The sequence below is a fragment of the Rhinolophus ferrumequinum genome, chromosome 9 (assembly GCF_004115265.2).
Source record: "Rhinolophus ferrumequinum isolate MPI-CBG mRhiFer1 chromosome 9, mRhiFer1_v1.p, whole genome shotgun sequence".
In the NCBI taxonomy this organism is placed as follows: Eukaryota; Metazoa; Chordata; class Mammalia; order Chiroptera; family Rhinolophidae; genus Rhinolophus; species Rhinolophus ferrumequinum.
This window is the reverse complement of record NC_046292.1, coordinates 67722014-67866192: the sequence shown is the minus strand read 5'-3', so window position 1 is coordinate 67866192 and position 144179 is coordinate 67722014. Positions and strand designations below refer to the sequence as shown.

The following is a 144179-nucleotide window of genomic DNA, read 5'->3' as shown; positions in this document are numbered from 1 at the left end:
GAAACCAACCTCGAAATATTTTGGTTCTGGGGCCTCTTGGGAGAGGTTCCACTGCAGGCTCATGTCACCCACAGCCTGTGACTGGCTGGGGAGAACCTGGTAGGGGCTACAAAGCAATCTGTGGTTGGTCTCTCACTGTGCTAAACCTGAGGCATGCAGGAGAAGTCATGCTGAGAACCAAGAATGGCTGCCACCAGTACAGAGCCTGGGGTAGCTCAGCAAAAAGCCAGGACACCCCAAGGCCCAGTGCCACTGCCGGCTGCCTGTAAACCTCAGCCTCTGATAACGCCTTGTGCAACTTGGATGAGGTGAGCTCTCAGGGACTCACTAATATGAAAGGAGTTGTGTTCACCAGGTTAATGTACATTCTGATTTTGTTCCAGTGCTGAGCCTGGAGCTATTTAGCAAAAGTCTCAGAGTACATCGAGGCCAGCCACCACCTGCCTGAGATCTGCGGACTCCCCCATAGTTGTCCAAGAAAAAGCGCAATGCTAGCAGGACTGCCTGCCTACAGAGAAAGTACCTTAGATATTGGGAGAATTGGGTGGGCTAGGATCCCAGGGAGTTACCAGGATGGAGCAAGCAGAGCTCACCAGACCAATTCAAAGTCAGATTTGGCCATGGACGTGGAGGGAAAGGCTCAACTCAGGAAAGATGGCTCCCATCTGCCAGCTGCATGGGAGGAGAACCCAACACAGTGTAAATGTTGACTGTTCTCTAGTCCTTTTCCCAAAGCCATACACCTCAGTCTCTCCCCGTATGTCTCTAATGCCCCTCAAGTCACTGTCCCTCTACCAGAGCCCAGGACGAGTGCCTGTGAGCAAGTGAGTTTGTGCACAGGCCCTTTAAGAGGACGTCTGGGTTTCGAACAGCTTTTTATCCCACCTAGATGTTTGGAATCCCCACTATTTTCATAGTCAGATGTTGTGGAGGCTCCTCTTCCTGGCACCAGTGCTCCTGGCTAGGGAGCCTGGTGTGGGGCTTGGGTCCTTCACTCCTGCTGGGGAAACTTCCATGGCTGAGATATCCCTCCCAATTCTCAACCACCACATGCAGGTGTGGAGCCAACCCACTTCGCGTCTCAGCCCATCCTACCAGTTTTGACGAGGCTTCTTTATATCCTTAGTTATAAAACTTCTGTTCAGCTAGAATTCAGATGGTTGTCCAGGTTGACTGTTCTGTAATTTAGTTGTAATTTCAACGTGTTCGCGGGAGGAGACAAGCACAGTGTTTGCCTACTCCACTATCTTGGATCTCTACTGCTGAGGCGTTTCTTTGGTTGTGATAGTCTAGGGTTTGACACCTAGCGTCAGCTTTCACACTCCTTGGAAGTGAATTTTACTCTCTGTCTTGCCTTGGAACCCATATTAAAAGCCACCAGGTTTAAAAATAGTTCAACTGTCAATTTAATCTAGTATAGTCATGTGGAGTCGTAAATAACAAAAGCAGATCAGAGGAGCATCTCAGTTCTTCCTTTCACTTTGACAATAGTGATGTTTAGACTTCACCTTTATTTTTGTTAAATAAGTGAGGTCAGTATGATCTAATAGGAGCCCAAGAGCTTCTTCCCCAACACTCTGCCTCCTTTCCCACTGTACCCAATTGCCTATCAAATCTGTTTGAAACTACTTCAGAAATGTCTTTCAGCCTCCTTCTCCTAGTTCATCCTTCTTGCCACTGCATTTGTTCAGATCCTTACCATCTCTTAGGTGAACTAACTGGACCCATTCCCTAGTCTTTTCTTCAATCTAATTTAATTGAAATGAATTATCTCTTTATGATTGTCTTCCCCAGTAGATTATGAGTCCTTAAGGTCAGAGACCAAACAGAATTAATTTCCGTAGAACTTAGCATAGAGTCTGCCATCTAAAGGCATTTAATCAGTGTTTGTGGAGGGAATACTTAGCACCTACAAGTCCTTTTAAAAAGGCTTTGTAATAATAATTAAATGTCATGTGACCAAGCTGTTCCAGGAATCCCCTCCTGTCCTTCAACGTGCATGGATTTTTCCAGCACTCAAGAGGGGATCAAGGCATGACTAGGGAGTTATCCACTGGCCTTTATGCTTCTTTTTATCCTACTTATGGGAAAGAGTCTGCCCGGTGTCCCTGTTAACCCATGTCCACCAGTGTTCACCAAGTGATCAGGAAGTTTGTTGTCTTTCCCAAACAGATCCACATCCATCTGCTTGAGTCCAAACTCCCCCTGAGCACTGAGGAAGCAGTAACCAAAAAAGTTAGGTAAGCATTACAAAATCATGCCTACCGTGTTTCCCCAAAAATAAGACCTAGCTGGACAATCAGCTCTAATGCGTCTTTTGGAGCAAAAATTAATATAAGACCCAGTCTTATTTTACTATAATATAAGATCAGGTCTTTATAATTAATATAATATAATATAATATGTATAATAAATATAATACTGCATCTTATATTAATTTTTGCTCCAAAAGACACATTAGAGCTGATTGTCTGGCTAGGTCTTATTTTTGGGGAAACACGGTAGTAGGAGGACCAGTAGTTATAATACTCTCTTAGTAACCTGCTCCCTAAGACCTCGTGGGGAAATGTGGAGGTGAGCAGGCAGGACAAAAACTCACAATTTAGGTCTTCAGAAGCTATCTCAAATGGATTCTGTCTTGCTCTCTAATTCTATCCCCACAGGCTTGTGCTATCCACCTCCCATGTTCTCCCCCTAAGTTTTCTAGGTAATGTTTCCATCACTTTACCAGAGAAAACTGCCCTATTCTGTCCCATTCTCCACAAGAGGAAGTAGTCCCAAGTTGTTGCTGTCTCTTCTTGTTAAATTCATAAAAGAGCTATAGTTGCCAGAGGTTTGGGGGGAAGAGAGAGAGAGGTGAATAAGTGGAGTATATTAGATTTTTAGGGCAGTGAAACTATTCTGTATGATACTGTAATAATGGATATATGTCATCGTACATTTTTCAAAACCCATAGAAATATATAAAACAAGGGTGAATCCTAATGTAAACTTTGGACTTTAGTTCATAATAATGTATCAATATTGGCTCATCAATTTAACAAACGTACCACAAGAATTCAAGATACTAATAATCGGGGAAATTGGTATAGATGGGGGCAGGAATGAGGGTAAATATGGAAATTGTACTTACCACTCAATTTTTCTGTAAACCTAAAACTGCTCCCCCCAAAAGTTTATTTAAAAAGCAAAAGGAAAAACATTTTAAAACATATTAGTAACTATTAGTACAATTACTAATTTTCAAATTATTTATGCAGTTTCCCCCTTACAAGTTATACACATACTCTGTCTCTCCAAGGAGTTTTCTATGCTACTTTAAATACAAGAAAGGCCTTTGAAGTATGGTAACACATGGATGCTTTATACTCCCTGGTTTCTTAAAGTTAGGTTTAACTGTATAATTTGTGGAATGTAAACTAGAGAGATATATGTCAATTTCCAGATAAGACTTTAAAAGCCATTCTGCAATTTGCCATATTTCCAGCTACAGTGCCTTGGACTACATATGTTGAAATAAAGCCATCAGTTTGGTTCCCCCAGTGACTATGAAGTGCAGAGTTGCTCTGACAACCTGTTACTTGCATGAGAAATCAATTTGTGTTAATCTACTAAAATGTCGGGATTTGTGTGTGTGTGTGTGTGTGTGTGTGTGTGCACGCTCCATGTAGGCTATCCTGATTTATATTCCTATCAAGTCCTACCTAGTTTTCATAATCCCATTCAAATGACATGTTATCCACAATCTCTTTTTGATTCTTGCAGCTGAAAGTAATGCTCCTAGTCTCTCAATTCCCACAATAGCTTTTCTGCACCTTCTAATGGCATTCAACACTTTCAATCGTATAGTAACACTTTAAATTTTATATTATAATTATATGCATACATGCCTTATCTATCCAACTAGAACATAATTTTTTTTAAGGTCCAGATCAAGTCTGCTTATCTCAGTACATCACAAGCACCTAGTAGAGTATGTAGCATGCCTTTTGAATAGTATACAGATTTTTATTCAATAAAATGAAGTTCCTATTGTAGACATATTGGTAGGTCCATCAGGAGAAAGAATATACCTATATAAAAATAAAAGAGTTACTGTTTCTTCCTAAATTTTATGTACAAAAAGTACGAAAGAGGCATTTTCTTTCAGATTAGTTTTGCACTCTTAAACAACCCAAGCGTTATTCATTCTGTAGGAGATAGTTTCTTTTTAATTTAAAGCTATATCTCTATTCCAAAGAAATCTATAATCAACAGGTACTCTTAAATGTTAATAGAAATGCTGAGTGAACTGGACAGGAACAGAAACTATTCTAAGAAAAGATATTATTTTAAGCCTGCTGAATAGATATTTTCTTATGTCTCTTACTTTTGGTCTTTTCTGCATTTTTGGATCATGATTGGTAGAAATTTACACTTAGACATCATTTGCTGTTTCAACAAATTACGTTAGGCATCTAAGGCAAAACTAGAACCTGAACCACTTCCATTGCCACTCAGCAAAATAAAAGTTTAAAAAATGATTTCAATGATAACTAATAGGAAACAGGCTAGCAGGGAAGAACTACCAAGAGCAATTTTAAATCTGTCTTAGAAAAAATTACGTGTAACATGCAGGCTCCTTGTCTTCAAGGAAGTATGAAAGAAATATTCTCTACGATAAGAGTTTGCGATCTACCTGGTAAAAAGAATCTAGACATAAAAAGATGAGTAACAATATAAAGAAAACACCTAATGTCATATGAACAGTCTAGCAAAAAATGTAAAATAAATTTAGTCATTCTAAGAATTGTGGAATTAGAATTTAAGATGGACATTTAATTAAACAACAACAACAAACAACCTAATGATATAGATAAAAGAAAAGAGAGAGGGAGGGAGAGAGGGAGAAAGAGAGAGAGAGAGAGAGAAAGAGAGAGAGAGAGAGAGAGAGAGAGAGAGAGAGAACTATATGGAGTATTAGTGGGGCCAGGTGGTAGATAGCTTTGAAAGTCAGGGATCAAACCCTGATGTCTGCCCTTTAGTATAGACAATGGAGAGCTTCTTCTTTGAGTTTTTAACCTGGAAGGACATGTGAAAAGTCATTTTTCAAAAAGACTGATTTGGAAAAGTTTTGTAGGATGGCTTAATAAGAACGGAAACATATTCTGAAGAGAAAGGAGATTTTTGGACTAAAGAACAAAAGTAAGTGACATTTTTTTTTTTCTTCTGAGACAGGAAGTAAGAGATTGAGATAGGGGAAGTAACAAAGGTTTAAATAGGAAATGTAACAAAAATTATTTCTAAGGTTGAGAGGTGATAAAATGAAGATATGGCCCCTTTTTCCTCCATTAAGTAAGAGCCAGTCATCTTGAAAAAAATGAGGGGGCTGGAAATAAAGCTCAGACTTGAGATATACGGCAAAGATTTGAAACTGCTATAAGAAGTCTGATGAAGAGCTTACAAAACACAGCGATGAGGCCTGGTTTAACTTAGGAGGCATGAATTTGTAGTGAACCTAAGTTTATAAATTCTTCCAGTGATTTCTGGCCAGAAAAATAGTTGAGATGAATCAATGCAGTGAATCCAGAGAAAGTTGGAGAATTACAATGGAGGGCTCTAATGTTTTATAAAAGTGTACATTAAAATGCCTAGTCATAGTTTAAAAGGCAGGGAGGGGATAAAATCAGAAGAAGGATGATGGCTTTGAAGAACTGATAGAAAATATTTGAAGAAGTGGAAACACTAAGAAAAACAATTATGATGTGAGTCACCGTTATAGGGTATTTGATATAGTCACATTAAAGGTCTCGTGGGGTAAGTGAAATTTTATCTCTCAGTCTCTTATAAATGGTCTAAAATTTCATTTTTTTAAACATATGCACTAATAAGATACTTTAGAAAAAATTTTCTTCCAAGTGTCACACACACAAAAATTGGTCTGACAGTACATCAAAGAAGCCTGAAGAATGAGGAAAAGCGAGACTGGAGAGTAAGGGTTTCTCTAAAAGAGGTACTTTAAAGGGAGTCTCTATATAAGAGGAACTTTCTGGAAAGCACTTAGAGAGTTTGTCCCTTAGAACTTACAGGGGCACAGATGGAAAATAAGCATGTGAAAATATGCCCAACACCATAGGCCATAAGGGGACTGCAAATTAAAACAATAATGAGATACCATTACATGTCTATTAGAACTGCTAAAATCCAAAACACTGGCAACATGAAATACTGGCAAGGATGTGAAACAACAAAAATTCTCATTCATTGCTGGTGGAAATGCAAAATGATCCAGTCATTTGGAAGACAGTTTGGCAGTCTAAACATATTCTTACCATATGATCCAGTAATCATGCTCCTTGGTTTTTCCCAAATGAGCTGAAAACTCATTTATGTCCACAGAAAAACCTGCACATGCATGTTTATAGCAGCTTTATTCATAATTACCAAAACTTGGAAGCAACTAAGATTGTTATACAAACAACAAGCTAACTGTGCACATATTTGTTCTCTCACCTTCAATAGGTGAATGGATAAACAATGTGGTACATCCATACACACTGTATGATTCCAACTATATGACATTTTGTAAAATGCAAAACTATGAAAACAGTGAAAATTAATGCCTTGAGCTTCAGCTGGATGTTAATGGCAGATGTCCTCTGCCCAGCCTTTAGCTAACTCTGAAGTGACAACGTGGGTTGATCCTTTAGTGGAACACATGGTGTACCTTCAATGCAATGAAGGCTGCTGGTGGGGGCAAGCTTCCTCTTGAATTACCTGAGGACAAATGTCTCCCCATGGCCAGTATTCTTCTGTTTCCCAAAACAATGTAAGGCAGTAACACAGAAGCAAAGTATGTTTCAGCCTATTAACATAACATATTCTTGCCTGACCATATTATTAACACTCTGGCATTATTGGGGTAAAGTAGTTTTTGTCTCCTTCCTGGATCTATTTCATTGCAAAGGTACCTCCTAAGTTGAGAGTGTTCGTTTACTTCCTATGACAGAATTTGTTGATCCCCAAATTTCTCCCCAGATGGAGTGGGGGTGGGAAGGAACTCTGCTTATCCTGTCACAGCAATAAATAGAAACTTAGAACTTCGCATGTAGAATTAGCAAAATAATTGCAAGGGGAATGTTTATGGATACAAGGTCTTGATCTATAAACTGTCCTTAAGAAACTGAGGTCTTCCATTTCAAAGGAAATAATGAGATTTCTCATCATGTGTCTTTTTGCCTGGGAGCTAGACTCTCAATTCTTCCCTCTACACTTCCAGCTCACTAACTGCAAGATGAAAGGAAACCCATCTAATATTTCTAGAAGATTCTTAGAATTCGATGTAATTCAATTAACATCTACTGAGTATCTGCTATGTGTAGTACTGGGTAGTGAAAATGCAATTTTCTATCACTCAGAGAGAAATTCCCATGGTTTCTACAACCTTGCTTTAAGAAATCATGCTAGAACAAAGGTTGACACAAAGAGTATTATTTATTTGCCATGTCAACCTAACAGCAAAGGAAGAAAACATTTCCCAAAATGATTTATCCTAAACACCCTGAGCCATACCAGGGATTCTCGTGGGATAGGTCATTGAGGTTCAGAGTTTACGGAAAAGTGTTCCACATTCCTTCTGTTCCTTCCTTCAATAGTTACTTCACTTCACTTTGACAGTGACAAAGAAAGTTCTTCAAGGAAAAAAACTACTTCAAAAGGAAAAAAAAGATTGAACGATAATTCAATCTTAACTATTCTTTCAACTGGAAATATGAGCATATTACGGATACAAGAAAAATGTGCTGAGGCTCAGCTGGATAAAAAAGAAAAACGTAACTTTTTCTTAAACTCTTTCAAATGACAGAAATCATTCATGGGAATCCAAAAGGGAGCAATCTTTGAGAGCAAAACACTACTATTTTTCTAATGGGTCTTCAGAAATACCCTAACTTTCCATCTATCCCTGTTCTAAGAAATCACCTACTGCTATTGGAAAATTCCAAGCTTAGGCAAAATACTCCATTTAACTTGCATTATAATGCAAAATATCTTTTGCCAGAAAACCGCCACCATTTATCAGGGTAGTTTTTTTGTTTGTTTGTTTTTTTGTTTTTGTTTTTTTTTAATGATATAGTCCCAAATGATTCTAAATTCCAAGATGCATTTGCCCTTCAACCTTCATTCTAATGTCAGATTCTACATAAAATTTGCATCAGCGCACATACAAACAGGTGTTTTGGAAGCAAATCATTCTTGAGGATTTTCCATTTTCCATTTACCAAAAATACAATTTTTTTTTTGAGTTTACATCTTATTGTTCAAAACGTAAATCTAGTTAACATTCTTGATTTCTTTCCTACCTCCTCCATATCCCATTTATCCATTTGTCCCCTTGGCTCTGCCAGTAAATCCTAATCTGCTCCTCTCTGACTCCATCGCTACTGTCCTGGCTCAAGCCACCAATGTCTCACACGAGGAGGACTAACTACTCTGGGCTCTTACCATCTCTTCTCCTTTCACTCTTGCTCCCCAAAAATTCATTCTTCCCATAGATGCCAGGCTGATCTGCAAGAGCTAAAATTTTCTCATGTTACTCCTTGCCCCCTTGAAATCTTCCAATGTCTTCCATCTCACTGAAATAAAATGAAAACTTCAGGCCAGTAAGGTCCCATATGATTTGGTACACCTCCTTCCTCACTCCCTACTTCCAGCCTCTATAAAATGGTGCTTCTCTAAACCAAATATCAAGCTTTTTCTCACCTCAGCACCCATGTAATTGCTGTTTCCTCTTCCTGGAACTCTCTTCTCTAGATTGTTTTCATTATTCTTTCTACCCAACAAGTGCTCCCTATACTAGCAGCATAGGTGTCACCTGGGACCCTATAAAATATGCAGCCTCAGGAACAACCCCTCACCTACTAAATTATAATCTGCATTTCAATAGGTCCCCAGATGAGTCACATGCAAATTATAGGTCTCAACTCAACTGTCACTTCCTCAGGCTTAGCTGACCCTCAATATAATTTAGCTTCCCAAATCACTCTCTATTACACCTTGTATTTGATTTTTTCTCATGGCAATCAACTTTAGACGAAAATACTTTAATTGTTAACTAATATCTTTATTGTTGTTTTTCCCCCCCGCTAGAGTGTAAGCTCTATGGAAGCAGGGGCCATATTTATATTGCCCACTTTTTACCACCTAGACTATCTCATCAATAGATAGTTGATAGATGAATGAATATTCAAATACAGATGTAATTCAAATACATCTTAATGATCAAAGCATTGGCAGGATAGAACAAGTTCTCAATCTTTGTTTATCTCGCTTTTTGTGACCTAACTACCAGCCAGAAAAATTATGAGTCAAATCAGTTTGGGCATAAATTACTTGCAGTATCCTAGTTGAAAATAAAGAAGGACGGGGGCGGGGGGAGAGGAAGAGAGGAAGGGAGGAAGGGAGGAAGGAAGGAAGGAGGAAGGAAAGAAGGAAGGAAGGAAGGAAGGAAAGAAAAGGCTGGCCTTTGAAGATGAGATGGTAATACATGAAATGACATTGCAAAAGACTGCATAATACATGACTGCAGAGGCAAGTAAGAGAAGATCACATCGAGCTCCCCAACTTGGTGTGAATTATGCTAGTTTCTCACCTTCTAGAGCTTAAAAATACTGAAGATTGAAGCTTTATATTTCTTATTGTACTGCCTGGAACTCATCACCAATTAGTAACCATTAAGAAGGAAAAAATATGGTAACATCTGTGTAATGAAAAACCTCATTCCTGGGTTTCTCACTTACTCTCACACTACTACCACACCACAATACTTCTGACACCAGATGTGTAGGAATTTTTTTCACATCAAGCAACTTTCTTGTGAAATATCGCAATGTCTGCAATTCACTCTCAAATGGTTGAGCAAAAATAACCAAAACCAAAACTTAAACACCAAGTATATTTTACATCGTTACACATGCATATATAATTATTACATATGTGATTAAACTGTTGGTAGCTTGAACTCAGCCATGGTGGAGGTATTTGCATACCACAGAAGATAGCAAACACTACAAAACTAGGACTCTTCCTCACTACCTGGGCCCAAGAACCAGTTGTTAAAATTTTATCAGCATATCACTGTATGCGCATGTATACACCCACCCACCCCCCCACACACACACACAAACACACACATATTTATGATATATATATATATATAGCCAAAAACTGTATATACACATTTTAAGAAAGGAAAAAACTATTAAAATTACCCTGATGGTAACCACTTTGAGCATCTCTTGTAACTGCAGGAGTCAAATGTGACTTGTATTCATCTTTTGTTTACCGGTATATATTGGGTATTACAATTTTAATACAATTTTCCTTTCTTAAAATGCGTATACATTTTTTGGATATATACATATATGTGAGGTTGGACAATTAAGTTTGCGAACTCATCCTAGAAAAAGTGCTACATACCTCATTGCTGAATATCAGTATGGTCACCTTCGAAGTACTCCCCTTGGGAAGCTAGGCACCGATACCAACGTCTAGTTCACTCTTCAAAGCAATTTTGGAACTCTTTTTATGGAATGGCCATCAGAGCTGTCGTCGTATTACCCTTGATGTCCTGAATGACATCAAAATGTCTTCCTTTCAATATTTCCTTTATCTTTGGGTAAAGAAAGAAGTCATTGGGGGCCAGATCAGGTGAGTAGGGAAAGTGTTCCAATACCGTTATTTTACGGACTAAAAACTCCCTCACAGACAGTGCTGTGTGAGCTGGTGCATTGTTGTGATGCAAGAGCCATGGATTGTTGGCGAAAAATTCAGGTCGTTTTCGTCTTTTTCACGCAGCCTTTTCAGCACTTCCAAATAGTAAACTTGGTTAACTGTTTTTTCAGTTGGTACAAATTCATAATGAATAATCCTTCTGATATCAAAAAAGTTTAGCAACATTTTTGCAATAAGATCACAAATTTAATTTCATACTGTGTGTGTGTGTGTGTGTGTGTGTGTGTGACTGTGGAGAGAGAGAGAGAGAGAGAGAGAGAGAGAGAGAGAGAGAGAGCGCGCAAGTGAGGCAAAGGTTAAAAATTGGGCAACTTAGGTGAAGAATATACAGGTGTTCTTATAGTATCTGTACAACTTTTCTAAAGATTTGAAATTTTTCCAAATAAAAAGTTGGAAAAAAATTAAAAATATAATCTGTGAAAATATGTAGAAGATATTACAGATTGAAAAACATTGGTCTTAAGTTGATTTAGTTAAGTTGAATGAGGGTTTATTGTAAGATTCTTTCTACTTTGGTACATTCTTGAAATTTTCCATACTAAAAAGTTAACAAACACACACAAAACAAATTAATCTATAAAAGCAGTTAATCAAAAAAGAAATATTGCTGAAATATGACAACTGTTAAAGACAAAAATGTTCATTAAAATTTATTGATTATGCTCAAGCCAAGCTCTGCCTGGCGTATCTTGGAGGGAGACAGGATGCAGTCAAAGAACACGTATTTGCAAGAAAATCTGAATGTTCAATACGCAAACCAGGGACAGGTTGCCGCCATTTTTATGAGACCTGAACCATAAGACCTAAGGTTCTGTTGAGAGTCAAATTGGATAATTAAACATTGGCAGTTTGTGCTTGGCACACAGTAGGCAATCAATACCTATATATTGAATGAATTAAGAAAAGATTAATTCTCTTTCCTGATCCCTTTCAGTATACATAACTTCATTAACAAACATTAACACCCTCCTGTGTGGTGAGAACAAGGGAGAGTACAGTCGGAAGGGTGTGTGTCACAGCTCCTGAAGCAAGCTGTCCTTCCCCTTGGTGTCTATAGAGAGAAGGAAGGCCCACTTTAAGACCGTGAGACCTGTACAGTCACACCACATTTGGATTAGTGCTCTGTGGTCGCCATCCTGAGGTTTTTAATAATTTTGTCTTTGAACTTGGATTTAACGAGTCATGCTGCTGTGATGTGTGTGAGCTGATGAGATTAAGTATAATACGAGTCTCTATCTTTCTTGCCACTCCACTTATATGCAGAATTCTTGATGGCCCATGAGCACAGAATTCCCATGGACCCCCAGTGTTGCCTGGGAGTGCAGTAAGACTCAAGGCAAACACAAGGTAAGTGAGTGCCATCTATAATGGAGGTGGGGGGGCGGGGAACGTGACTCACAGCCCTGAGAGACCTTGATATCTGTTTGAACCAGAACTTGATTTGAATGCAGAATGGAATGGTGCTCTACATGCAAATATTAGCTATTTAACAAATGACTGAAGAACCCTGTCATATCTTTTCCTACTTATGTTACTTCCCTGTATCAGCCAATCACTTATGCTGAAAATAATGATAGCAAGAAAGGGAAAGATGGGTAATCCAAAGTTCCTCTTCCTTTCGAGTCTTTCCTTACTCATCAGTAAACCAAATGTAGAGTTTTGGTAGAATGTATGCCTATCAATAGGTGAAATAAAAACAGTTGAGTTAGTTTTGTGCAGCATTTCCACTATTCTGGTAAGAACAAAATCTGTATTGATGTTTGAGCTACAAAATACAAATTGCGCAATTTCACTAATCTTGCAGATAAATTTTATGCTCTTATGTTTGCATTTAGAATGGACATTGCACAATATGACGATAGATGGTAAAATTTATAGTAATCTAAAATTTTAATTTTCCTTTACTTAGAATGACATTAAATAGCAAATTAAAAACATCAGGACAATTTGAGAGAGAGAGAATGAAACAGAAAGGATACAAATTTCTAATTTAAAAGTAACTTCTATACTTGCTATATTCTGCAAGCTGTCTCTCAAGAAGCTTCTCTTAAAGGAACAAGGCTTCTGCTCCACCCCTAAAAGCCTCAAAAACGTATTTTAATATACAGAGTTGAGTATTTTCTCCATCTGGTATCATTTCCCTTTAATATTTAGATTTGCTCATTAACCAAATCTTCTCTGATTGGAGCAGCCGCTTAAAGCTTGAGAGGAGATTCTTTTCTGCTCCCTACAGGCTCAAACCACGGTTTAATCCAGACCAGAACAACCCAGCAACCACTGGTTAGACATGAGGCTTTAAAGTTTAACTTTACACAAACAGAGCAGTGCAATCCAGGGCAAAGTCCATAAACAGATCCTGACAACCTTACCTTTCAGTGTCTTGCTAGCTCTGGATCGTCGTGACCTTTAGGTTTTGGCCTCCATGGGCAGATTTCAGAGATAATGCTTGTCCTCTTGTCCCCCTGGCCGGTAGCCAGCTGTGTAACCAAAACTCTTTACAGAGCTTCCCAAGCACAAAGCCCTGGGAGAAGAAATATAAGAGGCAGAAGGTGCATTTCACCTGGACATTTGCACGATGGTTAGTAGAAAACCTGGGACATAAAATCAGAGCTCTCTTCTTATCAGCTGTGTGACCTGGTGCAAGTCACTCGCCCTCTCTCGACATCAGTTTCCTCATCTGTAAAGTGGGAGTAATGAGACTTATCCTGCCTGCCTCATGAGGTTGTTGTGAAAAGTCACATGGGATAATTTTATGGGAAAGTGCCTTTTAACCCAAAGTTATAAACTTATTAAAGATGAAGGGTTCTGGACAACATTTTTTAATTAATGTTTTCAGTCACTTCATAAATATTTATTAAGCACCTACCATAGGCAGGTTCTATTCTAGGCAATAGAGATATATCAGGGAACAAAGACAGACAACTATCTCTATTTGTGTAGAATTTGTAGTTTGCTAGACAAGATACTAACCGTGAAAAAAGTAGAAGTGGAGTTGCAATTTTCAATAGGATGATGTGGCAGATTGTGACACTCGTGGCCTCTGATAAATCAGACTGTCCTGTGTCCACACACCACAATGGGTGCTGCTGTTCCTGAATGCTCATCAGTAGCCCAGGACTGGAAAGGCCTTGAAGCGTCCACTCTTGCCTTTTTGAAACATCCATGCTGTTGTGTGAGGAAGCCAGACTAGACAGCAAAAGAATTCGATATCCCATGGAGAGAGAACCTGCCAACAGCAGCACTGAGGCCAAGCCTTATGGGTGAGGGAATCTTACGCCCTCTGGTCCCACTCAAACTGCCAGATGGTTGCAGCTCATGGACCCCCGGTGAACCTAGCTGACCCACAGAATTGTGAGATATAACAACTCAGGGTTTTTAAGAGGAGGCCAGAGAAAGCCACTCAGAAATGGTGATATGTCAACAAGAATAGAAGAAGGAAGCTGCTATGGACTGAATGTTTATGTTCTCTCCAAATGCCTATGTCGAAGCCTTAACCCCAGTGTGGCTGTGTGTGAAGATGGAGCCTCTAAAGAAGGAACTGAGGTTACAGGAGGTCATGAGGTTGGCCCGAGGGAAGGTCACGTGAGGACATAGCAAGAAGGCGGTTGTCGGCAAGCCAGGAAGAGAACTCTCACCAGAAACCAAAGCAGCTAGAACCTTGACTTGCACTTCTGTCCTCCACAACTGTGAGAAAATAAATTTCTGCTGTTTCAGTCACCCACTCTATGGTATTTTGTTATGGCAGCCCAAGCTGCCTAAGACAGAAGCCATGCAGATATCTGGGGCGAGCATTCCAGTAGAAGGAACAGCTGTGCAAAGGCCCCGGAGTTCAGGCTAGCTGGAAGGCTGCGATGCTGGGCTCCAGTAAGTGAGGGCAGAGCTGGAGGACATGGGGTCAGAGGGGCCCTTTAAAGACTTTGCGTTTTACTCTAAATTCAAAGGAAAGTCTCGGCAGGGTTTTGCAGGGTGGAGTGACATGGTTTCAAAGGACATGCATTTCTGTAATACTTGACTTTTTTGTAACGATGAGCACGTGTTACTTCTGCAATCAGAACAAAAAAAAGACATCAGAACACTTAGAAGACTACACAAGAATAAACAAACAAGTACAAGCTGCATCCATTAATGCCAACATGTGGGTACAGAGGAAAGAAGGGAGAGGGAGAGAGGAAAAAAAGGGTGGGGGGGGAGGTTGCATCTGATTAGAGGTGCAGGTCTCCCCATGCCACTCCCCTTGGATTCTGAGGCCTTGTGTTCTTTGACTGTTCTCCCACTGGTAATTGCACCTCTGCGGAGTGGTGCCTGGCCAGAGATGGGGGCAGGGAGCAGAGGGTGCAGCAAGAACAGAAAACAAAGCATGGATTGAATTCTTCCTTGATAGGAATCAAGTACATCTGATTTACCCCAGCACTTAGCACATTACCCCGTTTATGTAAGGTAGGCACTAGATTGTTGCTTGAAGAAATGAATGAACTGCCCTGACGATTCTCCCTAAATTATTCTGCACCCCTCTCCCCATTCTTACCCTCCTTCTTTGTTGGTGTAACTGAATTCTATAGGGGATCTTTAAAACAAAGAGTGAGGGTAGTGGAAGGTTGATCTTTCACAGAAGAAAACAGTAAAAGTCTGCTGTATTTAAGCTCTGCATATCTCATGGTCTGTTTCTAATTTGAAGAAATGTAATAAATCGAGCTGAACCTTCAAGTAAAGCTGAGATCTCACAAGTTCTCAGATAGCCCTTTCCATCTGATCGGCTCCGTATATATCTGAGCGTGGTTTGGGACTGGCAGAGTTAGAAGTGCAATGGAAAGTTTGTATGAGTTGTGTTATCTTGTAAAAAGATCTCTTCCCATTTTCTTTCTGCTTTGCAAAGGGATCAGTGAATAGACAAAGATGTTCAATGCAAGCCTGGGCGGAGAGTACTTTTAAAATACGCATTCTGTTTTAAGTATAAGTGTGCTTTGCTATAACCAACAGTGCACTTCCTAAACGTTGTGTATCACCCACTTTTTTTTCAGAGTCCGAGTAGCTAACCCTGATGAACAGAAGGAAAGATTCTTTTTGTTTTGCAAATGAGTGTCCCTTTAGTCATTTGTTTCATAACCTTGGCATTTTATGAATCAGGTATTTTAAAAATAGGGCACACATATTTGAAACAAATTCTTTAAAGGAAGCAATGACCAACTATTTGTGATCATAGAGATGGTTTTTCATCTTCTTGAATAGATTAGAAAAGGTTGAATACTTTCAGCCCCAATGACCAGTCTCAGTACAAGTTTCAAGTTAACCAAAAGGAAATACAAAATACTGATCAGGCAAGTGAAGGGTAGCAGAATATGAGATCCCAAAATATGCCCCTTGGGTATAAGGATTATTTTGAACTGAAGTCAACTGAGAAGAAGCAGATATACAAAATGTTCTCTGCCCATCCCTATTTGCTTAAAAGAAGGATGCAAATTGGCAAAGGTGTCCTGGCTATCCTCTGTACCAGGAAGGACAGAAATTAATCACTGGAGACAACTCTAGACCCTTACCAGCTCAGAGCTAGTACCAGAAGAATCTACAAAACGAACTTTGCTAAAACTAGCCCTTACCTCCCATTAGTTTCCCCATATATTTGCCTTCCCATAACATGCCACCCCTAAGAAGCCCAAAGTCCTTTTCCTTTGCTTTGTCACTTCTCTAAACACTTATTGTTCTTTTCCTAAAATGCTGTATAAGCACAAGTTCTAACCACCCCTTAGAGTTACTCATCTCACGTGTATGCCCTTGTTAATGAAGTTCTGTTTGATTTTCTCTTGTTAATGTCTTTTGTCAAATTTACAGGGTCTGGTCAATGAACCTAAGATGGATAGAAGGAAAATAGTTTTGTTGGTTTGTTTTTTTTTTCCTCTCCTATACCAGCAACCAATTCCTTATCCCCTGTGCTGCTAAAATAGTTAACATTTTTATTGCAGACCCAATGAATTAGCCCAAGACAGAGTGCCTTGTAGCTGTTCTTTGGAAATCTGTCTGTAGGCCTTTGGCCAGATGGATCATTGGGTCTGACCCAAGTTTACAGGCTACTTAGAAACATTCATAACTAACCAAAGAGGGTTCTTAATAATACAAAGTCTGGTTACTCTGATTTGCTAAGCAAAATAAACCAATTGCTAAATGTATGAAATGCTGCTTGTGAGACATTAAGTCCCCAGTGACTTGTCTTTGCTGGCCTTTGTAAGGAGAGAAAGGTACACGTAGTCCCTACTCAGGCAGTGTTCATTCCCTTAGCTCTAGTATAATATTACATTTGACCAGTTTTATTTTCTCTATGTATTTTTTTTGCTCCGGACACAGATCCCAAACATCTTAGAAACATTATTTATGAAAACCACGGAAATATATTAAACACTCAGTGTGGCAGACATCGTCCTAAGTGCTTCATACGAGTTGTGTTAACTCATTGAATCCAGACAACTGTGCTATGAGGTCTACACTACCATTAACCCATTTCACAGATGAGGAAGCAAAAACACACTCACGTGAAGTAATTTGCCTGTGAGGCAGTTCCAGCAGCTTCAACCATAGCCACCAGCTTCCAGCTTCTCAGTTCTGGTGACAAAGAGCACATGGTTGAACTGTTGGCAGGAAGGTCTGTTTCTACACATGGAATTAAGTCTGAGGCCACGGAAATTAATTTAATTTCATACAATTAGGAAAGATTTAGCAACTAAGAACTCGGTCTGAGTAGTTTACTTACTACCTGTTGTGATCTTCCCCAAAGCGACTGGAACAGGTTCTGATTCATTGCAAGTGAGCACACATGTTATTTACTGTATCTTTAGCTCCGGCCTGTGGAATAACTGAGGCCATACTTAGAATGTGTCATGGGACTAATTTTATTCTGTAAATAATAGAATAACTGTTTACAATATTTTAAAACATCCCTTCCTTTTCCCAGGCCTCTTCTGAGCTCATTATTGCTCCATCTGCAGACTTTCCTGGTCACTACTGACTTTTAGTCCTGGTAAATGAGAATATTCTTCTGCTTATATTGATTGTATAAGAGTTGTGTTATCTTGTAAAAGCTCCACTCATTTTTACAAGGGGTCAAAAATACAGAACATACATAAACGTTTTTCAAATGATAATTCATGTTTTGGTTAAAATTCACTCCATCAAATTGAGCTTGCTTCAGGTCAAGTATTAGAACAAATTACAATGTAGAAGGAAGGAAAATGAACTCATTGGGGAGGTTTTGAAATGCAAATCGAGGTGGAGGTGGGATACAAAAGTATCAGCAGGGGTGGGAATGTTCGTTCCCTCAACTTCCTTCATTCTTTCTTTCTTCTAATAGGTTTCTTCCATGTGAAGCTGGGTTCTTTGTCCTCAGGGACCACAAATATCTGATTCTTGTCCTAGCTCAGATGGTGGAGCACAGTGACCGTCAACAGAAGAAGAAAGATCCAGTAAAAATAAAGGTCAGGATGGTGCAGGCGCCAGTGCCGCCTGAGTTGGTAACAGCTTGAGAATCTGTCTGAAATGGCATGCTGGAAAGAAAAGCCACATCTGCCCGGAGGGCCCAGCAAATGTTACAGTGTTTTCCAGCACCCACCTTTCTGGACCTGTTGAATGTCACTCTCTACCACATTGACTCTGTCAAATAGCTGAGACCGAGCTTTCTCATTTCTGAGTAAATGACCACGAGTAAAGGCGGTCATGCCTTGCACACTTATCGAGGGAAAATAATTACATTACCTTGGGTGGATTGCCCTTTCATGACTGTCAGACAGCCTAACAGAGGAAACAAGTCGTAATAACGCTAAGGACAGATGCTGAGACACATCAAAGACTTCTAATGCCAAAGAATGAAGGAAAATCCTAGCTTGGGGCAGATTTATGTAACCGTATGTCAACACAGATTCCAAAACCCCGTTTTGAATTGCTGACAGAGCACCAGCCATCTGCCCTGGAGTCTGGTGGAAGAACATAGCCCTTGGCTGTAGGCACACCTGAGTTTCAGGTTGTATCTGCTACTAACTTTCAATGTGGAACCAGAGAAAAGTCATTCTCTCCGAGTTAGTTTGTCCAACTTTTAAACAGGGATCATGCCTTTTTCTTAGTGGTCTTGTGAGGATTAAATGATAACACTGACTGATTCAGCAGTGCCCCCATTTCCTGTTGGATAGGTAACCCAGGGCAGATTGCCTCACCTCAGTTTCTTCATCTGTATTATGGGGATAACTCACATTTCCCAGGCTGGCTGTGACAAGTCAGTCAGAGGAAGTCAAGTACTCGTCTAGCATAGTCTGAGCCGCTATTGCTCCTTATATTACGCAGTCCACTTCCTAATGCTTTATGCCACCTTCAGAAATGGAAACCTGAAAGACAGAATCTCCTAAGGAATAGCAGTTACTTAGAATCGGTAAGTGGAAAGTGTAGTATTGAGTATGTGTCAGCTACTTCTCAGACAGAGATTAAAATACTGTCTTCAACTAAATTTCCTGCCTACCGTGATAAATTAATAGCAAACTGTATTTCTGCATTGTTTATCTCCAGGGAGCTCTGGCCACTCTGCTGACCTAATCTCACAACATCCTGGGGAAGAGACGATGAGCGACTTAATCGCCATCATCTTCAAGAAGATGAAGGGTTATCATCAAGATGGTGACCAGCTACTTCCACCACAACCAAAGCCAGAGAGCCAGCAGATCTAAGTTGCAGGAAAGATTTGGGTTAAACTCTTGGAGATACATCTTGAAGAGGTTTCCATCCAGGCAGTACTTCATTTTAAAGTACTGAGTTACGTGTCTACTATTTATACTTTTCCAGTGTCAAATTGAAAAAACGTACTTCTTTGCTGTAGCTACAGTTTGGCTTAACACCTGGGTGATTCCTTTGGGTGGGTCTTCCCCAGAAATTACTCCATCCAACTACTTCATGCCAGGCTAGTGGCAGTTTCCCAAGGACATTCTGAAAAGGCTTGAAATGAGCAGGTTATCCCATGGTTGAGTGAGCTTCAAGCAGCCAACCCAGACTGAACCTGAAGGTTAACTGATGGAATGGGGTTGTTTAGCTACCCAGGCTTGGGAAGGGTGTCCACGGACTCGGCTGAGCACGGGTGCACATGTCATTAGAGCAGTTATTGGACCTTCAAAACTGCAGGCTCCTGGGAGAATGATATATATTACAACCACCTCTTCAAGCAGTGGACAGTGACAGTTTGACTATCACCTCTCCTTCCTGTGGTTGCTATGGTGATATAAATGGTATAGTTGCCAGCAGGAGCAGTTGGGGGAGGAGAAAAGGGGCATGGAAGTTGGTATGAGCCACGGGCACCAGCAAAACCACCCCAATTCTTCCCCCATTAGAGCCCAACAAAAGGCTGATGGTGGAGGCAGAACCCATTGGTCACCATCAATGTCCTCTTTCCAGCTCCTTCTGAGCAGCTGATTGGTTCTTGATAGGTGTGTTATTTAGGACAACGATTCTCAAGTTTTAACAGACCTATAAATTACCTGGATATCACCTTGTGAAAAAACAGATTTTGATGCAGCAGGTCTGGGGAGGGATCTGAGATTCTGCATTTCTAAGACGCTCCCAAAGGCTGTCTCTCACAGCAGTCTGAGTAGCGAGATCTTTAGCACTTGCTGCACGTTTCAGAGCCCTTTCAACAAGAGCAGCTTAAACAAGCCAGTTGATTCCCTTTGTGGAACCCTGTTCCTTGAAACTATCAGGAGTTTCTTCTGTCCTGCTGCTGGGCCACACCTGGTCTGCAGTCTACACTGGACTCATCCGTCTGCAGTTTAACCAGCGGGCACGGGGAAGAGGACGGCATGCTCATTCCTTTAAGGGCCTGATACAGAATTCCACTTCCATTCCCACTCTCTTGGCTAGAATTTAGTCACGTGGCCACATCTAGCCCCAAGTAATGTTCTATTTTATACACATTTTATTCAGTGTTCCCAAGTTTCCCCTGAAAATTGCATGACCAAGGAACAAGAGAATGTATATGAGGCGAGGCTAATAGTCTCTGTCACAGTTGAGGGTAAAAATATTAATAGCAGAATGTCACGACGTACTATCTGCTGGGCTCAGTACCTTAAGTAAATCACTTCATCCAATCTTCATAAAACACCCCTTTGGTAGGCACTATTATTCTTCCCATTTACAAATAAACTGAGGCTTAGAGAGGCGGAGTAGCTTGCTCTGCTCATACAGCTGAGGCAGAGGCAGAATTCAAACCCAGGCACTCTGGCTGCAAGCCTGGAATCTTAGGAGTAACAAAAGGCGACAGAGAGACCGCAGGCAGCACTGGGGCAGTTCCTACCATTCGGGGTCGCACAACAGTGTCGGGGGGAGGGTGGTAGGTGTGAGCCAATGAGAAGACACCTATAGGACTGATTGCACAGAAAATCTTGCACATTTTCACAAAAAAGCCACCCCTTACCTGGGACCATCTGTACATTACATTTCCAGAGGAAGAGGGATGAAAACAGGACAGCTACTCTTCGTGGGAGTTGTAAGACATGTGAGCTAAGGGGCTTCTCTCCCTGATGCTGGCCACGTCTGCCACCTCAGGCTGGGCCAGACTGGAGGCAACGTCTGTGGCCGGCTGTTCTTCTGCCCCCTCCCCCGCAGCAGACACCACTCTGAACACCTGAGGCACTTGTCCTAGGAGAGTCACAGCTGGCTAGGACCAGACGGGGCCACTTTGTGTCGTAGTCACAAGTTAGAGGGCATTGGAAACTGTTTTCCAGCGTTGTGCTCCCCCTTCTTCTCATGAAAGGGGCTTTTTGTCAGTACAGCCTTTGTTTGGGGATTCAGTTGATAAAGGGACCATTTTATTGGAATGAATTACTGACGCAAGTGCTGCCAGAAATCTTAGGGAAAGGACAGCACTCGGGCTTTTGTTCAGCAAGGTGAATGGAAAAATCTATCGGGCGGAGGTCTCAAGGGCACTCTGGCGTCTGTTGCCATCAGCAACTTGGAGTTTAGTGGCTGGGTGAAGTGGAGTCCAGGGGAGGCAGTCGGAGAAAGTACTACCCATAACATTAGGAAAACTTAAGACTTTTTCCTGTGTGCATGAAAAGCATCAAATGGTTTCAGACCTGGAGGCCAGGACTTATATAGAATGAACTCTTTTTTATCTAACATTAAATGGCTCAATCTCCACTACTAAGATTGGGGTCCCTCTTCACAATGTCAGCTCCTCTTTCTGACCCCCTGAAATAAATCCTCTCTGCTGAGCCAACTGAATGCTGGTGCATAAAAGTCAAACAAGAAAAAAGTAAATCAGATTCTCTCAGCCTTTGCGGGACTCACAGAGACATGGAACATTTAAAGATACTTTAAAATACTTTTCTTCAGATGGTTAAGGGACTTCGGAAAAGATACAAAAATACTAGGTAAGCCAAAACTTGTACCTTCTAACTTGTTTTTTCCCTATGTCTGGTGGGTGCAGGGCCAACATCAATATGTGAAAATACATGGGTTGGTAGTTTATTTGGGCCCATAATCTCATCTGCTGTTTTGTTGAGACTCCAAGACCCAGCGCATTGCGTCTGTTAGATGAATCAGCATTTCTTAGGAAACTGCCTTTAAAATATTGTTACTTGCAAACAGTGGCAAGGAATGTGGCATTTAAATCAATCGACCATGAACTTTTCAGAGTTCAAGGAAATCATTAGGAGCTGATAAAGTCAACAGAGGTCTGGGTAAGAGAAAAGGTACCCCTTGATATTGTTTGAAGGCATGTAACACCAATCAGTTCTAAGTGACTGAACCCCAAGTATTGATTAGGGGACACAGGTGCCTCGGGGCAGCTGACAAGGGTCAAGCTTTGGGAGTGCTGCACGGACTCCGGTTCCTACAGTTCAGCTCTCTGAAAAGCAAGGTAAGCAGTGGGTGGCCTGCCACAAGCGCCCTTTGAAAAAAAACATACATTTGTTGTAAGAAAGGAAGACAAGCAAGGGTAGTAAGATCTGATCTCTTTATCTCACAAACAGGGCAGTGTAGCAACCTTCTAAAAATGCTGTACCAATTCCTGAAGGGGGCATTACTGAATAGGGTGAACAGTGCCCTATACAGCTGGTGGCAGGGCAGTGTCCAGAGGGAGTGTTTACAGGTGGTTTATAAAGCAAAACTTTCCTGAAGCTCCTCTTTTTTTCCCATCCCAGCCATTATTCACTCACACAGATTCTGTACATCTCCTGTATTACAATTGTAATGAATCATTTGTATTATTTACATAATTAATATTTGTCACCCTCCGTTTGCTAAGAAGCTCCATGTAGCCTGGGGCTGTGACATATTCCAACACTGAATCCCTAGTGCCTTGAACTGGCTAGGCACAAAGTAGGTGTGGAATCTATACTGGTGAATGTATTCATGAGTGCTGAGAGAGAAATGGAAGAGAGATACGTGGGAGAGAACTTGCTTATTCACCAAATTTGCCATTGTCTTCTGATATTTTCAACTTGGGCTTTCATAAGCTGGTCTAGTCCCTCAAGTCTTTTAGGAGAGGGAGTGGCTAGGATGCTGGAGGAGGAGGTCGGTCCCTAACTGAGCCACAGTAGCCACAGTCGTTTTGATTGGGGATAACACTTCACGGAGTATTTACAAACTGTACAGCATGCAAAGGTTCACCACCACCTGCAACACAACAGTACCCCCCAGAGTCCAGTTCTTGGGAGAAAAAGCAAAGATGTGAGTCCATTTTTTCCATTCTCTACAAAACCCTTCAAGCCATCATAAGGTGTGATAAGAGAATATCCAGTATGTCATTAAGTGAATCTAGTATTGTATAGAGAGGATTCTGCTTTATCGTCCAGAGTGCCAGACGTTACTTTTCTCTTGAAAAAAGAACTCCCATAGAGAAACCTATGAAATACTTGCTAACCGATACCTAAATAGGTGGCAGGGAATTTTTGGATTTTCTGAGATGGATTTAGATACTTTGTTGGTAAGTTAGATAAAAAAGGACAACTATCATCTAAAAAGTACATTCTGCCAGCATTTCCCTGGACACAACCCCTCCTAGCTGCAGACAAACACAGCAAATATAGCCCGTCACTCAAATAAACAGGGAAAGTTAAGAGTTTTCCAACTCAATGAACTACAAGTCCTATTTTTTTTCCCCTCAACAGTGAAAACAGGGCAAGAAATTAAATAATACTTGCTTTGATTTTGTGTTATCTTCTAAAAGGTGTTACTAGAAGGCTGTTAATCATTAAATCACTAAAGATTTTATTTTGGTTGTAATCAGATTAAATTTATTTTTTAAAAAACATTGTCTAGTTATTGGTAACCCTATTATTATTGATAGAAAAATACACATATAATCAGAATTCCAGACTATGAAAAAAAAGCTATTATTTAGGGGAGTGCTATTTTCTATTATATTTTATTACTTATCCTTTAAAAACAAACAAAACCCCCAACCAGCTACACACATTTACTACATTCCAGACTTTTAAGAGTGTAAAATCTATCAAATGGGATTCTCAGAAGCAGTAGTACCAGTCAAATATTATAAGACGAGCTTATTTGAGGTGCTTTAGATTAAAACAGGAAGGAAATCAATATTTCAGCAAATCTGAATTTATAAGTTTGGACCTGATGTGTCTTTAGTGGTCTGAGTTAAAGCAATATTGCCCCAATTAAGTAAAGTAAATCAAGACACCTCAAAAAAGGTGATATAGTAAGAAAATGTCAATTTAATCATTTACTTTAGCAGGCAAGCAATTTGTAAACATTCAGTAGCGGCAGCATCCAAGTTACAAACAATTTAAAAAGAAACCAAGATTAGTGATTATAATTTTTCCTTCCCTTTCCCCAAAAGAAAAAAAGAGAAAAGATTTGGAAATGAATGACTTAAAACACTACAAACATTGAACATTCGGTTATGCCTTCTATGAGCCTTCTATGCATCCTCTCTGTGTTTTATTTTTAAAGATGTATCTACTCCTAAAATGCATTATCTTGCAATAACTTGTAGATGAGCATTTGTTATCTAGGAAGTTGTTTGTTCCTGCACACCGGTGTGCGCGTATTTATTTCAGTTTAAATCCCATTTGCAAAGGGAACATTTATGTCTTGATTCAATGCTTCTTTGACTTCGAGTGGCAGGGTGTCAAAAAGGTGATCTTCTACAACAAGCCCGCTTTTCTTGAGCAGGCGACACTGGCCCAGCTGGGCTGGCAGGCGGTCCAAGCAGTTCCCCTTCAGCTCCAGCTGGGTGAGCTGGGAGAGCTGACCAATTCTGTCTGGGAGGGAGGCGATGCAGTTTTGTCCCAGATTCAAAGTCCTCAACTTAACGCATTTAAACAGTTGTTTTGGCAGGATGTCCACTTTGTTCCCCGTGATATGCAAATGCTGCAGGTTCTGGAGCAATCCTATTTCTATTGGAATCATTGAAATGTTGTTGTAGCTTACGTCTAAGCATCTGAGTTTCTGTAAACTGAACACTGCCACTGGTAAGGATTCGAGCTTGTTGTTGGAGAAATAAAGTGACTCCAAGTTTTTGACATGGGTAATGGAGGGAGGAATGGTAACAATTTTATTATGCCATAATTTTAAACAAGTCAGTCGTTTCAGATGCTGGAAACTGATGATTTCCTCAATTGTGCGTATGTTGTTTGATTTTAAATCCAGTTCCTGTAAATTAGAGAGGCTGAAAATAGCATGTGGAATTCTCTCTAGCTCACAGTTCTGGAGTTCGAGCTCGGCGACATTCATCATTTTCTTAAGGCTGTTCAGTACCAAGAGTTTAGTGCCGTCATTATGAATGACTAACTTGGTAAGATGTGGAGCCACATCTGTAATGTTGGAGGGAACTTTGGTCAAATTGCTCTTCACGTGGAGAATCTTAAGGTGCCGCAACTCTCGGAGAGATTCAAGTCCTATCATCTTATTGTTTTCAGAGTTCAAATTGCCTATCAAGTATAACTCTCGAAGGTTTTTGAGCAAATACACCCAGGCAGGGATTTCAGCCACATCGGTGAACTTCACGTGAAGGCATCTCAAGTGGTCTCGGAGAAAGCTAAAAGCAGTCTGTTCAACTTTTGCAGGGCAGTGGCAGAGGTGAAGCTCTTGGAGATTCGTCATTTGAGAAATCTTAGCAGGAATTTTAGCTTCTGGAATCAGTTCAAGTTTTAGCACATCCAGGTCTGTGAGGTCAAAGACGGCATCGGGCACACCCGACAGCATGAAGAGATGTAGCTCCTGCTTGTCCTGGGCGTTGCGGGACACGTGCTGCCTCAGTTTTTCAAATGTCCACTCGTGGTTCAAACTAATTTCCCTAAGTTTATTTTCACTGACTTCCGACAAGAACACACCAAAACGCTTGGAATAGAGCTGGTCATATTGGTCTACCATGTGGAGAAGGAACGCAAAATCGTTTTTGACATCGGGAATGTCACTGAAACTGCTCTCTTCTCTGACTTTTTCAAAAGAATACTCCTTCAAAGGTATCCTGAATAACCAGAATAGAGTGTAGAGGCAGATAAAACCGTACACACAAATGATGGATATGTAACTGATGAGAAGCTTTTTCAGCATGTAAGCCATGTTGTGGGTGCACTCGAATACCTCATACCCAGTCAGGTGCTCAACTTTCGGCTTGCAGACGTGTTCAAAGCTGATGGCGTTGACAAAGTTCGCCGTGTAGCAGAGGATGAAAATGAACTTGGCGGTTTTGATAACTGTCTGGACCACGTAGAGTTTATAGATCAAGTCACTGTCTTCCACGTGGGCACGGAACTTCCTCACTTTCTCAAACAGGGCTTTGGCTTGTTCCCCGTCTTTTTTATCCAGGATGGTCATGCTGGGGACTTCGACGACTGGCTTCTCAGCGGAAAATTTGAAGCCGGTTTTGTTGATCATCGGGGTGCTGGCACTGGGGCTCCCTTCATCACTGCTGGTAGACACATGCTTCGGTAGAGTCTGGGCACCTGTGATTCTCTGCTTGTTTTCCTCCGAGTCTTCACACGCTGTCTCAGACAACGCTTTAGTAGTCCAAGGGGATTCAAAGCACTTTCCTAATATTGAAACAAAATGTTCTACTTTTGAGCACGTTTTGGGATATTTGAACCAAAAGTTGCTACTGACCATGAGAATGATAGTATGTATAAGAGCAAGGTACGGAAAGTACTTGGAATACCACGGAAGGGCCAGATGGTAACACATCTGATTAATAAATACATATTGCTGAAAATCCAAGTTTGTTTTTCGGCCTGTGGGATCTTTCTTCTCTTTCTTTGCCTCCTGATTTGGAACTGTGGAATCTGTATGAGGATATGTGGCTCTGAGAGGTATGTCAGGTGTCACAGCAGATGCGCCAAAGGAAATGTCACTTGTCGCCCGCTCATGTTGGTCTTGGTCAGTGGCTGCTTCCATTTTCGGGATATTGGTGGTAACGTCAGCATTTCCTGGTGGTGGTGTGTGTGCCTTTGAATTTACAGGAGATGGCAATACTGGCAAGCAGACCACCTGATCTTTGGTAAGTTGCATGGTTCCTGCAAAGATGGCTACCATCAACATAACGACAGCCAGGTAATCCATAAACACGTCCCACCATGGTTTCAGGATTCGGTAAGTTGGCTGAATGTCATTAAGTGAAGCAACTTCTGCAAGGGTAAACATTCCTAGAAAACAAGCAAACAAAAGACGTTACTACAGAGATGCGAGTGAAAATATTAAATGAGAAAAACCCTTTATTTGCTCCAAACTAAGTTTTCTCATCCTGGTCTTATCTCTTCATTCAAGACAGGTGCAGTAGAAAATAAACTAAAAGGAACATACATGAGGAAAATGGTGGTTTGCTATAGTAGCTCTTCTCTCCTAGCCCAAGAGAAGAGAAAAACAAAAACTGGGTGGAGAATAGATTGCCTCCTAGGTAAGAAATAATGACAGTCTGCACAAGGTCTATAGTGATTCACGCAGAAAGGGGGCAGTAGAAATTTGAGAGTTATTTAGGAGACAGAATTTAAAGACTTGTAACTTACTGGATCTTGAAGAAAGACATAAGAACAGGATGTTATCTGTTGTGGACTGGACTGATTTAAGGTTAAGCCTGAAGTTTTGAGGTAGGGGGTTGGGATGACTGCTATTTTGTACAAGCCAAAATTGAAGGGTCTGTGTATACTATTAAACTCTGGATAGCCTGTTTCCAGCCTCAGGCCTACCACTTACAAATGGTGTGATTCTCCAAGCCTAGTATTTTTCATCTGTAAGCAAGAGGATGATAACTTCTAAGGGTTGTTAGAAAGCTTAAACTAAGCTGACTGTAAAGCTCTTAGCATACCATTTGGCCACACGTATCTGTTAGCTCCTCTATGTTAGCTCTTACCACCCTGGTGGAAATGTCCCACAACGGTTGAAATTAAGGGTCTAGAGTATAAAAGGAGTCTTAGTCTACCTACTTGGGATTTATCAATATATGGAGCTGAAACTCTGGCCCTCGATGTAGCACCAATGGAAAACATGTGGAACGACAAAAGGGCCAAAGACACACGTAGGCATGGAATGATCAGTGAGGATGACACTAAGTCAGGACAAGTAAGACCTCCGATCTCTACCAAAGCCAGTGACCGCAGCAGCAATGAAGAGAATCCTGGTGCCAGGACACTCAAAAATGTGGTCATCATTCACTAACAGCTGGCAGCTTTACAATCCTGAAGCCAGCTTACAAATAATACAGTACAAGGACAATCATTCTGGAAGGAAACAAGGAAAACACAACGTTTACAGTGGCAAGTAATGGCAATGGGCTTCTGTAACCACGGAGGGGAAACAAATGTCCATCTTCTGGAATTTGGAAGTTTCAACTTCTTGAAAAGCAACATTACTTCTGCTTTCTCAGGAAGTTCTCCGGTTCCTATATTCGTATAAAAAATGATTTCTAAAAAAAAAAAAATGATTTCTAAAAGTAGTAAAAAACAAAAAGATAAAAGGCAAGGAAAATACCCAACGTTCTGGGAATGCATTTATTTTTAAAATGAAGGATGGAAGGTAGTTTTTATCTATCTATGCAAACGTTGCCCAGAGTGCTGTGTTGCAAAGGATTCTGAGGCCGACTCTCTGGCTTCAATAGGAAACAGTATTATGACTGATTACCAGTGTCTCGCCTCTCCTCTCCAAATCCTCTGTGCTCTAGGCTAATAACTTCTTCCAGTTTCTCCCACCAGCCATTCTCCCCTGTGCTCAATTTCTCCTACACATTGTTTCTTCGACCTGGAATACTTCCTCCCCACTGGCCTTCTGGAGGCTATCAGGTTTCTCTCATGTTCCCAGGAAGCCCTCCCTAACCCCTAGAGGCGCTGCTCTGACGTGCCCCCATAGGACTCTGCACCTCCACCCATCACAGCCTTATCACACTGTGGTAGAACCAACTGTACACTTGTTTGTTCTCCCACTAGATTATAAATTCAATGAGGACAGGAACCACGTCCGTCTTCCACATTGCTATGTTAACAATCACCAACACACAGTTGGTCATCATCATCGTCAAATTTCCTCAAGAACATTTTATTAACTGTCTCCACGTGGTACTGGGCAGAAGAGCATTTTCTTAAACTGCATTGCCATCATAAAGCAACACGGGACCACGCAAGAATAAAACCTCCAAGTTAGGCCTCAGCATAAAAATAAATAGCCAAAGGACCACACAGCAGAGAAACTGTGGGATCCTTGTGACCAGTGATACCCTGCAGCTGTCAACGCTTCAGCGGTCGTTTTTAAGAACTTCATACTCAGGACAGGCTTTGCTTCCAGGAAAGAGGGGAAGGCTGAGGATTCTCCCAGAGGAAGAAGAGTGGTAAAAGGTGGGTGCAGAGAATACAGCATTAGAGTACTGTGATTTCACACTGACCCCAAAGGTCGCCAGCTCGTCCCCCACAGTCCTGCAAGGACAACAGTTGAACAACCGAGACCAGCTGCCAAGACTGCAGCCTCAGATGGGTCCTTCTTCTCCAGCACGAGGTCGACTCTGCCACTCCCCACGAAGGGTTTGTGTCCCTGCCATTTCCTCCAGCCCAATCCTATTTTTCTTTCTGTTGAACTCTTACGTATTCTTCAAGCTCCAGGTCAAGCACCATCTCCTTCCCCAAACTCCTATCACAATGCCTGTTAATAATCTGTTTCTAATGTTGGTCCCTTCCACTGGATCTTGAGTTTCTGGTGGACAGAGACTACGCGTATTTGCCTTATGTCCACCACGTCCGACTCTCTCTCCTGGAGAACAGAACAGAGACGGCATTTAGTGATGGTGGTTTTTATAATGATGATGATGATGATGAAACTAAAAGCAGCTATCAATTGTCATCTTCCTTCCACCTACCAAACACTGTAAAAGGAGCTTTACGTCTGATGTAGCTCCCAGCTTTTGTACAGAGTGCATTATTGAAAACCCCTTAAGAACATTTTAAATGTTCTTGAGGAATTTTGTATGAAAATGTATGAAAGTTTAGAATTTCAGGGTTGGGGGGGGGGTGAGTGAATGGTTCTATTTCCAAAATGCTATACAATGTTATAAAATCTACCAAGATTCCTAAAATTAAAATGACAGAAAATACTGAGTGCTGGTGAGGCTGTGAAGCAATCAGAACTCTTCAATACTGTTGGTGGGAGTGTGAACTGCTATAATCATACTGGGAAACATTTGGGTTAATATCTCCTAAAACTAAATATATGCGTACTCTACGACCCAGCAGTTCTACCGCTCAGTGCATACCCGGGAGAAATGCACATACTCATCAAAAGACACGTGCAATAGCCCTAAACTGGAAGCTATCCAGATGCCCATCAACAGTAGAAGAGAAAAATGAAATGTATATTCACAAAGTGCAATATCAGGCAGCAATCAGAATGAATGACCTGGTTACATGGGCGTGTACAGTTTATAAAATGTGATCGGTACAAGTAGGTTATGTGCCTTTTGGGGGTATGTATGCTTTAACTTACATAAAAAGTTTCAAAAAGAAATGGTAAAAGAAGCTGCCGCAGAAACAGCTGCCCTAGGAATGTGCTATGACACCAGACTGAGGCTTTGCCTCACCCCCGTCCCAAGGCACACCCAGGGCTGGCTGGGGTCATAGGCCAGGGAAGCCCTTGACCTTCTGCTGGCAGCCTCCCCTTGCTGTCTCTCTCTCCAGCCTGAGAGAAGGGGCCTGCTCTCCCTGGAGTACAAGGGACTGCATCTGTCATGGAAAACAGGGTGCAAAGGCATGCATATACAATGTGCAAAAGCTCTGGCTGGTGCTCAAGTGGGACCCAAGTGGAACACTGCCTGAACGTACAGAGGGAACACAAGTGGAATTCCATTCTCACATTCACAACATTACTCACAAGCTGCCAAAGTGTTATTATTTTCCCTTGACAGGTAAAGAAATAGGCTTACAGGAGTTGAGTTGTGGAAGTCAAATAATAAGTGATAGAGTCGGGACTTAAAAAGCTCAACGAAGGCCAAGCTATGTTCTTTGTACTAGATTGCATTGCCTCTCTTCTTTGGTCCTCATGTTTGCAGTGCTTTAAGCTTGCAAAAATTATTTTCTATAAAACATCTCAGCTGATTCTCACAATAACCAAGTGAATTAGACATTACTATTGCCCAACAGCAAGAGGAAACCTGAGGCACGAGAAGCTTAAATGACCTCCCTGAGACAATTAAGTGTGAGAGCTAACAGAATCTTTCATCTCCAAATCTTTTTCTCTATCACGCTGTCATCCAATGGCTGCCATCCAATGGCTGCGTCGTAAGGGTTGGCTGTTGAAGGAGGGACCTTCTCACAGTAGTCCTTGGCTTTGAGGAGACAAAGGACTACAATTATGTAATCATCACCTTCCCCAAGGCAACCTTTCATGACATTCCCTCAAAATTCAAGGAAACCATGAGCCGGGCACCATGGTGGGGAATACAGAAATGATGTTAACCTACTAGTCGCTGCCCTCAAGGGGGCCCCGGTCTAATAGGGGATGGCAAGCAATACGTGTGTTATTATAACTCAGTAGGAAAGTTGCTCCAATCTGGTTAATACAAAGTATAGGAGAGGCACAGGACAGGGGAAACACATGTCTGCTTTAGGTAACTGGGAGGGTTTCACAGAGAGATAGTTTTTAAGCTGAGATTTGGGCGGGGGGCGGGCGGCGGGAACCATCATGGGGTGGTGGGGAAGGTAAGGAATACAATTTTGGCAGGAAAAAAAACAGCAAGTGTAAATATATAGAGACATGAAAGAAATTATGTGTTACAGAAACTACACATGATTCTAAGGTCACCCCATTTTATTAGTCTAGTATGCCCATGTACAGATATGACACTTTATAGTTACATCAAGAGATGAAAACCAAGGCATGGATGATTTAAGTGCAGCCTTAAGGAAGTGGCTGGGCTGTAAGGCAGGAAACCAGTACTTTCCTGCAATGTCAGCCACTGACTGACTAGCTCTTATCTTGAACACTGGACTTGAATTAATGTATCTGTTATCCTATTTGACCCAGCGAAAAATGGGCAAGACTTCCTACCTTTCAGGGAGTGTTTCAACCATTAGCAGAATTAAAGATGCAGTAGCACTTTGAAAAGTTGCTTTTCATATAATGTGTTGTGTGTACATAGTATATAAAATACATATTCATATAATATAGTACATATTAAGTACATTATGATCCTCCAGTGAAAGTCAAGTCCATGAAAGAGGAGATCATTATCTAGCTCTCTGAGTCCTGTATCTTGAAGTTGGATGTCTTTAATGAATTAGGACTCAGAATGACTATAAATAGTTATCAGGGGATTCTTGTGTGTTTTTTTTTTTAAACTTGAGGAAGGCACACAGTATTAGTTAAAGACATTTTTTGGGTTCTCCTTTATAATATGTCTATTGCAAAGAACTTAAAGAATTATATAACAAGGAAGTGGATTCCAACTTCCAAGGTTTCTCTGTCTATGGCACATAAGAAAACCAGTTTCATATTCCTGTAAACAAACATTTCTCATGGAAGTTGAGGAAGCTTTTTGTACTAGAACTGAAAGGGAGAAGTTACTGGATTTTGGCTGGACAAAGATGAATCAGAAAATACAGAGACTGCATCTCAATTCTTTTAGGATATGTATTAATAATTTCGTTTTCTTATTTGAAAGTATGGCCAGTAATAATAGAATAAACCAGTAACTAATAGTCAAGTTCAAAATTAGAAGCTATGATGGTTAGACAACCCCATGAATATACTGAAAAACACTGAATTATACACTTTTATAGTATATGAATTATATCTCAATAAAGCCATTAAAATTTAGAAGCTAGACTTCAATCTTTATTTTACTACCCAAACTGCCATTTCAACAGAAACAGGATTAATTGTAGCTATTCACGCTAGACTACTTTTTAAGCTCAAATATGGTTTAAAATTATTGTTATGTGATTATGATTACACGAAGCAGTTCTGGAGAAAACTCTTTAGCATTTTACTTATCCTCTCCGAGCATTCATGCCTCATCTATAAAATCTTGACAATAATATCTCCCTCACAGGGTCATGTAGTGCAAACACCCATTTCAGGGTCTGACACAAAGTAAGCCTCCACAGATGTTTCCTGAATCTGAATGCTGAAAAAGAATCTCTGAGGAGAAAAGCAAGCCCATCTTAATCAGTCTTTAGCTGACGATGATTAGGCCGATGTCTTGAATTTTGAACTAGCCATGTAACAACTATGTATCTTATATAGAAGTAATACTGAAATAAATGATTGACAATGAAACTTTGTATTCAATTTCATTAATTCTTTCAAACACATTTCAATTAAAATTACTTGTATTATTAGGAGGTGGCAGATTATACTAGAAAGAGCAGAACTTTGATGCCAAAGAAACCTGGATTCAAATCTTGCTCTTTTCCATGTTTATTAGCAGTGTGAATGTGGATATATTAATTTACAGCAAAATGCTACCATCAAAACAGAATTATACGATCACCTAATTTAAATTTTAAAAATTAGTCCCACCTGCATTAGGAGGTTGTCTTCAATACCCTTGTAAAAAAGGAAGTCAAATGACTTTGAAATGTTAATTAATGAAGAGTTTAGCATATGAAGAAGCAAATACCTTGATTAATCAATCTACTACATACATTTTTCACACAGGTATGCATACCCCACTTAATCCAATACCAATTTTCATTTTCTTTCTATTGTGATCTGTGAAAAAATAATCAACCTTTTTGGCCAAACTGGGCAAACAGGAGAATACCCAAGAGACTGGTGGGGATCAAATTCTCAAATCCTTCAGTGAAATAAGTCCAAGGAAAACAAATTAAAGTTCATGAAGAGGCAATAACTACACCATCTCTATAAATAATGCTTCCTCAACATTCAATATACACATAAGTGTATAAACACATGTGCGTGTAGGTACATATGCACCATACTCAATTCAGATACCAAAAATTCATATGGTTCAAGAAAATAACTACTTCAGATGCAAAATGAGAAAGAATGAGTCAGTTTTCCCCAAAAGTTCTGTATCACTGGTATTATATAAGTATTAATAGTTATGGATATTACAATTATGCAAGATACTCTATAGCTGATATTATTCTATATACAAATCATATAATTCACTAGTATTAATCCCTTTTAAAAGAATATGGTAAGAAATTATACTTTAAAAAACAGTTTTCTTCTAACACTACTTTGGTTTGGATATCTCAAAAATAGCTGAAAAAAAAGTTTAGGGAAAAACACCCAATTTTACAAAACACTTGTTATACAAAGTCAGATTTTACATTGGGCAAAATCCACCCATTTTGCTAATCTCCAAAAGCTTTTGTCTATTTTGCTTTTTTTTGTTATTGGTATATATTGAATACTACAATTTTTTATTTTAAATTAAAGTTTACTGGGGTCATAATTGTTAGTAAAGTTACATAGATAAAATTTCAAGTGCACAATTCTGTAACACATTATCTATATCTCACATTGTGTGTTCACCACCCAGAGTCAGTTCTCTTTCCATCACCATATATTAGACCCCATTTACCCTCTTCTAGAGCCCCTCTTCCCCCTTACCCTCTGGAAACCCTAAACTATTGTCTGTGTCTATGAGTTTTTGTTTCTTCATTTGTCTTGTTCCTTTGGTCTTTTCAGTTTCATATATCACATATCCGTGAAATCATATGGTTCTCTGCTTTTTCTGTCTGACTTATTTCGCTTAGCATTATAATCTCAAGATCCATCCATGTTGTCACAAATGGTCCAATTTCATCTTTTCTTACTGCCGAATAGTATTCCATTGTGTATATATACCACAACCTCTTTATCCATTCATCTATCAAGGACATTTTGGTTGTTTCCATGTCTTGGCCACCATAAATAAAGCTGCAATGAACATTGGAGCAAACATGTCTTTATGGATAAATGTTTTCAGATTTTTTGGGTAGATACCAGGAGAAGGATTGCTGGGTCATATGGTAATTCTATTCTTAATTTTTTGAGGAACCTCCACACTGCCTTCCATAACGGCTGCACCAATCTGAATTCCCACCAACAGTGTATGAGGGTTCCCTTTTCTCCACAGCCTCTCCAACACTTGTTACTATTTGTCTTGTTGATGATAGCCATTCTAACTGGGGTGAGGTGGTATCTCATTGTGGTTTTTATTTGCATTTCTCTGATGATTAGTGATGTTGAGCATTTTTTCCGTATGTCTATTTGCCATTGGTTTATGTCCTCTTTGGAGAAATGTCTCTTCAGGTCCTCTGCCCATTTTTCAATTGGGTTGTTTTTTTGTCGTTGAGTTGTATGAATTCCTTGTATATTTTGGATATTAGCCCCTTATCAGAGGCGCTGTTTGCAAAAATCTTCTCCCATTCAGTTGTTGCCTCTTTATTTTGTCGATGGTTTCTTTTGCTGTGCAGACGCTCTTAAGTTTGATATAGTCCCATTCATTTATTTTACCTTTTACTTCCCTTGCCTTTGGAGTCAAGTTCTTAAAATGCTCTTTGAACCCAAGGTCCATCAGCTTAGTACCTATGTTTTCTTCTATGCAGTTTATTGTTTCAGGTCTTATGCTTAAGTCTTTGATCCATTTTGAATTAATTTTGGTACATGGTGACAGGTAGCAGTCCAGTTTCATTCTTTTGCATGTGGCTTTTCAATTCTCCCAGCACCATTTATTGAAGAAGCTGTCTTTTCTCCATTGTATGTTTTTTGCTTCTTTGACAAAACTTATCTGTCCATATTTATATGGGTTTATTTCTGGGTTCTCAATTCTATTCCATTGGTCTGTGTATCTGTTTTTCTGCCAATACCATGCTGTTTTGATTATTGTAGCCCTGTAGTACAAGCTAAAGTCAGGGAGTGTGATACCTCCGGCATTGTTCTTTTTCTTAGGATTGCTTTGGCTATTCGGGGTCTTTTGTGGTTCCATACAAATCTGATGATTTTTTGTTCTATTTCTTTAAAAAATGCCATTGGGATTTTGATGGGGATTACATTAAATCCGTATATTGCTTTGGGTCAAAAGCTTTTTATAAATCCATTTAACATCTGAAAGCAGAAAACTATAAAAAATTCAGAACTTGTGAAATATAATGAGTTTTACAGAAAGCATATTTTAGTACCTGTACTTTGTATCTATTTGGGTTTTATCCGTTGGAATACTGACATTCACAGAAAAAAATTCACTTCAAAGCTAAGGAAAAACTCTAAAATACATTTTAGTAGATCTAAGGCAAAATATCTTAAGAATTAACAAAAATGGGTTAAAACACGGTTGTGGATTTTCTTGCTTTTTCTTCTACATATCAATTCTAAAAGTGAAGGCTCTCATTTGAGAGCTACTAGGAAATGAGACCTCACTCATGGTCTCATTTCCTATACTGAACAATACAGAAGAGCCTCTAAATCGATGGCTTCCACGTTTTATTCCACACAACATCAGAGTTCTTTCTACAAGTCATCACTAGCATTCCCTTTCCCATGAACTCAGGCCAACAGAATTTCACAAATGCTTCAGTACCTACAGGCCTCACTTAGTGTACCCTCTACTAGAAAGTTCATTTCAACAAAGATTTATGGAGTATCCTTTATGTGCTGGATACAGGTTCTAGGATAAAAGGGGGAAGAATAAAAAAAAAAATCATAGCAGCCTAGAGGAGACATAAACAGAGCAAATAATGGCAATGATTTGACTAGCCCCTAAAATGAGAGCCGGGAGCAAACAGACCTTAAAGAGGCTCCAGAGGAAGCCACCCCCAGCTCAGAGTGAAGCTTTTGGTCAGCCCTTTCAAGTCCTAACTTCATCCAGTTTATGAGGCAGCCAGTGGGAATCCTAAGGGGAGCTTTGCATTTCTAAATTCCCTTTTTCTTATCGTCTATAGGATGGACACCTGGCACCAAAACTGACCATTTTCCTTTGAAGTCTACTCACTTTAATATTGTTTACTTAGGTGTGACTGGTACACCTCTGAAACCGGGCTAAGGAAAGTGAGCTAGGGTGGAGGTCCCCCACACCCTACGCAACTTTCCATGGTGCCGGAAAGTTTGTCACATTCGCTTCCAATTGTTTTTGGGACAGAAGGCCTGTCTGATCACAAACTCATGGACGTCTGCTCTGCATGTGGACCCCTGGGAGCCTCTCAGCCCTCATTCCTGGTTTGTAAAGATTGCTAGAGGCGGGTGGTAGAAGAGGATAAAGGGGGTCAAATATATGGTGATGGAAGGAGAACTGACTCTGGGTGGTGAACACAGAATGCAATATATAGATGATGCATCATAGAATTGTATACTTGAAAAACTATGTACTTTTGCTGGCCACTGTCACCCCAATAAATTTTAATAATAATTATTTAAAAAGATCACTAGAAAGTACCCTGGTGCTCATCGTACTAACCCTCAAAAACTTCTCAACGTTAGCAAAAGGTCCTCAGATGTTGATACACTATACCTTGGGCAGGGAGCATATTTCGTTTACAAACGCTACTTGACAGTTTATTAGGAGATCCCAGCCATCGGGACTAAACACGAATGCAGGTTACACAAGGGCTGCTCACGACCCTTGCGGAAGTGAGTTCCGTCAGTCTGTCTGTCTCCCTCTTCTTCCTCCACCCGGGTTGGAATTCCTAACCTGAAGGGAGGAGAGTTCCTTTTCTATGCATGCCCCCAGGGCCTGGCCCAGCACGGGCACTTAATAAAAGTCTGTAATAGAATAAATCCTGCAGACCTGTAACAGCATTCTAGGAGAGGGCTCAGAAAGCACTGAATCTGGGAGCCCAATATGGTTACTACCAATAACAGGGACACATAAGGTCATTATTAATTATGCCCAAGTCACAGTGATCAGCTCTGACAGGCATTCTTCTATGTCCAGATGGAGGACACTATACAACTCTTTTTAATAGGTAATTTTGAAGGCCACTCATTCTGATAGACCATCTGCATACAACTTGGCTCTTAGGGCCGCGGCAAAGGAGCCATTTCAGCACACAGCCAGGTGACAGAATAGGCCAGGGAGGAGGAGCTCCAGAGAGGCAGACGCTCAGAGACAACGCAGCTGCCAGAGCCTCAGGCCTTCCTTCTTGTCCTCACGTGTTAGCTGCCCTTCTGCACAGGAAATGGGTGCTGAAGTTCTGACCGTATCTAACCGTGTGTGCACAGTTTACTGGAGTCAATAAACACTTAAATCAGAACACCGTATCAAAGTGTTGAGCAAGTGCCCAGAACCTGGTAAGGGCTCCATAAAAGTGCGCTGCTGTTATTATTCATTGTGTTGGATACGCCAGTTTTATGTAAGAACCTGATAAAAACTCTTCTTTACCACTAGGTACTCAGAGAAGTTTGTTTTTCGTGATGTACTGATATAAAAGAGCCCTGGAGTCCAGATGTTCTCTACTTATATTTGTCTTCTGAGAAATGTAGTTCAATTTTATACAGGCATTATAAGCATCAACCCTTAGTCTGAGTCTTCCTTTAGTTATTCACTTACTCATCCCTCCATCCATAAAATATATACTCTATGCTCAAGTGTTAACATGATGCAAATTCCTGGACAAAACCTGGTGACCTAAACCTGGTGACAAACTAGGTGACAAAACCTGCAAATTCAGATATATTTCCTTTCTCAAAAAGTACACAGTGTAGGAAAGAGAAATATTCACGAATTGAATTTATATAAAATGGTCGACTGAGAAGAGCTACCAAGAAGTTCGGCAGAGGCAGGGGTGCTGTGTGGTGAGAGAAGGTTCAGCTTCAGGACTCCTCCCTTTCACAGGCCCCTTTCAAGGCCCTGCACCTACTTCTATATCTCTAACGTTGTGTTCTTTTTCTTAAAGAGAGCTCTCCAATTTCAGATTCTAGGAAATCGAGATTTTCCCCTGCTTGCATGGTACACTGTATTAGGAAGGCAGGTAATAGGGGATTTTCCTCCTGTGGCCAAGATCAGAGAACTGAAGTGAGGTGAGTTGGGGTAGAGTGCAGAGGTAGGCTGGAACAGAATGTCCAAAGGCCGTGTGTGTGTGTGTGTGTGTGTGTGTGTGTGTGTGTGTGTGTGAGAGAGAGAGAGAGAGAGAGAGAGAGAGAGAGAGAGAGAGAGAGAGAGAAACACACGAGGAACTGAAAGGTTAGTAGCCTGCAGCTTAGGGAGGGAGAGGAGTGTGCAGTGTGAGATGACGCATGGTCCTGTCAGCCGGGTGGAAAGGTTTTGATGTCATCAAACTAAAGGCAGCGGGAAACCATTGATGTGTTTTGAGCTGGAGAGGGGAGGTGGCTGAAAATCAGATTTCTGCTTCTTCAAGGATCACTGTGGGCCTAGTGCACAGGTCAGTGAAGGAAGTTATGGGACTAGGGAGCCAGCCATTCCATTACTCTGGGCAAAAGATGGAGGTAAAGACTAGGCTGTGCGTGCTGAAGAAGGGAGTAAAATGGATGCATTTGTGAGCTAATAGCCAAAGAAACAACAACTGGACTTAATGGATTGTATGGGGAGGATAAAGACAAGTGTCAAGGACAACTCCCAGATTTCTCTTAATTCTTCACTGTGTTGTTCCTTACCCTTTCTTTTACATCCATTTAAACGGTTTTATTGTAATTAAATCTTTTTTTCATATACCCTTCAAATCCTTTTTTTCTCACAAGCCTTCTGCAGTCTTTCTTTCTTTTCTTTAATCCTTTTAAAAATTAGGCAGACTGTATATAATAAATGAAAAGAAAAGTAAGCCCTTACATGCTTGGGAAAGAAATCTATAAGCTTAGTTTGAAAAAAATTACTTCAGTGTAATCAACACAGAGATGACTGATGACTGTCTTTTTACAATACTTCCGGGTCAAAGTACACTTTTAAAACCAAAAATAATTCTGTCTTCATTTATGTTTAGAGAGCACATATATTTAACACGTTGCAATTACAGCATTATATGCAATGTAAATAAAAGGGAGACAGCATACAATACTGTAAGAATCCTACAGTCAAAGTCTATGACATTCATGCTAATAAAATCTGGTTTCTGGAATAAACTAAAACAGAAACTACTACTAATTTCAAAACAAAAAATAAACAAAAAAATAATCTTCATTATATCTTTTAGGGGAGGAAGGGAAACACAGCATATTTTCATTCTTTACTGTGTTTTCTTCAGGTCAATATTAAAGTGAATTCGCATTTTCTAAGTAAATAATAGACGAGATAAGGGATAATAGCATGAGAACAATACCAAGTACTTTAAAACTGTACAAAGATAATCAAGAAATGGCATGATTGAGCCGGCCCGGTGGCTCAGGTGCTTAGAGCTCCATGCTCCTAGCTCCGAAGGCTGCCGGTTTGATTCCCATATGTGCCAGGGGGCTCTCAACCGTAAGGTTGCCAGTTCAATTTCTGGAGCACCGCAAAGGGATGGTGGGCTCCGCCCCCTGCAACTAAGATTGAACACGGCACCTTGAGCTGAGCTGCCGCTGAGCTCCCGGATGGCTCAGTTGGTTGGAGCGCGTCCTCTCAACCACAAGGTTGCCGGTTTCAACTCCCGCAAGGGATGGTGGGCTGCGCCCCCTGCAACTAGCAAGGGCAACTGGACCTGGAGCTGAGCTGCGCCCTCCACAACTAAGACTGAAAGGACAACAACTTGACTTGGGAAAAAAAAAAGTCCTGGAAGTACACACTGTTCCCCAATAAAGTCCTGCTCCCCTTCCCCAATAAAATCTTTAGAAAAAAAAAAGAAATGGCATGATTTATGCATAAATCACTTAGAGTGTTTTTACTGAGCGCATAATGGATAAGAATGTGGCTTAAGGAGTTAGGCTGCCTGCGTTTTCACCCCTTCTCCACCTCTTACCAATTCATCTGTAAAATGGGAACACAAATTATGCTTCACATTACTGCGTAAACATGGGCCTTCATTTTCCTTATCAAGGAAATGGGTATAAAACACCTATGACAAGATGTACACATCACCCAGTATAATGTTGCACACACAGTAGATATGTTCATTGACTGTACCTACTCCAAACACTTTCCAAAATGGCTCCAGACTTCCAGAAAATATTGGGAAAAGTAGGAGCCCTTGAGGAAAACCCAGGATTTGGAATGTGACAATAAATATTAAAAAGCATCATGAAGGCTTTGATGGGGGAGAAAAAAATCAATGAAGGAAAAAGGAGAACCGAAAATCAAGAAAACCAACTTACTAGGAGGGGACTTTAAGAGAACAAAGGTATAAATCAGTCAAATATGACGGAGATTAAGGACAATCAAAACACTTAAAAATCATTAATGACCTTTGACAATATAATCTCCTATAGTAGTATTCCTTGTTGAAACTAGAATCATCTTAGAGTTAACTAAATATTCCCCCTAAAGGGTAGTTTAGCCTTTTTAAGTAATAAGTATTTTATTTCAGTAATTACTTATTTAAGTAATAAGTATATAAGTATATATATTTAAATTACTTATTTAAGTAATAAGTATTTTTAAGTATTTTAGAATTATTGATAAATTGGTCAACTTAGCTGAGTATCACTTTTGTCCTATTTCAAAGAATTTGATAAAACAAAAGAATGTTTTATTCATATTCAATTAACCTAGTCTTGTTTCTAAGTGCTTAGTATCTATGTGTGTAGCTCTTGTGAAAACTACAAATGATCTTTAGAAAAGCAGGTCTGATGGACATTTGTTTAACTAGACGTCCTTCACAAGCTAAGGTGCGCATGGAATTAATGGTCTTTTCCCTTTCCCCAAATTACAATGAACTAGTCGAGTTTTCATAGACAGCCACAGTTATATTTTTATAGCATTTCCCTCCGTTATAAAGAATTAATGGAGCTGTAATACTGAATCACAATTGAGCAGCCTACAGTTTGTAACACCCCTGAACCTTTTTGTATTGGGAAGGTACAAAATATAAATAAGCATAATTTCTAATTAGGTATGATGCTGCTTATTTTACATATGTTGCTTCTTTGAAAATTACATGAAGATCTTTGACTTTGGGAAATTTTGAATATTTATTTCTGATTAGCCATGACATTTTATTCAACTCTGAAAAAATGGCCCAAGGTAACATTTAAAAAAAAAAGTATTACATACTTGAGTGCGAATGATGCCAATGTACCGTACTTTGCCATGTATAATGTACGCCGATGATTTTGGCCAAAACTTTCAGGGGAAAAAAATCTTTCGTTTGAATTTTTTAATTCAAATTTTTATTTCTTTACATTTAGGTACTTTTTATTGTATTATAAAGCAATTTTAGCATTTATTTTTTAACATATTATGGTACAAGAAATTTTATGTAACAAATAGTTAAAAAACACAAGAGCAGGCATGGCCAGGTGGCTCAGTTGGTTAGAGAACGAACAGGGTTGCCAGTTCGAGTCCCACATGGGCCAGTAAGCTGCGCCCTCCACAACTAGATTGAAGACAACGAGCTGCCGCTGAGCTTCCGGAAGGGCAGCAAGATGGCTCAACTGGTTAGAGCGCAAGCGCTCAACAACAAGGTTGCCAGTTCAATTCCCACTTGGGATTGTGGGCTGTGCCCCCCGCAACTAAGATTGAGGGAGGCAACTGGACTTGGAGCTGAGCTGTACCCTCCACAACTAGATTGAAGGACGACATGGAGCTGATGGGCCCTGGAGAAATACACTGTTCCCCAATATTCCCTGATAAAATTAAAACAGTAACAACAACAAAAAAAAACCCACAAGAGCAGATACAATATACAAGAAATTTTATGTACCGGTAACAAATTTACGATATTTATGCATCATAGAAGGCCAAGAACTCTGCGTAGTAAGTTCAACAAAACCGATCATCGTATTCCAGGGCATTATTTTGCATACAGATATCATTAATGATTTCTAGGTAACACTTTTAACTCATAAGTATAAATAAAAGAATTAAAAACATGTATATATATATAGATAGATAGATAAGATAGATAGATAGATAGATAGATAGATAGATAGATAGATAGATACATACGTAATTAGTACTATCCATGTGCAATGCGCATCCTAATTTTTCCCTCACAAATTTGGGCAAAAATAAAGTGCACATTATACATGGCAAAATACGGTATTTATTTAAGTGTCCGCTATTTTAACTGTAGAGATCATTAACAGTGCTTCCCAACCCATTTAATGGCATGGCCCACATGAAAGAGGACATTTGTACACGCCCTTGAGTAAACTGAAGAGAGTAAACTCAACAACCAGGCCCACAGCTTTAGGCCACACCCAAATCAAGTGAAACTGTAGCCATCTGGTACCCACTCCTGGCACACCCATTGGGAATTCCAGAGTAAAGTATCAAATGTTGGATGTAAACTAAGGTCTAAATCTTATAAGTGATAGAATTTATCCATCTGAGGTGGTAATTTTTGGAGGGATTAAATGTTACCTTCTTCTCTTCCTCATGAGAGCCCAAAACAGTAAAAACAGATCATTGTAACCAAGACAAAACTTGCTCATTTGTGTAATTTTACATGCAACACATCAGAACGTTAAGTATAATCATGGCTACTTTCTTGATGGACCACTATCATTGGGTAGAGGCTCCTAATGCTAAGAAATAATTACGGTTAAGGGTGGTTGTTCAATGAGTCATTGATTCATTCGCAAACACTATACATTGTGTTAGGTATTAGGCACTTATAATTGAAGAGAACTTACCTTGTCTATCATAGAATTCACCAAACCTTTGCTGACATGAAGCCATCAAGCTCATGCCATTTACATTTTCAACAAATATTTCGCATAGGTAATGTGATACATGCTGAGAATATATACATACCATGTTTCCCTGAAAATAAGACATAGCAGGACCATCAGCTCTAATGCGTCTTTTGGAGCAAAAATTAATATAAGACCTGGTCTTATTCTAAAATAAGACTGGGTATAATATAATATAATATAAAATACCAGGTCTTATATAAGACTGTGTATAATATAATACTGGGTCTTACATTAATTTTTGCTCCTAAAGATGCATTAGAGTTGATGGTCCTGCTAGGTCTTATTTTCAGGGAAACACCGTAGGAGAGCAAGATAAATACAGTCCTTGCCCTCCCAGAGCTTAAAAATCTGTCCCTGCTTACCTAAGTCTTGTGGAAAAGACGAAGCATGAACCACTAACAACATTCTGCCTAGAATTATTTAGGGAACACAGTGTAATACATCTTAATCTAAAATGACAGCAAAGTGTATAAATGTCAAGAAAACTATAATAGCTGAGGCCAGCAATATGCAATAAAAGTAAACATATAATTCACCTTGTGAACTGGAAAACTTTTGAGAGTGACACATGTCAAACCAGGTAGGACCCCAGGATAAGGTATAACTGGGACTCTCCAAGGGAAACCAGGAGTTGGTGTCACCTTAGTATAGGCCACCTGACCTAGAACTTTCTGATGCCATTATGTAAGGCTGATATCGAAACACAAGTCTACATTTTTTAAGGCAAATAATCTGTAGACACATTCTATCTTAGCAATTTCACAGCTACAGTCAATTCAGAGTTGATGTCTCAGTATTTATCCTGTCCGGGGACTGAGGTTTTATCAGTGTAGTATGTTGCATATTACAATTATTTTCTAGTAAGAAATCGAGAATTTAAAAAAGAGGAAATAGACATAAACCATCTAAATAACATTTCCCACACTTTGCCACCTCAGAATATATGTAGGAAATGGTAATATTTGTACTGCACTAAGTGGGAAACTGCTGAAGCAGCTCATGGCTGGAGTGCCCTGTGCGGTGGGCTGAGAGAATTTGTATTTCATCCAACATGTACCTGTTCTGTTACTAGTGTACATGGTACACCATCCAAGAAACTGACCCAAATTATGCAACACATTGATAAATAATGTATATTTACATATCTGAGAGTGAAGAATACAAGATGGCAGGAAATGAGTTTGGTAACTCCCCTTAGAAAGATAATAGGTCAACATTACTTTTCAGAAGGTATATTGAAGATGGTGACAAAATGATACCAAAAGTTGCACTGAATGTGAAAATATAAATGATGAGAGAAAAAAAGAGTAGAGGAAAACCCTGTGCTATGAGCATTAGTCTGTAGATAGGCTCATGTATCCTGTGCCACCAATTTTTACCACAAATGCATTAGTTAAGGATACGATCTAAAAAGTGCCCTTTTCATTTGTACATCCTTAACCCTGGATGGCATACTTTCTGAAGGGAAAGGAAAAAAAGTAAGAGTTGTTGAATCCTATTACCTACATATGGCAACTAAAATCTTCCAAAGTAGGTCCAGATGGGTTTAAAAAAAAATATAAAAATCCCTCATTTTCTCGGAGTATGACTTTTTAAACAATATAGTCCTTCGTTCCTGTGCTAGAGACTACCTAGTATCCTCCAGAAACCATTCTACCTTTCTACTTTTTGGTAACAGACACCTGCTACCATCACCACCCAATTTAGATGGGAGCACGGTTGCCCGACTAGAGATAACATATCCCCGACTCATTTGCAACAGGTTTGGCACTAAGCTGAGCCAACAGGATGTGAGAAGAAGTGACTCTTCACTTCCTGGTAACCTCTGTAAAGACACGGCTACTTGACTTGGCCTTCCTTTTCGCTTTTCCCTGCTGGCTAGAAAATGGGAAGCAGGCACAACCTTAGAATTTCTGGGTGAGGCCTGCCAGCACGTGGCTACTCACACCAAGACTGTTTTACGAAGGAAATAACTATCTTATTTAAGTCATTCTATTTGGAAGTCTCTGTTACAGCAGTGTAGCCGGTACCATAATTAATACAATTCTGAACTTGTAAAAAATGCTTCTTAAAGAAAAGTATAGAAATAGAAAGATTTGGACGCTCATTTTATAGCTGATCTTTACCTCTAATACAAGAATTTTCATAGCTACTGAGGACTTCCAGTGGAAGATATAAACAAAATACTTTATATTAACAAATAATCAATTAATCAAAATAATTTCTAAGTAACACACTAGTTTATTACAAATAAATGAATGTACTTAGATATTAATATAAGATAAAATTATATAACTATAAAAACTTAAAGGGTAACACCTGTGAGAGACAATGCAGCTGACCATTAAGGAGATGATTTTAGTCAGGCTGTTACAATAGGGAGAAAATGCATTAAGGAAGGTTGTCTCAAAGACAAAGAAGGGGCCTGGAGTTTCATAGGGGCAGGTAAACAAGAGAGTCCTCTGACAAGTCTTGTGGGCGTTAGGAGGAAGGACAGAGATGGGTCTTATCTCAGAATATTTGAGAGCGAGGTACTCCTTTCTGGTTTCCCAGAACACAAAAGGGAGGGAATTTTCTAGGAGTAGCGTTCAGGGCAAGTGCAACATTATCAGATCCATAATAAAGGGGCAATAAGGAACCCCTGAAAGGTTTGAACAAGGAGGGGAAAGGCAATGAGTTCAATGTTCCAATTTAGAAAGAATTCTCTCCAGAATATGGAAGAGGGGCTGGAGAGAAAAAAGACTGGAGGAAGGAAAATCAATGAGAAAGTTACATTAGTCAAAATGACTTCCAGGTAAATTCAGTTTTTCAGCTTGAATAGCTAGGATTATTAGTGTAATAAATTTAAGATGTCTAGTAGCCCACTGAATCTCAAGAATAGGGTCTAAGATGGAATTCCATATTTATGACCAATCAGGATATGGAAGATGACATTACCCAAGGAGAGTATCTGCAGAGGACAAGGTCAAAGAATCGTGGGGCTCACTAACATTCAGGGAACAAGCAGAAGAAAGGGATTCAGCAAAGGAGAGAGAGAAGAAAGAGAGAGAACTGTGTCCTGGAAACCAAAGGAGGCAAACACTGAAAGAAGAGAGAACAAGAAGTATCACAAGGAAGTTAAGAAGTACAAAGTGGCTACCGTTGAGTCACTTGAGACTTCAGCCTGAGCACTGTGTGGAGAAATGTGTCTCACTGTGAGCGAGGATTAAGTGGGAAAAGGGAAGGTCCGTTTCTCAGAACTTGGCTGGGGAGAAAAACAAAGCAACAGCAAGAAGAGGAGGCAGGTTTGATAGCAGGGTGTATTTTGTAAGATGGAAAAGGGGCAGCAGGATAGAAGTTGAAACCAGCAGTGTGAGAAAGTGGAGGTTTTTCATATGGCTGTTTCTTATTTTGAGCATAAAGCTACATCATATATGGCAAACACATGTCTACTAGGAGCTCTAACTCAAGTATGTCGTCCTCTGTGATAACTAAATAAAGGTACCAAGATGAAAGAATTCATAATTTTACGGAAATTCTTATACAGAGGTTGGGTATACACTGTTTGCTTTTCCCTTCAGTAAGTTGGTAAATATTAACCTTCTAACCACCGTATTACTTATCCAGTCGTAAAACTTTAAAAGATCCTTTTTGGGAAAGCCTAAATTGAAAAAAAAAACGTGCCTTGCAAAAATAACTGCACAACCCATATAAATCTGAAAAGAAAACACAGCCCATGGACATATGAATGAGTGACTCTGTATATGTTCAAGTAATGCAAACAGCGTCAGGCTTTCTCACCCATTCAAACTCCCTGTGAAGGTCAAGCATTAAAAGAACTCAAGTCAGACTACAGTGAGAGGAAGACGGTGGGAAAGAAATATTTATTATTCCTAGGGAGAGTGTTAGTGACCTAGAGCAGCTTAACTGACTTCTCATTTCCCAGGCCGCGTGGAGGCGGAGGTGCAAAGATGAGGTAGGGTGGAGACCGGGCGTGTATGGCTAAGTATCCCTAAGGGCGTGTATCCCTAAGCGGCAATTTCAGGCTGCATCTCATCATTCAACACTGAGAGTACTGCAAACATAAAGGAGGAGACGGGAAGAAAACCATCCCTTATTGAGTAACCAAGTACTCGCACACCTGAGCTCATTAAATTGTCACATCCTCCCTGCGCAGTGGTATTTGCGTTTTAGTTTTGTTGAGAGCAAACAGAAGGTTAGAACATTCGAGTTTGACCAAGAACATGCAATTGAAATACAGTAGAGAGCAGGACTCAAACCCAGATCTGACTACCCAAGCTGATACCTTCCCCCTTCAGCTTGTTTTAAATTAGATGAATTCAAATTAAATCATACCCTTCCCCCCAATTTATGAATTATTAGTAGGAACCCTTAAGTGAAGGAGATAAAACCCTGGTGTTCAAAGGTTGCCTCAGGAGCAAAGTCTAAATAAAAAGTGAAATCACAACTTACAACCCAACTGCCACTTAGTGACAGTGTTACCTAATGCCTTTATCATCATCTCAGTTTTTAAAAGCACTCGCATAGATTCCAACTATCCTGATCCTTACAAACTGTAGAGAGACAAAGAAATAGCGTGTTCGTTGTTTTTTTGTTTGTTTGTTTAAAGCCACGATACTGTTGCAACAAGGAAACGGCAGAGCTGAGATTAGACTGGGAGAGTTCTGGAACATCAAGTGCACGAGAACAGGTCCCATGAGTGTCACCGTGTCACAAGTCTACTTATCTTCAGGAGTAAATGAAGTCAGACCAAATATTCAGTATAAGCTCTTCTTTAAACCTAGGTTATGAAGATTTCCTTTTATTATTATGAATTCATTGATTATAAACTGTAACTGTAATTCTTAAAGAGTAAATAACTTGGGCCAGCCAGTTCCTAAGTGCAAAATATGTGCCGACTATAAACAGAGTATTGCCAAGGCTATGATTTTAGAACTGTGAAAGGAGGGGCTAAGGAACTTATCAGAGCGAAGATTCCTCCTCAGTGAGGGGATGGCCTATTTTTACTATGTTCTTATAATTCTAGTTAGCTGAATAAATTTCCTTTAGAGCTTCTCTAAAGATGCACCACTGGTGCTCCCATACACATTCTCTGTCGCTTAAATTAGCCATGAAAAGAAAGTGGCATTAGAGAAAATATTTCTACCTATTACTTTTAATTACACAATCAAACCCACCAAGCTGCATCCTAGTAATCTACACCTAATGACTACTTTCCATAAACTATAGTATGTGAGGAGGTAGTGTGCTGCTTAAATGACTCAGGATTTTATTCACTAATAACACAAGCAGAAGGAAAATCAGACCAGAATTGCAAAAACATTACTCAGAGATGGTAATACCACTGATATAAATTACAGGCCTCCTCTAAACCTGACTGTCATCAGTCTCATACAGAGCTTCCTGCCCAGTAAAATCTGCCTTAATTGGTTTTTTTTCTGTTGTTGAAAAACACAGAGTGAGCCAGCCCAGGCAGCATCATGGGAGTTTCAGACACACACACACACACACACACACACACACACACACACACACACACACCCATTTATAAGCTCAAGTGCGTACATCTAGTTTGTAAGAAAATACTAACAAGGAATAGGTTAAGGGTATTTTCCACTAGTTTAAAAATAAAGCAGTCTACCCTTTGAAAAAAAAGTAAATCTCAGAATTATAGAAACAGGAAGCGACAGCTGGATTTATCATCCTTCATTTCCTCTGAGAGTCGTAGTAAGAACTCCCCATCGAGACAAAAGCAGTGGAGGGGTTAGCCTCCTCCTGCCTGGACCCACACGACCCCCAGTGCTGCTGCAGGTTGGCCACTTCAAAATTAAACTGCTCACCTTATCTCATAAAGCTCTCTGTGCCCAGAACTTGCAATGTGATAAAATACAAAATCTGACTAGAATTTCAACACAATAATAATTGCCCTCATCTGAGAAGAGAGAGCCTAGCTCTCATCTCTCCTGTGGGTCTTTCTCTTGGGCTCACTCCCGGAGGCTTCAGGATGAGGATGACACACCTTGAGGGACTCTAGTTCTGGTGGCTGTGTTGGAAAGTGTGAGAAGTCAGGCTTCCTTCAGCTTCTTGTGATTGTAGCTGAAGTGCTTCATCTCTCAGCCTCAGTTCTCTCATCTGTGAAACGGCAATGAGACCGTCTATTTCACAGAGGTGTAATAAACAGTGAGATACTGAGTATGAAAATACTTTGTAACTCTCACATAAATAATAGCAGAGGAGAGTAACAGCAATATGCATCCTTGTAGAAGGGGTTTTACCAGTTCCAAAGCTTCTATGATATTACCATTTCTTTTGATTCTCCAAACAATACAGTAGGACAGGTAGTGATGGTGGCATCATCACCACCATCTTCATCACCAACACTAGTACTATTATTGCTTTACAAATGAGCTAGTCTAGAGGAACATACTATGAAAATTGTGTCCTAAGTCCTTAGCAACACCCAAATCATTTTGAAAACATCTCTGGCAGCACGTGAGTGACGCTAAGTACTAAACTGAGAGTTAGGCAAGCCGTGTTCACATTTCACGTCTGCCAATCTGGGCAAGTCCCTTAACCTCTCCAGGCAATATGATTCATTCATTTGTCACCAGGCTGGTGGGAGACGAAAATAAATTAAACCTGGTTCCAGCTCTTGAAGAATTCACTTGGAGGCAAGGGTGGGGGATGGAAAGAAGTGACATATAAACAGATTAATTACAAAATAGTATTTACTTGGAATATAGAGTATGAACAAAGTGCCGTGGGATCACAAAGCAGGAAATGACTAACTTTGTCTGGGGGACTCATGGAAGAATTCCTCTCATTTGTAAACTGGGAAAAGAAGGAAATCAGACTACAGATTTATCCATGTCCCTTTTTGGGCTAAAACTCTGAGAACACTAGGCTTAGAAAAATTATCAGCACAACTCCTTTTACACATCTGCTCGTAGCCAATATATCACTTAAAACAATTGAAATATCTTAAGCGCTAGAAAACGGTATTTTAGAAAACTCTGAAAAATAAGGTTTTTCAGAATATTACTCAAAAAGGAATCATATTTATAAGTCTGTGGAAGTTTGTGGAAGCTGGGTCTATAGTTAGCCCTATGTGTAGTAATTATGAGACTAGACCCTAGGGTCAGACTGGGTTCAACTCTTGACTGTACCATTAATTAGCTGTGTAACGAGGCAAGTTATCTGATCTCTCTACAAAACGGTGGTGGTGGTGGTAATGGCAGTAATACCTCCACCTACCTCATAGAGTTGTTGTGAGGATTAAATGAGTTAATACATGCAAGCACTTAAAACAGTTCTTAGCACAACATAAAGACTACCTGAGTTAGCTACTGCTGTGATCTGTGAAAGTGTAATAACTGACATTTTTTAAATTGCTTTTCTAAAAAGATTCTCTGAAGCCTGAAAGTTTCTGATTTGGTCTCATTCCAAAATTCCCAAGTTTTAGAAACTTTTGGAAAGTGATAAAATGTAGGTTACCTGCTGCAGAAAGACACTTCAGCAGAATTTTGGAAAATGTAACACACTATGATTTTAAAAACTTATTGCCAGTGGCAGACGTGAAACCAACACAGGTTTAAGGTGACAGAATCAGAAATGTGTGTATTTTAGAAAATTGTAGGCCTTTAAAGTGGGGAGTTTTAAACGATATTTTGGAAATTACAGAAAAGTAGAAAATGAAGGGGGAAGGATGCCCATGTTCCCACAAAATTTCTATTGTTTCAGTTTTATATTTAAAACATAGTGTACAGTACTTTAAAATTATAAGCATTCAAGGAAACATTAAAGATGCAAATTTAGCCACCCAGTAGAAAATATAAGCATTTAAATGACAAAGTTATTTTCATTTTTCTTATTGAATTCACACAGAATTTTAGCAAATTATTTGGACCGTTAACAGTATTTTATCATTACTAATATAGTAACTGTCAGGTGAAATGTACTGTATCCAGATAAAAGTAAACTTCTATAAATCAAACTGGATGTTTTAATTGGCAGTATTAGCAATACTCACCAAACCAAATGATTCTGTATTTAATATTTAATATGTTAAACAGCATTCATCCATTGGCGCTCAACCAACATCAATACTTACTGACTCCTGGGGACTGTGGTTTTCATCTTAGTCAATAATGCTTAGGTTCAGGTCTCTAAATTAATCATTAAAACCTGCTGCTGTAAAAAATGTTCACCAGAACCCCAAAAGAATAAAGAGAAAAGCAGGATAGTTATCACACTCTTATTATGTTTTGGAAAGAATGAGGTGATTTTCTCAATACCAAAGAGGTTTTCTGTGGGACTGTTCTTAATGCTTTATAGCATATTCATAGGAAATGCAGCAAAATAATTCAAGCTATGATTTACTGAGATTCAAGTACATGCCAGGCTAACTGGGACAGAGGTTTACAAGGACTATTTCATTTATTTGGTACAACTCCTTGAGGCAAATTATTTCCCTAATTTTACAAGTGGAAAAAAAAATCTTGGAAATGTTATCCTCATAAAGACAGAGCTAAAAACTGATCTATTAGGAAGCAAAACTAAACACACACACACACACACACACGCACGCTTTTGCAGGCTATTCAGGTAATCATTTGAGAGAAATATAAGGAAGGAAGGATGGCATTCAAAATGTTCTTGATGAAGGTATTAGATTATTTGACTTAATTCTACAAATCAGGAAATACAAATAATATGATAAAATTAACTTCTAGGTAAGTGCTTTGTGGACATGGCTAAAAATTTAGGAATAAGCTTTATAGGAAGAAAATTTTAGGTACCTTTGTAAGGTCAAAAGATCAATGTCTCATCTAACCATCCTTATAATCAGAATTAATTAAAAACAGAAAAAAGTATAGTGATATTTTAATAATTTTCTAGAAAATGTTTAAGATAGGGTTCAACATTCAAATAATTCAGTGCCATTTATTAAATTTCTATTATGTACTGGGAACTGTGCTTAGAAAACAGATGAAGAAGATTTTTTAATCCCTTCTTTTACCTACCTAATTATATTATGTGACCTTCTGATATATTTAGTGTAATGATTTATATCTCCCAGATTACCTGGGGGCCACAAACTATTCCAATTAACAAGTTTCCAGACTGTCCTGCCTTTTACTCTTTTTGTAATAAAAGAATTAAAATAATGTAGCTAGTCCATGTGCCAGGGGTGCTGGTACTTCAGGCTCATACAAAAGAGAATTTAACAGTTAATCTTTCCAAGACAGGTTTATGATAAACATGACTCTAAAAACACCAGGTTGTTCCAGGAGAAACGATATTCAGAATCAATATCCTTTTCCCAAAACAACTACTTCTTTGGGTATCCAAAGTTCTATTTCTAGAAGAAACCGTAAAGTTCTTTTAGAAGTCTGGTTCTGACACTGACTAGCTAGCTATTGGATCCTAACAATGTCAATTCAAATCTCTTGGTTTCGGGTTCCTTATCTATAAAATGAGAAGGCTGTATTAGATTGTGAATTCCTTCCTAATGTAAAATTCTAAGATTCAGTTCACAATTAAAATCTAAACTCAAGTATGTCCTTCAAAGAAAGCCATTTACCTCCCATCCCCACCCCAAGGCAGAGATAGCTGCTCCAGAGTAGCTGAGACCCCATACTACTTTCTTCACAGTTCATTAGGGTAATCATTAGGATATAACTGTTTACCCAACACACTGTCAGCTATTCCAGAGGAGAACCTGTGTCTTATTGAACATTTCATATTTATCCTCTAGCCGTTAGATTCTAATTGCCTGGTATACAAAAGATATGCAATAAATGTTTATAGGATAAATTCTTTGAACTACTCTATCAAAAATTTATTTGGTACCTTTTTTGTCTGGGCCCTAAGACCACATTCTGGAGTTATATCAAAGTTCCTGCCCATAAATTATTTGCAATTTAGAAACAGGGCAATCGTGTGTGATGATGACTAATAATACACATTTAGTATACTTTAAGCCGTAAGCTTAAGTGAGTTCCATAGGAAAACAAAACATGCCCTTGGAGTTTAAGATCTCTCAGATCCTTTGGTGCTTTAACATTGTGCGACTTGCCTTGCAGAGCCTTACCATTTTTTTCCTCCTCCACTCCTCCAATTTATGGGCATAAATCTGTGTCGTGCTTGTTTTTAATGACTCAACTATTCAAGAGTAAAAGTGACCTCAAAAGGCTAGAGACTGACTCAGAACTGGAAAAGACCAAAACACTTGAAGATAAGCAAAAGAAAAAATGTTAGGAAAGGCTAACAAAAAATTTTAATGGGGTGATGTAAGTTAAGAGTGAGGTTACATCAGGCCAGGGCAGGGAAAAGAAAAGATATATGTTTTTTGGCCTGTAAGTGTTTAGCTTTCGTGTTCCAAAACAAAATTTCATGTCAGACTTGTCTGATTCTTGGTATTTATTTTTCTTGTTCATACACATCCCTGGCAGTTAGGAACAAAAGGGAGTGAAGGCTGTTGGCACTTGTGCATAAAGACACAGTGGAAGACAGGAAGCCCAACACCTGAAGGATGGCCGAGAAGCCCTTTGGGACCCTGTGTTCTGAATGTGACAGATCACAATAACCTCTCCACATATATAAATGCTGAGAGGTTTGTACAGAGGAACTTGAGTTACTCACTCTTCTGTGTTTCTTCTAAAGTACCACCTGAATCAAGATGAGCTGGGGTACATATTACAAATCCGGATTCCTGGGCTTCACCCAGACCTACCCCTTTCTCCATGAGCCCCCATAGGTCTGCAAAAGAGCCTGACAGGCTGGAACGCAATGAGCAGCAAAGCAAGCTAAAATGCAGCCTGGGAGCCCTTGCCAGAAAGGCTGAGCTGAGATGACTCAGCAGGTCAGAACTGTGACCCTTTACTTCTGGAGTCATTACTCTGGTTCTTATCCAGTGGCTACTACAGATGCACATGCACGGATTGGTCTTACTCCAGAGCCCAGCTGGGAACAACACAGAGTGGCTATTGCAACTTGACTCCTCACACGGGCAGGTTTTTCTGAAGAAAACCAGCCCCAGGTCCTGGTAGACAACCAGCTCCCAAAAGTTGGGCTGAGAACACCAACAAAAAGGTTATGGTCTACTCAAAATCTGTCAAATTCTCTTCTTTCGAAAGGGCCCACAAGTCAGGGTAAGTACAAAAAAGAAGCTGGCTGGGAGGTGGGATTGTGCAGTTCTGTCAGTGCTACAGTTCAGTTTCCACAGCTATGAAGTTAATCATAGTAATAACAGGAACAATGTAATAAATTCCCATCGGTGATGACAGTGACTTTACTTTCTTCTGTCCTTCAGCAGTTGTAATTCACTTGCTTCTGTCTGAGCTGAGTGTTGCCCTGCAGTATTCTGTATCCTGCTTAAATTTAGGGCAAACATTCACTTTTGGGCTAAGTTAAACACACCACCAGCTATGTGGAAGGCAGCAGTACCGTTTGGCATTTTTCTATGAAGAGCTATTGTTCCTCTCATCGTTTTTTTTAGTCCCACAAAGATTAATTTTTTAAAACCTAAATGTGGTGCTTGAAAGAGCTTCAGATGTAGGAAGGCAGCCAGAAGTGAAAATGGATGGCAGGCGGTTTAAACACCAGGAAAAAACGCTGCAGCCACATATAATGTGCTTCTACTCCACATTTAAAATTTCACCTCAAGCCGTGTAGAAGGGCAAAGAAGGCCACTGATAGCTGTACACCTTATCTTCCTGGCTCATTCAACGTCCCTGGTGAGCAGGGCCAGGTCTGATCCACCATTGAAGATCCCATAGCAGGTGCTAAGAGAGAACTTTTATTCACTCTCATGTTACAACCTGGAGAGAATTCCCTACAGTAATAGGACCCGGCTTCTCTCCCCACCTCCTCCTTCCCCCTGCTTCCCTTTGGGATCTGCGTGCCTGCAGAGATGGTGAATTCCGGACTCCTCTTCTGCTGGGTAGCAGGTTTTCCCTGCTGGTTGCCAGCTTCTGCTGTCCTGCTATGCCAGGGAAAGAGTGGGTAAATCTATCTGATTCAAAGATGAAATTTCAGAAGGGCCATTTGGCGGCAGACCCAGAGCCACATTCGCCACAAAAGCATTTTCAGTAATGCAGATGATACTTTGCTGTCCATCAGCCCAACTCCTTTATCTCTCTCAAGTGCTTTTTAATTCGGGCCTGGAGGAGGAGTTATTTATGGGCCCCCTCAGACCTCAAGAGTAGGCAGACTTCCTTGCCTTGTATATCTTACAGTTTTTAGTGACTATTTCCTGAAGATATACATATACAAACATGTATGACATGTAACATCTCTGTTCCTTCCTTTCCTAATTAAAATAATCTGTTCGTTCTTGTTTGTAAGTGGGTATATGACTATATCCCATCCCACCAAGTTCCTGGGAAGGTAGTCCAAAACATGATATCAAATTTCTGTGTGAATTCTTAGAGGGAAACAATCCATCTAAAATATATTCAAAAGAGAAACAGCCCTGCCAAAAATCTGATTGGTGGCTTAGCACATGGAAATAAGTTTCTGACCTGTGAGGATCACTGAGCACCTGCAAAATTTCTTCCTCCTATTTTATAAGCCAAATGACAAAGGTGAAAATGTAACCCTTAGGATGATTTCTTTGTGTGTGTTAAAACAAACCTGAAGGGTACCGTTTTTTTTTACATTCTTCCCCATTTTTACAGCCAAATATTTTGCACTGTCAATCCTTCATAAAAGCATCATTAAAAACCTTCAATGAAGTGTTTCCATGTAAAAATTCAAGTAGCTAGGTAGCTAGTTGCCTGCCACTGAAAAAGCCAGCCATAGGTAGAATCATAACAGCAAGGATACCAGACAGCTAATAAAGTGACCTTTAACATGTGTCATCCTACTCATTCATCCTCACAACTACGCTGTGGAATAAGTGTTACTATCAACCTGCAATCAGGGGGTAAAGCTGTGTTCAAGAGTTTCAACTCCTTGCCCAAGATTTCTGAGCTACTTAACAGTGGTGGCAATGGAACTTAAACCCAGGTCTTCTGATAGTAAAACATAAGTGCTTTCCCCGAAGTCATGATTCTGGAACGGGGGTGCTCAGGTGTCCAAAACTCCCCTTGCAGCTTTACAGGGACTGGGCACTGCGGGAGTGGTCAACAGAGCTCCCGGTAGGACAAGTTAGCTCACTGAGTCAGATGCCTCTGCCCTACATTTTGTATTCCTGCAGAGTCTGTTTAAAGAAGAAAAGTGAGTGAACTCATTTCATCTTGTTTCCTTCCTCCCTTCCTTTCCCTGGGCCTGACCCACAAAGACACAGCCCAGGAATCTGACCAACAGGCAGCTGATACCTTTAAAAACAGTTTCACATCTGTTAAACTACAGGATGCTCCATTAACTCCAAAGAGAAGCTGAAGGTCTAACTTTCTCAAATTCCCCAGTGTTCAGATGGTCATTTGCAGCTGCGATGAAAACCGCAGCTGAGCCTGGGGACTCTTAAAGGAACCAAGCTAGGGGTAAATGCCTTTGGCTTTGGCAGTAATATGGGGGAAGGGTAAAAGAGACCCTTCCAGAGTGTTCAGAAAGGTATCTCTACTGTCAAGTTTTCATCCAGCCCCCTCACTTTAATTCTGTAGGCCCCAACTTCTCTGGTTTGTCCTTGGAGTAACAGCAACAGGCTTAAATCCCGAGGACGGGGAAGTTGGGTGGTCTCAAGCTCCACTGGGAATTACATGATGATAGTTATTCTCAGGGCAAAAACAATGAGTAATCAGAGCTTCCCAGGCCACTTGAATCAATCAAATGACAAGCGGATGTTAGATACCAGACTTATAAAGAGAATCTTAAAAGTAGACTTATGTTTTGGAAGAAATCAATTCAGAGCTAACTATAAAATTTCTGGGCTCAACTCAAAGCGTCAAATTAGCCTTAGGAACTCCATTCAAGGGAAGCAACAGATTGAAACGTTCACAAAATTAGAGACTCCTTTTTATGAATCATGGTTATCACCATAGCTATGAACATCAGCAAACCCTCCAAAACAAACCCCCCAAAAACAGGGTTTCTTTTTTTTAACTTTCTGAAGGAAACCCTCCTTAAAATAAACCAATCACCACCACCAGAATCCTGAAAAGACACATTGCAATGCATGTGAACTGTGCTTCCTTCTAGAGTGAGAGGAGATCGGACCCCTACCACCACCCTTTCTGGCTACTTCTGTCATTTCTCTCCGTGGTGAGAACAGTGTCACCCGAGTGGAAATTATACCTGGCACTGTGATACTGTGTACCTCACTGAAAAGGCACCCATATCAGACAACTTCTATTTTGATCAAACACAGGGCAAAAAAAGTGATCAGGAGAATTAAAAAGATGGCATTACAGAGAAATATATTTAAGAGGAAGACTTCCTGGAATTTCTTCTTGTTAACCATTCAAGCAATTTTCTTCTTGTTGCAAAGAAGCTCAGAATCAGTTGTTCTCAAACACGAAGTGATACTACTTCCCCTATGCCGTCCCCAGTCCTGCCCAGCACCCCTCCTCTTCCTCAGAACTCGTAGTACAGCATAATGGTGAAGAGCTGGGCTCACAAATCACACTGCTAGGGTGAAAATCGGGGCTCCACCCTCTATCAGCTCCTATGACCTCCAGGCAGATTATTTAACATCTCTGTCCCTTCCTTTGCTCACCAGAAAGATGGAAAAAACGGCACTTATCTCAGAGGCTGTGGTAAGGATTTAGCCCAGTGCCTGTCACATGATAATACTTTTATTTTACTTTGTTGATGACGACGACGACGACGACGACGACGACGACGACGACGACGACATGGGCTTAACCAGATTGTGGTGAAAACAAGGAAGTGGGGACTACTCAGGGCCCATGCAGAAGCCCTATGTTCCCCTAGGCAACCACACAAACAGAGTCCGCCAGAAAAAACGCCCTCTTATTCTGTGGGCCCAGGGGACTCTCCTTGGTATTTCTTCTCAGTAGCTACAGCAGCTTATCAGAAGGGGCAGGCTCAGAGGACCAGCGCCAAGGAAGGAGAGATATGGAGGAACAGAGACAGAGTGCCTGCGCCTGGGAGAAACCAGTTTCGGGCGGCTCTGAGAATGGGTAGCAGCCAACAGTCCACAATCATGAGATTTAGAATGTACAAAGAAAGTAACAGACCATTCAGACACGCACATTTTATTAATACAGTAAAACTCTCCACCACCTTTCCGTCAAGGTCCTTGGGCAGGGAGCACCTTCCAGAAACTGCTGCCTCTGAGACCCTACAGCACTCTTTCGAATACTGATGGCCGTTTTTTGGCATTTAATCATGCTGGAGAATAACTATTCGGTTGGTGCAAAAGTAACTGCGGTTTTTGCAATTATTTTTAACCTTTTAAACTGCAATTACATTTGCACCAACCTAGTATGTCTCTGATTCGACTGTTACCTCTGGAGGGGGGGAGGGGGTCTTAACATTCTTGTGTCTCTCTCTTCCTGATCTCCCTCTGTTCCAGGGCCTAACCTCTACCACGGAAATGTTCGACTGGAAAGTACACAGTAAAATGGAAGGCTCTGAGTGGGCCGGTGCTATAGAGATACAAGTTATTGTGCTAAAATAAGCACACACGTGGCTCGTGCAGAGAACAGGGCACAGAGCAAACAGCATGCTTGAGTCTACCTCTTTGAGGCTTCAGTGAAAAGGCCAAGTCCGAAAAGTTTAGAGGCAGGAGATTAAAAGCCTTCAGCGGTTGTAAGTACTGAAGAGATTACACTGTTCTGCCAAACAGAAATTAAATTAAAATAACAAACCATAAAATAAGAATAAGGAAGCCCAGCAAAACTCTGCTTTTTCCCCACGATGATTGCTTTGATATTTTTTCAAAGCAGTGAATATCAAATTCTTTTAAAAACATTTTCTAGTGGTGCCTTTGCTTTGCAGGTACCCTAAACACATGTGTAGTCTGCCTATCTGGTAATCTAGCCCTCCCCTGGCACCAAAGGGTTCCCTCCAGATACAGAGAGGCTGCATGAAAGACGGGAGTCTGACAAGGGCAGGAAGGTGGAAAGGGAAGAATGAAGGGGACAGTGGGAACCACAGGGGAGGGGCAGCGACATGGAGAGCTGGAGATGGGGCAATGACGCAGTTAGAGTCAGGTTAGCGACTGTGATTCCTGCCAGCTTCAATCTAGAGAGAACCTCAGAGATGATCTAAACCCAATCTTCTGCATTTACAGGAGAGAAAGTATAACCCAGCTCTTTCAAGATGTCTGAGGCACAGCTGGAACTGAAAAACCCAGACCTCCTGGCTACCTCCTTATTGCTCTTTCCACTCAGCACAGCTCTTCTTTACACTCCAGGACATGGGGGATAAAGGCTCGGACAAACAGCTCAGAACTCAAGCAGCCATGAAAAGCCCTGCAATCTCCCCTGGCCTCAGCGTCACATGTTGACAGAGTCAACAGAAGAGGCAAGAGATTAGGCCCCTGGTTATCACATTGTTTGTGACAAAGCCATTAGGCCTTCTGATAGGATTCGCTGGACTAGAATGGTCACTGTCTGTTTCTCTGCCAGGAGGAAGTCTGGCAGGATCAGGCTCAGGCTTGACAATTTCGTGGCCTGAAAGCATATAGCACAAGAATTATGCACCCCTTACCTTCCCTGTCTACCTCCTGCCTCCACTGGCCATTGCAAAAGAAATGAAATCACCACTGGATACCCGGCTTTGTGATTTCTTGAGAGTGCGACTGTGAAGAATACAGGGTGAGGATAAGACACATGAACCAACTGAGGCAGCTGCTTTAAGAAGAGCCGTGAAGGGCTGCTGCTGTGGTTTTGCTGGCTGTAAAATCGAGACTGACACGCTCCTCCTGCTCAGTGCTCTGCGTGGATCCTGGACCATCTCTTGGTTTAATTATAATTCACACCTCCTGGGCTAAAAAGGCTTTCTTTATACAAATCAGCCTCCTTCCTCTGATACAGACTTTCTGTAAGTACTACTATGCTCCAGCGCCCACCGCCTCAAGTGTTAAATATATACGGCACCTGACTGGGCCAGAGGGTTCTTTTTAACCATGGGTTTTGATGATGTACATAAAGCACTCAATCTCATTCCTGTTCCGTACTCCAAACACCTACACAAAATCAGGCAAATAAAGAGGGAAACAGATGATGACTGTTGTAACCTGTATCTCTTGCCTTCTTTCCTCCTTTGAATCCTCTTCAATGCATCCTACCAAAAAAAAAAAGTCATTTCTCCCCAGGGAAGGCAAGTGAGAATTGAATAAAACACCGATTAGCATCACAACATCCCTCTTCCAGGTTCTCACCTACAAGCCTTGCCCACTCTGTTCCCTCTGCCTGGAATGTCCAGCTTTCTCTGATTCACCTTGTTAACTGTCCTTTTGTCCTCCATGAACACCTATAGGAAGCCTTCAACGAAATCTCTGTGCCAATAACCCAGTCTTTCTCATCCTTCCTTGATGTTCCCAGAGTACCCTGTGCATTTCTGCCCCTCCACACCCTTTTGCGATGTCTGGTTTTGAGTCTATCTCCTTCACTTAGCTGTAAGATTCTCCAGGGCGGGGGTCATAACTTATTCATATTTGTTACAGCACCTGGCATACAGCAGGGGAGCAACACACACGTAAGGCATTATCACACACATTCTTTAACTGGATTCTTACAGTGACACATAGACGGGAATTGTTGGTCTTATTTTACAAACAAAGAAACTGAGTTCAGAGAGGTTTTTATAGGCTCCCCAAGGCCACCAGTTCTGACCTTCTGGCTCCCAGGCTAGATTTTCACTGAATCACATTATGATCAGTTAACTATACATATTCTGTAAAGAAGATAAGAGAGAACGTACTGGTCCTCTGATGCAGGATTATGTAGCGATCTGACAACGGAAGATACACACAACTTTCAAATGAGGTTAAAATCATTACTCTGAAACCAGGAACAGTGATCAGATATGGAGATGGAGTTTACACTCTTTCCTCAAGGACCTTTCCATCTGAAAGCTCTGCAGAAATGTCAGTGGACATGAATTAGATACAAACAAAAGTTCATCTGGTTAAAAAGGTCATGAAACAAACTATCTCTGGTTAAACTGCCAACACTGCCTCAGACATCTTGAAAGGGCTGGACATAGGACAGCCACAGTGGCTGCCAAACCAGAAGTTCCTTGGATGTGGCAGATTCACCCTGAGAGCTCAGAGAAGCAACAACAGGCAGGGAGTGGGGCCAGCGGCAGGCTGGGGTTGGTCTGGAGCACCTGAGAAAAGTACTTTTCAGCACAGCTGCACCCTAGCATAACATGGGGCAGCCTCTACCAGGTACTAGGTGCTGGGCCCCACCCCCAGAAGCTCTGACTTAGCTGGCTCCATGGTGGCCCTCACTTTTAAGTCTGTCTGCAGTGTTTTAAAGCTCCTCTGCAGCCCTAACATGCAGCCGAAGGTAAGATGACAAGCACAACTGAACTAACATCTTCTGGGCCCTTCCTTTCCCATGTTTCCATCACAGTTTAAAACACTTAGTAGCGGCTCAGCACTCTGGAGGGGTTGTAACCGCCTTTGGGTTACTTAATATCAACTTTTCTAGAGATGGAGGCAGAATATTACTATGTCCTTGACTGGGAGATTTTCCAGCCTCTTCTACTTAAATATTCCCAATGACAGCAAACTTGCTACCTGAAAAGGCACTTCAGATTTGTACACTTAGAACATGTTATAGTATATAAATTATATCTCAATAAAGCTGTTTTGTGTGTTTTAAACTTTCACTTTGGGACAGCGCTTATTGTAAGAAAGTGCTTTTGGATTACCCTGTGAAAGTAGCCTCACTATACATTATACCTACTGGTTCTACTTTTGCTACTGGGGCAACTCAGATTTAAGTCTAATTCCTCTTCCACTTGACTTTGGATTCAGGCATACCCAGGTTTGAATCCATTTACTCGGGTGTCCAAACTGCGGCCGGCGGGCCAACTGTGTCCCGCAATCCATTTTTTATTGGCCCGCAGCAAATTGAAAAAATGTATTTAGTTTACTTAAATAAACCAGGTGAGGCAATCCGTACTTCACCTCGAGTGAGTGGCCCGGCTGTTTGTGTATTTTACCGCATATGGCCCTTGGTAAAAAAATGTTGAAAAAGGTTGGACACCCCTGCAATTTACTAGTTAACTGACTGACAGCAAATGATCTCTCTCTAAGCTTCAATTTCCGGATCCATAGGAAGTGAAGGTTTTTCCTTGGTAGGATTTATGGGGACTGGAAAGCACCTAATATCTGGAACACCATAAAATGCTCAATGAATAGTGCTTTCCTTCCTTCCCCCATAAAGGGGGAGTGCAAGTCTCCCTCCCACCCCCGCGCCCCCCGAACAAGCTCTCTCATTTTAGGCTAAACATCCATGACGTTTTTTGCAATCCACAGATATTTACTGATTCCTCAACAGGTTGTGATTTTTCCATTCTTCACCAACCCAGTTCCCCGCCTCTGAACTCCTTAGATACGGCAAATGTTTGTGGCGGCCTTACTTCCACAGCATCAGGGGATTCTGGCACAGTCAATGTGGTATTGCTATCAACTGCTTACTGGCTCATGTTAAATGTTTTCCAAGTTTTAGGAGCCCAAGATTTCACCTCCTAGTATCAGTTGCCTGTGTGCACTAAACCATATAAAAGGTCCAGCCACACTGCTGAAAGTGAAGCATCTTTACTCAGCTCCTCAGGAGCAAATACAGAAATCAGGAGGGAATTCCTTCTGTTATCTGCTCCCTAAGGCCCCCAGCTCTGACCTTCTGGCTCCCAGGCTAGATTTTCACTGAATCACATTCTGATCATGTGGAGAGGTGGCCTCCAATGAGGACACCACGCCAATGCTATTCCTTCACTGTAAGCCTCCAGGACCCCACCATGTTGCACGTTGCCCCATCTCTGCCCTCTGTCACTTCTGCCCAGCCTTTTTATTTTAAATCTGTGATTCTGGCTCGGCAACATAAAACTGCAGACCTCCAAGAGATTTGGCAAAGGCAAACAGGTTCAAATTATGGTGCTCCGTCTCCAAGCAAGCTCTGTGAGTCATTTAACTCTCGCAATATCAGCGTCCTTGGCTCTGTGAAGATGGGAACACAGCACCTGTCTACAGGGGTTACTATGAAAATTAAGTGATACGTACAATAAAAAGTATAGTACAATAATGCCCAATCCCTCGTACATAAACAGCATCCAAAAAATAGAAGAGTAATTACTAACTATCACCACTGTGGTATGGCAATTTGCCACTCTTACACTGGGCTCTGTCCTGAATGCAAATCTATTAGGCAAGGGTCCTGACCTCTCTGCTTCGTTCTGCCATGTCCTCCGTCCAGGGGAAGTAAAACCTGTTCCCGATAGAGGAGATTCCCCCACCCCCCTGCCCTTCCTCACAGCCTCTCTCTCTAAGCCCCAGGATGTGGACTTCTCAGCTCCTGCCAGCACACGCTGGCATATAAAGTGACCAGGGAGTCAAAAGACCTGCATTCTAAGTCCTGCATGGCCACCAGCTATGTGACCTCGGGCCAGCCACACAGACCTTTGGGATTTCTGTTTTCCCTTCTATAAGATGACAGCATTAGACAACATGATCTCTAAGGTCTCTTCCTGACCCAAAGTGTTATGCCTCCGGCCCCTACACTTCCTGGTCTCTTCCTAGCTATCCTTTACCACTCCCAACGTCCCCATCTGCCTTCCCGCTCACCAAAGGAGAGTCCTCAAGTATGGACCCTCTCCCCACACTCTGACTTCTGTCCAAGTCCTGGAAACATACTATTAGTGGCCAAATATTTATAAGACGCCACTTAACACATAGATTTCTGGAGGCTTAGTCTGCAAAACTAAAACTCATGTATATTATGTCTATTAGAGAATGTATTTGTAAACTCCACTGAGATTATACGAAGACTATAATGTCCACTAATGATTCCAAGAATTGCCTATTACGAGAAAATCCCATACATACACTATGTAAAATGTTTAATAAACATTTTCTAGCACAGTTTTCTTCTCCTCGGGTTTCCCATGGAAATGTGACCCCACAGAGCTGGGGATGATAACCTGGAATGTCAGACTTAGGGACATTCTATCCTCTGCCTTACACATTGCACGTAGACGTCAAATACTTTAAGAAAACATAATAAAGAGATCACTAAAATCATAAAAATATATATTTGGGGTGATTTTTTTTTAAAGAACTCTTTTAGGACATCTAAAAATAATTTAGCTCACATAAGTTCAAAGTCTCCACTTTTCAGAAGCTCAGTTGCTGTATAAAATGAAATGTATTATATACGATGAGAAACCAGTAGATACATTTTTAATACATGTAGAAATTACTTAAGTCAAGCCTGTTCATATAGACACTAAACATAAGCCCCCAAAATGAACATAACAGATTTACAAAATATGTATCTTTATATACATTTTTCAAAACAGCATATGCTACTTAGAAGATACATGCACTACACAGAAAAAAAAAATCCACCATACACATATTTATAGACAGTTTTCTGAGTTTGCTCAGGGCTAACTCAAGTTGACTGAAACTTAAGCAGATATTTGGGATAAAACTATCTAGCTATGAATTTTTAAAAGCTGTTTGCCTGTCTATGATAGCTTGAGGAAGACATACCAAGTCGGCCAAGTTTGTAAATACACAGAGATTTAATACTCTCATCTAATAAGGAAAACAAATTTACATGCCATCTAATAGATTCTATAATATATTCTATGATTTATAGTAGCCTTATCATTTTAGGGGAGTAATGTAAAAGTGCTACATATGCTCCCAGTATATTCAGTTATGTTTTTAGGACTATGTAATAATTTTGCTTTTCAAAAATTTTCACTCCATTATTATACGTGTTTTTATTAATTACCCAGCAAACCTGTCGGTCCTCAGACTAGCAGAGTATGAGTCAGTGAGCACTATTCACTGCAGGCACTGAGTCTGTTTGCTCACGGAGTGATGGGTTAGGGGACACATTTGGGTCCTGGGGTAACAAAGAAAGCACATGAACATGTTGCAAGGAATCCATCTTTTTACTTTTTCAATTGCTTGTTCTTTCTGAACTTGACAGAACTTTCCTCACCATGTAAGTCAAGAGCTGCCTTACATAATATATGGGACAGCTTGTATCCTGAGGAAAGGAAACAGACAACTATTTTTAAGTGGATACTTATATTGACTTTATGAAAATATACTTATGTCACATTCAAAGAATGATAAGTAAAAATTGTTTTTCTATATGTAGTTCAGCTTACCTAATATTGTGCTGATAACGTACACAGACTATCTCCTTGGCGTCCTCTGTTCTCAATTCACTTCCAGCCAATTCGTGCCACCATACTTGATTATACTACCTACTTCAGAACCCAAAAGAATAGGACTCTTTTCACTTTACTACTAAAAAGGATTTAACTTACCTCTCTATAAATTTCTACCTAAAAGAATGTTCAAGATAAGGGATCATCTGAATTTCCTATGTTTTGAAATTTAACACTCAGAGATAAACAAGAATCAGATCCTTCTACTGTACATTCCAGTCCTCTTCTAAGCATTTCCTTTCATACTCTTGTGCTATTAATGCCAAGAATGCTATGCACTTGGCCGGCTCTGAGACAAAGAGTAAAACAGGAGACAAGACACGGAGCTATGAAGCACATGCTTTCACAGCATGTACGGCTCCGAGAGTTATGAGGGAAGGGTTTAGCACATTTTAATCTTAAGTCCATTTGGAAAGGATCAAAAACTCAAAAAAAACACACAAACTCACAAAATCCCACCCAATTATTTGCAAATACCAAAACACAACAATTCAAATAATTACTTTAGATACACATTTAACGTAACTTAATTTTCCAATATGCTCTAGTGAAAAGACTAAGAAAACAACTTATGTCATCTGATTTATACCAAGCCTGCAATAATCAGAGTATCTTCAGTCTATAAAAAACAAAAAACAAGTGCATGTTTCAGTTTCAGTATTTTACACTAGATACTAGGGTATCTAAAAGAATAACCCATCAGTACAGATGGGTTTCCTACTTATGACATATCATTGTATCTACTCTAGGGAAGAAATGTACACTTGCAAAGATAGGAGCATTCTTACCAACCCTTGAGCATCCGTAATTTCCAATATTTTGTTTCTGTTTTCAAATAATACTTTGTTCCTGAGGAAATGTGCTAATTCTCTTGCAATTTTGTTCTACCTTTTTTTCTAGCTATTTGAGCAAACAAGACCAAAGTTTCAGCATAAGATTAGATGCTTTTTAGAATAAAGAGCAGTAAGTTTATCTGTCAAGTAACTGGAAGTTACTAGCTCACTGACCACCCTTCTGTTCTTTGAGGATGCCAAGGTCACACCTATCTCAGGACATTTACACCTGTTCTTCCCCCCGAGCTTCACTTGGCTCCTTTCTTCTCATCATTTAGGCCCTAGCTCAACTATCACCTCTTCACTGTGGCCTTTTCTGGTAGTTCCCACTCTACGATTTTGTCTTCAGAGCTTTTATAACTATTTGAAATGATCTTCTTCATGTTTTGGTTTGCTTGTTTATCCCTAAGCCAGGGCCTTGTCTATTTTAGTCACACTATATAGTCTTACACCTAGAACAAGTGCCTGTCATACAGTAGATGTTCAATAATTACATGCTTAGTAAGTGAATGAGCAAAAGAAAAAATTAACCAGGTGTTAATGACAGGTCACAAAAAACATCATTTCAAATGAACTTTCTCACAGAACCTTACCTTTCCGTGGCGTAGTGAGAAATATCAGAGACAGTCTACGGTACCTTGATTTCAGAAGATGAACATAGTAAATGTGAATTTGATAGAAATAGCAATCCAGTGACAGTTGTGCAGACTCCTTACAGGTGGAATCACTGCACCTAAAGAGAGCTAAGAAATGCCAGCAGAGTTTCTCTGTGCTGGGTTCTACACTGTTATCAATCATTTGGAAGGAGAAAAATGTTTAGATTGCACAAAGCTGAAAAGATAGCAAATGGGTTGGAGAATAGAATTAGGTATAAGAAAGACCTCCACTGGCTGAAAAAACAGGCTAAAACCAACAAGATGATATTTACTAGGGAGGAGCCCAAAGCCTTAGAATTTCAAGAGTAGAGAGATGGACTTCAGAACACCTGACTTAACAGCAAGCAGCAGCACCTGCGAAAAAGGCCCAGTTTTTATCGCTGACGATGAACTTTATCTGGGCAAAAACATAGCTGGGCTACACACGAGCTACTACAAGAACGTAAAACAGAACAATGTAGCATGATGAGGGAGGACGAACCAGGGTTATAAAGGCCCTAAAACTAAATAGTTTCATTCCAGCTTCTGAGCACTTATGATGTGACAAGCATTACACACAGAACTGGAAATGCAGGGATAAGAGACCACAGGTCTAGTGTTTGAGAGAGAAAACCAAGAGTTACCACAGAGGATGGGACGGATAATGACAGAAAGGCAAACTTTAAGTTACAGGAACAAAGAGGGTTATTCAATTCATGCAGATAGGCTGGAAAAGGTTCCCTCGGAAAGATGACTCTTGGGGATGGATGACCGAATCCAGAAGGGTGTTGTCCTAATAATGCTGGGTAGTATTATTGTTATTAGAATCCACATTATTGTTGTTGTATGGTTATTATTAAAAATGAATGCACCATGACTTGACAGCTCTTCCTTAGGGCAGAATTCCAATTAATAGATGTAGAAAGATGGAAACACAAAAATCACCATAAGGCCAATACTATGTATGATATAATAATTGTCATATTGTCATATAATTGTTGCAGCCAAGAACCATTGATGGATGCTAAAATTAGTGGGTACAAGTATGATGAGAAATAGGGTATTTCTCCACAAGATGCTTATTACAAAGGGAAAAGTAGTAACTTTACAGTGGAGAAACCCAGCAGACACAACCCTGTCTAATAAGAGATCAAAGTTAATAAAGTTAATACCACCAGTGATAAGGCTTATTAACACCATGTGCTGCCTGGTACAATGAATTGGGAAGAGCATGTTATTTCTGTGGTATTCCTACCCAAAACATAACTCCAATCTTAAAAAGGAGAAAATACCAGAGAACCCAAATGAAAGACAGTATACAAAACAACTGGCCAATATGCTTCAAAAGTGTCAAGGTCATGAAAGACAGAAAAACCGAGGAACTATCATAGAATGGAGGAAACAAAGTGCCTTGTGGGATCCAGGTTGGATCCTGAGCCAGAAAAAGAACATTAGAAAAAAAAAAAAAAAAAAGAGCAAAATTCGAGTAAGGTCTGCAGACTAGTTAATAGTATTGTATGAATATTAATTTCCTCGTTTCTATAATTGTTCCATGTTATGTAAGACATTAATATTAGGGGAAGCTGGATGAAGGGTGTTTGAGAACTCTCTATTAGTTTTGTGACTTTTCTTTAACATCGAAAAATATTTCAAAATAAAATATTATAAAATGGATGCATCTAGCTAAGAGCTAGAGGTTCTGCCATGAGATAAAAGGAATGAGGAGAGACTGCCTCATACCTGAATTTTTGGATATTGAGACTCCTAGGTCAAACTGTATAAGGAAGACTGAATGGAGAACAGTGTATACAGAACCTGGGGCTAGACATACCAGAAAGTTGGTTATAACCTGGAAAATGTAGTGAGAACTACTCTGAGTTGAAGTGTATGAGGGGGATAGCTGAACCTGTTCTGGATGACTCGGCTCCAACATCAAGAGCATCAATCAAAACACTGCTTTTTGTAACATGGAGGCCCCCAGCTGTGGTGGGCAGAGGCTCTTTCTTGCAATGCTTTTGGAATCCTGGTGCCTTTTAATATAGTTAATAGTTTTAGAGCTATAGAAAAGTTGTGAAGTTACTACCAAGAGTCACGATAAATCCCATCCTCAGTTTCCTCTATTATTAATATCTTACATTAGTATTACATTTGTCACAATGAATAAACTAACATCAATTCATTATTATTCACTGACGTCCGTGCTTTATGCAGATTTCCTGGTTTTGTCAAATGTCCTTTTTCTATGCCACAATATCGCATACACTGAGCTGTCCTGACTGGAATTTGGGGCTTTTGGGAGGAAGACCCCAGAAGTAAAGTGTCATTCTCATCACATCACATAGAGGAGGAAGACTAGCATGACTTATCACCGTTGATGTTGACCTTGATCACCAGGCTGAGGTACTATTTGTCAGGTTTTCCCCTTTTCATACTGAACTCTTTGGAAGGAAGTTACCACGCCAACACCACACTGGCGGAGTGACAAGTTACAATCTACTTCTTTGAGGGCGGACTATATACGTAAATCATTTGCAACTTTTCTGCACAGATTTGACTGTTCTCCTTTATTTATTTATTTATTTAATTTATATCAGTTTAGAGTCATAAGTATTTATTTTATAATTTGGGTTACAATTCGTTACTATTTTATGTTGTTGCCCAAATTGTTTCAGTTTTGCCCACTGGGAGCTATTTCCATTACCTCCTGTGTAGCTTTGAGAAACCTCCATCGCTGCGGGGTTCTGTGAGCACTGCCTTACTTTCCAGTACTACATGATGCTCCAGGTTCATCTTGTGTATCCCTGCTCCAGCCCTAGAATCTTGGTTCTTGATATTAGAGACAGGTATCAGAACCCAAGGCCTGGGAGCGAGGTACGCTTGTTGCTACTGGGGTGGTGTTGATTCCAGACCCTCTCAGCTGACAGAGCAAAGAACTGTATGTGACCATACCAACCTGTGTCTATACACACATCTATAATATTTATGTATGTGCCCATCTGTGTCTATATTAAGCTAAACATGAATCTGTACTGGTATCTTCAACTGTGATCCATTACGATGTGGATCATTCCTTCCCTTGCTTACCTGCAACCTCCCATTCCTAAGTGAGAAACCTGGCTCCTACCGTCCACTATCCACTTACTTAATTATTCAATGCAGCATCCTACATATACATACGTATAGTGCTTTCAGAATCATTAACCTGCACCCTCACCTTCATGAGAAATAACTTTTTCAAATAGACTTCATAAAGTGCTTATGTCCAGTTCCTTTGTCTTTATAGTCTTGCAGTCTCCACTCATTTCCAAAGTTACTTATTTAGGTCAGGACCCTTTTCAGCCACTCTCTTCAAGGAGTTAATTTCATACATTTGTAAAAGAGTTAGATTCCTTTGTCATAGTCTGAATTTCACCCTGGGGTCCTCCAATCCCCTAAATGTCATGTATCTCCTGGGGCATTTTTTGTTTTTTCATAGCTTTTTGTCTCTCCCTGAGGCATTAGACCATCATCTCAGGCAATGGTTAGTTCAGCCATCTCTAAGAATTCTCTGTCCCTCTTCAACTTGTGGCTCCTAATCTGTTATTAGCCAAAAAACTAACTAGATGAGTTTTGTTAGCATCATAAATAAAATAAGAATAATCAGGTAATGAACGAGGGCCTACAATGTTTATCTATGCCACCTAGGGGAAAGCCTGCAATGCCATTGCACAGGGCTCTCTGCCCTGCCCCATGTTTCAAATCAGTGATATTGTTACAGAAAGTTTTGACTGTACAAAGCTTCAGAGTATAGCCAATGGGATAGAAAGAGATTTAGCCATAAAAATATCTCAAAAGGGTGAAAGACAGGCCAAAATAAAATAGGTTAGATTTAGTAGGGGTCAAGTTAAATAACTTAATTCAAAAAAGTTGAGAGCACAGATCAGTGGCTTAACATGCACTACGTCTGTGAGAAAGACTTTAGTGTTTTCATAGATCCGGAGCTTATTATGAGGCAAAGATGAGACGTGGCCACCAAATTGAAAACGAAAAAGGGGCCACATACTAAACCTGACAAGCTTCGGGAAGGCCTGCATAATGGGCCTTGCAAACTCAGAGATGGAAAGTAACCACATAGGATGGTCTGAATATAAAAATCTAACTAAAGGCTAGTCATGGTGGCGAGTCACATCCCAGGCCTGTAGCTTCCTTGACAAAGGTCGGTCAATCTTTACCTTAAGTGAGCCTGTCTATTGTCTTTTTGCATCTAAGATAACATACCTTTGAAATGTCAGAGTAATCTTCTTTTCCAGATCTCTCAGGGCATTACTGCACATCAGAGCACAAGACCACAGAACCCCTTATTGTTATCTTGTTCCCCGATATGATCTCTATGTGCTGTAAATGTTAATTATTAACTATCATGTACTCACCAATGTGAAAGAAGTATGCATCTCTACGTTTTATTTTTTATCCAATCCCAGGGATTCCCCATCCCGTGGCCTTTGCTTTCTCCTGCTGGCTTAACGTACCACCAATGGATTTTGTGTAACCTTCCTTCCGTCTCCTTTGAGTCGAATGTATAAAATAAGCTGCAAAACTGCCATTTTCTGGAGCATTTTCTCAATCTGTTGAGATTTTGCTTCCCGGCAACTATCATCAGTTTGGCTCAAATAAACTCATAAAAAATTCTCTACAGATTTGGACATTTCTTCTGTCAGCAAAACAAACATTACCAGAAGGACAATGAACCAGGATGGGAGGAGATGATCCCAGTAATCTCTGCACGTATCAGATCATGTCTGCCATCATGCTCCAGTTTAGTTCTGGACGTCAAAGTCCAAATGTGACACAACTAGTAGATGAGCCAGAATTGTGAAGGGGCTAGAAAAATTAACTCAACAAGCATTTACTGAGTACTACAATTTGCAAGGTATCATAAAATGTGCTAGTATCCAGGGGTGATAATGATGAAAATAATGAAACAATGAAAACAACCAGCTTATCACATCCAAAGCATTGCTCAAAGCACATTCTACAGTTTAATTGTTTTAACCAGCTGACTTACACTTTGCTTCTTGGTGACTTATTTAGATATCTGAGGTTTCCAGACAATGGAAACAAATCAGATAATTTAACGTTTGTGTTCTCCTCCATTTTCTGCTTTGAATAAATTTGTGGTTTTCATTTTCCATTGAAGTTATCATATTGCACATGCATATGTGTATTTGACCCGATTAACCTGATAAGCATTTTCGCCATTTACTACGTTAATATGCTGTACAATTGTGAATTTACGGGCTGTGAGTATACCACATGTTTTGAGATAAAAGCAAGGAAAATGGTTCCTCCTCTGGCCCATTTTAAATCACTTATTACTAAATGCTTTAAGGTTTCTTTAAAAATGTCCTTGTCCTTATAAATGAAAGCTAATAGAAAAAGAGAAGCAGCCTCTTAATTGCTACTATGATCTAAGGACCCCTTAGATCACTTACTTACTTACTTAAGGATCATTTAGATCACTTACTTACCTGATTGGATAAGGGAGAAATTTTACTCAGTGTGCCAGATTACAAGAGCTACCAAATCCTTCTTCCGGTACTTAAGCCTTTAAAAAGAAACTGGGACAAACAACAAAATCCTAAATGTGACTGCTCTCTCATAGGCACTTACAAATTACTATCCTGTCTGGGCCTCTTGAGAACACGTCCCTTCTTAAGGTCATCTCTCCCACTCTTCAGAGATCAAATAAATGGGCAAAAAAGAGAAATCTTAGGATATTTAAGTTCCTACTACCTGCCATAGATGAGGTACTAGACTCTAGAAAATGGGAGACAGAATTTAAAAAAATTAACAAAATTCATCATGGATGAGGTGTGACTTGGACCAGATTCTCAAGGCATAGAAGGAAAAGTGCAAGTCAATGAGGTAATGCATCTCAACAAACCAGGATAATTTTAAATTGTGAAGACGAAGCAACACAGCATTTGTCTATAGGTCCAAGAAACATCTGGCTATGCGTAAAGAAAACTGACGGAAAGGAACGTGGGGAGAGAACCGAAACGCCTTCTGCCTGTTCTGCCTCCACAGCTTCCTATGGTCTGAAGTCGTGTTTTCAGGAGCTGAGGTTCCTGGCAGACAAACAGCAGACCTCCACACACACGAGGCCTCCACGAGTTCCTAAGCGTGGTGTGCTTCTTCCATCTAAATAAAGGGTTAAGGAGAGACAGAAAATACCACCAACAGCAAAAGAAGGATTCTCTGAGGGGTCTACAACAATGTTTCTTAGTGCACATGTAGGAATTGCCCTTATCATTGCCCTCTTGCCTTTTCCACGTCCCCTAACTCAAAAAACATCTTCCTTCACACAGTGTAATACTCTGGTACTACCCTTACTAGGATGTAGCGATGCCATTATGAAGGTAATGTATCCCAACAGAGTTGGAAACTCAATTCTCAAGATAAAAATAAAATGGAAAGCAGAGGAATATATGTGTCAAGATATAAAGTTCCCCATCATTTTTTAGAAGAAAGGTAAGTTTCTGGGCCCTGATGCTTCTTTCATGACTAATGAGTCATGCATACAGCCATGCATATATTTAAATATAAAAGACACCGTATGCAGCGTTTTAGGCAGAAAAAACAGCATGAGCAAAGGCACAGAGGCAGACTGAGTTCACTGTATGTCTCAGGTTAAGAAGCGGGGTGTGAGTACAGCAAAGAATTCCTACTGAGTAGTCATATAAAATAAAACCAAAAGGTTAAGGTTTAGCTACCAGAGGACACTGAACTCCAGAGAGAGTTTGATTTTCTTTAGCAGGCAACAGAGAGGCAGTGCAAATTCACAGTAACATGAAACATGAAAGAGAGCTTTAGAAAGCACAGTCGCACCATGATAGAAGAGATACATGGTAGGGACATCACGGGGTGTGGATTCGGGAGAATGAGAGACACCAGAAATTGGGAGGTTGTTGCCATAATTTTGCTGGAGATGAGGTCAAGCATATATCAATGGGACTGCAGCAGAAAGAGCAAATATAATGTCTCAAAAGGAGAAATGTAGGTGGGAACTGTGAAAGTCTGCATATGGGGGACAAAAGAGAGGAACGCCAGCCGATGCCAAGATCTGACTCTATACGCACGTAGTAAAAGATGCTTGTTGTTAATTCTCAGTCATTGCACTTCTCTGGTTCAGGCTGCGTCTGAGACATTTTATAAACCTAATTTCTTTCTACTGTCACACCACCTCTGAGAGGAATTATCATCCTAGTTTATAATGAGGAGGCTGGGACTTAAAGAGACATTAAGTAGCTACTGAAGGTCACACAGCTGAAAGAGCTGGGACTCGAACCCACGTTTGTCTAACTCCACGGCTCTTATCCACACTACTGCTTCTGCAGTGTCAAGGCTTGGAAAAAACAGAAGCAGCCTACTCTTCTCCACAAATCCTCATTTAAATTAACACTGCTCCCTATACACCTGACACCTTGTCCTTGCTTCCATTAATTTACAGTATAATATCACATATATGATTTCTGGTATTTAGATGGGAATACACATGACACTTGGGGGGCTCTAAAGGGCTGAATATGTGTTAAGTATTATTTTTATTATTCTGTGGGCATTTTCCTTCAGTGACTAATGCCAGGAAATAGAAACGCTCCATTACACAGCGTCTACCTCATCTATAGCCCACCCTAAAGATGAACTTATTAAGGCTTATTGTGAGATCATTTTCCTTTATACCAAGATATACAGGACACATGAAGAATCTGCATCCACACATTTGGGATTCTTGCAGAAAGCCACGTCTGCAATTTTAGGTACAGGATGTAGCATGACAGATACTGTTCCAACAACATGCCCTACTTTCTTCAGCAATGACAAAGGAAAGAAAGGTTAGCATGAAACACACTCTAAACTAGCTGTTTGTTTCTTGTTGTTTCCTATAAACGTTACCTACAAAGTAGTAGTAATAATGAGTAGGCAACATGGATTAAAGTAGCCATACTCTGCCAGGCTCGGATGCCCTCCCTGAGCCGGAGCTGGCAGGGGTGCTAGTCTGGGCTTCCAGAAAGCACACAGCTTTTCTAAAGTCCCTTATGTCTTTGCTGACAGGTTCACAGACTGCTAGTGCTGAACAGGATCTGAAGGGTTATTTTACGAAGGAGGTCATTAAGGTGCCAAGGGATGACTGCTCAGCATTCTGCATTTTATACCCAGTCACCAATATTCCACTTATACCATCGCTGTAACAAGTCAGATGTTGTGAAGGATACAAGGGGTGTGTAGCATTAGCCTCTTCTGGTTTTCCTTCCTTGTCCCCCAGCCCAGCTGACACCCCATGGTTAGCCATTTTAACAGTGGCCTCAAAGCCTAGGCCACCTCCGCCAGGCGTAGCTCCAGCAGGGGCTTTACTGAGGGTGTCCTGCACCTGTACGGACTAGACCCCCTCCCCCCGCCAAAAGGCGTGCTATTCTCAGAGTAGCCTTGCACCTCAGAAAACCCTCCTTCTCCCACAGGTCCCTTTCCCTTAGCCTCCAGTCATGTGTGGGTCTCCCCTCTTCTAAAAAGAAACCTCTCAGATCTCAGTAAAACTGGAAAATCAATCAATCGGTCAATTAATCAATCAGTCCATCCCTATTCTGATACTGCAACCCCTCCAAACTACCCATCATACTCCCATCAGAGGTAGTTTCGGAAGTGTCCTCTAGAACAACCTTTTAAAACCTCCGTTGCCTACGAATTAGGACCTAAACTCACCTGACAGGCTGTCAAAGCCCCTCCATCATCTGCCTCCATCCTTGCTCATCTCTCCACATGTCCCCATATGCCCCCCGGCTCATCACGACACAGAACTCCATGTTGTTTCCTGAGCTTAAAGTGGGGCTCCGGTTATCGCTGGTGTTTGGACTGCCTCGGGCCACTTCCTCTCACGTGGAACTGCCGCCTATTTTCCCAGGCCTGGCTCCAACGTCACTCTAAAAGTACTGCTCTCTATTATAGCAACAAGTTAATTTCTGTCTTGCAACACACAATATTTGTTCATTAATTCAACCAACACTTATTAAGCACCTGGGCACTAGGTACTCTGCTGGGAATACAACGACACCTGGAGTCTGAAATACAAAGGATCAAATTGTGAAAAATTTAAACAGCGGTATGCGTTTCTGTAGGTACTGTGGCTTCTCTCCTCTTGAGAAGACTGTACCGTCCCTGAAGATGGAATGAGCCCTTTTGTTCAGCGTCTTCCTCATCCCTCAATACTTCTGTGGACTCACAGAACTCTCAAGCGCTCTCAATCACAGAGTAAATGTTAATGTATTGTAACCTATCTGTTTTTCCTTGAGAAGACTGACACTGATTTGTTTACACTCCCCACAGCCCAGTCCAGAGCATGGCACATAGTCGTCACGCAGTAAATCTGAGGCATGAATGAATGGAAGAAAGGCAGTAAGAAGCAAACCATCATGACAGCGGCGACGTCTGCCTTGTTCACCTTTGTGTTCCTGGGGCACAGTGCAGGGCTTGGCATATAATGGGAACGTAACAAACATTTAGCAAATAACCAGAGCCACTGTCCTTGAAGAACTTGTTTCTCAGCCACTGTCAGGTTTCTAGTCTCGTGTCCCAGAGCACAAAGGAAGCTCTGTGGGCAGAATTATGACAAGAAACGGAAGTCCTGGTTCCCACTCTGATGAGAGGCAGACCTTAGCTTCCTTCACTCCTCCTGGCAGCTGCCCTGCTGGGCACAGGCTTAGCACCCGGACCTTCTAAGACATCACTTCATCACCTGGGCAAGGACGTGGACAAACCTCTTCCAGAATGAGGCTCATGAACAGCTCACAGAAAGGCTTCACGTTACCACGGCCAACCCCATCTCTTAGTTCATGGCCAGGGGTCCTCTCAGGATGGCCTTGCTGTTCTGAGCCGAGGCTCATTGGGACAATGGCCACTTCACTCCGTTATCAATTTGGAGGCAAAAAACAGAAGCTAAACATAAAGGTCAGTGAAACTGTTCAAGGTTAAGGGGATGGAAACCACAAAAAATTCATGCCTGAGGGCAAGGCCCCCCAGTTCTGAGAAACAGCACGTAATCAGTCGTCGGCACTTTATAACCTCACGTGCCACTTCTCAGAACTGCTCTAGTATCTGTGACCTGGAGGACACAACTCAGTACTTCGAGTGCCTCCACCTTGTGTGGCTTCAAATTCTTTCCTGAATAAGATGAGGTGCGGATGCAGTTTCACGTGTATAAACGTTATTTCCCCAACAGAATGGAATGTTCTCAAAAGGGGTGGTCTAAGGTCTAAATGTAACTTGCCACTGTGCTTCAATAAATAAATAAATAAAGTAGTCAGCATTTATAAATTGGGAGATTGTACATGAGAATCTTTATTTTTTTTTATTTTTTTACACTGGAAGATCTAGCAGCTGAGGACCTACATACCCCACGGTAATGACTACAGCCGTGTGGCCCGCTTTCAGGATCCTGTGCCTGCCAAGCTACCACAGTTACCACCGACTTATTTTTTGATACTCTTACCTGCCTGGCCTCATGACTACCTGAATGAGCTTGGAAACCATACTGATCTAGTCAACCCATGTTAAAGCCTGAGCATCATCCCTGAGTTCACTCTTTTCCCTCATTCCCCACATCTAATCAATAGAAAGTTCTACGTATCTTTTTAAACATTTCTGAAACTCTTAACTTTCCAACTCAGTCCTTTGGTATTCCCTCTAATAATCTGTTAATTCCACTGGGACAAAATTCCACAGATCCTACACCTTTCCACCATCACTCAGCCCCCTCGTGTCCTTCCCGCACATGCCTGCTATTACAAACACTTCATTTCTTTCTTCCACCTCAGCACTCTTGCCTCCTTCTTCATCCTACTCAGCTGGCAAACCACAGATTGTAGGAGACATCTCAATCTCTGCCTGCCCTGCACCTGTACCCAGGCTGCTGAATGTGGCTGGAGAAAAACACATAATCGTGCGGAGGCACAAGTTCCATTTTAAATTCATGACCCCAGATCTCATGTGGGTCTTAGTTTAGCCTGGCAATGCCCCTGTGTTTCCCTAGTATATCACTCTGCTGCTTTCCTAGATGACTATTTCATACGTTCTCTTCTCTTCAGAAATCTCTTCCTCACCCGTAGCTGAAAACCCTTTTGCTTTATATTTTGCTGGGTAAACAGAAGCAATCCAAGGAGAATTTCCACACACTAAGCATGTCCGCTTTTACCAGCCTCCCTGCACTGACACCCACACTGTCTGTCTTTCCTTCTGCTTCTGCAGATGATCTGCCCCTATGCACAGCAACTCCTGCATTGTATTCTAGACCCCAACTTCTCTACCTTCTGCACCATCATTCCTCCAATACTTGTTTCTTTCTCTCCTACATCACCACCTTCCCCTTGCTGCTGGGTCGCACCTGTCAGCAAATTGCATGCTGTAATTTCCTCATCTTTAAAAAAAACTCTCACTCACCTCATATCCTCCTCCAGGTTCCATTTTACTCTTCTGCTCCCTGTGATATGAAAATTCTTCAAAAGACCTGTCTACACTCATTTCCATTCTCTTTAAAACCCAACTCATCAGGCTTTCCTCCATCCCACTCCACCAGAATACTCCACTTCAGGTACCTAGGCCTCCACACGGATCCTCAAACGTAGCAAGCATCCTTCTGTCTCGGAGCCTTAACCTAGGCTGGCCTTCTGCTTGGCACACATGTGAATATATACACATGGCTCCTGCCACCACTTCCACTGGGCTTCCCTGACCCTCTACACACAGACACACACACAGACACACACACACACATCTTGACACCACCTCGTCCCCTTCCTGCGCTTTATTTTTTCTCCTCAGCGTTTACTGACACACGCCATGCTTTAAATTTGGTTGTTATCCATTTCTCCCTCTCACTGGCCTTTCTCATTAAGTTTTGAATATGATAATAGGTGTAGGCTTTTATTCTCTATGACCTGTGGATATTCTAGGATCACAGACTACTCCCTGAATTATGCAGAGGCTGAGCATTCAGAATACATAAGTGGCACTCTTTAGCAGTCTCCTTTCTGTGGGAAGACACGCCTGCAGCGCTCGGACAGGTGGCTGAACATGCTGCTAGGAGGCACATTACGTGAGTCATTCCAACACAGTAAACTCAACGCAGGTCTTCAGACATCGTGGTGCAATGGGTTACGCAAACATAAACTTCCCACTTACATGAATCACATGCAAGTATGTGCTGAACATAAAACTATTCAATCAGATGCTTGTTTATAAGGTTTTCAAGATCATTTCATAATCATTCAGATGCTAAAGTCACTTGTGGACATAGGCATAAAATTTCTTTTTTTCCAAATCACTCAGAGCTCTGGTCAGTGTAATATATTCAAACTACTGTTTGGATAAAATGATGCCATCATTTCTTCATGAATTATTCAGGGAGGAGGTAAGTAAAACAAGTATTATATTTTGAACAAACTATTCCATCAAATGGCTCTGCTGTTATTTTTAACATTTGAAAGGGAAAGACAGCCATTTGGGAAATCTCACCTAAGGAAATATGCCAAAACCTAGTAAAAAAAACAACCATAGGCACATTCTAATTAGCATTAGAGGTGACAGCATGGGGCACTACAGTAAAGTTCTGTACACAACTTGATTTTCCAACCATAGACTAACAATGGTGTGCCCACTAAATGGAATGTTATGTTGTCATGTAACAGTGATGGCTACATATGAATATGAAAAAATGTAGCATCTCAGATGGTCTGTATATCACAACTTTTCATGTTAAGAAACAGAAAAGAGATCAAAATGTTTATAGTGATTGTGTTAAGGTACTTTCTCTATTTTCTGAAATTTATCAGATTGCTTTTAAAATTTAAATGTGTAACTAAAATTTTTAAATTGAGAAAATATAGACAATTTTGACACCTGTACATTAACACAAAAAGGCTCAACTCCACACGTAATTTGTAAACTACTAGGTCTTGAGACTTGAGTATAGATCCTGCTCCTAGTTTCCAGGCATTCCAAACTTCCTCTTTAGTTTCAGGCAATCTTCTCTACTTGATTGTTTTCCATTGCCAAGTAGTTTAGATTTCTGTAAGTTACAACTTAAAAAATATATAATCAGAGGGTAACAAGCACCTTAAAATGTTACCTCTTTCAACCGACTAAATTATATACAAATACCTATCAATATCTTTTTATGTGACGAGTACAAAGAATATCTATTTCCTTGATCTCCCATCATGTTTTCAATTATAAAAGGAATGATATACTCATTTTACAAATGGAAAAACTGAGAAATGGAGTGAGTAGTCATTGCCTCGCTGAAAGTTTCACAGTATATCTAGAATTTGGGAAGAAGTTGGAATAATTTTTTTTTAAGCTAACAAATTCAAACTTTGTTCAACAAATATTTTGAGGTCACCAATGCAAAGCCTCCAGTGCTGTACAGAAATGTATAAATACGCAGTTCCAGTCCTCAGGGAGCTTACGGTGGAGCAGTAGTGGCAAGATACGCATACTTGTAAGTCTCACTAGGTGAGTCAAATGGGAATGTGACTCCATCTTACTGAGCTGTGTGTTCTCACCAACGGGCAGCGTGTGTGACATGTACCAGCGGCTCAGTAAATGTTGGGTCAAGCTCAATAGATGACTGGATGGAAAACGTCGCAAGAGATATAAAAAGCAATAAAGGAAGGAGAAATCCATTTGGACTAGGAGGATTAGGGACAGACAGGAAGCTGGAAATGAGAAGAGGCCTGAGATAAGCAGGAGAGGAAGGAGAGATTCATGTTGGAACAGCTGGAGCCAGCAGGTAAGAACCTGCTTTTCATTCTGTGGGAGATGGAGTGCCACTGAAGGTCTTTAAACAGGGCAATAACAAGGTATGTCATTCTTGAAAAAATTAGTCAGACATTCTACATTTAGGATAGCAAGTGTGGAAATCAGTCAGAGACTGTTGCAATAGTCCTCTCAAGAAGAAATAAGGTACTAAACACAGGAGGTTGAAGGGGGATAGAAATGAGATGTATTTAGGGTAAGGTATCTGGCTGACTGGGCAAGCCCTGCTGCTGTAAATCCCTCTTTCTGATTCAGATTCAACTGGAATTTTTAAGATATATGACACCAGCCTGGAACTGTCACATATTTATGTTATGGATACTCAAATTAGTCAATCACTATTTTAAAAATGAATTTGCAGGGCAGATCATACAACACATGTAATTAGAGCAAACGTATATCCCTGAGTACCACATTTGGTAAGTTAGTCTCATGAACCTGTGATTTAGGGAAAAAGAACGAATTCCTTGTACACAACACCGTACATAAGGTAACATCACAGATTTAACATCTGTTGTAATATCTTGGAAGTGTACAGTGTCACAGCATACGCTACCATCTCGTCCGGCTTCCTACCCATTTCCACATCCCCAACAGAGTCGTCTGACTGAACACATCCAAGGTCTGTGACCAGCAAACTGTGGGGCAGTTACAGCGCTTAACGAAATGTTTCCTTACATTGAGCTTGAGTCATTTTTCTCATAACTTCTACTCATCAATTCTAGCTCTGCAATTTATGTTAATAAGGTTTCTACCCCAAGGAAATTTCTAATTGGAACCAGGGTCATCTAAATTGCAAGCTGCATCCTCTTTCTCTACAGCCGAGGAAAAATACTGCATTTATCGCAGGAGACAAGTTTTTATTGCTTCTTTTCCTTTAGCTGCAGTGATGCGAATGGGTGCAGATGGGCTGTAGAGAAACGTGCTAGAAGAGCAGCAGATCAAGGCAGGCAAATGCCGTGGGGTGACGCGAAGCAAGGAGGTACAGAGAAGTGCCCTTAAAAACAGAGCCCGCAGTCAAACAGGTGTGCTTACTGGACAACCTCACCCCTCGAGGGCCACATCGTATCAGAGACTGCGATACTTCCACATCCTCTCTCCTTAAGACGACCATAGTTTCAGGCTGTACATGATTTCAAGCGAGAGGATATTCATAGTTGACCATTTTCTCATTCTTTCTGCTCTATGTAATAGGACCCCATGAAAATTTTCAGCAGGTTCAATGCATCTCAGATAGATTTAAACCCAATCTAGAATTTGAACACAGAAAACAAACAGAACACTACGACCTAAAGGATGGGATCACTACTTGCATAATGCAGCCGCTGCCATCTGGGCAAGGCTGTCTTCTAATATTATTTGCTTATCAAGGAGTCTTGCAACACGGTCTTACAGATCAAACCGGCAGCCTTGGACAGCAACTGGTGAGCCCATAATATCTGCTGAACACTTTGTTGTTCCAGCCTTGGAGAACAGATCTAAAGACTGAAAAGTGCTGTTACATCATTACTGTCTCAGAAAACCTGAAAGGAGATTTTCAAGAGGCCACCTTCATTGGCTTCTAAAAAATCTAATAAAAGTGATACTGTTTAGCCATGGCAAGTATATAGCACTGGATTGTTAGTACATAATACTGAAGACGGGGAAGTTAACAAATAGCCACTCAATTTAAAAAACCCATAGTGATATCATTCTGAATATTTTTTCTCACTTTTGGATTTCTATTACTCTTACCATTTATACAAACAATTGCAACTCCCACCTCCAAATATATTCCTGCCAGCCCTACTCACGCTTTTACAAAAGGGAAGACATCAAGCTTACTCATGTTTTAGAGATCCTGACACGTCTCAAGGTAAAATAGAAACATACTTCCTTTCAAATAGTACCAGGATTTCTTTAGCTTAGGAATAAGCACTAATACTAAGAAATGTTCTGCTTCTAACTAAATATGCCTTTGTTATTAGTGAAGAGTTCCTGCAAAATAATGTGGTTATCTATCAACGACCATCAGTAAAACCCAGACAATATCACGCCGCATGTGTCCCATGCTGGACCCAACCGGGTTAACTGTAATGAGCCTACATGGAAGATACAAAGCATAACTGGTCTCCAAATTAGGAACAGATTACATTAGCCAGGCTAATGTACAAATTATCCTGGAATTCAGAATCCACTTTCCTAAAAAAAAAATTTTTTAAAAATTAAAAAAAGGAGAGGGATAAACAATGATTACTTTCCTACACTAGGTCACACAAAAAAACCTTATGAAACAATGATAATAAGAGCAACAAACACTCATGCAGTTTTTACTATGTGCAAGTCACCGTTTAAGCAGTTATATTTAAACTTCATAACAGTCTTATAAAGTAGGTACTATTACTATCCTGTTTAACAAATGAGAAAATCGAGGCAGAAAGAAACTAAGTAATTTGATCAAGGTCAAAAAGCTGATTAAGTGACAGAGCTGGATCCTAACATAGGGAACACCTAAAAAAAAAAAAATTACAATGGAAAATAATTTTTCGAAAACGCATCCAATGCTCCTTTTCTTGGTGTCCCTCTTCCCAATGGCCTAAAGTAAACCGTTTATTTAATTGACACCCCACAGCCAACCCCAATCAGAAACCTTTGCTCTAGTGCTGCACAAGCTGACTCAGTAGCCACTGGTCAAATATGGTTATTTAATTTTTAAATTAAATTAAGTCAAACTCTATAAAATGAAATTTTCAGGTACTTGGTCACATTATCCACTCATCAGGAGCTTAATACCCAAATTTCAAGTGTCAGTGGCTAACATATTGGAGAGAGCAGCTAGAGAAATATGTCCGTCTTTATACAAAGTTTCTATTGGACAGCTCCACTGTCTGATAAACTTTTCTGTAAAGGGCCAAACAGTAAATATTTTACGCTTTGTAGCAATTACTCAGCTCAGTCATTGTAGTGCAAAGCAGCCATAGACAACATATAAACAAATGAAAAAGGCTATGTGCCAAAAAACAGGCAGCTGTCCCACAGGCCATAGGTTCCTAACCCTTATTCTAGATTACTCTGGAGTTTTCACTTAGATTTCACCTTAATTTTTTATCTTCCTCTATCCTGTAATTTATCTTCCTTAACCAGTGGAGAAAACAACTGTAGTAGGATTACAGAATCTCCCGGCAGTCTCTATGGAAAGAAACTGGTGTCAAAACTCTCTTTTCTATTCCATCTTTTTCCCCTCACAGGAGCAGGTGCATATCTTCTAAACCTGGTAGCTCTTAAGCTTAAAACACAGATTTTTGAGCTCCATCTGCAAAGACTGATTTACTGGGTGGAGCCCAGGAATCTGCATGTTAAATGAGCGCCCTGGTGTTTTTAATCCTGGTGGTCTGTGGACCATAGTATGAAAAAGATTCCTAGGCATTTAAACACTAAGTGGGAGAAGGGATAGAGAGTTAGGTAGTAGATTCCCTTCTAGAAGCTGTAATCCCCCAAACCACACAATGAACTATCTCTTAACCGAAGCAGCCCCAGGAAAGTCTAAGCATCAACTGAGCCAATGAAAAGTCTTAAATGGGTCCAGCAGGAAAGAACTCTGGGTATCAATGTGAAAACAGGGGGCTTTTTTTTTTTTTCTTTAAAGGAAATTGACTATTTGGCTCTCATGCTACAAATTAGTTACTTTGCTTCCAGGGGTTTCAGGAAGACTCTTTAGTAACATCTTTCATTGTGGATTTCTGTGGTTGGTGCGTTTTGTGAAAGGTGATAGTATCTTCTTAGAATGAGAATCTGTCACCTTATTGGAAAATAAAAATTGTATCACTATTCTAAACAAACAAACAAGAACAAAAGCCCTAAATGGAGATGTGTACTGTGGCCCAGAAGACTCTAGGTGATCTGCCACCTCCCCTGCTCTACCCATCGCTCACTCGGCTCTGCCAGGGCGCCCGTCCTCAAACACAAAACTGCCCTAAGACATGTGCCCTTAGGTTTCCTCTGCCCAGAATGATTTTTCTCCTGATATTCTAGCTGGCTTGTACTCACACTTCCTTCAGGTCTCTGCTGGAGTGTCACCTAATGAGAAAGGCCTTCCCAGACCACTGACACCCCCTTCTCCTGTCGCTCCCTCTCCTTATCTTGCACTTACTACAGGACAGACAATACCGTGTTTCCCCGGAAATAAGACCTAGCCGGACAATCAGCTCTAATGCGTCTTTTGGAGCAAAAATTAATATAAGATCCGATTATATTATATTTATTAGACTAGATTATTAATTTATTATTTTTTACTATAATTATATTCATTTTTGCTCCAAAAGACACATTAGAGCTGATTGTCCGGCTAGGTCTTATTTTCAGGGAAACACGGTAAATGTCCACAGAATATATGCTTATCAGCCCCATCCACTATAAGGTCTCCTTGAGGATAAGGACTTTGTCAGGTTCACTGCTGTATCTCTAGCTCCTGAAACAGTGCCTGGCATACAGCAAATGATCAGAAACTATTTATAACATGAACTAATGAGTGGATGAAGAACATTTAACAAACCCTTATTATATGATGGTATTTTGTAAAGGACTGGTAGTCGAATATTTTGGAGGCTCTTACTTTTAATCATATTCATAATTTAAAACTTGTAATCTACTAAACTCCCATATTAAAAAAAAAATCGAACAGCTATATCTGACTATCAAAAGGACATTTCTTTTTTGAGTCAAGTCCAAAGAGTCTCCTTGGCTACTTAATGTATAAAATAACATTGTTTATAGCTTTATTTAGGTATCCTGTTTATCCTCATAATGTTCTTGAGGAATAAGGATGGGACAGATATTTCCCCCACTTGATAATGAGAAAGCAGTCAAGAGAAGTTGTCTTGTGCACACACACAACCAGATCACCAACAAAACTGAAAAGATGGACAATCGCCCCACACACAAGTTTTGCTAAATCATTAGGGCCAAATGATTCAAATTCCACTTATGAGATACTCCTATTAGAGAAATTACTGAAATGACAGTCACGGCAAAGTCTTAGTAGAACTACGAACTAAATGGATATATGAATAAACACTCTCACTAACCAATTCAGCTAGTCTCCTCTTCTACCAACTTCTTAACACTTTCAGACTATTGCTTGTGGCATTATACTTACTTTTACCTAGGAACAGTAACGACACTCTTTAAATGCTACCTTTTGGCTACAACTCGAATCAAACACCTACAATTCGTATTACTGCATACTTTGTCACTCCTAGATGATACTGGCATACTATGTCTGCATACTGAGCGGAGGAGAATACAAACAAATGGTGACACGTGGCCCTACTCCTTATTGAGCACGGACAACATTAACCCTCATCACCCTTAATATAATGAGACACATCCAAGTACAACATCTCTCTCTATAAATAAAAACTAGTTTCATACTTCCGAAGGAACGATGAAGGAAAACAGATGCATCACCTTGGGATCATATACGATCCAACTCCCATTTTGTTACAGATGAGAAAAGTGAGACCCAAATAAATTAAAACATTTTTTTCCAAAGCCACACAGCTAGATTTTGGAAGAGCCAGTGCTCAAACTTTCATCTCCTATCCCCCAATCCAGAGTTCTACTTTATGAGCTTGATAATCCATATAAACTGGGGCCTTTCCCTCCTACTTTTTCCCTTCAATGATCTTTTCAGTTTGGTGTGGAGGAAAAATTTGTCATTAAACAAAGTACCCACAGACCTTTTGATCGTTAAGTGCTCCATAAATATTTGAGGGAACTGAACCAAATCTGGATATGACTTATCCTAAGAAGTGAATGCTTAATATTTAAGACTATCCCATTCGTGATTTTTGGTTCCCATAGTGATAAATAACATTTACTGCTACATGTGGTCTGGCTTACATCTATGAACAAGCATTTCCTGATGAATGGCAACTCCCACAAGATATAATTTCCCAAATATTTTAGACAGCTGATGAGGAAAAAGCATTCCCCATAGAAAAGATTAATAACTGATTAGGTCATTCAGCATTGAAAGGCACTTTAAGTCTGCTATAATATAGCTGGCTGATACTCTGCCCTTATAAATTTGTTTTAGGAACAAAAGGGTAAAAACATTTCAGCTTTATTAACAAACTTCACAGCATTATAAAATTTAGGATTGTAAGAACCATGCCATAAATTTGATGCAATAGTTTAAATCAAGGTACTTTTCAATCCTACACAAGGACAAAGATGTATTTCATATTTTATTTCTTCAACAGTTACAGTTAGCTTTAGCTTTATAGAAGGGTCCTGTTTTATAAAGTAGTGCCACCCCTCTTCTACTGTATCCAGCATATTTGGAACATAACAATCATGTCAGTCCACTTGGAACATAAACATGGAGCAATGTACAAAGGAGGAACCATGGAAAGGAGCCATGGGTTGCAATAATCACCTACTCCTTCACTGCTTCCAGCTGCCTTTGGTGTAGGCTAGTTCAATGTTTCTGTAAGAACTAAACTTAGCAAAAATGTTAAAGGTATTATTAGGTCTTTACATGAGGAACGTAAGAAAGGTATACATGCAATTACACATTTAGAAGTGTATATATATATATATATATATATATATATATATATATATATATATATACACATACACACACACACACACACACACACACACACACACACGTGTGTGTGTTTTTTCTCCTAGCCTCCTTTTCCCAAAAGGCTGTAACACAGAAATCGGTTTTGATCTCTTTCCTATTTTGCAACTTTGTGTTGACACCTTTAATGAGTTGTTGAGTTAGAGGGAAAGGATCAAACATTTCTCAAAAAGGACAGGTTGAATTATATCTTGATGTTCTCTGGATCTCCATGATGTCTTCCCTGTATGATTACACAAGCCTGTACATACTGTTTCTAAGAACATTTCAACAAAATTGCCTTTTGTGAGAACAAGACAACTGTTCACAGTCTGGACAGAATAAGTAAATCTAGAAGCTTGGTTGTAGTACGGCTTAAAAAATCCCTCTATTCATCTCAGGTCGCAAACTATTTCCACTTAAAATTCCCGAAATTCTACCCCAATTTCAACTCTACACCAATCGTCTCCCAAGCTTGTGGAAATTAAGCAAAATATTGTTACTTAAGAGTTAAACCTCTTAAAAACATTCATTCCTGCACACTTTGAATGAACATCATCAGGACTTAGATACCTGGCACAGGGCAGGACGTAGAGGGGTACAGGGCCTGTGTTATGCCTATTCTTCCAAAAGGGGTGGGGTACAGCTGAGGAAGAAACAAAAACACCAGCATTCACTTTATGGATTGTGCAGTTGCATTAAGAAAGCAGACAGAACCCAGAAGAAAGTTAAAGAGCTAAATACAAATACTATTTGGTTTCTCCAAAGGACAGCATAGAGGTAACCTGTCAACCTAACTGGATCTATTTCTCACAATATGGCTATCGTTATGGAAATTCTCAAGAGATGTGGAATGAAGAAACCAAGGCTGAGGAAAGCAGAACAAACTGCTGACGTGTTTGGTTCAGAATATGAGGGGGTTGGTTCAGGTCTTGCCTTCTCTGTAACAAACAAACCCCCATAAAGAGTAAAGAGAGCATCAACAGCTAACGAACTGCCTCTATGCCCTATTCCAACCAGGCAGTTTCAGACCTCGTGTCTTGGCCATGAGTAGTTTGGTCTGGAATAGATATGCAACATCTCTGAAAACAGTGAGCAGAACACTTTCTATGTTCCGCTTTCAGATAGTAAGGCTGCCCATCAGGCACAAGGGCAGCTCAATTCAATGAACACTCACCAAGAAAGTGCCATGTAGTTAGCACCATGCTAGTCACTGTCAGTAGATAAGCGATATTGAAACCAGAATACTTGTCCCCAAAGAACTGACATTGAAGTTAGAGACCGAATATATTCTCAGGAAAGTGATTATGTGTAGACCTAGGCCATATTCCAATTTTTAAAACACAAATTTGGAATTCTGCAGTAGATTGCCAGGTACTGAGGAAGAGAACATTCAAGGAACTGAGCCATACAAGGTCACCAGAAATATAATGGCCCCAATGCCAAATGAAGCCATAGGTGCCCAAAAAGAAAAGTGGAAAAATATGAGGTAGCACTTAAAAGCAAATAAACAAGTATAAAAAAAACAAAGTACAGGGGCAGCCGGTTAGCTCAGTTGGTTAGTGTGTGTGCTCTTAACAACAAGGTTGCCAGTTCGATCCCCACATGGGCCACTGTGAGCTGTGCCCTCCATAATTAGATTGAAAACAACGACTTGACTTTGAGCTGATGGGTCTAGATGGAAACTACTTGACTTGCAGTTGATGGGTTCTGGAAAAACACACTTAAAATAAATGAAAGTTTTAAAAAAAACACCTTATAACATTTTCAATGGAGTTTTACTATGAAAAAGAGCCACTGAAGGTTTGAAATAAATCTATCCACCTTCGGTACCAAACCACAGGTAACCAGACACTACTGGTCACTAACATTTGCCAACTGCATTCAAGTCACCAGGAAGATTTATACTGAAATTGATTGACATAAATCATTATAACTCTTGAGAGGATAGTCAAGGTATCTTGTTAGTATTCTCGTAAGCAGCAGAAAGAAATGAAAAAAAAAAAAAAAACTCTTATCCCCTATGTAAATTAATGGAAATGCAAACAGTCTAAGAACTTGAAGCTTTGAATTTTGTTCAAATATATTTTAAGTCTAAGAGTAAATATGTATTTTAGGAGTGGCAAGAGGATATCTCTTGAATATTTGAACCCCCAAAAGACCGTTATGTATGTTATGTATAGGCTCTTAGAAGAAAAGCACTTCTGTGTGTTTTTAATCAATCATTAATGAAGTTCCAAATACCTATTCAAGCTCAGCCAATCATCTACTCACTTTCTTTAACAAAGTGTAAGAAAGAAACGTTGTTTCACTGTTATTACCCAGGACACTGACATTTACCCCTAGAAATACATAAAATAATCTGACTCTGCAAACATAAGACAGCTGTAAGAAAAGACCAAAGAAATTCATCATACTAAATGCTTGGGGTCTGTATCTTGCAGCAGTGGCAAATGAACTTTCCTTCACGAGCATTTTATCTGTAAACAACTTACATAACTTTGCAACCTGAGGCATGAGTAAAACACAGGAAGTAACTTCATCATCTACCTCTTCAATATATATTACTAAGGATTACATCTCAGAAATAGATTTTGAAGTGGAACTATTAATGTTCAATGCTATGCCTAAATTGAAGCTATGGAGTGTCCTATAGAAACTTTTATCTTCTAATTAAATTGACTAAAACACCCAAGGTCAAGAGAACCACAAAGGTTTTCAGACCATCTGCACAGAGTCTTGACCCTAAGTCCCCCACTGGCTTCGGTACTCCTCACCCCATCTCCTCCCCAATCCTACAAGCCTGAATCAATATGGAACCTCCCCCATCTCTCCCAAACTAGAATTTTTAAAGCCATCTTCAAATTCTCTCTCAACTCTCACATCCAGAAGGCTGCTAAGTCCTAATGGCTTCACCTCAGAAATGTTTCTTTCACATTGGTCCTCTCCTCCCCACTGCCTAAGTCTAGGCTTTAACCCAAGCTGAAACCCCTGCCACCCGTCTCCACCTCCTCCAGCCTATCCTCCACAACGATACCAGCCACATTTCTTCAGAAAAGAAAATCTAACCATGGCTCTCTCCACATTAAAATCAATCCTCTGCAGGTTCTAGATCAAGTTCAAGCTTCTCAGGTGCGCACGAAGCTGCAACGACCACTTCAGGTGCAGTCACAGCCACACACTCTGTGAGGTTCCTGTCACATTCAACTGCACCTGCAGTGAGCAGCTCAAGGGAGCAATGACAAAACCTCCATCAGAGTGACACAGAGTCAATACATATACAGTTCCCAATTCCCGCTGCATAGACTTGGGTAAGGAAGGCTTCTTTTTAAAATAGTACAGTGGTTGAGAATATTAGCTGGAAGCCTGGAATCCTCCTAGCCTGCCTCTTTAGAGCGAGTGTGATATTGAGCAAGTTACTTAATCATGCTGAGCCTAAATTTCCTTTTCTGTAATATGAGGTAAGTAGAAACCGATCTCACTAAAATGCTTTGTCAATTAAGTGACACAATGTACACTGCTTAGCACAGTGCCTGGCATATACTTAGAGCTCAACAATTTGCTCTTTATTACTGTAACAGTTGATTTACTTTATTTGGGAGGAATAAGGTGAGGTAATCCACATAATACAACCTCACTGGCATTATGGGGTTGACAAATACCTTTTTCATGTGCGTATGATGGTAATTATGGGAGAGATTAGGCAGGTATTTTTAAAGAAATCTGTGTAATCTAAGGAAGCTCGATGGCTTTTAAGAACTTAATTTAGGGAGTTTTATTTTGCAACCCCTTTTGACATAATGTAAAATTCTCTGCAGGGATCATTAGCTTCTAATTCTTATACTGTATGATTCTAAACTCTTGGGTTTGTCTGCTGCTTTCAAGGTTACATCTTTAAAACTAATAGTAAATACTTTGTGCCTGACACCAAACAAGGGGCTGGAGAATATAAAGATGACTTTGGTTTTTTTCCACTATTTGAAGGCCATTTTTTGGTTTGATTATGCTGGTAACTTAGCACCTTGAAAGGAAATCTCTTACCTTTGGGCCCATCTTCCCCCTTCTCTTCCTTCCTTTCCTTATCATAGATAAGGACTCCATTTAGTAGGTTCCTGAAAATCAGAGATTGTTCAACTGCTTCTACTTAAATTCTGACCTGCCAAGAGTCCTTATAATGAGGGCAGCTGTAGTCTCTCAGTCTTCCAATCCTTGAAATCATAGTAATTGGAGCCACAATCTGCAACTTTCAAGATTCCCAAAGGGTGTATTTCCTTCTTAAATTGTAACCCTGAGACTCTAAGAAAACTTCATTTTTAGGAAAGAAAAATAAATAATTAAATATCTTCACATGAAAACATGCTCTATTATCATTAGTCATTAGAGAATATAAATCAAAAATCACCATGAAATAGCACTTTTCCCCTACTAAGATTGCTATCATCAAAAAGACAGATAACAAGTGTTAGCCACAATACGGAGAAACTGAAACCTTTACACATTGCTGAAGGGAATGTAAAATGATGCAACCACTTTGGAAAAATCTGGCAATTCCTCAAAACGTTACGTATGGATTTACCACACGACCTATCAATTCTATGCTTAGGTATATACCAAGAAAAATGAAAACATATGTCCACACAAAAAACTGTACACAAATGTTTAGAGCAACATTTTATACAACTGACAAAATGTGGAAAACCACCCAGATGTCCGTCAAGCAATGAGAATGGATAAATACAATTTGGTATATCTAGTTTCAGTTTTGCAAGATAAAAATGTTCTGGAGATCTGTTTTCACAATAATGTGACTATAACACTACTGAACAATACACTTAAAAATTGGGGTTACATCTATACAATGGACTATTTGTCAATAAAAAAATGAAATACTGACACATGCTACAGCATGGCTAACCTTGAAAACATGCTCAGTGAAAGAAGCCAGTCACAAAGGTACACATTCTGCATGATTCTGTTTATATTAAATGTCCAGAATAAGCAAATCTACAGAGACAGATAGTAGAGTAGTGGTTCCCAGAGGATTGGGGGATTGGGAAGAATGGGGAATGACTTGTAATGGGTACAGAGTTCCTTTTCAGGTGATGACATATTCTAAAATTGGTCATGATGATGGTTGCACAACGCTGTGAATGTACTAAACATCACTGAATCAAACACTTTAAAAGGACCAATTGTATGGCATCTGAATTATATCTCAATAAAGCTATTACAATTATATATGCAAAATAATTAAATGACTTGCTAGGTCCCTAGGCTAAAGCCACGGTGTTATGTTTGGCTTAATAAAAATGCCTTCAACTTTGGGCTGTATCTAAGCAAGATTTGCAACAATTTTTCCTTTTAATGTTAAGAATAAGGATCGGAAAAAAAAAAAAAAAAAGAATAAGGATCGGATATACTTGAAATCCTCACTGCCTCTCCTAGCTATTCTTGCCGTATGCTTACCACAATCCCTCGACAGGCGCTCCCTGCTCCTGAGTGACAAGGCTGCAAGGTTACCTAGTTAACTACAAACAGCCAAAGCCTCTACACAGAGAGCCCGTGAGCCTCAGTGAGACCAGAAAACAAGGCTTTGGCATCTGTCTCACCAGGAAGGGGCTATGTAAGATGCCAGGATAGGCCAGGAGGCTAGAGAGAGGTAAAGAACCAAGGGAATGACCCACAGGAGCCAGAACAGCTCCAGAAACACCATGATGGGGCTTATATCAGGGGTGTCCAAACTTTTTTCAACGTGTTTCACCAAGGGCCATATGCAGTAAAATACACAAACAGCCGGGCCACTCACTCGAGGTGAAGTACGTATTGCCTCACCTGGTTTATTTAAGTAAACTAAATATATTTTTGGAATTTGCAGCGGGCCAATAAAAAATGGATTGCAGGCTGCAGTTGGCCCACGGGCCGCAGTTTGGATACCCCTGGCTTATACGTTTGTGCATGGTCTGTGGGTGGCTACAAGTGCAAAAAGCAAGTGTTCCCAACTGGAGGTGTAAGGATCCTTAGAGGACCACAGACACGTTCAAGAGTCTGTGACTTCTCCAAAATAATCTTTTAATTTTGTGTTTTCACTTCAGGGTTAATCTAAAAGAAACTGATATAAATAGACACTGGACCCTTTGAATGGCCCCTTACCAAGATGGTACTGAGGTTTGCATTTATGGCTGCAGGGGGACCAGCAGTCCTCGTCATAAGCACCAGGACTTGTAATGTGCTGGCAAGCACACATGGCAATGATAAAGGTCAATTTCAGACACTTACTTATCAAGGAAGACTTTGATTTCATGACACCATGAAATGACAGGCAGTGGAGTACCATACTATATTAATTGCTACTGGTTAATAAGGAAAGGACAGAGGCAAACCGGAAACATAATGTAATCACGCCAAGCAAAGGTCAAGTGACAGTAGGCTTTCATAACAATATCCTCATAATGGCACGAAGGTAGTATAGAAAGGTTTTGTTTTAGTGGCTCAAAAATTACAAAGAGGCGGCAATGATAAAAAGCTTTGTTCAAGTTGTTTTCAAAATAGTGTGAATGAGTCATTTCTATTACCTATTGACTGACTTCCTTCAGCAGTCTGACACTTAGCTACAGGCTGAAACTTTAAAATTTTTCCACATCTGTTAAGAACTAAAATTAACAAATATTATACTCTTGTTTCTGATTCTAGCAATAGTTGAGTTAGATATGTTTGATGTTGACTTCAGTAACTCTAAAATGCGAACCTTGTCTTTGAATGTACATTTATAGCATTAGCAAAAAAATTAGAAATCATTAAAATTGTAATTGGTATAATTATTGTCTGATGGTCCTGAGATAGCAAGCAAGGTCTTCAGGTCCAATGTGCTTCTCAATAACATGTTTATTGCAAATAAGTTTTCCTGGCATTAGTATTATCAAAATCAAAAGACTTATATGCATTAAGCATATATGAGGACTCAAGGCAACAACTTTATAATTTTTTAAAAAATCAACATAAGTGATTTAGTTTCAGCAAAAGACCATTCATATTAATATTTTTAATTTACATTTAATGGTTTTAAAATATTGTTTTGCATTTATTTGTGATTTTTCAAATGTTTTATTAGTTGCATAAGAGCAATAAACCCAAGGAATGTGTGTGTGTATATATATATATGTCTTATTTCATGTTTGTACATATTTAGTATAATTAAAGCGAATTTGGGTCAACAAAGGGAGGATGCTGAAAACTTTTTTTTTTTTTTTTTGCTGAAAACTTTTAAGGGAAAGAAATGCATGTATGGGTTGTTCGATAAGCACTACCATCAGTAATAATACAGGAGTGATTTGGAACATGTTCATTCATTCAAAAAACATCTGCGATCCTACTGTGTGCTAGGCACTAAGATATAGTGGGGAACAAGACACACCTGTCTACGACCTCATGGAGATAAGAATCTATTAGAAAAGACAAATAAACATAGTGAGTGAAATATTGGGGAGGTACAAAGAAGCAAACAGCAGAGGGACCTAATTTAAATGGTTTAGGGGTAAAAGAAGGCTTCCTGAAGGATATGACATTTAAGTTAAGACAAAAGGAAGACATAGGAGTTAGCGAGACCAAAATGAAGCAGCAGAGGAGGAAAGAGTGTTGTAGGCATCAGTCCCACCCTGAAGGCTTGCTGTCACCAAAACAGCAGATTAGAGGAACAGAAAGAAGTTCTGTGAGGCTGTAAACGGGTGTGTGTCTCCAGTACACTATGGGGAAAGGAGAGGTTGAGCAATGGGTGTAGACTGAAGATGGAGGCAGGGACTTCCTCCTGCTAGGCCTTCAAGTCTTCTTAAGGAGTCTCTTGAGGGTTTTAGGTAGGTCACCACCATACTGAGTTTTGCTCTGCAAAATCCCCTCGGGCTTCACTGTGTAGACAGCCGTGGAGGTTAGAGGCAGGGAGGCAGCTGCAGTAGTCCAGGCAAAACATGCCGGGGTCCACACCAGAGTTTTGTACTGGAGCACAATATTGGAGAGTTTCAAAAGATAACAGATAAAACTTAAGAATTTAAGCTTCAGATAGAATTGAGACAACTTGGCAATGCACTGCGGTGGGAGTTACAGGAGAAGGGTGTGTTATGGAAAATGTCCAAGTGGTAACTGGTGCGTGGTGTCTTTCGCAAGATGGAGGAAGAACTGCAAATTCTTGTAAGTTGAGGACCACCTGCATTCAAAGACTGCTTTGTACAGCTGTTTGAAAAAGTATTTTTGTTTCCCTTGCAATTTCATACTTCTGCATCTATTAGGAATAGTTTTAAAAAACAAACAAACAAAAGGACTACTGACTTGCATAATCGCTCACACCCAGAGGCGGCAATATTCAAAACAAGTCTGTGTTCTTTCTGGAAAGTCTTGGTTCAAAGGCAAAAATCAGAGAACAGACAAATGTTTTCTTCTTCTTCTTCTTCTTCTTCTTCTTTTTTTTTTTTTTGTCAAGATCCGAGAGTAACCGGCCTCCGGGCTCTGAAACCGAATGTTTTGATCCATTCGATTGACGTGCTTCAAAGCAAACCCAAGAACTACTCCAGATCTTTCTTTGATGGGACAATGGCAACAGCACTACTGAGGCACTCAGGCTAAGGGGCTCCAGTCTATATTTTATGCCTCAGAAACAAGGATTTAAATATCAAAAGAAACGGCAACTCAAGTTCAAGTGACCAATGCAGGCACCTGGCAGAATCTAACCCCACACTAAACCTCTCCAAGCAAATTCACAATTTTCTAAGAACACACAACTCTGGGAAAATGTTCCCATGACCCACACTCGCACGAACATTTTTAATGTTTCAAAAATGCTTAAAAACGGGAACAAAGCAATTACAAACTCTCAAAGGGTCAGAGCCACTGGAATTAGTTTAAGAATGCATTACCCATGAAGACGCCTCGCCTTTGTAAGCAGGGCACCTTCTTCACACCAAAGCTTACGCAAACAAAGGAAGAACCAAGCAAACGCAGAACACAGAAAACACCACGTGAAAGGAAATTCATGTGTGGCCTAGCCTATGACACAAACCTCAGCGAGGCTTGCTTTTCGAGGGCTCTGTAAAAGCAAGGGGTGGAAAAAGAAGAATCACAATCATTTTTAATCTCCTGAAAGCAAGACACAGAGCTTTATTAATATTTCAGGTTATCGGGATTAGGAAGGAGACAAGTGGAAGCAGAGGGCCCAGGGGCCACCCGACCCCCTAACTGCTTCTACCCAGCTCTGCCTATGACCCACCCACAGCACTTTCCATTCTGGGCCGCCTCTGCCTCTTCCTCCAGGTTTGCAGACCAGAGGACTATTTCCGTGGGTGATCATTTATTTTTTTTAATCAACTCTTGTGTTATACTTCCTAAATGCTAGGCAGTATTCTAAACGCTTCGCAAGTAAGAACCCACAACGATGAGAGGCAGGCACTACATCATTCTTGTTTTACATGGGGGGGTGGCGGGGCACTTCTGCACGGAAAGGCTCTACAATTTGCCCAAAGTCCAACAGCTCATCCGTGATACAGCTGCAATTGGAACCCATTCCATCCGCTGACAATGGAGCAATAAGGGTTATTTTAATTTTCTCCTTTATTTCCTGTATTTTCATAGTTTCTTTAAATGAGTATTACTTTTATAACAGCAAAAGCTAAAAGATCACTTTTACTTTGAAATAGCAAACCAAAAATATAAAATAAAATAAAAGCGAGGCCTCGAATACCAAATGTATGAAATCATAGGAATAAACATCTCATCTGCCAGAAGTCAAGGGGCTAGGCCAGATGATCTCTGAAGACCTTTGCTACAAGATCTTCAAGTCTATGCCCTGTTCCCCATTAATCAGGCAGTAAGGGAAACAGAAAACGCACAGAAGGGCAGCGATCATGAACACGTGGTCTGGAAAACTGACTTGGGATTTAGTTCCAGCTGATAAACTGTATAACCTGGAATGAGTTGCTTAAATCCTGTAAGGCTTAGTTTTCTGACCTGACAAATGGGTATAGTTATACCTGTCTCCTTGAGTTAACTCATGTAAACCACTCAAAAACATAGGAGTGCTTAGCACAGAGAAAGAGGTCAAAAACTGTTAAACACAGGAAAACTAAACTGTCCAAATATTTGCCTATTTAATTATTCCTGGGCCAGAGCAATCCAATAAACCAAAGATTTCATAAACTCATCAAACACGGACAAAAGAAAAGACTGTGAATAAAGACACAGAAAGTTTTTCATCAATGCCGTAGGAAGCAGTAAGGGCTGACAGGGTAGAGACCATGTTTGATCTACAAAGAAATGCCTCCCAGATCCACAGCCTGGAGTCATGGTGCTGCACTGGAATATAAGGGAAAAGTGACAGTGTTAGGGGACATTCCTCCCTGATTTTCCATTTTTAATATGAAGAGTTCTGTTTCAAGGAACAAGTTACTTCACCTCTATGATTCTCCATTTCACTCTTTGTAAAAGAAAGTCATTGAATTGGGTGGCCCCAAAGAATCCTTCGAGCTCTAACAATCTGTATTTCTTTATCTCTTTCAGTCATGAAATATGTACAAATGAGATTCCATCACATTTTTCAGTGCTATCACTCTGTCAAGCAAATGGGTCTTCAAATAGCTGGTACGGAAGAAATTATTTAGGTTGCCCCTTTAGTACAGCAATTCCCCAAAGTTATGTTAAATGTGCCTGTTGAAAAAAATGCTTCTGGCCCTTCTGGTCCTGATATTATTTCTCTCTCTCAAATACAACATTGGCAAATAGGAACCTGGCTCCAACGCAGAATCTTAAATAGAGGGAAAATTAAATGCTACCGACACAGATTTCTACATCCATAGCCTTTATGTAAAAGAATTTTCCTCATATCCAACTCCCATTTAGTGTTTTTGTGACCACCAACTATGATGCAGAAAGTGCGATAGTAGCTTTATCAAAGCCTTTAGAGAGGTCCCTTGTGCCAAAACCAAAGGACACAGATCAATAGCTGTTCACTGACTTGCCCAGGTATCACACATTGATGGTTATGTTACTGGAGGAGCTCAGGGCATCCCTGGGCACCACTGAAATGCCTACGGCACAGGTAGAGATGATGACAATAAAAGGAAAGAAAATAATTAAGGTCTCTAAAAGAATGAATGGGAGGGCAGAAAAAGAAGAACAGAGAAAAGGGGCATAGAGCAAAAAGCTCCAGGATCACAGTCGGTCGTAGGAATAACTACACCAAGTGCTTTGCATACATTAAATTCACATGATAAGCCTCACATCATTTTATCCTCATTTTAAAGATGAGCAAACTGAGGCTTACAGAAATTGAACTTCTTTTCCTAGGTCCTACAGCTAGTACATGGCAGAGGTAGTACATGCACATGTGCTTTTCTAGCACAAAGCTTGTGACCGAATGGTATATACACACTTTGTGACCTCAGAGAGCAGCTCTGGCCCACCCTCCGATGGGAGGTTTCAAGTCTCTCTGAACCCATGGCCAAGGATGGACTGCCTCCCTGGTGCCTTCAGCCCTGGACCTTAGACGGCACCAGCAGTTCAGGTTGGCTCTGCATGGCTTTGAAGGAGATTTGTGCCTCATGTGAAACCAAAGTCTGTCTCCCTGTAACTTCCACCTGCCTTTACCCCAGAAGATCATCATATCTGCAGCAAATGAGGTTTCCTGTCAAAGCCCCTACCAATAACGAAAAGGAGGAATGGAAAATGTTAGACAATTTTCAAGACAAATCTGAAAAAAATCCTGCGATTAAAAAACAAACAAACCAGGACTTGTAAGAGTAAAGAGCCTTAGGATTAGTAAATTTACTACAGAGAAGGTTGAAGGTGGGCCTGTCTTTGGTTATTTTGGGCCTGTCTTTGGTTATTTCATAGAGGATGGTGTATATCTATTTCTATTAAGAAAGGAATCAGAGTTATCTTAAGTTTTAGCATAAAAAAATTAGTTTCAAATATTACTGATTTGAGAGAGGGTAGAGTGCAGAAGTTTTCATTTCTTCCAGAAAAGCTTAAATTGTACATTTCCTTTATCTTGAAATGGTTCAGATAAAAGCCTACTTTAAGTAGATTTGTAAGCTTTCTTTCCCAGCACTGATGAAAGCTTACTTAGAAATGGAAAGCTCATCTAATGTGTACCTTCAACGTAAGCTAACCACTAGGCTTTTTGGTTCCATCCATAAAGTGGGAATACTACTTGGTAAATCATCTTTTAAGACTATTGTAAATATGCTGCTTTTCAGCCTTACTGTTAACTGCCCCCTACAATTATAAAATTTACTCATCCAGGATTAAACACTAAAAGGCAAGAAAATTTACTCTAGCAAATATATAAAACATTTCATACATTTATATGTTATATGTATTTATAAAACGTGTATTAATTACATAATTGTATAAATGTTATTTTAACACTCAATAATGTTTACAGGGTACTGCCAAAATCATTTTTGCAATTTTTAAATTTTCACTTCACTGTTTACAACCATCTCCTGAAAGCACACCATGGGTCAGCTTCTTTGTTGGTGCACTGCTCTAAAATCTACATCTCATACTGGGCATTGGTGGCAGGACCGATCACAAGCTCATTACTTCTTTCAAAGAGTAAATGATTCCAGAAGCACCTAGAGGAATCATCATCATGAAATAAATGGACAAAAAGGCAGATCGAAATTAGTAACTACCAACTTTTTCCTAAGAGTAGTTATTAAAGGATTATGGTTTATATTTATAAAAGCAAAGATAACCTGTTATTCTATCAGTTCTTTTGGGGTGAAATCTCAGGGTTGCAGATAATCCTCTTTCCCTGCATTTAAAATAATAAGAGGATAATTTCTTTCCTCCATTCACAGTTCTTACCCCCAAACCATTTCTCATTTAAGTAATTTTCACAGCTGTACTTGAGGAGCAAAAAGGCAGACAGAATGTTATACTGTAGACTTTGACAAATTAAAACCAGAGCAAGGGGACCAATGGCAGCAAGTCGAAGACACCAAGGTCAACACAGGTAATGCTTAGCAACATAGGTAAATGAGCTAATACAGTAACAACCTCTAGAGTTTCCATCATTGTTTCTTCACTATCACCTTCATGTATCAACTCTCTCATTCAAAAATTAGTTACAAAAAAAACAGTCAAATTACCCTTACTCCCCATATCTACCGAACAGTCTACTAATATAATTTATACTGCAAATATAGAAATTCATTTTAAACTTCTTAATAAGCATCACAGAAACTTGATTTCAGACCTCTACTTGTAAAATATCTAACACTAATATATTATAAAGAAAACTTATTAAATTTTATTCATCATCCCTTAAAGAGCAACTGTTTATTTTTGATCCCTTCAAAATTTGTATACATAACACAGTTGCAATAATCAATGTACTGTGAATGAATTCCTTTTTACACTTATTTCATATTCTTTTAAACTATTTTTGTTTATATCAAAATGTTTAATTCTAGTAGTTTTAAGCAGCTTATGACTATTTCATTTCTTTCCATAAATGATTATTTACTGGCTTTACTTGTAAGATATGATAAAATGGAGACCTACAATTTTTCATCTGGAAATAGAGGTAAAAGTGGTTTGCTTTTTAAGACTCTTTTCTTTCAGAAGACTCAAAAAGCTTCACCTTTGTTTACCTGAATGCAGCAGGTAAGCAGCAAAAGACAATCGTCCCAATTTTACAGGCTAACAAATTTATGGTGTTCTTGAAAACAACTGGCACGTTAGTTGGTAATAAAACCATTTTTTTTAAAATCTACATTTCATCTATTTGTACTGAGCCATGCCACTTTCTTAAAACCTTAATTTGGGCTTGGTTTACAGGTAAACCCAAATAAATTCAGAAGATATCATCAACATTGAAAGAATAGCAAAGGTAATTTTCGCTGAAATTTCACAAGGGAACTGAGTTCCCTAAAATCCAGACAGACCAATAGCTCCACCTTATAATCTCTTCATTTACACCACAGACAGCAGCCCTAATACCTGCTCCCCCGCTGCCCCAACAGACAGCAGGCTTCATACCAGGAAACCAAAGAATTATTACAAATTTTGGGTGGAAAGCTCTACTTCAAACAAGTTTTCAAGTATTCTTTATATGCTCATTGCTTTCTGAAAAACAGCGAAAAGGCAAAAAACATTCCATGTAGAGAAGAAGTTAATCATGCAGAGAGAGAAGGGTTTGGTTAACTTTGTATTAAGTGGAACCTGATGTCATTCTGAGGGTACCTTCTCACTGTGCAGACAGAGAAGGTATAGGGCAGGAGCTGGCAACCTTCCCAGTGCAAGGTGAGGAGCAGCCAGCCAACCTGCTTCCCTTTTCCTACCAGTGGAGTGCTGGGGGTTGTGACAACGTGCTTATCTAAGATGGAAGCAGGGAGAGCGTATAAATTGTAGAACCATGGGAGGTTTTCAGTTTAACTCTTCCTTTCTCTTCAAAATGAAAAGAGCCTTGTTGTTTCTGATTATAAAAGTAATATCTGCTTGTTATTTAAAAAAGTAAATGCAGAAAGCTATATTTAAAAAATCATCTATAATTCTACTAGCCAAAGATAACTACTCTTAAATGTCTTGGTCTATATCCTTCCTTTTTTTTTCTTTCTATGCATACACACCCAAATATGTCTTGTTTTGTTTTGTTTTGCTTTTTTGGAAAGTGAGCTCAATTGTAAACTCTAGGGTAACCACTAAAAATTTTGTAAAGAAAGTATAACGATATGCTAAGAGATAAATGGAATCATACAAAATGTTCTCTTAAACCCACAGAAGGCAGAAATTTCTGAGAAAGGGAAAAGGAAACAACAGCAAATGTTGCAAACAGAAAACAGTTACAAACATGGAAGCATTATTCCCTCTATATCAGGGGTGTCCCATGATCCATTGTTAATTGGCCCGCAGCAAATTCCAAAAATATATTTAGTTTACTTAAATAAACCAGGTGAGGCAATACGTACTTCACCTCGAGTGAGTGGCCCGGCTGTTTGTGTATTTTACCGCATAAGGCCCTTGGTGAAAAACGGTGAAAAAAGTTTGGACACCCCTGCTCTGTATCAATAATCACTTTAAATGTGAATCATCTAGATATGCCAATTCAGAAACATAGATTGTCGGAGAAGATTAAAATAAAGACAAAATATGTGTTGTCTACAAGAGACCTACTGTAAATATAAAAAGATAGGTTAAAAATAGAGAAAGAATTGAGATCATAAGCTGTATTCTGCTTTGAAGTCTGGTTTTCTACCTTTTCTTGAAAGGTAAGTATAGGAAAAAACTAGCCTATTGAGAAATTCTACAAAGTTCCCAATGTGTGCACATATAATTCTCCCAATATATAAACAATGTCCAATATTTCAAAATGCTGCCCTATTTTACACCACTGGAGGAATACAGATAGAGTTGTATATTATTTGAGCCCACAAATTAATAGATGAATACTTAACACACGTATTTCTCCCTAATCTTGCTTGTATCTCACCAACAGAAATCTGCCAGCCATAACAGATTACCTTTCTTTACAAGGGGCTGTCACTCCTTGTAGGGACAGAGTCCCAGAGAGCAGTTTCCAGGCTCTCGGCCTCGCGTGGGGAGGTGCTGGCTCAGGTAGTGAATGACCATCAACTGTGTTTGGTTGGCCATCAGCTGTAACTGATTAGCCAATTGGCTACTGAGGTAACTGCGGGGCTGTGTTGATTGGGTGGTTGGCAGGCAGAGAAGTGAAAGGCGGACTGCAGATCATGTGGCCACTACTGCGTGTGTTTCCCCCGGCTGCCAGAGAGAATATAGTGGTATGACTCCCCTGTCTATGGCTCCGTGGGTGTCCCTTTTTGACCTAGCCACATCCTGCGTTCTTATGTGGGGAGCGGGACCAGAGACCCTGCAGGCCGCCCCGCATGACACTCCTTGGTTCTGGAAGTAGAAAAATCTTAATAAATATCTTTATTCCTACCTGAGAATATGTGTGTATGTATGTAAATAAAATTACTGTAGCAGATTCTTAATGTATGTATATAGTTCAATGTTCAACATGAGCTGCTGAACTTTTCTTACTAGCAGAGTTATGAAATAATTTACTGATCTAGCAAGTTCATGTTTAGATGCTATATGGTTTTCCTCTATTGTTCCTAAATGTAATGCCCAAGAAGGACTTTTTCCATGGCTGCATGTGTAGCATGTCCACAGCGATCAAACACATTCTGGAAATGGACTCTCCTAGATATATTAGTCTACATTTAGGCTAAAATGATTTCACATACGCCAAAGGTGTGTTTCTGAATTGTACATACATATCCTGGTTCCTCATGCTAAAAAACAAAAAAGCATTACATTTGATTTTCTGAGGTTAGAAAAAAATGACTGAAAATTTCCCATTGTGTGATGATGCTGGAATCTTTGATCTCTACTACTGAGTTCCCAGTCAAGCAACTTAGTTTATTTTGAGAAAGCAAATCCTTCCTGTTGTTTCTCAGGAAATGGAAGAACACATTTTTAGACTATGTTTTAATTTCACAGTTTAAATGGCTTTAACTTTTTAACGATGTTTCACTCTGAAAAATTTAATTATGTGGAGAAATTAAGACTTTCAAAAAGAAACTAGAGCAGTGGGGTGGAGAGACTAGTATACTCAGACTTCAGCTAAAAGGGTAAATTTTTAAAAAATGTCTCACACGAACTGTTACACCCTGTTTCTTCCTGTGAAGAATTTTCCAAGCCTTAAGTTGTGTAATAGCTTAATGAGGAAAAAAAAAGAAATGCCCAAGTTTCTCTGAAATATGTTAACAGCATAGAGAAAGATTAGAGGCTTAATTGTAGTGTCCTGTCACCTGTTTAGGCTTGTTAAAATATTACAGTAATCTCTGGAGCCACTCACCTGATCTGGATTCACCTTTAAATGTAGCCACACCTCTAGGGCTTTAAGATGGCATCCCTGTTCTTAACTAACAGGAGGCAGGGACAGTTAAATGGCTTCGAAGAATAAACCTTCTGGGAGAAGCACATACCCAACGAGAAGACTGATGAAATGCTTCTAACTGTTTCTGATTTCTCTACAGGCAAAGAACATCAAGCAGTAGCGAAGGAGGAAAAAACGTAAGGTAAGATACTATAAATATGTTTAGCCTTCTCCAACTGTTGAGTTCTCTTCTACAGTGCCCCACTTTTCACCAAGAGGGAGAAATAAACCCAGTAAAAATAAAATGCAGTCATACCAGGAAAGAAACAACACAGATGATGGATGCGAAGACTGTCCTCATCGCCTTTATGAAATGACCCGCTGAGGTCTCAGGGAGCCGTGGCCCACAGAAAACCCACTGTCTGTGCCTCGCATGATTCCCGTCACAGCCCACGCTCCTGTTGCCCCTTTGCTGACTTGCCTCCTCTCTCCCAGGGCCAGGGGCAGCCCAGCAACGGACACCTGTGCATGGTCTTCTCACAGCTCTACTGGTCTCATGTTGTCAACTCCCCAAAGACACTGCCATTAGATTTGCTCTCAGAAGAACTCATGAATTATGAATGACAGGAAATCTAACTATTCTTATTTTTCTGTCCCCTCATTCTTGTCTAATGATGAGCAAGTCTCCCAGAAATTCTGAGAATTACAAGAGATTGGAGAAGCCCCTTAAGTGTAACTTCACTGAAAGATGAGGAAACTGAGGACCAGAGACAGCCCTTAGCTGGCTTGCCTGAGGCCATCCTCTGACAATGGAAGAAGCAAGACTAGAACTCTCAAGTTCCCTAAAGCTCAATCTATTGTTCCTTCTGTCCTACTTTTCCTCCCTTCCTGCAACATCCGTAGGCTTTCTTAAATTACCATCTTAACATTTCAGGCAGAGCCTGTGTTATTTTAAAAGGTCATTCATGGTACTCTATCAACCAGGAAATACAAACAAACAAATAAAAAAACCCCACCGTCATCAGTCATCGAATCCCAACCAACAAAACCCCACTGGGCCCTCAGTGATACACGGCTATTACTCATCCTAAATCCGTGAGCTCCTTTTTCCAAGTTAACTGTTACTAACCTTCAAATGTCGTCCCAAGGCCTCCGCACAGCAGATTTCATCTGCTCCTACTTTACTGAAAAAACACAAACCATCAGGAATGAACGTTCTCAACTGCCTTTCCCTCCACTTGCCCACTTGTCTTCCATCACCTCTCCTATCCCCAAGGAATGAATGTCCCTGTGTCCCTATTCCTGCCCAAGACTACCAGTTTGAGCATGCTTGCACTCCAGACCTCGTCTGCCCAAGCTTTTCTAGAACCTTATTCCTTGAGTTATTCTCTCTTCTACCTTTAGTCACTCCAGTGCTCTCAACCAAAATATAAGCTCCAGTCACCATTACACACCCAAAATATTTCTTCATGGACAAATGGGGATAAACGCACACACACACACACACACACACACACACACACACACACACACGCCGCTCAGTGCCCTCACTTCTCAACTCCGATGTTTTCCTCACCCAGGACATCTAGATTTAGGCTTTTGCACTCTTTTGAGTACCAAATGAATACCTAATTGCCAAATCCAAGCTCCCATTTCTATCTGTATTCTACCTGACCATTCTATGGCCTCAGACAGCTTTTCCCGATTTACTACCTGGGTGATTTGGCAAGTTGCTTACCTGAGCTTTAGATAAACAGCTTTTCTACAAAAGACAGTAACAATCATGATTTCAGGGGATCGTATGCCACAATATATGGAAACAAAACAAAACAAAAACAAATTTTCTTTGCCTGGTGCTCAGTATGACTACCGTGTGTGTGTGTGTGTGTGTGTGTGTGTCTGTGTGTGTGTGTATTTTCCTGACCCTTTCTCTTTCCCCTTCTTTAGTCTGCTCAGACTTTGGCTCTCTGGCCATCCCTGTGGGATTTCAACTATATTCATGGCTACAACCACCAGTTTCAGTCACTCATACTCCGTGTTCTTCACACACTGAGCAATTCCAGGCTCAATTCCTGGGCTGTTTTTTTCCTCCTATTCAGCCTGGTAAATAATCCTACCTTATCCCTTCATTACGCAGCACCAAAACCACTTCCTTTACGAATTATTTCCTCACAAACGAGAAAACAAATCACTCTCTCCTTTGTACCTCACGCTCTATTACTATTTTTCACAATGTACGAGTTTTGCTATAAAGTGCCTCACATGCTAGGTACCAGGTAATGATTTATGTGTCTATCTTCTGAGCTCAGGCACTGTGTCACATTCACACTGTATCTACAGAACTTAGCACAGTGACGGGTACACAGCAGGTAGGAGAACGAGAGATAAGGGAACTCAGATTTAACAATTTGGAGCTCAGCAAATGTCTATACAACGGATGAAGTATCATGGCTGCCAATTACTTCAGAATAATTGAATAAGAGGGAGGCTGGTCAGACAGGTGGATCTGACAGCTGGTGAGGTGAGCACGGAGGAACCTGAAAGAGAAATGGAAAATATCCTCCCTGATGATGTCCTCTCCTGAGTATGTAAGTTCAGTCGTGCCAGTAGCTGGGGCTGTTACACTCAAACTCAGGTGAATAACTAATAAATTCTGTTTAAAGCACAAGAGGAGAACAATTCCAACAGCGCAAGGACATTGCTCATATCTGTCCAAGCAGGTTTTGGCCTCTAGAACAGTTTACATTATAATTTTATCAGACTTTGTGCAAGTTTAGTAAATTTCAGTAGTTAGACTGCAACTCTTGCCTATATCCATAAAGCACCTTAAGAACTGCAAATGAAAGAAAAATGAAATACAGCCTATCACCATATAATTCTAGAACTGATGGGTACGGGTAACATCTTTGGCTTAGATGAACCATGTCATGCAATTATCGATTTTAAGACCACAGATTGTCTCCCACAATAATTTCAAATTTATTCATAATAGTAAGCCACATTATGTACTACATGGTTTCATTCCATTTCATAAACTAAGGAAAAAGTACACTGTATTTTGCATAGGCATGTAAATGCCCACTTACCAAATAAAGTGACCTAGCATTCAGTGTGACATAAATTGGAAACTGGAGGAGAAATGAGACCCAGTGAACTGAGAACAGAGTGGAGAAAAGTAAACTTGGAGAATCCAAGCTGAAACTGGCAATGTTTTCCCATTAATAAAGAGATATCTATAATTAACAGGCTTTCAAGGGTATTCAGCCATGTATTACAGCATCGCACCTCATAAAACAGTCATTCAAAAGCCGTACCAGGAAGGCACATGCCAGCTCTGTAATAAGCACATGCAGAGCACTGAGGAACACAGAGGAGCCCCTGAAGTGAGACACCCACTGCCCTACATAGATGACCAAGTGTGAAAGGCAGCCATAATTGCTAATCATAATAATAAAATAATAATAATAATAGATAAATAAAACTGAGGAGGAAATAGGATGTTAGGAATGTTTAAATTGTTACTAAATAAATAATGTTCCCAGAGAAGTAAATACATTTCTAAAAAATACATTTGTAGGTGTGAAGAGTTAACACAGATGTAAACAAGGGGAAGACATCTACCTAAAATAACCTAAAATATTTTTGAACTTTTATATTTGTATCAATCAAGCTAGTAAGAACAAGAGATAGATATGTACACATAGTAAGATAAGATGTATTTCAAAGCCGTAGTATAATTTAAAATGCATCAATGCCAAGAACACACAAATATGCCACCTGAAAAAAATAGAGATCTCAGAAGGACATTTGTATAAATATGCACTTTTAGGCACCAAAAATTTGCAGAGAAAGAGTGGATTCTTTGGTAAATGGTGGTGAAACTGACTCACAATATGACCACTGTTTTAAATAAAAACAAATTTGTATCTCATATCTTACATTCCAAATAGTTTTAAAAACCCAAATAGTTTTTAAATAGTTTTAATACTTTTAAATAGTTTTTAAAACCTATAAAACTAATGAAGTGAAGAGAGACTATATTGTGAGTCCAGAATAGAAAAGCACTCCTTAGATGACTTAAGACCACAATAACAGTAAAAAAAAAAATTGGTGGGTTCAACTACATTAAAATTAAAGATTGCTGTTGTTATTACTGAAAAGCATCATAGGCAGTTACCAGGCAAGTGACATACTGGGAGAAAATATTCACAGTGTCTAAAGCTAACAAGAGGTTAATTTCTATATAACAAGGAACTCTATAAAAACTCTTTTAAGGAACTTCTTACAAGAAAAAAGGCCAGAGACCCAATTCACAGAGAGGGGAAATTAAGTAAATGAGAAGATGCTCAACCTCACTTGTAGTCAAAAAAGGGCAACATTAAACTATGAGGCACAATTAATATCTATCAGATGTGCAAAAATCAGGGAATTTGTTACTTAAAAAAAGGAATCATCATGTAATATTATTGGAGGAGATATAAACCTGACAACACTGCGCAGTTCCTAGTAAAATATTAGTATGATTATATCCTAAGACCCAGCAATATTGCTTTGGACAATATTGCCTGAAGAAACTCTCATCAATGGATTCAATTATATTATAACTAGGCTCTTTAGGGAAAAATGAATATATATCACATGAAAGCCAAAAATATTTATAAAAAGGTAGACTCCATCATGTTCCTCAAGTCTGCATATTCTCTACAGTTTTAACTGAACCTTTGTTGAAAAGGTAGGTAAGACTAAAGAAAATGTTATCATTTCTCTTCATAGGTGAGGTTAAGTACAGAGAAAGAAGCAGATATAATGAGGGTAATGTTTCATTCAGTATGGGGACTGACAAACCTGGATCCAGGTCCACGTGACTTGGGTCAGTTACAAACTCCTTATCAGGGTCATTACTTTGTGAGTTACATAAATGTCTAACAACTACGTTGTACACCTGGAACTAATAGAATATTATAAATAAACTGTAATTGAAAAACAAAAATAAACAGATAGATTTTCAAAAAATAAAACACAACCATAACAAAAAAGTTACAATCTCTGCCTTAGTTTTATCACCTAAAAAATGGGGATATTACCCACCGTGAAAACACCAGGAGGATTAGAGATACTCCACCCTGAAAACACCAGGAGGATTAGAGATACTCCATGTAAAGTGCCTTGCACGTCTGAGGTGTCCAATAGGTAGTAGGAAGTGACTTTTTTTTAACCAGAAAAAAGAACATCATGTACTAACCCTAATAGATTTTGGTGCCCTGCCTGACCCGTCCTAAACAGAATACCCAAGCCACAGCAACAGGCACAGAAACCAGAGATTGATTCAATATGAACTTACATGTCAGTTTTTTCCACTACAGAACACATAAATAATATTCATCCTTTCATATATTTATTAAAACTGTAAAAGTTAAGGTCAGGAAGCCTCTTTTAGCTTCTGGGAAATGAACATAAAGCTGCTGCTGATGGTAGTTCCGACAGTGGTGATTCTGCAACCGGTGTCAGAGTCCTGACTCTATAAACATAAGGAAGGGATATTCACAGAAGTACTGTAGGGAAAATGCTTAGAAGAAATCCAGTTATCCATGAGTGAGTAACTGCAAGACCTCCATGCTGATCAGGAAAAATAGCTAACCCGGAAACCAAAGCAGATCCAAAGTCAGGACTTTACATATCATGTGTTTAAGGTATAAGAAAGAGGAAAAATGCCCCCTGAGAATTTTTATAACCTGATGGCAAAAACACTGTACATTTACATCACCATTTCAGTATTTTCAGCCTGGAACAGTCGTTTTACTTTCCTCCTGATTTCCAACCTGTGGGCTTCAGTGTCCTGGTAGAGGTCTGTAGACCAAATCCCTGTCTCACACATACATACATACACTATTTTACAAATACAGGAAGATGCTGTGGTCATAATTTACACTATATATTCAGTTGAATGACAGTAAATAGTCAATTTGTTACTAAATATGAGTATTCATCAGAAATAAGTATAATTCTAAACAAACCAAAATCTCTGAACTCTTTTGAGCATTAGATAAAAACTTCCCGATTTTTGTAAGGGTTGACAACCAATGCTTTAAAGTATACAATTTCCAATTGAAGATAATTTCTATTTTATAAGACATGAAGGAAAAAGAGAGGGTTTTGATAAAGTGGAAATCTTAACACACATTTATCTCCTCTCCTAGTCCTCTCTCGGCCATAAACTTTTCCTTGGCATTTAACATCAAAGCTAGTTACCCTTTCATTCTTAGTTCACAAGCTATTGTAACTGTCCAAAACAGACAGAAATGGCAGTGCACGTGTATGAGGAAAATATACATCATTTCATTCCTTACTCATAAAAGAAAAATTGCTCACTTTATCTTTAATGTCCCCTTTACCCTCTCCTTCTTCTCCTGATGCTTTGACACAATTCTATAGAGGGGAAGTTATAGATTACTACAGATACTCCGATTGTTGAAGAGAAAATAAATATTTTATCCGGCATTTTCTAGTCCAGTGAAAATGTACCCCAAATTTTAACTTATATTCTTCTCGATGCAACATATCTAAAGGGAACCTCAACTTTAAGCACTGCAAAGATAAGAAAAGTAAAATTATTTCCATCTGAGGAATATTACAAAATATTTAATATGTAATTTAAAGTGCAGATGGGTTTGCTCATGTCTTTCTGTAATATCAGTTTGTAAGTGGGTTATCCTGAACTAGGGTGGGGGAATTGAGAAACTATGTATGGTGGTGGTATGGTATATATGATAGGGATTGTGGGGGAGTGTCATACGCATTGTTTATTAATTTATGATTTCTGTTCTGAGACACAAACTGCCATAGGGGTAGACCAGAAGTGCTGTTTAAAATATGCTACGGGGTGGCTGGTTAGCTCAGTTGGTTAGAGCATGGTACTAATAACACCAAGGTTGCTGATTTGATCCCTGCATGGGCCACTGTAAGCTGCGCCCCCATATAAGCATATATATATATATATATATATATATATATATATACTGTTCACTCAGATACTGTTCACTAAGTCCCAACAAAAATATCTGTAAATTAAAATATGCCATTAGAATTTTGGCAGCAGAAAAGAAAAATCACATTGATGCAAACATAGCTAAATCTAATCAGTGACACCTAGGAAGTGTAAATTTCAAACATGGGAAAAATGAAACAAGAAAAAAAACCTTTGAGTTCTGGGTGGAGAGGAGTGGAAAAAGATCTGGAGATTTAGGTAAGGCTAATCTGTCTTTTGGAATACCTAAGGACCACCTAAATCAGCACTGCCATTTCTTCCTTAGGCAGCAACTTTCCAGATTACAAAAGAGCCAAGGATTACAAATCAAAAGACTCTTGTTCAAGCCCCAGCATCTCCATTTACTAGTATGACCACTGACAAGTCAAATTTTATCAACCACAGCTTCCTTTCTTGGTAAAATGGAGTAAACGAATCCTATTTCACCAGACTATTAAAAGGAGTTAACACATTATAAATGAGCTATAGAAAATGTGCTCTGTAAATACAAAATAAGGATCTAAAGGCAGTTATTATTATTCCTGGGTTATTATTTATTATTACATTCCGCTAGGGTGGGAGCAAATCCTGTTCCTAAACAGAGACCAGGTTTGGAGAGTCAGTCACAAAGGCTGCTCTATTTTATCTTGAAGCAGAAGGACAGATGCTGAAGAAAGTGCCCAATGAAATGAACCAGAGGGCTAGGTGTATACTTCAGAAACAGAGGCAAAATACTATGGCTGTCCAGGTCTTTCAAAAGTCTCTCTTAAGGACTTGTTTTCACTTTTAATCTCACGTTCTATTTGGCAAGAAAAGAGGCATAAACCCAGACATTTCACAATTAAATCCAAATTTAAGAAGCCTATGTCTATCTATCTAGAAAGAGATGAAATTAATTGCTCAGTTCTCATAGTATTTCTTGGCGACTTACTGCTAACACAATTATGCCATTTATTGATATTATCACAAATGCTCAAAGCAACTGCATTTTTTAAAGGGATTAAAGTTTTGAAGGACTGTTGGAATAATGGGGTCTTATCATTCAAATTACCTCCATACAGCTGATAGAAAGAAGGAAAAAAAAAAAAAAGGGAGGAAGCAGTACAAATTCCCCAGGGTACCTGACTGACTACAAAAGATTTTCCTTTCAAAGCCAAAATTAATTATATAGTAAATGCATTTTATTATAAAGTTTTCAGGTTAGAATAGTATAGTCAGCATCCGACATCATGAATTTAAATTCTACAGCTAACCCTGCTTCCTGAGAAAGCGTAGCCAACCCAATGAGTTGAAGGGGCTAAGTGTATGTAATACTGTTAGTAAACACTTCCCTCCATACTACAGAAAAAGACCCTTCTTTGCAGCATCTCCCTTTCCTTCCTTCTAGTCATCTGCTCACATCCCATCCTCCAAAACAGTGTGAAGATGCCACTGGCTTTAGCCAGTGTTAATTGTTCAAACATTTAATTTCAGGCCATATAATCTTCTCATCAAACTGGTTCTTCTCAGCCATCCCACCTTCCTCAGTGTCCCTCCGTAAGACTGGAGTTTCACCAGGCAGATAAGTACAAGTGGGGGAACAAGGCCCAGCTTTCCCTGGGGGAGAGAGAAGTCAGTCTGACTGAGTCTGCAGAGAGAGGAGCTGCCAGGGGAAAAGTAGCAAAAAGTCTGTGCATAAAACCAGCCTTTTCTATAGTGTTTGTTCTCCACCTATGAACATCTGAGATGGAGCAAGATATTAAATTATAATCTACCTAGTGAATTTTACAAAAGTGATTCTCAACTTTACTCTGATGAGAAGTGGAATGTAACGAATAAAGATGTCTAGCTCCTACCTTTGAAAGTGGCCTCTGTCTCAGCAAGCGAGCCTGGCTAAGAAACCACAACTGGAGTTAACGAGCCAGACACCAGACTAAACACCTCAGAACTAGCTGCCCCTCATCGTTACCTTTCCGGTGTGTGTCTGCATCACTAATTCCCCCAGTTCCTGAGGGCCTGGCTCTCCCAAAATAGAAAGCAAAGAGCGGGGCTCCTCGGTTTCACCGGCTCAAAAAGAGGTGGGATTTCTGAGCCTGGACACCAAGACTCTTGCTCTCCTTTCCACCTTACACTTCACCCACAACTCAAGTTCCTCTCTCCCTAGATCCCCACCTTTCACACTCACACCACACTTAATTACACCCAAGCCTCCCAGAACATTTATGTAGATAACCCCAGGCCAGCGAGTGAGGAACAAAGAGCCACTGCTTCAGGCAGTAGGAGGAGGCGGAGGCGAGGGTGGAGAGGACAGCTGGGGACTCCCGGAGGCTTCCCGGGCACGGGCAGCCAGCCTGGAAAGCTGCCTCCTAGGGTAAAGCTCAGGCAGGTCCGACCCGGGTTCAGCACCCTGCGCGGCGCAGCAACAGTCTGACAGAGACCCTCGGTGGGAGAAAACAGTAAGTGGGACGCCACCAAGAAAATGCACGCGAGTCAGGCTGCAGCACGGAGCTAGAGGTCCGCACTCGGGGCTCTGGCCAGTGACAGCCCAGCGCCCGGCCCCACCAGCTCCCGGATCCGGCCCCACGTACCTGGACCAGGCAGCCACCCTGCTCCCTCAGGGCGCTCTCCGGGGACTTAGCTTCCGGTGGGCTCCACAGGCTGGAACCGGTTGCGACACGGAGACTTCACTCCTCCATCCTGGGACCCGGCAGCACGTTACAGACAGCCGTGTACTTCCTGTTTTAAAACACAGGGGAGAGAAAGAGCAAGAGAGACCCGAGTGTTGGCAGAGTGGAAGGAGGGACGCAGACCAGCCGGGAGGGCGGGCCAGGGGGCTGCGGGTTGCATAACCGCCGCCCTCCTCGCCATGGTCTGCACCAGGCGCTCTCCCCACGGGTGGGGACCCGCCACACCGCGACCCGCGAGCTGGCTCCCCAGGGCCCGGGCCTCCCCCTGCCGGCGGCCTTGCAGCCAACCCAGCACGCTCGCAGCCCTTCCGTTTCCAGCCCCAGCCGCGGTCTCCCCTCCCCACATGTACCTAAGTCAATGGACTACAGGCTTCCTCCAAGGCGCCCCGAGTGCAGTCTGCCTTCGTTTTCCTTTTTTCCACTCCCCACCCCGCCCCTGAAAAAAACCGCCTTGGGGAAGGTGTAAAGACAAGACTGAGCCTTTCCAGGGGAGTGGAGGCTGGATTTATGCAAAATTTTAAAGTTAACAGCCACATCCCAGTATTATCCTCTCCAGCCCCGCAGTGTGAAGAGCTTCAGGATGGGAAATTACTTGTCTTGCGTCTGGCTGACTCAAGAGTGTGTCCACACAGCTGCCAAGAACTGGGGTGGGGGGGGGGGGGGAAGTATTCCAGGTTCCTGGGATCCCTCTCTACTGTGATCCTCACCCTCTCTGTCCCAACATTTACATATACCAATTCCACTCAAAAGAGAATCTTATCGTGCATTGTTCCAGAAAACAATTAAGTATTTATCTGCGTATATGAATCAGCGAGTAGTTCCAAATGTCTGGGTTTATGTGCATTTTGTTACCCTCTGACTTAGGTGAACTTCAGAGTAGTTTAAAAAAATAGTAAACAGAAGGTTTAAGAATCTGCCACATACAGAGTGTGCCAGCTCTAGGAGTTTGCACATGTAATCAGCGCTCCGTTTCTGAGCTAAGCTTCCAAGTGTGGACAGCTTCATTTGTACCCTGCCTAACTTTGCACACGTCTATCAGGTTACTACAGGCTGTCTCTGGTAAACAGTTCCTTTTATCATCAAGCTGATGACTTCAATAAGTTATTCATGTCTCAAAAGTCAGCATGGAGAATGGAATATAAAGGATGATTATTCTACATAAAAAAGCTAAATTGTGACTGAAGTAGAAAGACATGGATGGATATTACATTCCTACTCCGTGCTGGATGGCATCGGCGTTTAAATCGCCTCTTAGTCTTAACATTTTCCAACAAATCTGCAAAAGTCCTAGTCTCATATTCCCAGTTGAGGAAATAGGGTCAGAGAAGTTCAGTAACTGTCCCGATCGATGTCTCAGCTAGAAAGTAGTCAAATGGAGAGCAGAATAACAGGTCTTGCCTAAGTATAAAATCTGGGCCATTTCCCCTACACTCTGCTAATTCTCAAAACAACCGTGAATTCTGGAAGGAAAAATCAAGACCACCTGGCATCCATTCCTTCATCTCAGAATGATCCTGCAATTTACATGCTATCACTGTGTAGAATGAGCCAGGTTCCTTACCCACCTGAGTACTATGTACCTTGATCACCCGAGTGGAGGACACTGTGCTCTTTCCCATTATCTACTACTGGCTCTGTCAGCCCTTTCAGAAATACTCAGTGGCAAAAGTTCAAAAGGTTCTAGGATAGCCACTCATATGCCAAGGTACAAAGTCTGTCCGGTTCAGAATCTAATCAGCTGACTAATATTTGTTTCTTGAATTCTTTTTCTTTAACTGGAACTTTTTAAGAAGACAGGAAAAAAAAAAAGGGCATGCATAGCCTCAACTTTTACTGAAACTGTTTAAATTTCTCATTTTCCACTTTCTTCTCCTTTAGCACTTAGTCCACACTCACCTGTCAAATAGCATGCCGCTATTAGCCTCCTGGCAAGCCAAGAAACAGAGCACATATTAAAAGGTGGTTAAAAATCTTGGCAACAGTGAGACTCCAGACACTTGCAGAGAAAGTGAAGGAGAGAGTGCTTTTGTCTTGTGTCCAGATGAACTGCAGCTCACTGGCCCTTCCCCATCACCTCAGGAAGCAGCACAGACTCTGGAGTCCTAGAGCATGAAGGTGAAAGGCAAGGGCAGTTCAAGTGTGATGGCAAGGGCCGGGAGGGGCCGAGATGCATTCCCACCCTTCAGACACACAAGAGCTAAGGAGGGCTTCTTACTAAAAACTTCCTGAGGGCTCTTAGCATCGTTTTAGGGTCCAGCTCTGCCTCTGCTGCCACCTTTTCCTTCTCACAGTCCCTGGACCTTTCAACCCTTATCTCTTTTCACAAACTTAATGCTTCTTCCCAAAGCACTGCCATTTCTTTTCCACAAAGTACCAGGTGGGAGGAAAGCAGAAAGGGCATTTAGGCTCAAAACTTCTCTCACTTCTCTCTCATTTAAAAAACGCTGTCAATAATTACCATGTTTTAAAAAAAAAAAATTCAACTCTATTTTAAAATACCTTTTGGTATTCCTGCCTGCGTTTCTGTTACTCATTATACTCCAAGAGCCTAGAAGGAAAACCTCTGCAGATAAATGAAATTCTTAAGAAAAAGCAAAGGACAAATGCTGAAATTAACCTGTATGGATCCCAAAGTTTATAGTCAGGATAATAGAAACTCCTAACATTGCATCAGTTACTGACATGTTTCCTAACAACCACGAGGCCTAAGGATCATATAGTACTTTCCATGGCTCAGCTATTCTCATGCCCCTTCTGTGTTTCATGGGGAAGTATTTCTGCCTTACCACTATTGAGCAGAATATATATATATATATATATACACACACACACACACACACACACGTGTATATATGTATATGTATGTATGTGTATATATATATTACATATATATATATTACATATATATATATATTACATATATATATATATAACTCACAACCTCATAAGAAGAGAAAAAATACGCTCCCAGGTAGGCACAAATAATACAAAAGATAAAATTGATTGTGGAAGAACACTGGAGGTTCATTTTGAAAGTCTCCATTCCCTAAGTACCACAGTCCCTGGATGAAGACAGCAACATTTTAGAGGCCCAACTGAAGTGAAACGAGCTCACTTTCAGAGGACTATTGGGTGTGGAGGAAGAAATGATAAATTCATATCTGAAATGATGCCCTGCTTATCTTTCTTCACCTCAGAAAGACCTGAGTTTGGTGGTTAAAAAGGTTTGCCATGAGATTTCTCTGTGTGAGGATTCTTGGTCGTCGTTACAGCTGGATTTTGCAAACAAGAAAATGAAACATGCCAAGCTGTCTGGCCACCTAAGAGACTGCTTGCCTGTACCAGCAGCCTTCACATCAGTGTCCCTTCTCTGTCTTCACGTCCAGGGTAGCACATGCAACAGGCTTTTCTGGGAAGGTCTCTGGCACTCACACTCACCTGCCAGCCTCTGCAAAACCTGGGCCATGGATTTCAAGGAAGATGTCCTCAGAGCCAACTGGCTGGCCTGACTGGCATTTGCCCACAAAGGTTTATTAGGCATCTTCAAGGAGGCAGTGTGTCATTTCCCACGGCAAAAAAGTAGCAAGGGGGTGCAAATCATTTTTTTTTTTTTTAAATCTGCCTGCGAGATGGTTCAGGCTCCCTTCTAGGCACACAATTTCTTGATTTTGAGCAAGCTGAGAAGGAAAGCACCAGCGACAGTGCCCCTCAGCAGTACTTGGAAGACCCAGGGACAAGGCAGACACGCAAGGCCAGGGTGTTTCCCCTGAGTACCATGTCCCTCAGTTCCTCCGCGTCCACACACACATACCAACTCACCCACGCTGCCCAGAATTGGTAACATTTACATAGAACCCTCCCGTGCCCTGCCTCACTGAATTCTCAGCACTGCCTTTACAGGGAGGAGTCATTGTCTGTGTGTGAGAAGAAGCAGAGGAGCTCACAGATGTTAAGTCATTTTCACAAAGCAGTAGGTAATGGAGCTAAAACTCACACTGGTTTGTTCTTCCTCCTTTTAATTGAAGAGAAATGAGTGGGTGCATTTTGGCTGGGGATTTATTATTCTGTGCTGCACATCTTCTACTCAGAAGAATCTCACTTTTAAAACACAACTTGTAATGCTCTCTCTCAAATGCATCATGCTACTTCATCACCTTGCCAAATTTTTGTCAAGTGTAAACTATAAACATGGATTTTGCAACAGGCCAACTGATTTTAAGCCCTAGCACTGTAAGTTGGTATAAATTAGGTTAAATATGCTCCTGGGCTGCAGTTTTATTTTATAAAACAATAAATAAGAAAGATCCACTGGGCAATCAAACTGTGATGGACAAAACCTTAATACATTTTTTCGAAGTTTCCCCTCCCATTCTTTGGTTAGTATGCAAATATATATATATATGTAAAGTGGCCATACTGACTAATGTACTGAGATTTAGTGAGCATAAAAAGGGAAGAAAAAAAAGCAAGAAACCACAAAAGTTTGACTAAATGCAAATACCTGTCCACAAGTTAAGAATATTCAAAATGTTCTTGGCTCAGACTGCTAGCAAGGAACAGCCTTGGGGTATTTACTGATGGTTGACTGTGATGTGTATTGTGTAGACTAAATACTATCCTACAACACATTTTTCTTTGGAAGGCATGTTTTGTCTATTCATCTTCTGTAGTGGGTACATCTACTTCCTTATTTAAAAAAATATTTTTAAATTCTCTTTGGACATCCATTAAAAAAATAATGTATTAAAAACCCAACAACTTAAAAAGATTGGTCTTAACAAGTCAAATAAATGTAATATTCATTACTAAGAAAATAATGTTCTTAAAAAGGATTTTAAAACATACAAACATTTGTATGATTACACATCTGAAACTAGCAAAATGTATGAGTTGATACGGAATAAGTCACACACGTCAATTGAATATATCATTTCTCAATTATCTATTATAATGGAATCTTAATGAAGGCAATTTGTGAATAATTTAACGTGGCAAAACTGAATAGTTTGATTTTTCATCTGCCTGCAGTACAATGGCTAAGGCAAACAGCATGAAAGGGAACGTGCCTGGAAAATCCAGAAATGTTATTATAAACTTCGGACGATCCCCACATGGTCCACTGTGAGCTGCGCCCTCCACAACCAGATTGAAACAACTACTTGACTTGGAGCTGGAAAAACACACTTAAAAAAAAAAAAAAAAAAAAACTTTTAAAAGATTGCTCATCAATTTTTAAACTAAACAGTGAAACAAACTCCATCCACTTTATATGTATTGATTCGATTACTCCTGACAATAACCCTATGAGGTAGGAGTTACCTCCATATTAGAGATCAGGAAAAAGACACAGAGATACCAGTATTAAGTCATTTGCCCAAAGTAACACTTGCTAGCAAAACGAGAACTTGTGCGGCCTAGCTGGCCATGAAGTCTACTTTTAATCAACCCATTTTACTACCACTAGGACACAAGTGGATTGGGTTTGCTTTCTCCAGCATGAAAGTTCATGGGGAATGGGCCCACGAATATGGTGGAAGAGTAGAATGATAGGCTCAAAGGCTTTCCTTTTTGCAACAAGAATGTAACCACTGGTTGTAGGGAGTCAGGGATGAACAGCCTGCTATATGTTGCTGAATAAATGAATACTGAAAAGAAATTTGCAGAATGGAAAAGTCGGGACAAAAGGCTGCTTCCTCACCTTGACCAGGGTCCTGGACTACAAGGCTTCAGGACTGTCTGGCTACAACACAACTGACCAAGCAAGAGAAGGGAGTGCAATGAACCCCATATAGTTTGATCTTGGTGAAGCATTTGATACAGTTTCCCATGAAGTCAGGATTGTTAAATCAACTGCAACTTATGTAGCTACAAGAACCACACCGGAGTTATGTAGCTACAAGAACCACACAGGAGTTAAGAAGGCTAGCAAGAAAAACACTGGCTATATCTACTAGTATGTGAAGAAAAGAACCACAAGGAACAGTATTCAACCTGTATTCAAAAGTAACACAGAAATTATTCACACTGTTATAATCAAATTTGCACAAAACATTAATGGGGGGTGGGTGAAAAGGGCCAATGAGGGAGAGCCAATAGATTTAGTTCAATTAGCAAAGAGGTGAAGAAAAATGAGAAGTTCAGTTTCATTTTTGCGCTCCCTTTAATTTTCAGGGAGGGGCTAGGATACCTAATGGGTAGTAACTGCCTCTGGACTTGAAATCCCAAGACTAAACTAAGTAAAGTAAGCAACAGCATATTACATATGTTTAAAATTTGAGGACCTTAGGTCTGAACTTCAAAAAGCATGCTCCTATTATTCCAACATACCACCAGTAAAGTTCCATGGGAAATAATATTCCTTTCAACAAGAAAACTTTGTTAGCAAAACTCAAAGAAATGAAGGGGCTCAAAGGCTGAATTTAGAGGTCAGATGAAAAAGTCAGTGGTGTATGTATAATCTGGCCCTACTACAAATATGCCGCACAGACAGAAGGTCATGAGAATGGTTTGCAAACACATGGCAGGATAAAGAACAGTGCAGAAGGAAGAGAGAAGAGGGCTAAAACTTGGACTAACATTATTATTTTAAGCATAAATTATAATTTCTAATTTCTTTAATGTTGAGACATCGCTTCTCCCTTGGTAGAGCTGTTTGCCTTCCCAGCAAAAATTATACTTTAGAAATCAGGAGTGGATTTGGAACTCAGAAAATGGCCTAAACCTCAATTCTGGGCTCCCAAGAAATGTACAAGTGAGCATGCCTTTCATTCAGCATCTAAGAGACTTGAGAACTGTAGCCACTATGTCCCAGGTAGTGGACTCCTGAACTGACTCCACAGGAGAAACTGTCAAAAGAGACAGTCACCAAGGGAATCCAACATATTCCATTTCCTTCTAAATACACACACACACAAAAGGGAAATTAGCACAAAGGCATAAAAATTACAGCCACACTGCATTCTACATACGAATATAAAATGACAATGCTCTGAGGTTATTATTAAGTATGTATAGAGAATAAAAAGAAAACCACAAACAGAGAGCTCCTTCCCCAAGATTTGATTACCGGCCCCCTTTCATGGTTTAAAAAGCATCCACACAACGGCAAACCCAGAGTTAGCCTCAGCCCGGACCCCTGGCCCCAGTGCCCTAATGCCTACAGGACCTATGCCCTCTTCTGGTTGTGCTCAGAATCACCTGCAGGGACTCGTGAACACTGTTTCTCAGGCCCCACCCCAGATCTACAGCATCAGATTCACTGGAGTGTGTGTGTGTGTGTGGGGGGGGGGGGGGGTGTGTTCTCAGCATCTGTACATTTAACAAACTCCCACGTGATTCGAAGGTGCAGCTCAGTTGACGAATCTCCATTGCAGACATTCTACTCCCTTTTTTACTACCCCCAGAACTACTCAAGTCAGAGACTACAGCAAATGATTTCCCTTCTCAAGAATCTTTAATGGGATAACCTTCAAAGGCAAGGGAATGAAGTCCAAATTCCTGAGCAGGACACTCCAGGCCCTCTGCAGTCTGTCCCAAACTACTTTTCTGCCTTCCTTTCCTCCTACACACCTCACTCTGTCACAGCCCTAGTTCCCAAACACAGCACATACTTCTTTTATGTCTCCATACTTTCCTGCCCTAATGTTCCCTCACCTCTCTCACCCTTTCACTTCCAATTGCCATCTTTTTCATCGTTCAAGGCCTTGTTCAAGCTACTTTTCTTTGTGAAACAGCCTTTGATCCTTCCAGTCAAAATCAGTCTCTCCCTTCCTCTGAGCAAATGTCCAAAAGTTTCAGCTCGTGCAGGAATTACAGCGTATACTGCCTGGTGCGCGGAATTATACCAAGTTGTTTACCCGCTATTCTCCCCCCAAAAGCAGGGGCTTTCTTACTCATCTTCCATACAGAACTAGGTTCACAGTTTAGTTCTTCCAGTTACTTACTAGTCCTGTCACTCTTGGTAGGTATCTGAACACACTGAGCCTCAATTTTATAATCCTTGATTTCGAATCCTTTTATAATCCCCCCAAAATGACACCTACCGTCATGACTGATGTGAGGACACAACACGAGAAGTGTTTGGCCCAGTGCAGACCACCTAACATGCACCCAAATGACAGCTGTTGCCATTAACTTTTGTTTCCTAGCTTCCTAGAATGCAGGTAGCTTGCAGACACTTGCAGACATGGTAAGTGCTCAAAAGGCATGAGAGAGAGAGAGAGAGAGAGAGAGAGAGAGAGAGAGAGAGAGAGAGAGAAAGAGAGAGAGAACAGAAGCATTTGCTTTCAAAGTAATAAGCACTGATTTCTTAAAGTCCTTTCTCCTTCCCAATTTCATTCTGTTATGAAGGGCCTTTCATAACATTTCTATTGAGAAGTCATCTCTTACTCCCCTTTCTTTCCTTCAAAAATCAAAGTACAAAACCCTAAGGAACAATCCCCGTCAGCGTCCCTCCTCCTCCAGCCTGGCTTTTCAGCTCTGCCCTACGTACAGTAACTGCCTGCAGCCACAGTGTCGCTGCCCAGAGAATCGCCTGCTTCACCCTCACAACAAACAGCACTTTGTTGGCAAACTGGAGGGGAGCCCAAAGTAGGAGGGGGAAAAACCAAGGAGAAGGAGTTTGGGCCAGAGAATGAGTCGCCACCCACACCATCGTCCACACTGTAATACAGGTAAAGAGAGAGCAGGAAACTTAAGTTCAGATCAACGCAAACCTTCCCCAACGCCTCAAGCATCCACCTCACCCACTCATCCATGGAAAATGACTTCCAAGACTGACGTTGGACATGCTGGGCCACTCACGGCCCAATAAGCATGGCTACTGGTGTTAGTAAAATACTGTTATACAGAAGAGTTTCCTCTCCTCACCAAACCAATCATGTTGCCGTTATTAGCCCTTCCACCATTTGCCGGGGATGAAACCCAAGTCTTGAGAAATCCTAGGTCACAGTCCATAGAAGAGCGTGCCAGGACCAGAACTCAAGGCCTCTAAGCTCCAAATCTTTGGTCCTTCCCATGGCCCTATCGTAATTGAGAAAAGCAATTTTAAAAACGTTTTCAGCAGCTCAGCAAATCCACCAGTTGTAAAGGTAAAGGTTTCTGTGCTCTTAAAAACAATTCTGGTGCCAAGAGTGACGGCTGTCACAGCAACAAGGCCCCAACTGCAGCCCTGAGAATGGTCAGTCTGGTATTTTAGTGCAGTGTTCCAGCAAGATCCGTCAGCTTTCTGTTCCTAGATGTAAACTGTCTCCTGACAATTTTGCTCGTCCGTTTCATTCGGGGAGGAGACAGGAAGAAAGGAATATAATTTTCTTCAGTTTTTAAAATCAAACCTTGATCATTAAGTTTAAAGCTGGGGTCGTGTGGAAAGCAAAAGAAGTTTCTAAAGCCAAGATATGACCCTTGTTGTTAAGAGAGTACAGATGCAATAATGCAGTCCTCAAAAGCACAGCTCCTGAGGCCACAGCTACTTGGGTTCAAATCACAGCTCTGCCGCTTTGCCGCTTCTCTCTGCCGCTTCTCGCTATGTAGCCTGAGGTCCTTGGCCGCTCACGGTAATTGGGAAAGTGCGGCCAGACTGAGGAACGGGGCCTCAATTTCTTCTGCTACAAAATGAGCTGTTGGGAGGAGTAAATGAGCTAATACATATAAAGTGCCCCAAACAGTGCCAGGCACGTGTGAGTGCTACATAAGTGTTTCCTATTATCACTTCCAGAATAGTCTGTACGATTGTGTTCTTTAAGTGTATTAGGTTGGTGCAAAAGTAATTGAGGTTTAAAAGGTTAAAAATAATCGCAAAACCCACAATCCCTTTTGCACCAACCGAGTATTTTATCAATAGGTAAAGAAGACTTCTTGTACAATTTGTTAATCCGTAATGCCCCAAATCAGCACAAAGATTATTTACAAGTTTCACTTCTTGATAGGATCTTCCAGGATTTCCATTCTGTGGACTAGAGTCCCTAGAACAAACAGTGGAATTTGAAGAATTTTCATTCTTCTCAGCAACAGTGCCAGCAAATCTGTACCCATTCTCTCAATAACTACAAACCAGCTTCCATAATGAGAAAACACAAAGACCCTTATTGCATTAAACGAATGTGGGGGCACATTTTTAAAATGTGTTTTTAATTCTGAAATCAGCCAAAGTGTTAAAAATGTAACGTGACACCAGCTGAGAAAGACGTGGCTCCAGTCACACAGCGATGACCGTCCTAAGGACTGGAATAAAACCTGCTGATGAATCAAAAGGTTTCTTTCCCAGAAAATGCTGAAATTCCAGGAACAATGTGCTATACGTGGGATGATTAAGAAAAAAATGCTTTTAAAAATCCCCTCTCAGGCGACGAGTCCAGACTGAGCTAGCAATAGAGATCTGCTAAGATAGCACCTCTCTTCTCTTTGAAACAGGGCATGTGTACAACAAATGATACTTACACGATGGAAGGATTTTCCCCAGAAGAGCAGATACAACTGAAGACAGAAGCACTAGCAGGCTGATAACAGGGCTCTGAGGGCGTGTCCTGCACAGGGGCACCCAGCCAGGGAGAGGAGCTGAAACTCAGCCTGCACTGTTCTCCAAGTGTGCCCTGCCCGAGCAAATGCAGCTTGCATCCACTAACTCCACACAAAGGGACTGTGCCAGCTGCTCCCTGTGGTGCTGGACATACTAGCCCTCCATGAGAAACAAGCTGGTGTCCAGTGCCAGCTGAGAGCTGGGGGCTGCCATGCATTCCCACTCAGACAAAGCTGGGGTGTGGGGGCGAACAATGAGGGTTGGTTTGTGCTCGAAGATGCCAACTTTCTACAACGCAAACATTTCTTGGTGTAGTCTCTGATATCAGCTGTTCTGTAGTTAGTTCCCTCTTCTTTTCCTCATTCTATATTCTCCCTTCTGACATAAACCCTTTCCCTTCTTTTTCACTCCAATTCTCCTTTTGCAGAAGCCACAACACAAAGTAACAGGCACACACTAGGAACAGAAAACAGCACTCTGACCACCCACACAGATCCTGCATTATTTCTAAATATTTATCGGGTCACAATTTTCCCTTTCTCATGTAAGAGCTCCTCTTTGTTCTCCCTCTCTTCCCTATTACCCCCAAATCATCTTTAAGATATAGAGAAATCTTTCTCCTCCCATACCTTCCTGGATAAATGATCTCTTTCTTCACTTCCAAGTGGCACTTACCACTTCATTCTCTTACCACCGGGCCCGCCTGCACCCCCACTCCCCGTGCCCCCAGTCAGGTCATCTTCTGCTTGATGCTACATTCCCACAGCCTACACGTTTCTCCCAGAGTCTATTACTCCTCAGGCAGGACAACCCCTTCCAATGCATCCATACCAAATTCAAAGGGCAGAAATTGTTACTATTAAACTGATTTTTAAAAGTGTATTGTGCTTTTATTTAACTCCTATACTTCTATTTACCTGGCCAGTAAAGGGCTATTTATCTCTAAGGGTCAAAGCCCACAGGCTGTTATCTAGCCCACAAAGCTATTTTGTTTGGTCTGCAGGAAGTATTTAAAGTATTGAGTTAGCCAACCTTTTAAAATCAGGAGATTTTTATGTCATAATCCAGATTTCTGGTTTGCAGTGAAAAATCAGAAGATCTGGCAAGACTGGCCCACATTCCCATATGGCAACAATTGGCTGCTGAATAGATCTGCTGCACAGACCCCCTTCAGACAGGACCTGCATTTTCTAGTTCAGCACACGCCCGCTGCCCCCACTCCATCACCCTACCCCAAGGCTGAGTACCAGCTACCATAAATCATCTTACGTGAGGCCCATGTCAGGCAGCGTTTGGTATTTGCTGAGACCCCTGGCTACTAGCTACTAGTATCTCTCTCTCTCCCCTTCTCCGCATGTGTGCACAAGAAGGGGTACATTTGTACAAGCTCTGTAACACTGCAGACCATTTCCCAATTTGTATTTTAGTATTGGTTACATGTTAATATGTAAAATAAAACCGTTCCAGTAGAAACTCTAACAGAATGAATTCACTCTACTGAAAAGATTATAGTTGGGCATAATACCTCTCTAAATAAAACAGACTATATATAAATATATGGCTATTTATTCATTCATTCTTCACTAAGAGGATGAATAATGATTATTTGTTTTGACTGTGTGTATTTGTTATAGCATTCACTCAGCAAGTATTTGGTCTTAACACCTTAACAAATATTAGCTCCATCTTTATATATTTATGTACAGTAGTTACTGTAGGGTCAGACCTAATTATGAGGAAGGTGTTTAGTGTGTACCGTTACAAGTGGCATTCTACCAACAATTGGTGATAAAAGAGAATAGGGCTAGAGAAAGCACCAAAACAAATTATTTGAATTACCCTCTCAATTCTAGGATACATTTTCCCTCAAGTGGTGTTACCAATGGGTTGGTATTTTCTAAAACTACTGTGCGCTGACCAAAACACCCACCTGGAAGCCTGAAGACCTGGGCACCACTACTGCTCTACTCTCCTCGCTGTGTTCCTACATTTCAGATCTGATCCATAAGTGAGGAGCATGAACTAGACAAGCTGTAAGATCCCTTTATACCTCAAAATCTGATTCTCTTTTTTGTCTTTTTAACAGAAATATTAATAGGTATTATAAAATGAATGCAAAGAAAGATCTAAGAGAAATGAGAAGAGTACATTAAATAAGAGAATGGACTTTGAAAGAAACAAGACTAGTTTCAAACCTCACCTCTACCACTTCTGTGTGATTTTTTTGCAAATCATATAACCTCTCAAGCCTCAGTTACCTCTCAAGCTTACCTCCTCTGTAAAATGAGAATAAACCACTGTCCACTGAGGATTGTTTTGAGGATTAAATGAGAACGGATGTAAATTCTATGGCACAGGTTTGGACAATCAGTGAAAGCCTAATAAATTATTGTTATTATTATTAACTTTGGGTATTCTGTAATTGTTCAATTAATTCTTGACCAGTTATGTTTACAAAAATGAGTTGTATCTTATAACAAACTGATTTTAAAAGCTTATTCAGTAGGGTGCCATTGAAAGCATCATGGAGGCCATTTTCCAGAGAATTTTAATTTTCAAACGTTTCTTAGAATTGGGTTCTAAGAAAATCAGTGAAGAGAATTTTGACTAATGGCATTTCATACCCAATGTCATCGATGGGTCCTGTCTCCACTGTGTGATATCTGGAGAGGAACCTTTCTGTTGGTCAACATCTTTCAGAGAGAAGGGGGGCTTGTCTTGCACTTCCTTTCTTCTGTTTTGTAGAATTCACTGCAGTATTGGTGATCTGTTGATGCTGAGATTTAGCAATGGGATTTAAGGGTGGCTGAAGCCTTCTCTGGCCAAGTTCTGTTACCAACAAGAAGAAGAGGAAAGTAAACATGTTTCTAAGAAATGAAATGTTCATAACGAAATCGAACATTGATATTTGTGGCCTTCTCCAATAGCACGTGTCAAGAGGAAGATACAGACATCTTGAAAACCTCAGAGCAGTGGTAGTTCCCAGACTTTTGATTTCATGGACCAGTAAAAAAAAAAAAAAAAAAAAAAAACTTCAAAAGGAAAACTGTCATCAAATTGCCAGGGTTTAGGTGACTAAGGAATGACACCAAAAAGCAAACCACTGCCATCCTTTCATAAAAGAAAAAAAATTCTAACCCCTTAAAGTAGGAAGGACAACACAAACTATAAAAAAATAAAAATAAATAAATAAAAATAAGACCCTTTTAATTGAATAAACTTAGCACTAAAATTAAAACTGAAAAGCTTGTTGCATTGTCTCGATGCTCATTTTTGCACAGGCTGGTTCAACTGTCATCACGGACCCACTCAGGAAATGACTGCTCAAGAATGGCTTGCCAGGCGGGCCCACCATGCCCTCCAGGCCAGGATGCAGTGTCTCACAGGGGCACCAAGGACCACACTGTGGCACATCCACTGTCTTGGTCATCACCTTCCAAGGATACAGATTTATCTTCAAAGCTCCTTGTTTGTCTTAATAACCAGTTGTGGGATTTCACCCCCAGCGTGTCTCCACTGTGGGATGTGGACAGCCACGAATGTTTCAAGGCCTTTTTGAAGGTATCTTGAGTCATTGCCCCGCCTTTGCATAGGACTATGTAAGATGGTGGTTCTCAGTCTTGGCTGCACATCAGAATCACTTGGGGGCAGGAAGCGTTCTTTTCAAACTGGAACTCCAGCCCCAGCCATTCTGATTCAATAGGTATGGGGAAAAGTCCGGCTGAGCTCATGTAACTTTAAAATACACTACTTCCTTAACAACGTGAGGGTTAGGGTTAGGGGTGCCAGCCACCCTCACAATCAAAAATCCATCTATCACTTAAATCGGCCCTCCACGTACAAGGATTCCCAACTTCAGATAGAAACTGTATTCCCCAGAATGATTCTGATGCCAGTCACGGTTAAGAAAAACTGGTACCATATTTTTTTGCATCCATCTTGAATTTATGCCTTATAAAGCTTTTAGGTATACCTCTTCATGTATTCCTACAGGCGACAAATACAAATGGAGGGCCTGCCATGTGTGGGACACTAAGAAATCAGAGGAGAACAACACAGGTACACCCCTGCCCTCACCACAGAGTACGGGAGACGGACACAAGGAAGCAGGCAATTGACACACCACATTCAGGTTTGCTGGGATTAGGTGACTAATCCAGGTTTCCTTGGTCCCTATCCTGTGATTTCATGGGCTTCAATAACATCTCCTCCCAACGGTCGTCTTTCTAGATGCTAGAAATCCTAACAGTTTTTTATCAGAAAAATAAATGGACAAGGCCCTGCTCGCATGGTGCTTCTATTCTAGCAGGAATTTCTACAATTTCTCGGTGCCATGACATTGGTCATTCCAGCTCCGATGTCTTTCCTAAAGTCCGGTCTGTGAACAAAGCACAGCGGAAACTCAATTAAGACGGTGTTTTCTGTTTTGTTTCCAAAATCTTTTTGCGGAAGCTTAGCATCCCGTCCTTTGTCATCTCCAACAGCAAGTGGAACAACATTGTGAAAGTATTTTTGAAGCCCTTTCTTGGGTTCTCCCACCAAAACACCACCCTGTGAGAGTTCCATAGTTTCCCCTTCAATACCTGACCTCATATTTGCCCACAAAGAAACTCACCTGCAAATCTTCTGATGACTAACATATCCCAGGACGGTTTCCCTGGAGTAAATCCCCATTGGTTAGATATTTCATAATTCAGAAGAGCTTACTGTCATCTGTAAACCTAGAAAATTCCACTGGGTGCTCCTTCTTTTGGAGCAATTATGTAAATAAGACCTGAGGGACCCCACTGTTTACACAGCTCTAAGCAGAAGAGACGTCTTTTATCCTTAGAAATCTTTTTTTCTGGAAGTAGGTAGTATACATGTTATAATTAATAATACTCAATATTTTGTATTATCAATAGGAAACAAAATATTTTCTAACTCTAGCACTTTGTGCAAATAGGGTGCCCAAGAATTGCTAGTCTTTTTTTTTCCTAAGAAAGCTTTATTTGTGGCCTTAGGCAGATAGAGTCAAATGTTTGCTCTGTCACTACATTTGTAAGCGGTAGCTAACCACATCACCTGCCGGTGCCTCGATTTTCTCATCTATAAAATTCAAGTGTTGATCCCTTCCATCTATAAAGTTCTATCTTTCTATTCAAAATGATACACGGCATCCTTAATCCCAAGGGGACTTCAACCTTGACAGAGCCTTTGAAAATATAAAAGAACATCATCTAGAGGTTTTCAAGTATCTTCCCACTCAAGAAATCTCAAATATTCACCAAACATCCCTTTTTTTCCCAGGAATATGGATACTTCGTCTCCATGGGACCTAGATCGGTTTCCCATGTGGACCAGTACGGAAGGGAGAGCAAGCACACTGTCCTATCTGGACAGACAACACACCAGCAAGGCTCGGGCACGATATTCATGTAGAACCAAGAGGCTGCCCACGTTGGCTCCGAGAGCTGGAATTTTGTTCTAGCACTCTCAACACTATTGGATGGCTGCCACCCGAACCAAATAATTTATTTAAATCTAGCTTGTTGGAGAGATCTAGAACATTTGGAGAATTGGGCACCAAATCACTGAGGATTTCCGACCTGCCTGCTTCAAAAGACATCGAGAACGGTAATTTCCTAATGTCTTCTCAATGAAATCTGATAAGTGTGAAATTACATCAGTGACAAGCTAAAGCCTAGTTCTGGGAAAATGGCTTATTTCTAAGCCTCAATCCTCTCTCCTGCTCCAAATGTAAAGCTGTCACTAATTAAGTATTTTGGGCATACTAGCAAAAAGAAAAGAAGAAAAGCTTAGCCTGAGTGGGAACCAAATTTACATGCATGGTTTTTTCCCATACCAGTTATCCTGTTTACCTCTTCACAAATTTCAAAAGAAACTCAGGTCTGGCAAGCTTTAGATTTGCACAGAATATCAGAATTTCTCTGCTAGATGTCTTAACAGAATTACAAAGACCACAGAGCATGGAGTACAGATTTCAGAACCTTGCAACAGACTCAAATCATTTAAAAAGCACACCTCAGGTAAAAACGTTAGCAAGAACTAAATGCAACGTAGTTTGGCCATGAACACAAATTTCTCAGAAGACTCTAAAGTCAGGGCTAACCAACCCCTGGAATTCACTTCTATCACTCAGCACCCCCAGCTCTCAAATAGGACCAGCAGTGCCAAACTACTAGGTTTCGTGTAGTAGTATTAATATTAGTGACTACAAAGCTTTTGGCAAAGTCATTCCACTCCTCTCTCATAATTAGAAGGCAGAATCAAGATTTTAAAATCTCAAAAGGACTGAATACTGGACCAAAATAAACAGGATAGCACTGAACAAGGACAAAAACCAACCAAACAAACCAAAAGACTTCCACTCAACTCCTCTCTCTCTCTCTCTTTCTGTCTCTCTCTCTCTCTCTCTCTCTCTCTCTCTCTCTCTCTCTCTCTCTCTCTCTCTCTCTCACACACACACACACACACACACACACACACACACAGGCACCTGCTCAATGAATGCAGGATGCAGCAGCTCATACAACAAATATCTGGGAGTTTTGACTATCCAGAACCTATACATGAGTCTGTGCCGAGCACTGCTTTTTAAAAAAAAACAAAAGGCAGTTTTGTAAGCTTAACCTGCAGTAAGTAGATGCTTATTCCTTGGTGTCAAGAAACAGCTGTCGTACTATACTCTGGGGTGACCACATCACATCTCAATTACCTTATTCTATTCCAGACACTCATCACTCTCCATGAGACGCTGACAACCTGAGAAGACACCTAGAAACCATGTCCCATGCAGGACTGTGGAAGAGTTGGGATTATTTTGCATTGAGAAAAGTCAACTAAGGGGAGGGCGACATCATACTGTCTTTGTGCATTCAAAGGGCTATCCTATGGAAGGAAGTGGGCAGTTCCAGAGCAACAGAATCCATGGAAACAAAGTTTCAAGGAAGCAGTCTTCAGCTCAAATGATAATCACACACACAATCCAAAGATATAATGACATGCCTTCAAAAGTACAGCAGGTCCTTGAATAATGTCATTTCATTCCAAGCCCTTTCATTACAATGTTGATGAGATGCCACAGGAACTCAACACTTATTTACATCAATTAGCGTATGGTAAAATAGGCTTTATTACGTATTGTTTCACTTAAAGTTGCAGAACCTATCGAAGATGCTAAGCGAGGACACTTAATAGAGTTCCCTGTTCCTTGGGGAGTTTAAACAGAGGCTGCCTAACAAGCGTAAGAATGTACTAAAGTTAGACCAAGGCCTCTATAAAATTCCAGTTCTGATTCTGTGACTCCCTCCTTACCCAGTATTATACCGCCCTGCTAGCTCATCTGCCATGATCTCTTGAAAATGCCCTTTTCTTATGATTAGGATTTGCCTAAATCCTTATCACATCAGGCCTGAGCACAGCAGAAGTCTCCTAGATTGGCTTCCTAACCTCAGTGTCTTTCCTCGCGCGTCAAGAACCATTTCCTTCAAGGCCTATTCTGAGACATAGCTTCGCTTTACAGTGCCCTTTACGTTCCGTCTTGAGCAGGGTTTCTCAACCTTAGCACAAGTTACATTTTAGACAAGATAATTCTTTGTTGTGGGGCAATAACCTGGGCACTGGAGGATGTTTAGCACGATCCCTGGCCTCAACCCACACTAGATGTCAGTAGCACCTGCCTCCCAGTCATGACAAGCAAAAATGTCTCCAGGCATTGCCAAAGGTCTGCTGGGAGGCAAAACCACCTCCTGTTGAGAACCACTCTTCTTGAGACAAATGATTAACACCACTCTGTCCTATGGTTCAAGTTTTCCACTAACTAGATTCCCTCTACCTTCCTTCATCAGTCACGGTCTCTGCTCCAGCCAGGCAAACCTATTTACTATATTTGACCTCTGACAGACCTCAAAGCTTCCCCGAATGTGTGCTCCTTCCTGCTTCTCCAAGGAACACAGCACTTCCATCTGGCTCCAAAACAGCCTTTCCCCTTCAGTATTCCTTGGCCTCCTAGACAAATTCAATTGTTTCCTTCTGGTGGTGTCCTCATGCGCACCTGTCTTACGTGCCCTCTGTTAGTTCAAGAATCTTCTCCTTCCTTATTAAGGCACCACGGCAGCACGCACTCTGGTTCTCTGCTTACTGCTGGCACTCAATAAATACTGACTGCTGTTTCTTAGAACGTCAAACAGCAACTCCAATTATGCAGGAAAATACAACAAAATCCCTTCCCAACTACCATTTCAAGAACATATGTGGTCATGAGTACAGTTTTGACAAAAACTTTACTTTTTCATAGCTAGTGCCAATTTACCTACCGTACTGAGATCAAACCAAGTCTCATTTCCAAAAGATAGCTACCAAAACAATTTAGCTATTGGGACATGACAAAACATCAAAATTTTCTAAAATCAATCAAAAAAGCTCTACACAATATGAAAATAAAGGAAAAAAAGGCCAAGTTTTGACCACTTTTTTTTTTTTTTAAGTCTGTAAACCTTGGCAGGGAGAAAAAGATACAAATATGGCTCAATACTTTTACTGTGTCGTACGCTACTCAGCATGGTAACGGAAGAGTCTGGGGTACTGGGTCACCTAAGGACAGTTTCTTCTCCAACCTCCTAAGGTGTTCAGTTTTAATCAGCAAAGTACACACACACCTCAATATAAATAAGACACATCTAAGATCAAATATTCAAATACATAAAGAAGCCGTGCCAATTCAAGATTTTGAATTTTTCCCCCTCATCTCCATGGACTACTTAATCATTTCATGGGAGGCTCCCTAAATAACCTACAGAGACCAGACACTCCAAATCAACTTTGCCAGATCCGTATTTTAACTACCTAATTTTCATCTCATTTTCATCTCAGGATCTTTCCTATCTCGCTCTTGCATTTTTAATGGTGAAGACAGAAGCAACAATTCTAATCCTGTCCTAGCTGATGGTAGGGATTTATTCAGTATTTATGATCTGTACAAACAAATGCTCTCTGAAGACCCCATTTACTGGTTATGGTGCAAGATCCTTCTCACAGGTCTGTAAGAAGCAGAGGCCTTACGAGTTTTGGCGGGGAAGGTCTGAATCACTGTCATACTTGGCACTTGGAAGCGCCCTTTGGTTTTTTATGAGGTATAATAAATAGCCCTCACCATTACTGTAGACGGGAATTCCCTCCCTGTCCAGACTCTTACAACATCCAGTCCAGCACAGAACACATAATAGGTGCTCAATAAACACTGACTAAATGTAATTTTATAATTAAAGCTACTAAGTTTCCAGCCGTTGGCTCTCTTTACTACTGTATCTCTCAAAATATGTTCTTATAGCTTCCTTTGCCTAACAAAAAATATTTTTCTAAGTCAAGGAGGAAAGGAAGAAATCTGCAAAGCAAAAGCAGCCATGTATGAGCCCAAGTAACTCAAGTGGGCCCCACGACCGGCTAGGATTCCCCAATATCTATTCTGTTTATCTCCTGAGAGATCCCTCCCTCTCACCTTTGCACTTTTTCTTTCCAGACACCCTACCCCCCAACCTTGTGCCACACACTCCCCCCTCAAGTGCATACCCAGTGGGATCCCCACCTCTCCCTCTCCAGCAGGGACCTACCTCTCCTCCCCTCGACCTGCAGCAGCTTTTCTTCACTGCGGTTGGCTTTTAAAGAAACCAAAAAACCTTATTTCTTCATCCGTAAGAGATACCCCAAATAAAGGACCCCAGAAAGAGGAAGGCCCCTATCAACCCTCCAGTAAGCGGAGGTGATGGTTATCTGGGCAACCGCCCCCCACAATCCTCCTTTCCAAGCCCCTGGGCAGGATTCGAGCAGAAGTCCCGCTCCCAAGTGCCCACGCTTCCAAACAAGCTAGAAGCGGATTATACCGGTACCCAACCCGGAGATGGCCCGCGGCGTGCTGGGTGCACCTGCGGGCCCCCGGCTCCCCCCTCCCAGCGCTGGGGGCGGGCCGCGGCCCTCGATTCCCCGCCCAGCCCACCCGGCGCGGGAAGGAGGCGACTGGGAGGCGTTTCTGGAGAAGTTAAAGGGCTCACCTTCTGGGCACCCGGCCAGCAAGGCCAGACACCAAACACCCACCTCCAGGAGGAATCAACGGAGCCCTACCCGGGTATCCTCGCCCTTTCTACTGGGCGGAGGGAGGCGAGAGAGGGGAGCGCGCGCAAGGGAGAGCCGGAGAGAGGCAGGCCGGCCTCTCCGCCCGCAGGGCCCACCGCCCGCGCGCGGCCCAAGCGCCCGCCACTCCAATTGCCCAAAGCGGAAGAATCTTCCGGGCCCGAGGGGACAGAGGTGGGAGCCTAGCCCCGCCACGCTCGCCTTCCGCTACCCCCTTCCCTCTCCCGCTCCCTGCGAGTTCGGGCCGTGGCGCCGAACCTCTGCGCCGCGCTGGCGCGTTCCGGCTCCGGCGCGGCTCCCACCTGCGCAGCGCTCGGCCCCTGCCCGGGAGAGGTGCGCACCAACCTGGGGGCAGCCGGGGCAGCTTGGCCGCCGAGCCACGGCTTATGCTGAGACGGGAGGTGGCGGCATCACCTGCAGCGGGCGGCGGCTGCACCCGGACGCGGCGGGGCGGCGAAGGCGCGCGGCGCCCTGGACCCTGCTCCCGCGGCCCCGCCCGCGGCGGCCACCTCGAAGCGCGGCGGAGGAGCCGGGGCACCACGGGTGGCGGCAGCGGCGGCGACCAGAGCAGCAGCACATGACTCTGTAACGGGGGGAATTAGACAAAGCGTAACATGGACTCCGGGCCCGTGCAGGCGCTGCTGCTCCAGGACCAACCGCAGCTGGCGAGCGCCGCGACTGGCTCCGCCGCAGCCAATGGGGCGGGCCTGGGCCTCCATGTGATTGCGAGCGCTTTCCCCCTAGTTGCTCTGCCGCGCCTGCCGAGGGTCGGGGCGCTTCCGCAGCCCGACGGCCGGGCTGACCAGCGCTGGATGTGTGGCGAGTTAGGTGGCCCGGGGTCGGGGACTGGTGGCGAGAAGCTGGGAGACGCCGAACAGGTGCATGGGGCGGGAAAGAGCGGCAGCCGTGATCGCGGTCCCCGAAGTACTGTCAAACGCCCACCTGGGCAGGGCGCGGTGCCAGGCAACCCCTGTCCGGCGGGAGCAGGCAAGGTCAGGAAACACTCCCCTTCCTAGGTCTCTATCCTGTTGATTAAAACTATGCTATTAAGACTTGGGGAGAAATGCAATGAAATGGTAGGGGAGGATTTGCGTAAAAATCATTTAAGCGGCTTCCAACCCTTAGAACCAACTACTTACCTGGGATTGGAGGCCCACACAACTTTATCTTGGCACGAATATTTTCCGAGCTTCATTCGTTTTGTCACTGCTATTAAAAATATACTGGAGAGTCAGCTCTTCTTTTAATCTGAGTCTGCTCCCCCCCCCCGTTTTGTTTTTTTGTTGTTGTTGCTGTTGTTTGGTTTTTTTTTTTTTTTTTTTTTTTTTTTTTGCCAAAAATGCCTTGTAGCTGAAGCAGGCAGATGTAAAGTTGGCCTCTGCTAAGAGGTGTTTTCCAACCTGATAGTTTTCCCTCTTGTTTTTGTTGTAAGATCAAAGTACGCATATTTGCAGTCTTTTTCATGGCTGGGGAGGAGCAGAGGTCAAGAAATAAAGTCAGAAGGGATGTTTGGAATTGTTTGCTTTAATGAGACAGATGGTTCTAACCTAATACTTAGATGACTCCTTTTATCCAAATCCGCTCATTTCTGTGAACAATGGGAAGTCTCACCTCTCTTCTACCAACATCTACATGTCAGTGAGTGTTCAGTCAACGTTTACCAAAAAAAAAAAAAAAATTTTTTTTTGATGCTCTTCAGTCCCCAGGAAGGTGTGGGTTCAGATATAGTGATGCATTAAAGAGAGTGCTGTTCTAGGGTTTCAGGAAAGGCTTCAGAAAGAAGGGGGTGATAGACCTGACCCTTGGATGGTGAGCCCTTGTTCATCAAGCGGAAGTAGAGAAGAGCCCCCGTGACAGGGAGGAGTATGAACAGAATGGTCCACCACACACTCAGGGGACTGTCCTAGACTAGTTATAAGATGACACTAGATTTTGAGCCCTTCTGACCTCTTGCTGTCTCACTTTTCTTTGCCCTGTCCGTCATGCCAGCAGCTTCTTGTATTCCACATACCCAGCCAAGAAGGAGGTGTGTGGGCAGGAGCTGTGTGGCAAGTGATCTAATCACAGTACCGGATTTGCTGATCTGGGAGCTTAGAGCAATTTTAAAACTGCTAACATCTAGTGGTGTGCTATTTTGATTGAAAACACCCTACTATTATAATTAATTTGGAATGTTTTGCTATCTGTAAAGACACTCTGTGCCATGTTTTCAACTTCCCTAGGTTTTAAACTATGATTCTAGATTTGAGAGAAATATGTTTTCAAGATCAGTATAAGTTGAGAAAAGAAAGAAGTAATAGAAAACAGTCAAATGTAGAGAAACAAGAATGTGAGTATAAATTGGATAAATCCCTTTGGAGGACAATTTGGCAATTTTTGATAAAATAAATGTGTGCTCTTTGACCAGGCAATTCTACATCTAGGAATTTATACTTCGAACAAATTTTTGGCCAAACTTATGTATTTCAGAAATACTGACACCTGTTTTCAAAAAATATATGTACAGGTATGTTCATTACAGCATTGTTTGTAATAGTGGAAACATAATGGTGTAAAAGTCTAATAACAAAATCCCAGGGCTGCCCGATGTCTCAGTTAGTTATGTCTCAGTTAGTTAGAGCGCGAGCTCTGAACAACAGAATTGCGGTTCGATTCCCACGTTGGCCAGTGAGCTGCACCCTCCACAACTAGATTGAAGACAACAAGCTGCCACTGAGCTTCTGGAGGGGCAGCCGGATGGCTCAGTTGGTTAGAGCACAAGCTCTTAACAACAAGGTTGCCGGTTCAATTCCCCCATGGGATGATGGGCTGTGCCCCCTGCAACTAAAGATTGAAAACGGTGACTGGACTTGGAGCTGGGCTGCACTCTCCGCAACTAGATTGAAGGACAACGACTTGGAGCCGATGGTTTCTGGAAAAACACACTGTTTCCCAATATTCCCTGATAAATTTTTTTAAAAAATCAAACTTAAAATAAAAAAATCCCAATAGGGAAACTAGTTAAGCAAATTCTGCAAGAAATGTATAAGAAAACCTTAAGAAGCTACTAATAAAAAATAAATCTATTTGTGCCAACATGGAAGAATGTCCAAAATCTATAAGTGAAAAAAGATGGTGCAGAACAATATGAGAAGTATGATCCCACTTTTATTTGTATTTCTTGTCTTTTTATACATATTATTAAATGTATGCTTAGAAGAAATCGAGAAGCTTACGTAACAGGCAGTTACAGTGGTTATCTCTGGATGTGGGATTACCAGGGCCATTCACTTTCTATTGCAAAGTTCTGTGTGTTTAAATTGTTTTTATGTTGAGCACATATTTACTTTGATAATAAGAAAAGTAGTACGTAAAAAGATTTTTAAATATAAAATTGGTAAGAGCTCTACCAATGACAAATAATGAAAGATCACTCTGATAATCTGGGATATAAAAAGCTATCCACATCCTCTGTTTCCCCAAGAAAAACAAATGAGAAGCAGGCAGCAAAGGACAATAACTGATTGGACATTGGATTCAAAATTAAGAAATAGGATTAAAAAAAAAGGAATCTGAGGCTACACTAGACATGTCTACAGGAATGAGGTGGCAGAAACACAGTAAGGCGTGAAGGCGGGTCTAATTAACCATCCCTTACAGAGCACTTACTGTCTTTTGCTGAGTTTGTTTGCTCAGGAATGGCAACTGTTCCAGCACATGGTAAGTTTGTATCACACTAATAATAACAGCAGCCACGGGACTTACGATGGGCCAGGCACTGCTCTAAGTACTTTACATATATTCACTTTTAGTCCTCATAGCAACCCAATGAGAGAGATACTATCACTCTCCTCATGTTTTAGACAGGGAGCAACGGCCTAGAAAGGTCTATAAGTATAATAGCTCAAGATCACACAGCCTTTAAGTGGCAGAGCAAGACTTTTTAAGTCAGACAGCCTGGCCCCAGAGGTACAAGCACTTAAGAATACTTACAATACTGTCTAAAAGAATCAAGTCAGATAAATGCCATTATATATATGTGCATCTCTTTTTAACAAGTTCTATAATTCTAAGTTGATTTGTGCTCACATAAACTGTAGGATGTGACATGCCCTAAGGCACTCAATAATACTTATTGACTGAATGAATGACTTTCTCATTAGAGAAGAGTCTGAGCTCCTTGGAGGAGTGACTTTTGCATTCTTCCTTCTTTCATTACCTAGTAGAGTGTCCATGTGGTAAGCAATATGAATTTCAATAATCAGTAAACATGGTGAAAAATTGTACAGAAATCAAGCTTCATAAATTGATCCCAAATACACTGGGGTAGCTTATGAATAATATCATAATTAATTTCTTGTGAAGAATAGCACTGGGGGGACAGGGCTAAATCTGGATACACCTGTATAACTATATGTAAATAAATGTGGAATATATTTGCTTGGAAAGTGGCAGTAATGCTGAAGAGCTGCAGAAATTTCAAATTATTTGAGCCTCTGTCCCTCTACCTCTCTTGGTTTCTTAAGTGGGGATGATAATATATATCTCCAATCACTGTGACGTCAAGGGTTAAATGACATATGGAAAGGACTTACTCAAGTGCCTACAACATAGATATTGCTCAATAAATGTTGCCTATTATAAGTCTGTCCCCATATTATAAGTGTGACCACATTTCTTAATGTATTATGACTCTAGAAATATTATAGCTAATATATACAACAGATGGGAGCTCATATACATATAATGCTTTGAAATTATATAGTAAGGGCTCGGCCTAAGCAAATGGTAAAAGTAATCTTTTGCCTTCTCTTGCCTTCCAAGACACTGCACTCACTCCTTTCAAAGAGCTCATCCAGTCAATCATATAGCTTGATTCCCTCTCTCTGCCAGCGACTCCACATTTATACCTCCAGCATAGTTCTATACCCTAAACTCCAAATTGTGTTTCTAACTGCTTACTTGGTTTTTCCACTTAGACATCTAATAGATATCTCGAACCTAAGAAGTGCAAAAGCAAACTCCTGATTTCTTCTGCGCTACCTCCCACTTTCCTCTTACCGTTTCTTTAGATGAGTTCAAACCATTTCACTTAATTGGAGGAAGAGAGCAAATTCTCTCCCTTCTTCACAGCTGAGGAAATTGAAATATGGGAAACTAGACTAGAAATGCACAGGCTGAGGGAGGAGAACAGTGGAGGAAATAGAACTGGGTGGAGTGTGTAGGGTAATTCTCCCTGAGTACTGAGGTAACAGAAGGTCCAAAGAGGAAGGGAAATTGCCAGTCTGCTATTGTTAGAATTAATATGATGAAATTGAAACTAGAAAAACCAAGGGTACATGTCTTAATCAACCACAATGAGAAGGAAGATGTCGACCTCTACTTTCTAAAATGGATTCATGGAGTGAAAAACATTAGGGTTGCCTATCCAGGTAAACCAGTGCTTCTCATTTGGTAGCCCTGGACTAAGTGTTCTCTCCACTGAGGAAGCATAAATACCAAATTCAATTTGTGCCCATACCCTCTGACTTTCTGCCTGCTACTACCGGGGATGCACTATCTATTCTCTTACTGAAAGCCAGTCATTTCTCATCCAATCTCTAATAATAACTGTAGCAATTGTCCCCCATCTCCTCTATATCATTGACTTCCCCCTCTCTACTGGATGGATGATTGTCATCACCATTTTTTTTTTAATGTTGTTATTTCTCCTATCTTAAGGAATAAAATTTCTTTTGACCTTGCTTTCTCCACTCCACTTCTCAACCTCCTTTGTATCTCAACATCTCAGAAGAATTGTTTATACTCATTGTCTCCAATTCCTTTCTTCCCATTGTTCTTCAGCTCAGTGGAATCAGGGTTTTACTCCCAGTGCATCACTGAAATATCTTGCCAAGGTGACAGATGGCTTCCACTTTGCTTAGTACAGTGATCAATTCTTGGTCCTTCCTTGATCTCCCAGCAGCACTGGCCATCATTGACTACTCCTGCTCTTTCGTAAACTTCTTCTCTTGCCTTCAAGGAGCTCATCCAGTCATATAGCTTTGAATTCCCTTCTCTATTTCAACAACCCAACATTTATATCTCCAGAATAGTTCTCTCTTCCAGGGCCCAATTTGCATTTCCAATGCTTACTTGGTTTTTCCCACTTAGACATCTAATCTCAAACTTAATAAGTCCAAAAACAAACTCCTGATTTTCCCCTAAAATCTGTGCAACCCACACAAATTTCCCCTTCTCGGTAAATGGCAACTACAACCTTTCAATGGCTTGGACTAAAAGCCTTGGAGTCATCCTTGACTCCTTGCTTTGTCTCACAACCTACATTGAAACTGTCAGGAAATCCTGTTGGCTCTACCTTCTAAATATCCACTTTCATTGCTGCACCTTGATTTCATCCACCGTCATCTGTTTCATGGATTGACTCATTAGCCCCTTAACTAGTCCATGTGCTTCAACTCCTGCTGCCTCCCTCCCCACAGTCTATTCTCAACTGGAGCCAAAGTGATCCTTTTAATATGTAAATCTCATCAGCTCATTCCCTGGCCCAAATCCTGTGATAGCTCCCCATTTTACTCAGAGTAAAGCCAGAGTTCTTATAATGGTTTGCAAGGTTCTTAGACGATATGTATACCCCACCGGCAAATGTCATTTAATCAGGGAAGCATACCCTGACAATCATATCTAAAATTAGAACGCCCTGCCTGTGCCCATTCCTCTTACTTTGCTTTATTATTTTCCTCGGAGCACTCATCATTTACTTATTATGTATATGCATATATACAGAGGGTGCCAAAAAAATGTACACACATTTTAAGAAAGGACAAAACTATATTAAAATCGTAATACTCAATATATCCTGATAACAAAAGATGAATACAAGTCATGTTTGACTACTGCAATTAGAAGAGGTGCTCAACGTGGTTACCATCAACGTCTAGACATTTCTGATTATGGCGAACTACTGCTTGAGCAACGTTGACCGAAGTGTCCACTTGTACACATTTTTTTGGCACCCCCGGTGTGTGTGTGTGTGTGTGTGTGTGTGTGTGTGTGTGTCTGTATCTATCTCTCCCTAATAGAATATAAGCCCTTTAAAGACAGGAAAGTTTATCTGTCTAGCTCATTGATGTATCCTATGTATTTAGAATAGTGTCTGGCACATAGTAGGCACAAAATAATTATGTTTTAATGAATGCATGAATTTATTCCAGGTTTCTAATCAATGTGAACTCAGAAAAGTTTTTCCTAGGAAGAGATTTTCTTCATGTCATGCTGTTCTCTAAGAATTTTTTTATTGAGAAAAGGTATTCGTATTCCGTCTCCAAATCCAGACCTTTTTATTGAAACAATACCTAGTAGTTTATATGGTAAAAGAAGAAGGTGAATCAAAAATAATTACCTTTTTGCTAGTCCCCTAAAAAACAGAAAAAGGAAAACAATATGATATTAGCTAATAAACAAAATTGCAAAATAATAATTCCGAAGTCCTAAATTATATTCCTACTAATGAAAACATTTAAGCAAAGTAACACAGTAATGAAAAGAATAAGAGCAGATTAAGTTTCCACTTCCTCATCACATATTACTTTAAAAATGTTATATTGTATAGTAAATTTGCTATGTATTTTAATCTGGCTAAAAGAAAAGGCTTAAATGAAATGAATATAGATGTGAGATAAAATAGCAAGTGGGAAACTTAATTATAGTTTTACAAATGGAAAGTTGAAATGACACAAAAATCCTGAGAAAAAGCACCATGAAAAGGAATTGGGCAATACTTTAAAAGAACACAAAACAAAACCATCCCCTAAAAGTGATTTGTATGGTTATTTGAAAAGAGGAAGGAAGAATAATTGCTATTTCCAAATAGTGAGTTGACTGTTTAAAAATCCACAGGGAACTCACCCTGTTAGGATGTTTCCTCAAAGCCCTCGTCTGTGGGAAGAGAATATGAGCACAGACAGAAACCTTAAATGTCAAGATGAGGCTGAGCAGCGCTTGAGCTGGAGAGAGGAATGCAGAGGACAGGAAGAAAGAAGGCAGCTTGTGGGGTTTTCTGATTTGGGGGTGAAATTCTGGCATTCTGGATTTGTAAGATGACTGTGTCTGAGCACTGTCTGCAACGTCTTCTGACAGGTCTTCAAAACAGTGTGGTCCAGGGATGACCTGAAAATAAGTTTAGACCCAGAGGTTGTAATCATGGAACTACAAGTTAGCATTGTCCTAATGCGAGCTGTTCCTTGGATCATGCAGATGTATAGGAGGAGGCAGTTATCCCATCTCCTGTTCCTGATCATTCTGGAAATCAGTGCCCCTCGCTCAGCTCCAGCAGGGCACCTGAGCCAAAGGGGAGCTAAGGCCATGACGCTAAATCTAAATCTGAATCCATGAGACTAGGTGACCATGTATAATACATTCCCTTCCTGAGATTCTCTGATATCCCCTCCAAGTTTATCTGTAGCATGCGAACAGCTAGTTCCTCTTGCTCCCTTCCTCATTCATGCTTGCCTCATCGCCTGAAATCTCTACTCTTTTCTCTCTTGCTAGTGGAGTAAGAGTCTTGTGAGCTAAATTCGGCTTCCTTCTCTTTTGTGTGACACCTGGGTGACAGCCTGTAGACCCAAAGCCAGATGTGTTTTAACTGTAGAGGGTTTTCTAAAACATTTAATTAGTTACCAATATTTAAGAATCATAAAATGTCACATAAATATCCAGATTTCCAGCACTGAAAAAAATTTTTTTCAACTGCAGTTGACATTCAACA

The 144179-nt window shown here is 40.6% G+C and overlaps 1 protein-coding gene across 5 annotated transcripts; it reads right to left on the bottom strand.

The window, feature by feature from the left end:
* Positions 1–24447: 24447 nt before the first annotated feature.
* On the bottom strand, positions 24448–136732 carry LRRC8D (leucine rich repeat containing 8 VRAC subunit D). 5 transcript variants are annotated; one of them, XM_033114214.1, is made up of 3 exons: positions 136573–136732; positions 114691–114838; positions 24448–27395 (listed from the first exon to the last, which is right to left on the bottom strand). In XM_033114214.1, the coding sequence occupies exon 3, from the start codon at positions 27391–27393 to the stop codon at positions 24814–24816; it is 2580 nt and encodes an 859-aa protein (XP_032970105.1). In that variant the 5' UTR covers positions 27394–27395; positions 114691–114838; positions 136573–136732; the 3' UTR covers positions 24448–24813. The 5 variants fall into 5 exon arrangements, with proteins under 5 accessions (XP_032970105.1, XP_032970100.1, XP_032970102.1 ...); XM_033114209.1 differs by lacking the exon at positions 136573–136732 and adding an exon at positions 135779–136033; XM_033114211.1 differs by lacking the exon at positions 136573–136732 and adding an exon at positions 134917–134956.
* Between the last annotated feature and the right edge of the window lie 7447 nt (positions 136733–144179).

What these genes read in the sequence shown, in the direction of transcription:
- LRRC8D (XM_033114214.1), bottom strand. Translation starts at nt 27,393, where the DNA reads ATGTTTACCCTTGCAGAAGTTGCTTCACTTAATGACATTCAGCCAACT.